Source organism: Myiozetetes cayanensis, unplaced genomic scaffold (genome assembly GCF_022539395.1).
Source record: "Myiozetetes cayanensis isolate MyiCay16 unplaced genomic scaffold, myiCay2020 scf27, whole genome shotgun sequence".
Taxonomy (NCBI): domain Eukaryota; kingdom Metazoa; phylum Chordata; class Aves; order Passeriformes; family Tyrannidae; genus Myiozetetes; species Myiozetetes cayanensis.
Genome location: NW_026087488.1, coordinates 1,985,035 through 2,125,352, shown reverse-complemented (window position 1 = coordinate 2,125,352; position 140,318 = coordinate 1,985,035). Strand labels below are relative to the sequence as shown.

Below are 140,318 nucleotides of genomic sequence, written 5' to 3'. Positions count from 1 at the left end.
ATGACGGCTCCAAGCTGGTCTGATAGAACATCTCAGCTTGGTCAGGATCGAACCACAACTCCCAGACCTACGTGGAAGGCCAGAAGGACACGTGGATTCATATCCCAGCCCCCAGTGAAGTCTTCATCACCCTCTTCCAATGACAGATTGAAGGGGAAGAACTCCTCTCTCCTCCACTTAAGGCATCTTGAGCTTAAAATATGACAGCGCAGCAATCTGGAGCGCTGGTTAATTTTCGATGACAGAGCCGCATTGTTTGGAGCACACCAGTTTGCACCCATAAAAAACACTGAACAAAGGAAGTTTTGTTCACACTAAGGATAACTAATAGTTTCCAACCATAGAAAATGGTTTTCACATGGTGCAAAAAAAAAAAAAAAAAAAAAGAAAAAGTCAAAACATGCACCAAAGTGAAAGAAAATTGAGTTGGGAACTCAATGTTTAAACTACTGTGCAACTACAGAAAAGGAAACTGGGGAATATGGAAAAGGAAAAGGGAATGTATCAGGATGTTATGACAATAAGCAATTGACAGACACCACCACAAAATATTGCTGGATATAACCACACTGGGTTAGAGACAACTTCCAGTCATTGCAGTAAGGAGAGAGTAGGGAAGGACTGGAAGTGAAAGGATCAACTTTAACACTTTAGTTTAGAAATTCAAACAGTCTGCATTTTCATTCAAACCAAATATCTTGAATTACCTAGAGACCATAAGGATTTAGATGCTCAAAGAATATTACAGACATCTACTCTAGTGACTGGACTGAGTATGAAGTGGCACCCAGTACTTTCAATTATGGCAGTGCCATCGAAAACTCTGTAAGACCAGAAAATTTCTTGCACACTGTGCACTCATCCTCAGTGTGAAAAACCCAAAGCCTCAGGAAATGATTTGTAAAGTCCCTCAGACATTTTTCAGGGTTCCTAGGTCAGGTTGTTATTCCATTTTTCCAAGTGGCCAATGCAAGCCTGGACAGTGGTTCCCTCTAGGGATACCTGGACAGAGGAAGGATTGCAGCTGAGGATACCCCAGCCTTGGAGTATTTTTGCTAAATACACATCTGTGCTTGTTAGTCAAAGTCCCCTTTGGTAGTTCCTGCCTTATTCAACTCCAACTCGATCCTTCTTTTTTAATTCCAACACGAGCCATTGAATTAAGACGATTTTTCTACTTTTGAAACATCCAGCGTGCAATGAAACAAAACTTATCTGCCCCAAAGGCAGCCAACATGCATTTCCCTGGACAGGAACATCCAGAGCAGATACTTGGATACCACATTAGGCAGAAACCAGTTCCAACTGGTGTTTGAAACACGAAGCTGGGAGCGAGGCAAAACCAAATTCCAAACAAAACCGCGCCGCCCAATTATCAAATAGGAACTCCTAGCCTTGCCCTGGTGTATTCCCAGATTTCCCCCCCCCAAGCTCAGCGAGGCGCATTTTAAGAACACTTTTAACCTTCCCACCCCCATTTTCCAAACAAAGATCAAAGCAGGGCCCTTTGGATGGACACCTTCCGCTCCTGGTGCAACAAAGAGCTTGCACTGGCAACCCCAGCGCTGCTCCAGACAACCCTCCCCGGCCCTTTGAAGCCGCCCTAATGGTGTCTTCCATTTGCCAGTCACACCCGCGCAGTCAAAGATCTTACTCCGAGGAGATGTTAATGTGAAAGCACTCAGACTGCAGAGAGACACAGGGCCCTCGCAGAAAGGCTGCCGAGGTGTGGGCAAGTCAATGTAACACCATTACCGGCGAGTGTGGGCTTAGGAGCTGTCATAAACACTTCATAATCACTCACACGCCGACTCCACTGCCTGCAACACGTTATTAAGTGCTGAATAGAGCTTCAATTGTAGGAATAAAAAAGCACAATGCCGCAGATAATAGCCTTCCCGAGGAGATTTTCACATAAACGTCAGGTCGTTGCTTTTTCAGATTAAAAGCTTTTTTTAAAAGTGGAGAATGCAGGGTGGGTGTTGGGGACTTAGCTGGAATAATAACATTGCTTAATTACAAGCTAAATACTCAGCAAGGCCAAGTAGAAAGGTTTGTCTAATACCAAAGGACACAAAAAAAAAGTGTTGCCAAATAAGCTCTTAAATATCAAGTCAATCAGGTAACTGCCACATTTTGTTGTGCTGGGATTAAACAAACGAAAAAATGCAAAGGAGAAACAACAGTGTGGACAAAAACCCACCAGGTTATGTTCCCCGTAAATGTGTTGGAAACACAAATCCCGCTCTGGAAAGGTCTTTAAAGTTGGTCTTAAGAACTATCATTCTGTGACAATCCCCAAGACCACCTTACTAAAAAAGGAATCACTCCAACTGTGAATTAACACAACTAACACAAACTGCACAGGTCCAAGTTGAACCTCCCTGCATATGGCCTCAGAATACACAGATGAAGGGCTGACTAAGTGATCCACTATCCCTACAGTCACTAATCTTAAGACTGATGGTAAAATATTTCCACATTTGGCATTTTCTCCATTTCACTGCCCTTCTCACCACAAATACTCCTGCAAAAACTGAACCACGCTCAGAGAAACTGCCCTGCAGTTTCACTTTTGTTATTTTTTCCTCAAATATTAAATACAACCAAAATCTAGGAATTATGAATAAGTGCAATACACTGGGAGGGGGTAGGGGGGGTGGGATGGAGGGTAGAGCCAACCTGGCTGTAGGGTCTTACTGAAAAAGAAAGTAAAATCAGGTGTTTCATGGCCTAAATTGTTGCTCATTCAGACATAAGGAGGAGGAAGGGGAAAAAGAGGGAAAAGAAAGAGGGTGGAGGAAGAGAAAGGAAAAACCCCACCCATAAACCTGAAGGAAACCCTTCTCCCCCATTAGGAAAACTAGAAAACTGTATGGTAATGCACTGCCTGGCTGACAGTGACACTAAGGACAAACAAAATCGTTTAACTTGTCATTTAGTGGCAATCTCCACCAAATGATTCCATGATCACTGCAGTTTAGATGCAGACAGGCACTGCAGAGCTGGCTACACCGAGGTGACCGTCCCCATCCCAAAGAACTGAAACTCTTCCGTTCTTCCTTCCCTCACCCGTATGAGATCCCACCCCACTCTGACAGGGACACTCCTTGGTTTGGACACGCAAAGCCCTTCAGGAGGGGTGCACAGAGCCCTCCTGATGCCAGAGCAGGGGCTTGTTCCACACACACACACTGAGAGGGATGAACCAGCCCCATCACCTCAGGGCTGGGCTCGGCCCAGTGGGACCAGCACAAACCCTACACACAACCCAAACAATTCCAGATCTTTCTCAGAAAACACGGGTTCATTCCGACCAAGAACATTTCAGCTGGCTGAAACAGGGCGTTCTGTAAGAATTCTTCAGCTCAGGATGCTTATCCCGACGGTGCTTTTAATTAATTAATTATCGAAGCGCCCGTCGCCCGGTGTCGCAGCGGCACCGTGTGGGGGGCCTGTGCAAATACAGCGTGGGACAAACTCCCTCAGGGAGCCGGCCCTCCGGGTTTCCACAGAATTACCTGACCCTCCGGGTTTCCACAGGATTACAGGACGGGTCGTCTTGGAAGGGACCTTAAAGATCATTTATTCCATCCCCTGCATGGGCAGGGACAGCTCCCACCATCCCAGGTTGCTCCAACCTGGCCTTGGGCACTTGCAGGGATGGGGCTTCTCTGTGAGGTGCCAGGGCCTCCCCACCCTCCCAGCCCGGAATTCCTTCCCAAAATCCCAACTAACCCTGCCCTCTGGCAGTTTGAAAGACAACCCAGTGGAAAAGCAGATTTTTTTTTCAAATATTAAAAAAAAAAAAAAAAAAAAAGTACCCAAAGCATCTTTAGTGGCTCATTTCAGCTCTAAAAACATAAAATATAAACCCGACCCAAAGTTGGGTTTTGGTCCTTTGAAAATAAACCCCTGAAAGTCAGAAATTGCAAGTGTTTTCTCAGGACAATATTATTTTGGCGTGCAGTGTTCCAAATTTTTGGGTTGAGCTCCTAAATTTTAGTAAACAGTCACAGAATAATGAAATTTAGTGAAGCATATTAGGTGTCACTCCATTTCTGTTAAACCTTCCATCCAATCCAAAAGCTCAGCAGCTTTTTTTTAATTTCCTCATCTCCGGCCAACAAGATGCAATCAAGAGGGGGAAAAACTCTCCCACACTTCCTGAAACTCAATGTAACTGAACTTTGGGTGTAGAAATTAACATTATTTTCTACAAACTACTGCTATGTAAATGTATGTCCTACAAAGGCAACCAAAATTAAAGCTGCAAACCCTGTACATGGCAAATGGGACTGTGGAATACCACCAACACTGTCACACCGGCACTGCTGGGACAAACAAACCCTTGTTTGTGTTTTTCCACCCTTATTCTTTTCTCTTAAATAAAAGATCTTGTTCTTTCTGGGCTACAAACTGTTGCCTAACATCAAACACTGCTCCCAGTTTAGGTCTGAAAGTGTGTTTAAGGTAAATAACGTATCAAAAGCCCTCCAATCTGCAGGTACATGAATTCAGGTGTTTGATCTGTGCTCAGCGTTACCTTCAGACAAGCACATTGCACACAAGCCACGTGACAGCCATGGGAAACGTTGGACTCTTTCAGTAGGAAAAATTAAAAGTAAAATATTAAGGCAGCAGCACAACATGAGCAAAAAAAATCCCCTGGTAGCAAGGAGGGGTGAGCTCTGTACTCACAGGGATGCTCCAGACTTGCATTCCATCGCTGTATCCAATCATCAGCAGTAAGGGGGGCTCGTTCCCAGTGCTGTGGATCTCATGGAACTCCATATTCCTGGATGTATCTGCAGGGGGTTAAACAGCAAAGGCATGAGGAGCAGGTCAGGACCCAGCACAGCTGCCAGGAACACTAGAGGGTGTTTGCTCACTGCACCTTTCTGCTGGCAGAAGCAAAAGCAACCAGAGTGGTTTCAACTTTTCTGCTGGAGCAACACCAGAGTATGTTCTTTAATGCAAACATCAACGACTCACAGAGAAGTTAAAAAGTTTTACAATTTAAAACAATGGAGAAAAATATTCATGGACTACAACATGTTTCTTCCTCCAGGGATGAATAAAACGTGGCAAACTTTTCAAACAGAGACAGATTTGCACAGGACCAACAAAATAAACAGTAACAGATACAGAAATGCACAGGCTAGGCAGAACTATTTCTACATTTGTTCAATTAATTAATTAATTAATCCCTGTCACACCACTGAAAATGTACCTGGGACCCAGACTGGACTCAGTTACATAACGTGGCTTTGAAATCAAACTGCAGGTGAAATAAATTCAGTTCTATGCTTTGTTTGCAACTACCCTCAGGAAAATAAATGGATTTTTTTCTACTTTGCATTTCTTCCCAAGCAGGAGTTTGTTTGCCTTTAGATGAATCACAAGGCCTATTTACTCTGTTAGGCAGGTACTGAGCAAAAGTGCAGCTATCACTTAGAACGTGGGGAAATTAAATACTTAATTATGGATATAATTTATAGATTAATTATGGATATAATTTATGGATAAAACTGACTGGAATTATTGCACATGGGCCCAAAATTCATTAAAATAATGAAGTTGGAAAACGAAGCCATACCATTTAAATCTGCATTTTCAAATCTGACCCAAACAATCTTCTCCTTTTCTTCTGGTGGGGTCCCACTGTAGGCCTGGACAAAAAGCAAAAGGGGTTGAAATAAGTAAATTTAACATTCTTTTTTTTTTCCTCCCTCTCTAAGAGGGAATGTAAGTTAAAAAAAAAGAAAAAAAACCTGATACATGTGTCTCATTGTCACCAGTATTCCTGGGAGCTTTGGTGTCAGGAATTAATGTTTCCATGGGCAATATAACCACATTAAACATCACTTACTAACATAGGAATGACAAATATATATAACAACCAATCTGCTGGGGCAGGTCAGAAATACCACTTGAATTCCAGCAGGTCAGTAAAGTAAAATTTTTACCATTATGGAGGAAAAGCATTGGGAATTCCTAGAAGGAAATCCATGAGGAAACCAAGGCACCAGCTAACCAAGATAATCCTTCAAATCCAAGTCAGGAGTGTTTCCTGAGGCTCCAGTGAGCTGCAGGGCTCCTCCACTACAGACCACAGCTTTCCAGAGGGGAAAACAGAATTCCTGCCCCTCTGCTACTGAGAGGCCCAGGGGCAACATGGGAGGGACCAGTCCAGTTCCACAATTAAATATCAATGTATTTATAGATAATTATATATATTTGAGGTAAAGCCAACACCAATATGTTTACATTGATAAATATCAATGTGGTCTTGTCTAAATTTATCTGTTATATGAAATAATACATCTGACCAAGGGTCAGGCAGAGCTGCACAGTCCCACAGCAGCCAGGACATGCTGGGGCAAGTCAAGGAAACAAGACATAAAAGCAGGATTAAGTTTCTTTTGCCTCCCTTTCTCCTTTTCAGTGCTAAAAGGTGGCAAAGGGTGTCCACCAAGCTGTGCTGCACCAGTCCAGCCACCTCCCAGAAAACACATATTTGTAAGAGGTAGAGCAAGTACCACAGGCAGTCCCTCCCCTCCCCAACCCTCCCACTGCTAAAATTATCACGGGAAAAGCTGCAATCTTCTTCCTGCTATTTATACTGCAGTCCTTCCACTGTGTGCCTGTGATTTTCATTTTATTCTCACTCATCAGAGGAAGTGTGCAGGCCCATCCTCAGCTGCTCTGCAGTCTGAGCTCGCAAACCCCATCTCAAGATTCACATTCAGAGGGCCAAAATATTTGGCTTTTGGGGTTTTTTCTGGGTTTTTTACTTTATTTTGGTCCACCTGACATCCATTTCCAAAGACAGCTTTAAAGCCCTGCACGTACCTGTGGCACAACATCTTGCAGGAAGGTAACAACGCTCTCCATGTAGGACTGTTCCCTGGAAAACAGGAGAATTTCAGCTACCACTGGAGCTCAGAAATGGTCATGGAAATATTAAACAAGGCACACAGAACCAGGGCAAACATGGACAATCCTCAGCACAGAGGAAAATACCAAGTATGCAGTGCAGTTATTTAATACACTGCCAAACACTGGTAATATAAATAGTGGCCTCTAAGAAATGAAAGGAATAAATACAAGCAATAAAAGTCTGTAAAAAAAAAAAAAAAGCTAAGTGACACCTGCTTATGGAATATAAAACCTAACAATGAAGGAATAAGCCACGTTCTCCACATCACAGTGGATGACTGAAGGAGTAGGGGCATTTGGAAATCATCCCTCAGTATTCTTCTCCCTGATTTGGCTGCTACAGCATGAAAATGAGGATTTAACCCCAGTGGGACAAGGAAACTTCCAGTCCTCCTGTGCACGATGTGCAAGGATGGAGTCAGTGGCAGCACAAGGGGGGCAGGAGATGGGAGCGACATCCTCCCTAAGAATAGCAGGGAGAGGTATTTTCAGCCGAGATCTGATAGCTTGGGAAGCTCATTCCTTCTTGGAAGTTCAGCAGCAGCCACGATTCAGGCTGCTGTGGACCGTGAGGTGCATTTGTTGTGGTGGATTTGAAGCGATGCTTTTATTAGCTCGGCCCTGCCCGAGCGGTGAGTCCCTCGTGTAAGTGCTGAGTAACGCGGTGTGGGCTGAGCGGCTCACGCGGATGGGGTCGAAACTGTGCAAGAACTTTGGGGGTTTTTAACGCAGTGAGTAACACTGAGACACTCTAGCAGCAAGAACTACCTTCACACAGTCTGGGACTACTCAAAAAAAAAAAAAAATCCAACAACTCCTCAGGCAACAGCTTTGGCAGCCCCCACACTGACTCGTCTGCTGTCACGGTTTTTCCTGCGCTGACTCAAGGTCTCTGACAGCAACGAAGGAAACCTGTAAACTAAGAACTCCTGGATGGCCAAAGGTGCTCTGTGAAGCTGTGCAAGAGTGTTTTAATAGAAGTGGGAGTGCTTAGCACCTGAAGAGGGAAGTCCTCTGAAGCATTAAGCACTGCACACAGCAATACAGAAGACATTGAAGTCAACGGCTGCACCAGCTGGAAGAGTTTTCCTCTCTGAAAACACAGATAAAAACTAAAACAAAGTCTTAAAGACTTAAGAAAGCTTCCTCCAGCTCATGGTAAAAACAGACTTGGTCCAGCAATCCAAGGATTGCTGCATCCCAGTTTGTCCCAGTGCTTTAGGCTGAGGCCTCACAAACGAGCTGTGGTTTCCAGTGCTGATTCCTCTCAGATTTATGTAGGTCACCCAAACTGCCCTTGCACCCCTGATTATAAAGCTTGGCCACAGGTAGAGTGTTAACCACAGTGTCTGAAGTTTTGGGAATGCCTACCAGCCAGACTCATCCTGTCCTCATGGAATGGACTTCTCCCTCCCCCAGCCACACATCAAAACAAATCTGACACCTGGGCAATGCTTTATGCAGTGTATGTACTCCAGATCTCTCCTGAGGTTGAAAACCTTCCAGGAAGAGGTCTTGAAAGTGCTTAAAAATGACAAAAGCCACCAAAAAAAAAAAAAAGAAGCTTTCAGCAGCAGAACTCTGCTGTGCTGCTCAGCACACACAGACTCAAAACCACTGACATTTGTGAGGTGAACACAGGTACCCCAAGAACAAGACATCATATTTAAAAGAACAAAAAAAAAATAACCATCATAATGAACTTCTTACAGTGTTTTTCTAGTATTATATTCTTAAAGCCTGTTTTCAGGAAAAGGTCATTACAAACAGAAGTGTGTCTGTTGAGGAATCCTGAAACAAACAAAAAAAAAAGCTTCCTCTGTCACAGGGCTGCAAGACAAACCTCAAACACAACTTCCTCTGCTACAACAACCAGTTTCTTGTGCTCTCCAGTAAAAATAGAGTGAATCTTGATGTTTAAACACACAGTCATCTCCAGGGGCAAAAACTGAAGGGAGTATTTTGATGCAGTGCTCTCTCTTGCAGCAGTGTAAGCATCCCAAGAAAGAACTGCTACAAAAATCCTTTAACTGACAAAGACCACAAACCTTCCAGACTGTCTTACAGCCAAAAAGCTCTTCTTGCCATGGAAGCATTTCCATGTGAACACAATGAAAGTCGGGGTGCCCAAGGACAAAAACGGTCTCTTGGGAGCTCTGGCCAAAGAGACAGAGCTGCTTCCTTTCTTCTTGGTTTTGTTCTCTTAAGTTAAAAAGAAAAAAAAAAATAGAATCTACAACTCTACTTACTAATGGATTTTAATGACAAATCTTGATGTGTTTTAATATATCCAGTCCAGGAGGACAAGGTGCTACTGAAGAGAACAGCAAGGAAGGACAATGTGCAGCCTGTCCCTCTGGCCTAAGGAAGTTTGCACCATTGACCTGCAGCCAGTGCAGTGTTTGTACAGCAAAATGGTGCAACCAACACCAAAACTATGCAACATTCCAGTTTCCTAAACCTGCAGCTTTGCTGTGGTGTGTTAGTGCAAAGCACCCCAGGCAGGGAGACAGTTTGACCTGCACCTGAAAGATGGAAATGCAACATGGGCTGACTTTTGGAAAACCGCAGTGGCAACACGAGCCCTCCCAGCTGGCTTGGAAAAGAAACCCCACAAAAACACAGGCAAGGTCCTCCTACAAGAAAATAAAGAGCATTTCAGCCAGAGCTGTTGTTCTAGAAGGTTCTTACGTGGCAGCTTGAGGCCGAACCACCACCCCTCCGGTGCATCGGCTGGGCCGGCGCGGGGACTCCGTCGCCATCGCTTCTGTGCTCACACCTGCAGGAAACACAGCCCTGTTTAACAGCATTACCTGTCACAAACCTCCTGACAGTATTCCTCGAGGTGGTAACAGAGCAGCTCCACTCAGACAAACCTGCAGGTGCCTTTACAGCACTTTTTTTTTTTTAAGCAAAAGAAGAGCACGCGCCCAACCGGCGATTTCTCTTTGCAGTGACTCTGTCACTGCAGCTCCTCGAGAGTTTGTGGGAGCAAAAAAACACCCCACAGGCCTGCATGATAAACTGGAAAAGTATCTCAGCTCTCAACCCTTTCAACCCAAACAATTTCGAGATTAAAGACAGTGGTACAGGCACACAGGTGTCACCACCATTACATAAACCCAGTATTTACTATTGTCTTGGAAAATAATGATATAAAAATAACGTACAGTCACAACTGCAGTGTATTGTACTCTGGAAAAAAAAAGGGTTACACTGAAGCTCACACAAAAAGTGTGGTGGAACACATTCTGCTGTTCCATGTCAGCTCTTTGTGTCACCTGGGAGCGCTGCTTCACACTTCTGATGTGTGAGCACTCTGGGTAATGTTCCTAAAGGCAAAAAGCACTTAAGGAGCATCACAGATCCTTCACAGCTCCTCAGTCCACTCCGCTGTGTCCCCCCACCCCAAACCAAGAACCTGGGCACAAAGGGAGAGAAAAACCCAAACCCCCAACGTGGTACCAATTGCCAGCATCGTTTCAGGTCGGGGCAGACTCTGCCAGGGCCAGCTCAGTAAGTGAGGCAAGATAACGAGCCAGAAGTTAATAACAAAAGTGATAATTAATAACAAAACCTTCAGGAACACAACCGCAGCGTGGCACACGCGTGGAGGAGCCGCAAAACACAAACTGGCACGGGAAGGATGAACCCACCCTCGGGACACCTGAGCCCGCCCAGCCCTGAGTGCCAACACCTGGGGCCACCCCCGTGAGGGGCAGGAGCACCTGAAGGCAGCTGAGCCCCTCATCTTGGGGGATTCCACACAGCTGCGCCCCAACCAGCGGCACCTGCGGCGCTGCCAGGGCAGGGACCCCCCGTCCTCCCCCCGCGGCCGGGCCGGCCGGGCACCCTCAGCTATTGAGCAACTCCCACCCAAACGCCGCGACCTGCCCGGCCTTTTGTCCCCGTTTCGGCCGCCCGGCGAGCGGGGCCGTGTCCGAACCGGGACCGCCCGGTGAGCGGGGCCGCGGCCTCGCCCCTCGCCCTCCCGCCGCCCCGCCGGGGGTCCCTCAGGCCGCACGGCCCGGCCTGCCCTGCCCGCCACCCCCCGGCCCGCCCCGGCCGCGCGTCCCCGGCGCTCGGAGCCACCTCAGCGCTGCCCCGGGCGCGGCCCGCGCGGCGCCCCCTCAGCCGCCCAACCCTCACCTGCGGCCGCCGCCGGCGCCACTGGCACTGTTTGGGACCCCCCGGCAATGACACCCAGCGCTCCGCGCCCGCCGCCAATCAGCGCCCGGCGGGGGCGGGCGCTCCCCCAGCGCGGCCAATGGACGGCCGCGCCGCCGGCCGGGGGGCGGGGCTCGGGGGGACGCGGAGGGAGGGGGGCGGAGCCGCCTCCTCCTGCCCCGCCCGCCGGCTTTGTTTACATCGGGGATCTCGCGAGAGCCGCCGCGCGCACGTGGGGCGGGGAGGGGGGAGGGAGGCGGGGCCGAGCCGGATTGGCGGAGTGAGCCACGCCCGAGTGACGTCATGGGGCGTGGTCAGCGCGTGAGGGGACCGTGAGGGGACCGTGAGGGGACCGTGAGGGGACCGTGAGGGGACCGTGAGGGGACCGTGAGGGGACCGTGAGGGGACCGTGAGGGGACCGTGAGGGGCAGGCTGGCGATGAGGGGATCGTGAGCGTCTCCCGGGGCTCCCTCGGGGTCCGCCAGGGCGGGAGCGGCTCGGTGGGTCCCAGTGGCTCCTGAGGGCCAGGAGCCGGTGCCGCTCAGAATTTGGGTGCTGTGGCAGCGCTGCCCCAGTGCTGGGGAAGAGAAGGCTCCGGGGAGATCTCAGAGTGCCTTGCGGTGCCTAAAGGGGCTCCCAGAGAGCTGGAGAGGAACCTGGGACAGGGATGGAGCCACACGGCACACGGGGTGGGTTCACGCTGGCAGAGGGTGGATTTAAATTGGATATTATGAAGGAATCCTTCCCTGTGAGGGTGGGCAGGCCCTGGCACAGGTTGCCCAGAGAAGCTGTGGCTGCCCCATCCCTGGGAGTGTCCAAGGCCAGGTTGGACGGGGCTCGGAGCACCCTGGGCCATGGAAGGTGTCCCTGCCATGGCAGGGGTGGCCCTGGGTGACCTTTAAGTCCCCTCCCCGCGCCCCCGGGCTGTGGGCTCTGTTCGCAGTGCCCTCGGGGTGACGCCCCTGGCCCTGCTCAGCTCGGGTTTCCAGCAGCACCAGGGGGTGCCCAGCCCCAGGAATGCACCCTGTGACCGCCTCTGCGTTCCTGAAGAATGAAAGCAGCACCCACAGAGCACCCACGGGCTTTGCACATCCTGGAGCTTTATTTCTCAAGAGAGGAGAGGGTGTGTAACTCAGGCTGGATTTACCAAAGGAGCCTCTGCTCACACACCAGGTGTAAATTGCCACGCTTGGCTGTCTCAGCTTTGATTGATGATTTCAGAGAGGCCAAGTGATAAATAGGTGGGCAAAACACACAGGAGCAAAGTGCTGCCAGGTTACAGCAGCAGGTTTGAGACCAGTGCAGAGGAGCTTGGGATGGATGGTTCATGACCACCATCCAGCAGCTTTCCTGGGAAAAACTGTAGGTTTTGCTCCGTTTATCAAAAATGGAAAAAACCCCCAAAGCTGGAGAAGGCCAAGTGTAAAAGTGGTGTGAGGGATCTTCAGAAAACGAGGCACACGTTCCTGAATGCAGCAGAGTTTGGTGAAAACTTTAACTTTGCTCCTGTATAGAGCAAAAAAACTGGGAAATTTGCTCCAGTCTTTATTCTTCAGCACCTGCACTGACAGTCACCTACCCCAGTGGTTACACTGGCTCTTTAAAAGGTTCAGTGTGGTGAGGTCAACAGGAAAATAGGTAATTAGTACCTCTTGGATTATTACCTGAAAGATTGTTGCCAGGGAAGTCCACACAGTTGCTGTGGCCTCAAACTGAGTTCCATCCTCACACAAACAGGTTCCTGCAGATCCAGTCTGCACAGGCTGCCACTTCCATCTCCCAGTCGAGCACTGCCTTCCCAGCACAGCTGAAGGAGAACTGGACATTCCCAGGAATGCAATCCCCTGGGATTTCTGTAACCACGGTAACGTGTGGAGATGGCAGGGCTGGTTCCAACCTGTGATTGTTCCAGCAGTAAAGAACTGGAGTCTGTAAATAACCATAACTTGCAATAAAGTCCTGCCCCTTTATTTCCTCATTGAAACAACATCTTCCAAAGTTCCATATTTCTCCAGTTGAGTATAAATTGCCAAGATCACTTCCATCATAAACCTGTGTGGGATGTCTTGTCTCCTGAGTGGAAAAGGGGAGAGTTTTCCAGATTTTTAACGGATACAAAACAAGCATTACTTTATTTTGGAATAATAAATTCACGTTGCACTGTTTAATAAATAACAGAACTCGTGCCTGAAATAAAAATTAAAAAATGAAAAGCGTCCCCGTCAGATTTTCATGTGTTTTATTGAGGTGAACATACACATGGTCCACAGAGGCAATGAAAAGAGTCATAAAATAATTTAAGAAGTTGTGTTGAAAGGTATTAGCAGCACCATCAGTATTGGAATACCAGAAAACACGTCTCCAAAGGGCAGTTGTGCCTGGATAAAATGCCATCATTTGGAACAGGGAGTGGGAATGGCTTTGCTGGAGATGCTCTGGGGAGTTGGGAGTTTTTAAAACACACTTTTTTTTTTTGCTAAATACTTTTGACAATCATTGTTACAAAAAATACAACTAAGTAAGATACTGCATAGTATTTTAATGAACAGAAAATCGACATGGAGGTGTGTAAAGCAAGACCCAAATCTCTGCTTCCACATACATTTCATTTCTGAGTAGAGAAATCTAAAATTTAAAACCAAAATATAGACCTAGTGTATTCTCTAAAAGACACACCTTAGGTGGAACATATTGGACTACGAAAATACATATCTCCCGTTCTGTTTAATAATTTACTTTAGTTAAAAAGTTGTGAAATTCTCCTCACAAGAAGCGTATACAAATCGATGACTTTTAGTAAGTTAACAAAAAGGATTATTTTAACTTTTTGTGTTTGGTTTTTCCTTTTTTTAAAACAAGGTTTTAAAACAATTATACAAGGAAGGAGAGAGAGAGAGACTACATTTATATGAAGGAATACAAATTTACACACATTTTACAGTGACTTTTACCCTACACATCTACAAAATTCACAGTTATAATACAAGCAAGTACGAGGCCGGGGGGGAGGGAGGGGTGTGGATAAAGCTGTCGGATACCAAAAAAAGTTCCTACTTTTTTAAAAAAACAGCGAGAGCGCCGCGCTTTGCGGATCCCAGGGGTTCCTCTGGATGCTCAGCACACGCACACGGCTTTCCTGGGCGGCTGGAAGAGCCCCGGGCTGAGCTTCTTCTGCCCGCGCAGGCTGCGCCTCATGGCCAGCTTGGCGGGGGTCCTGCGGGCCGGGCCGTCCCCCTGCGGGCCCAGCGCCCGGCCCAGCCCCCGCCGCGGCTTCTTCAGCGCCGGGCCCGAGTTGGACTCCTCCAAGGTCCTTTTAAAGTTCGCCGCGGGCGTTTTCTCCGCCTCCTGCGCTTTGGTGGGGCCAGCGGGGGACACCTTGAAGCCTTTTTGGTCCGTGCCTGAGTTGGCGGAGTGGGAAGGGGCCAGGCTGACGGCCTGGTAGGGTTCCTGGATCCGAAGAGCCAGCGCTTTGCTGCACTTCTCCTCCTGCGGGCCCGCGTCCCTCGGGGCTCCTCCAGGGACGGTGCTGCTCTTGGCAACCTCGGGTGGCAGCTCCGGGTGCTTGTCTGGGAGCCCCGTGCTGCGCAGCAGGGCAGGGACCGGCTCCGCGCTCAGCCGCGGCTCATCTTCCGACAGCTGGGGGGAAGGAAAATACACGGTCAGGCTTGACCAGAATCACAGAGTCACAGAATGGTGATCACCTTAAAGGTCATCTCGTCCCACCCCACACTTCCACCAGACCAGGTTGCTCCAAGCCCCGTCCAACCTGGCCTTGGACACTTCCAGGGACAGGCACTGTCCTCTGGGGCTGCAGACAGCGTGACAGAACTGCTCTAAACCTTAGCAGAGGCAGACAAATCCTGTCCCAAAACTGAGTTATCCTTTCTGCACCTTGAGAGGTGGAAGATGAGACTGGAGCTCTGAAACCCTGAGGGATCCATAGGCAGCTGCTGTGGATTTGGGGAGCCGTGGACAAAGCAGTGCCTGAACCCCTGTCCTCTCCTTTTCAGCAGCGTTTTCCACCACACAGACACGACCTCCCTCCTTCAGGCACCGCCACAGGGCCCTGTCCTGCCCCAGCAGCTCCATCCACCACCAGGGGCCAAACAGCAGCGAGAGGCTTCTGACCTTTGTCACACTGCGAGTCCTCAGCTGCTGCACAACCAGGTTAACAGAGAGGGACAAACTTTCTCCAGTGCCCCCACTGCCCACAGGACGGGGCAGTGACAGAGCTATTCGAAAAATGGCTTTATTGTCTCTGCTTTAGTGCAGCTCCATCCCTGCCAGCACTCCCAGCCACTCCCCAGCAGCACAGTCTGCCTCTTGGGCAGGAGCTGTTGAGGGATGTCCTGAGAACCAGGGACTTCCCACCCTCTGACCCTCCCTTCAACTCCTCTGCAGCCCCAGAGAAGTGGCTGTGCCTCATTCCCGACAGGAAAACGGGGACAAAACCAGCTCTCCCCATCCACAGGGGGATTATGAAAATCAGTGTTTATGCAGTGCCCTGAAGATATGAATTCTGACCTTATTAAAGATTTAATTGTGAAGAAATCCCTGGTTACTCCAGAGTCCTTCAAAAGTGAATTTCAAGGCCACGTTACTCCACAGTGAGTGAGAGGCAAATGACAGTCATTATTTTAAGGAAACAACGTGCTCAGAACTCCAGTGCACATACAGCTCCATCAGTCAGAGCAACACCTCAGGAGAATAAACAGATGCTTCTCAAGTCACAGCCCAGAATAACTCCATTCTCCTGCAAGGTGAGTTCCAGGGCTGCTCAGCACTTGGCAAAAACCTGATCCTGAGGTTCAGTAAAACGCCCTCCAAAAGAGAGGACAACCAGAATTGTTTCCAGCATCCACACTGGGTTTCCACTCCTCTCCACTCCTCTGTTACTTCCCACGTGTAGACAAAACCATCTGGGTAAGATTCTTTTGCTACATTTACCAACACAAGAGGGAAACCTTTAGGGATGGTGTCTCAAAGGTTATTAATCAGCTCAACTCCTCCAGGATCCCTAAGGAAGGTGGGTCACACACACAGCAGCTCTGGCAAAGCTGCTCCAGCTGCTCACTGGAATCTCTGACATTGTGTCTGCAACAACAACAACAACTTGGTTTGATGGTTTTATTGTGCAAGACCTTTAACTTATCTCCAGCATCTCCTGCCTGGTGCAAAGGGCTGAGCCTGGAGAAGGTTTTGGGAAGCCAAGGGAAGGCAGAGCATGGACTGAGGAGAGGGATGTGACCAACAGGAAAAATAAACCATCAATCACCATTTAATGTCTCAACAATCCAATCAGTCTTTATCACTGGCCCCAGGAATACTGGAATTAATTTGGTATTAGTAATTGCTGCCAGAAGGATAAGCAATTAAGAAATACTTCTGTTTAATTGAGAAACTTTGGTCTCCCATCTATTTCCAGATTAATTGTTTTGGCAGGTAGCAGCTGCCAGGAGTCAAGGCCATCCCTGCTTCCCCCACAGAAACTGGGATGGAAATTCAACAGTATTAATTAATTACCAAGCTAAATTAGATCACACATTTACCTGCAGCTTTATGTACCAAAGTGTTTCTGGTTTGTTTTGCAAATGGGTGCTGCTCTCTATGGCCACGTTTGCTGGGACCAACCAAATCACCTCCTGGGATGTTGCCCACACCCCTGGGATCCCAAAGGATCCTGGAATACAGGCACTTCCTCCATCTCCCACCACCTGCTTCCATTTCTGCAGGTTCACAGCTCACTGAACCTTCTCAGATGGAGAGGGGGAATAAAAAAACACAGAACATTCCCTGAGCCCTCATCCAGAACTGCAGGTTCCTGGACATTGTGCAGCCAGCACAGCTCAGTGATTCCTGCTAACAGTTCACACACAAACCAGATGGCACCACTGAAAATTTCAGGAGCCTTTAGAATTCCATCATTTCCCCCCTGAAGATTCTGCTGGGGTTTAACTCTCGTCATGGATCTCGACGGATGGAAGGGGAGGAGACAGAGCTGGGGTTTGCTGCTTTATGAGCAGCTCCTTTCTCCCAGGGGAACGTTGCAAACTCCCTCTCTTAATTTCTGCTTTCTTTCCCTTTGCCCAAAGGACAGTTCTCCACAGATACTGCACCACATCAAAGGACAGGGACTTCAATCAGGAGCAGCTGGGAATTACTGAGGCAAACACCCCCTCACAGCTACACTGCACTTCTTACAAGGGGAAAGAAAAGGCCACAAAACTGAACAAAATAACCTTCTGAAGGGCTCTGCTTTATGTTGATGGTTAAAACTTCCAGCCTCAAGGAAGACCTTATGTTACAAAGAACATTAAATCAACCACAGGAAGGTAATGAGATCTCCCAGCACAGAGAGAAATGTTCTTTTTATCACCATGTGCTGGTATAAATTAACCCACGAGTTACCTCAGAGGAGAAAATAAAACCCCACAGCCAAACAATCCCAAACCAAGCCCCACAGGGTCAGCACACACCCACAAGCAGCACTCTGCAAGTGCCCAGCTGTGCTGCACCCAGACATGGCAAGGCAGGGGGGAAACTGCAGCCCAACCTCGCTCCCCAAGGGGATGTGTTGGGTTTTCTCTTGTTTAAACCTCTGATTCCCAGTCTGATTTCCTTCTAACAGGCTCCCTTGGATTTTGGGGTGAATCCTGGAAAACTTACCTCTGAGAATTCACTTCAAGCTGTGTGAACTGAATGCATAAAGTTACACTAATGATTTCTTCCACACTGAGGGATCACAGATCCACAACTGCTAATAAACCATCAGCAGCCCTTCTGAGAGGTTCCTACTTTAACACCCTGCACTTGGGAGCCTTTGGTGCTCCCAAGTCTTTCAGGAACCACTGGTGAAAGCTGCCCCACTTCTCCAAAGCTCTGCACGTGGGAGTGCTGAGGATGTGGCACGGGATGTGTGAATACACATCACCTGAAATCCATCATCCAGACACACACAGTGCCTGGCCCAGACTCAAAAACACACTGCACCCACCGAAGGGCAGTGTTAAATAGTGCCTGAAATGGGGAGGTGGGGAGTTTCTAAGAGTGTTTGTTAATCCCTGCAATGGTCTGAGCACCCCACGGCCCCCGGGCCGACTGGCACTGGGTGGCACATTTGGCAGCCCTTACCTTGACAGGGGGGGTGCAGCAGCGGGAGGGGCTCGTGCTGCTGAGGTCAGGGCTGCTGTAGGAGGGCCCCTCTGCCAGGTTGAGGTACAGCTCCTCCTCCTGCTGCTCCCAGGGGCTGGGGCCGTCCCGCAGGGGGGAGATGCAGATGACGATGGCGCTCGTGTTGTCCGCCCGCAGCATCCGCTGCCTCCAGCGGCCCAGGGCGCGGCTCACCAGCATCTTGGCACACGACTGCCGGTGCTCTCCCTGCTGGGGACACGGGGGGGACACGTCAGGGCCACTGGGAGGTGGCACAGGGGCGGCACAGCCTGAGGTTTGTGCCCCCGCGAGTCGCGCGCGGCGGCAGCTCCAGGAGGAAACGCTCGTGGAAACATCTCCCTTCCAGGGACACACAGGGCTTTAAACCACGACACTGCACCAACAGCTGCCTGCAACACAATCTACAGCCCTCCCAGAGCACCTCTGGGGTTTACAGACCATTCACTGTCTGATGATCCCCTTTATAAATTCCCAGGATAGGAAGAACCCACAGGGATCATGGAGTCCGACCCTCAGCCCTGCACAGGCCCATCCCAGGGGTCACACCCCTGCCTGAGGGTGCTGTCCAAATGATCCTGGAGCTCTGGCAGCCTTGGGGCTGTGCCCACTGCCCTGTTCTTATCTGCTTATCTTTGTAAAATAAACCAGAGAAGGATTTAATTCAGTCCAAGCAACTGCATTGTGACACCAGCCCTGATGTGACACAAATTTGATTTTCAGATGGCCTTTTTTACAACTTCCTTAGAAAAAGAACACCCAAAATGGCAACCAAATAATAATAATAGTAATAAATTCAACAGTGTTAACAGACCTGGTACTTGACATCAGCCTCCAACAAGAAAGCTGTTCTAACAACTTCATGTTGTGGCAAAACTGTGAAAACGCCAAAATAACAACCCCTTTGTTGGACACTTCACGGCTCAGCCTGAGCAACTTCTAGAGGTAAAAAGTATTGAATTTCCCCTGCTCTCACCATGAAGTACTTCTTCTCCTCGTGATCCTGGCACATGGAGATGGCATCCTGGGGGGGGATCATGTTCCAGAGCCCGTCAGAGCCCAGGATGATGTATCTGTGCTTCTGGGGGTCGAGGGTGTGAACGCTCGTGTCGGGCTCGGGGGACACCACGAACTCCCCGCTGTAGAAGTCGTAGCTCCAGAGATCACCTGGCAGAGCAGAAAATGGGTTTGAGGGGTGGTTACACTGCACGTGAGAGATCTCCACCTGGGAAAATAGAGATCAGCGTTCCCAGGAAAACCATCAGCACCAGGCTGGAGTCGCCAGCAACATGAAGTAATCCCAGCAGAGCTGCTGTCACCTTCCAATCATATTTAATGTAACAAACTTCAATTAAACCACATTCAAACCCTTGTTTATAGGAGATCCTCTACTCTCTTCACCCTCGTTTTTGGGACAAGGGGAAATATCACAGATTATTACCTCAAACTTGGTGAAACCTCCATCACTGCCCAAAGGAAAACCTCCCTGAATTTATCAAGTCCTCCTTAAACAGAAGCAAGGCCTTGCTTTGCTGATCCCACAGCAAACCTGCAAATATTCCTGTGTGCAGGTGCCACAGGGAGGCAACAAAGGTAGAGGGGAAGGAGGACACTGAGCTCTCCCCTGCTCATCCTCCTTCCCGCCCCTCTTCCCTCTGCACGCCCTGCAGGGCTGCTGGAGCCTCCTTCCAGCTCAACCCCCGTGCCAAACTCCAGAGCTGGAGAGCAGCCCCAGGAACACGAGGAGTGCTGAGCTGCAGCAGGCACTGAGAGCTCCAGCCCGTCCCCAGCACGGCCTCACGCAGGGAACCTTTCTATTTTTACCCCTCCCTCTCTCCCTGTGTGAGTGAGTTTGGGGTCACCTCGGCAGCGAGGGAGCTGAGCAACACAACACTCCCTGGTTCCACTGCTCCCTCAGGAAAAACCCCCTCCAGCACCACAGTGCACTTCCACATCAACTGACTGCAGTGGCATTTACCAAGTGTACTCGAAAAAAAGTTAAACCCCTTCATTGAAATCAAGACAGAGGATAATTTGTGCTGGCTCCTTCCACTTCCAAGTTCAGAAACAACTTCCCGGAGCAATCAGCAACAAGAGGTGACTTTATTAATTGCAGGCACTGGGAACGTTCTCCCGTGCAGGACACCCAGCTTTAAAAGCAGAAATCATTTACAATGTCAGAGCTGAGCAGCAAACAGAAGCTCAACAAGTCCAGCTCAAGAGCAAGGTTGTGTCTGGCTCTTGGCTTTCTGCAGCTTCTTCCAAATCCATCACCACCCTCTTAAAGATAATAAATGAGCTTTTTTGGCTTCCTCCTTCCCTCCATTAGCTTTGCCTTAAGCTATCAGCCAGCTGAACAGACCCTGCCAGGACGAGGACAGGGAATACTTTGCTCAATTAGTGCTCTCCACCGCAGCAAGGAGGGCTGGTCCCCCCTCATTAGCGCCCCAATTCTCCTCCCCAACAAGCACACGCTGCTAATGAGCCCTAATTAACAGCCAAGCCTGCTCATCCAGAGGTGCACAGGGCCCCCCCAGACCCCAGCAAAGCCAGCTGGCAGAGAAAGGAAGGAATCCTGGAGCACAAGAGCTGCAACCCAGCAATTACTGGGTGTGAATTGCCACCCAAAGTCCTCCCATCAACCTGTCACGGGCACAGCAGGTAAACAAACAACAGCTTGGGATCACCAACCCACTCCTGGCATCGTGGCAGCACCCATCTCCAACGTGCACAATATTTTTAGGCTGCTCTTTGCTGCTTTGTTCACACCCTTTCAGGAGAAATGACAAATGTCATCCACTGAGTCGCTTTTTTAATTAAAATGCTGGGCTGGATGATAAAAATAACCTGCTGCTCTTGCATTTGGGTTCATGTATGAACATGTCAGCGTGTCCATCTGCTGCTCTTCCTGAGCAAACTGCCAAGTAATCACCAGGCTGATTCCAGGGGACCTTCTCCAAGGGGAAGAAGGCTCCTCCCAGGGATAACTGGGAATATCACAGGGCTTATAAGGAGCAAATACACAATAATTTATTCCCAAAGCCCAATCAGGAATCAACTGACCAACCCCACTGGTCAGGAGCTACTGGAAGCTCAGAAGAGCCCCAGGAGTCACAAACTGAAAAAATAAAGCTTTTATTCCTTAACCCAGCAGCAATTCCATAAGGAATACTTGCAGCCTGAGCAGCTTGTGATGGCTCCTGAAGAGCAGGGAGAAGTCTCTGGTGCTCCCTGAACCTGCAGAATTCCCGGCAGGAGGAGCTGCCTCGGGATGCTTCACTCAGGGAGGGGCTCTCAGGCCCCCCCAAGGGGAGGGACACTCATTTTGTGTTTCTTTTCCCCCACAGGGCAGGGCAGCACAAAAAAACCTCAAAATGTTATTAATGTGGTTCCTTCTGCATCTCCCAGGACAGTCACCTGTGCATTCTCTCTCATGTGCTCAGTGATAACATAAAATACACCAAAAAAAACACTTGCAGCTCAGCTGGTGCCAGGGAGGCAGCTGAAGGCCCAAACAAAGCCACCCCTGCTGTCAGTGGGATGCCCTGGGTTAAACCCAAAGCCTTCTCACAGCAGGGCATGTCCACAAGGCACACAGACCAGGCCTTTCATTCCTGTTGTCAGGAGATGCTGCTTTGCAGACAAAATACAAAAATAGCTTTTGGTTTTAATAGAGGAAGGAAAAGTTTACTTTTTTTTTGTAAGTGGGTCCAAAGCAAAAACTCGGTTTGATTAATCCCAGAGCTTTTCAAAGCCAGGTTTTACCTGACAGGGCTGAACCCACTCAAAGCTGCAGGTCTTGGCTCCACAGAAGATCCCAAGGAAAGGGGAGGAGGACAGGGAAAAGAAAGTCTATAAAATATTTACTGGATTTAGAGCTGAGCTAATTTACCAACAGGAGAGATCCCTCATGAGTTAAAAAGCCCTTTAAAAGCCTCATTTCTGCCACCACAGTGTTACCAGTGGACTCCCCCAGGCTGGGGGATATGAACTTAAAACAGCAGCTCAGGAAAACCACAATGACTTTAAGCTGCACTCGCAGGAACCTCCAAAGCCCAGCCATTCATCACCCTGGCTGTCCCCTCCTTTCTACACTTGCTGCTTGTTTCAAGTTCTAGAAGGCACAGAAAACCTCCTGTATCCAGCAAAAGCAGCCCAAAGGTACTTCCCAGAGCCAGGAGGAAGCCCAAATATTTCTGCCTTGTTCTGGGGCTATAAATAAATTAAACATCATTTAAATACTTTGATACAGCCACTGTGCATTCCACAAATGCTCATTTTAGGGCAGAAGGGCACTTGTGACAATCAGAACAGGACAGGGGATGTCAACAGAGTTCATGTGGCCAGAAGGATTTCTCTTAGGCCAGGTGTTCCCATTTCTTGGACCTGAAACTCTCCTTCAGCCTTCTCCTGAATCCTCTCTTCATCCACTGAACAAATGCACTGAATTCCCACCTGCACCCAAAATGATTGGCCTTCTGTGATGAGATTTAAGGGAAAAATAACCAGCAGACACCGACACTCAAGGGTAAGAGGCATCCAGTGGTTCAGTTGTGAAGCACTTCCCAAAACCCATTCATCAGTAGTTTCCCAGCACTGCAAGATGCCTTTTTGCCCTTGGAATAAGGTGTTTCTCAAAGACAGCTCCCCATTATTAGTGCTCCCACAAAGGCAAGTTACAGACAAAACACAAGACTTGACTTTCATCCCATTCTGTGCTAAGTGTTAAAGAAAAAAAAAGAGTCCCCACAAAAGGCAGACTGAATTCATGTGCCATCCAGCAACACCAGGCAAAAATCCCAGCCCTATTATCTCAGCAAGAACAGGACCAGGGTGCTGCTCATCCATTTCCATCCGCACCAGAGATCCCTGTAAGGCTGACACTGAAACCCCTGAAAGCCGCAGGGCGGGTTCTTCTCTCCCCGACGCCGCCTTTTACAGATTCCAAACAAAAATACACCCAGCTTGTATTAAAGATATATTTAAAAGGCCCAGACTTGCCAGAAGGCAGTGATGAAGCCCCTCAGAGCCCATGCAGGCTGGGAGCTGCCCCCTGCTCCCAGCACAGCACTCACCCAGCGCTCTGGCCACGGCCAGGAAGGGGATCTGGTCGATGACGGTGCTGCGGCGCACGGGGCCGTTGTGGCTCAGCCGGGGCCTCTTCCACACCACGCGGTTCACTCCGGACTTGTTGATCACGCTGGAACCACCAGAGACAGGCACATGTCAGCCAGGACAGGGAATGGGAGCAAAAGGAGACAAAGCCAGTTAAATATGTAAATCCGGGGGCAGTAATGACAACACCCCCTCAGGGCAGTCCAGGCACAGCCCAGTGTTTCAAAACATCCCTCAGAGCTTGATTCCATGGTAAGCCAAAGGGAGAAGCGAGAGGTGAAGGGCAGAGGAAAATAAAAAGCAGGGGAATGAAGAATTGGACGAAATTCTTTGTCAGAGAAAGAAGAGAACTGAATTTGCTGCCCTCATCAACACCAGCTCACTCAGGTGGAAATACCGTGGGGTTCCTCCTCCAGTTTTCTCCATCTCCAGAGTCTGGCACTGAAGAGCAGCACAGCACAGTGGGAACAAGAGAAGAGAAAGGAGCAGCCTGCTGCAGGGATTCCCCTGCAGACACAAAAGAGGAATTGTTCCCAGTTGCTGTCTGCTGGAAGCAGGAGAAGGGAGGAATCAGCTCTGCATTTGCATGTGAGCACCTGCTCTGAGGCACCGAGCTGCTCTGGCTCTCCCAGATGGCACTGAGGGGTCAAAGAAGCTGCAGAGCAGATAACTGGGGCAGCTGTATGGGCAGGGAAGAAAGGACAGTGCATGAACCACCAAGGAATAAGAGCCAATAAGCCAGGAGCTAGCAAAGCTTGGTCCCAACCAAGTTAAGAACCAGATACTTGCAAGTTCCTTTTATCCAAGGAACAGCCATTGGTAATTAGAAACTGAGCAGCTCTGGAACAGCCTCAAGATTCCTCATACTGAAGCCATTCACGATGCACTTCCTGAGACTTCAAAGGCCTTAACAACAAGGGCATGTTGAGCTCCATGCACAGCACGGCAAAGTCACAACCACCACATCCTAAAAACTGATCTCACCCCCTGGTCCAACTAATGACCACACAAAGCTCACTTCAGTCATCAGCTGAAAGAAAACCTCATCCCACACTCAGACTGTTACCAGGAAAATCTCCTTGTAATGGAAGATTCAATTATGCTCTGCCCTTAACTGTTCCCAGTTTGCTCTCATCAAAGAGGAGACATCACCAGGCACAGCTGCAAAGTTCCACCTCACTCCTACAATTTGTCCCACAGCCAGCCTGGGAAAAACAGGAGGAGCCCCAGGAAAAATAAAGGACTAAATAAAAAAAAAAAAAAAACCAAACAAATTGAGCGTTCCTGTAGATACAAAATTTCAGGGAATGCTGCTCTGAAGCTTCAGAGACTTTCAGGCTCTGAAATACAACTCAGAGATCTCCACAGGTACTAACGCAGCAAAACCGCAGGTTCTCCCTTCTGCAAAGCCACCTGCTCGAGTCCCAGCTGCCAGAGACACAAATGTCTGAAGGTCCATGGGCTGACAGGGCTCTCAGATCAGTGATGTCAACAGGAAAGCCTTCAGAGAGCCCAGCTCTGGGAAGGAAGCCGTGCCCACCCATCTGCCGCGGGCACGCCGAGCTCCGCTGAAGCTCCGCCAACCACGAGCCCTGAGCTTTGTGCCCAAACATTTGTGCCACCTGACAGCCCTGCCTGCTTCCCCCTCACCCCCAGGGGACACAAACAGCCCCCCCAGCTCGGGGGTTCCAGCCTCTGCCAGCTCAGGAGCGGCTCCTGCACAGCCCCGGTGTTCCAACGTTGACAGGGGCTGTTCAGGCACAGCAAACGCAGGATTTGGTTTCAGATCTAACCTTTATATTCTTTTTTCATGTTCCCTAAGCAGAAGCTTTGAGGAGCCTACTCAACAGCTGCCATCTCAGGAACAATGCAGAATGCCTGAGAAATGAGAGTGGTTTGTGTCAAACTTGGACAAAACTGGGCATTCCGGACCTCGTATCATTTTACTTTTGTGCCGAGGTAATTTTCCTTATCTGCAAAGATAATTCTCCCAACCCCAGATTTCTCCGAATTTAACGAAAAATAGGTCAAATATCACCATCTCCGCTTTCAAAGTGCTGGGTGAACACATAGAACTGTAAGCACACCTCAGCTGGGTGATCCACCAGGGAATTAAAATTCTGTGTACGCCACAAACCACTACCAAAAAACCCAACCATGTAACAGTGGGTCACTGTAACATCTTCCCCAACAAGCTATAAAAAACCCAGAGGACAACAGAAACACACAGTGAGATTCAGCTCCTTGCATGACCCCCCCCCAAAAACCAAGCTCAAGCTGAGCTCAGTCAGAGCAGACACACTTACCTGCCCCCCAGGCCTTCGATTCTCTCCCTCTCCTTGGGCAGCTCCGGCTTGTGGTCCTGTGTGACCTCCACAGCTCTCACAAAGTCGTCCTTGGGGTCATCCTGGACCCCCAGCACCACCCCCGAGTCGCCCACGTGTGCCACGTACATCTTGGAGCCTCGGATGATCACCACGCTCGCCGTCGTGCCCGACGTGCTGGGCAGCCCCGTCATGGTCTTGGGCCACTCTGCTGCAGTGACAGAAAACAGGCCAAGAAGAGGGCACGTTCTTAATTCTCTGGAGCTGGGAATGCCTTGAAGGTCAGGAGGAAGGGTGTGCCAGAGCCTTGTGTCATGTCACAACACAGCCTGAGCTCAACTGCAGCGCAGCCAGGCCGAGCTGTGCCCCCAGCCCACCCCCACTCCCTTCACAGCACCTGTAGCTACAGCTTAAATTGACACAAATGTAGAGACAGAGCCACCACCAAAGCACCAGGACAGGATGCAAAACATTGGCTCCTCTGGTTTAATGCTCCAAGCACCACCAGGAGAACCTGGGGGAAGCTGTGCTCCTTGAGCAGGACCCAGTGAATGCTTCATCAGGACTGTTCAGAGATGCTCTCCTTAACCCAACATCCAACTTCCACAGGAGATACCCCTTGAAACCAGAGCAACAACATCCCTATGTTGCTATCAGCTACACATGGTTAGGGAATCCTCCTTCTTTCTCAACTGCTTTGCCCTCAAACCACTGACATTAAACTTCCTATTGCACCGCTCTCCCCATTTACATTCAATCCAAATTTCCCTTTCACGCCTTTTCTATTTTTTACATCTACAAAAGCTCCTCTTCTTCCAAACCTCCACAGAGACATCCCCGTTCAGACAAGTTCAGCTAAAGCACCTCCTCCCCACTCCAGTACCCACCGAAATCCCCACTCCACTTCCCAGCCATCACTTGATTTCAACTGTCAACAGCAACCTCCTGTTTCTCCTTCACTGCACCCACTCATGTCTCCAGACAAACTCCACGGGGAGATTCATCTCCTGCACTTCACAAGTCAGGCTCACACAGCACAAGGCAGGAATTCCACCCTGTCTGCAGGAAACACCCCAGCCAGGCTGCCAGAGCACCGGGTTCTTGGCTTTCCTGGGGCACAGCAAGCAGAGCAGGAATAAACACAGGAGAAAAGAAGAATTAAACCCAGTGACACCTTCCCCTCTGGGAAGATCCACATTTTAAACTTCAACAGTTTTCCAGCAGTACCAAAAAATGAGGAATTGGAGCTCCAGTACTACTGAGGAAAAAGTGCTGAGGGAGAGGCAGAATTTATAGGCGGGATGAAGATAAAAGCTGCACTTCCTCGGTGTGAGCCACCGAGACATCCAGCACTATTCAAACACTGGAGCTCTAACAGCGTTCCAGCTTTGTGTCCTAAACACCAAACCACACTTTCTCCCCCAGAGTAGCTTTATTTCAGGAACACAGCCATTCAATCAGCTTATTGGAAGCAATTTTAACTGTGGATATTAAATGCAACACATTCCAAATGGCAGGCGAACAAGGGAGGAAGCCAAGTGGTAACGAGGACTTCAACCATGCACTTAACAGAAAACAAGCTGCAACTAATGAGTTTGTGTCAGTGTAACAACCCCTCACCAGCAATAAAAGCCATCAGAGACTCAAATCAGTCTTTATGGGCACGAGGAGACGGAGAGGGAAATCACCCACTTGTGAGAGGAAGACTGATAGATAGAGCAGCCTCAGATTTTGGGCTCAACACAACCAGATGTGATCTGCTCCTCAGCAAAAGGGCTGCAGTTCCTGCCTGGCTCCTGCTCACAGATAACTCTTAGACCCAGCACAGTTCTCTCTTAGGGCATCCAGAAATCAGCAGAAGCACCAAAACCTCTGAGTTTTCTTCTGAGCTCAAGTATCAGAATTGAAGCCACTCACCCACCTCCAGCAGGTACCAGGAGCGTGTCTTCAGCAATCCTGTAACCTGAGCAACATCATCTTCCTACAACAATTGTCCCCTCGACTTGAAAATCACCACCCTTCGCTCAGCCTTCTAACTCTGAGCTCATAAACTCATAAACTGGATTTGTAGCTTCCAATATGAACCTTTACTCCAGAAGCCCTTTAGTACAAATTTTTACTACTATGGAATTAATGCCAAAAAAAATTATCAGCAGTGCCTAAGGGGTATTTTTTCTGTTTTAATTGTTTCTGGTACTCTCACAATCTGTATGTTTTGTGTCTGTCCCAGGAGATGCAGGGGATGATCCCAGAGCTTCCAACAACCAACAGAGCAGCTGAGTGCTGGCTTCTCTTCCAGCTGGAAGCAGCGAAGCCTCCATCCTCCACACCACAATTCCAAACTCCTCTTTGACTTTCCAGAATACCCAGTCTCCATTTCACGCCCACAGTGTCACCTACACACGGTTAAAGATCTGCTGCACATGTGATAACATGGAAAATTATTTCCTGTAAGTAAAATTCACCCTGGGATCCCTGAACACAGTATGACAAATGATAAACCAGAGATAATAATAATAATAATAATGTCCCACAGAACTCGGGTTGTTCCACACGTGCAGCAGAAACCAGCAAGGCCAATCATAGTCTGGAGTTGACAAAACACCTCGAACTGTCATCAAACACTCACAGCCAGAGCGATGTTGTTCCTCACAACAATTTAAATTGCTTCCACAGCCCCGGTGGTGATTGCTAAACACTCCCTACCCAAACAAGGCCTCCTGCACTCTGGCACTTCACCTCTCTGCCTTGGGTGCTCTCAGAGTCCACAGCTCGAAAACTGAACTCCTTATCTTCCCCCCCACGCCACCTTCCCCTGCTCACACATCTCCCCCCTTATCACCCAGCTCTGCAGCCCAGGAGGGCACCCACCCCACCATCAGGGCTGGGGGCAGGTTCTGCTGCTCACACCCTTTCCTCTCCCCAGAGTGCCCTCGGCCTCGCTATCCTCATATCTGACACTTGCACAACTTCTCCATTTTGCTGTTCAAGAAAAAGGAAAACGAAACTCTTTTGACATCATAATCCCCCCCACCCCCTGAATCACTTCACTGAAATCCCCCAGGGGTGCTCGCAGTGCAGTTCTTGCTTTTCAGGTTTCCCTCCCAGGCCAGCTGTCACGATGTCCCTGTGCTTTGGGTCCGATTTTCCTGGGCTCCAACACCTTCCTGTCCTCACTGCTCTTGTATTTTCAGTTTCTGAGGCTTCTGAACACATAAATCCATACACAGTCCACACAATACTCTACACATCGTATATAAACAATCACCATGCTCTGAGGCATAACCCTCATCTCACCAAGAAAAAAAAAAACCTTTCAGAAACCCAGGGAGAAGGAAGAGCACAGGAATGATGACTGTCACCTGTCTGGGCACTGTCTCTCCTTTACCCTTCCTTATTTAGGATCCCTGCAGTTATTCTATCGTCCTGCAGTTAAGCAAACAATACACAGAATATTCAGGATACTGAGTGTGTTTTCTGCTCTGGCAGTGACCCTGCATAACCCCCGATGCCCACAAAACACCACCAGCCACATTTCAATCCTTCCATCAGGACTCACAAAAACAACTGGAAACACACTTAGGGAAAAAACACCATCCCGGCCCGGTTTGTTAAAATTAATTTTTTTTAAATTATCCAAGGGAAATCTAAGCGGGAGTTCAGCGCAATTCCCCAGGGCAACAAGGCGAAGACCTCCAAATAAATCCGGTTCGGAGATCCGACCCGCAACAACGCCGTAGAACAAACCGCAGCTCTCCCACCACACCATTCCCAGCCACACAACAGCGCGTCCTCACCGCCCTGTGTTTACATCTTCGCTCTCGCAGCCCGCGCTCCAGTTTTCCTTGTTCGCTCGCGTCGAGACCTCCAATCCCACCCCGCGTTCTCCCCATTCCCGGCACAGGGGCAGCGATGGCAGGGAGGGAAGGGAAGGGGGCAGCGATGGTAACTCACAATAGTGCGGGGGGGGAAGGAAAAGGCGGCTGAGGACGCGGAGCAGCGCAGGGGGAAGCGGGGGGCGATGGCGGGGCAGGTTCTCCCGCGGCAGGGAGCGCGGGGTGCGGGACTTACGCAGCTTTTTCCACATGGCGCGGTGGCAGGCGATGAAGCCCTTGCGCAGGGCCGCGCACACCTCGGCCGGCTCGGCCGAGCCGAAGCCCTTCTGCTTCTTGATGAAGCCCCACAGGTTCTCCCGGGCGAACTGGGCCGCCTCCCGCCCGCCGTGCCCGTCGCACACGGCGAAGAAGGCGACGGAGCGGCGGGGCCGCCGCCCGGGGCCGCTGCCGGGGGGCTGCGCGCCGTCCTCGGCCGCCCGCGGGGTCCCCCCCCGGCGCCGCCCGCCCTCGGCCGGGGGCTCGGCGGCGCCGGGGCCTGCGGGCGCCGCTCCGCCTTTGTGCGGCCCTGGCGGCGGCTCGGGCTCCACCACGATGTGGGTCACGTCCTCCATGTATTTCCTGCCGCCCTGGTCCGAGAACACGCTCACCCCCAGCGCGTACGGCCCCTCCATGGGGAGGAGGAGGAGGAGGGGGGAAGGAGGAGGAGGGGGCAGCTCGCCCGCCGCTCCCCGCCCAGCGCCGCCGACAGCGAGGACTACTGCGGGCGTCCCCGGGGCCGCCCGGGCATGTCCGCGGCGCCTCCCGCAGCCTCCCGGGGCCGCTCCCGCCGCGCTCCCTCCGCCCGCCGGAACGGGAACGGCGCCGGCAGCGCCAACGGGCCGGGCCAGCGCCCCCTGCGGGCCCCGCCCGGCACCGCCGCGGCGGAAGGGGCGGCGGGCGCGGCCGCGGCCACGCAGCGCCCCCAGCGGCGGGAGCGGGGACAGCTCGCTCCAGGACTCCAGTGTTACTCCGGCCCCAATCTTTGCCTGCTGTAGGAACCCCTCTGTTACTCAGCCCTCACTCTCCCCTTCCCTGCTCCAGGAATCCCTGGAGTTACTCAGACCCCCCTCCATCTTTCCCTGCTCCGGGATGCCCTGGGTGTTGCTCAGGCTCCGAATCTTTCCCTGCTCCAGCAAGCCCAGCATGAGATCCTTCCCTGCTCTAGGAATCCCTGAATGTCACTCAGCCTCCCTATCTTTCCCTGATCCAGAAGGTAATCCAGCATTATCCCAGCCCCTCCATCTTTCCCTGCTCCTGGCTGAAATCCCAGCTCTCCCGTTTGGGCAGTGATCCCCCTGGAATTTACACACCCACGGGACGTGCACGGTTTACACTCACGACTATTTAAGACGTTCCCTTCACCCAGGAGGGGTTTGTGCATTTGGGTTTTAGAGCTGAAATTCCAGACACTGTTTTACTTCCAACTCCCAGAGCCCCTTCCCACTACAGCGAAAAACCACCATGGAATTTTGCAAAAATACCTCCACAGAGATAATTGTTCAGCTTAAGAACTGCAAGGCCTTTGGATTTCCTTCCCTCGACCACATTAAAGCCAACAGTATTTGGAAAAATAAGAAATACATCAACAAAGCTTTGGATTCCGGGAGCTCCCAGGGATTTGCAAGCCTGCTACAACCATTAATGAATTAATCCCCACTAATCCAATAAGATAACGAGCCCTTCCTACTTTCCAGGTGTTTATACCATCAGATCAATCACCAGATCAGCAGCCCAAGATAGAATTGCTTTAAAAACCGGACCATTAAGTTTCATAACAGTATTTTAGATAAGTCTATTGGGCATTTCAACGGCGTGGAAAGGAGATAAAGATTAATTTGAGCTCTACACAATCCCAAACACCTCAAGGTATCACTATTCCCCTTTTAATTAACAAATAAAACACGGGCATCAATTGCCAGGCCTGCAGCAGATCTATCACCATCCGCATCACAGCCCACACAAAAGGGGGGGAATAAATATTTTACAGTTACTTTTTAGTACAAAATAGCCAGGAAATGAGGAAACCGACTTAAAACCATTGTCCAAAAAATGGCAAAATAGCATTGTCACATCTGTGTCATCACAGGGACAGCTGGAGCCCATTGCTTCCCAAAAGGGCACTGTCCCTATGTCATAGCCGGGTGATTGTGGGCAGGGGTGTTGTCATGGATTAGTCCCATTCAACACAGGTGATGCTTTCCCAAACAATTTAGAGCGGAAAATCACAAGCTCCTCCAGGAATAGAACCACACAGACGGACTCCCAGCCCTGTGCCCGGTGTAAACACACTCTGGGGAGTCTGGCATTTGTAAAATTAAGGAAACAAAGGGGAAAAAAATAGTTATGGTGGAAGAAACTCCTCTTCAAACCCCAAGGTATTTCTGTCTTTTTATATCCAAGTATCGCTTTTGCCTTTCCAAGTGGCAAAGTGCCTCGTTTCTGTCAATGCTTCTACAATCAAGGCCGTGGCAGCGGGTATAAATCATACCTACACTCACACATTTAATCAAATTACAATACATTAAAGATGTTTCTGCCTGCAACAACTGCCTTCCCCAACCCAAGTTGCTGGAAACCCCAAGTGCTTCAAGATTTACAGGGCACACGAACCCAGCAGATCCCCCCGGCAACTCAAACCACATTTCCTGGTTTTCCTCTGAAGTCCTTCAGCTCACAAAATAAAACCAAACCCCGTCAGCTAAACCAGACCCTCACAGAAACAGGGGGCACGGAAAAGTTGGAAGATGCAGGGAGGAAAAAAAAAAAATCTGCTGCCGAAGGTGAAGTTTGATGCAGGGAGAAGAACTTTTAATAAAGTTGGGGAGTTCTTCTCTTGGGTTTGTACCTAAAGGAAGCAAATGCTAAGCAGAAACTGCCCGTGGCCCCTCAGCTCTTAAACACCCAACTCAGATTAAACAGCTCACAGTTAAAAGCGTCTTTTATATGAGTAAAAATCATTTCACATAAAGTGTTTCTAAGCCAAACACAGCCAGGTGATTGGTTATTTCTCATTTTGGCTAACAGTTGCTGAAATAAATGCATCCCAGAGTGGCTGTACAAGCGTTATTCTTTCTTACTCTGGTTCAACTAATCCAAATAATTTCTCAAAAGTAAAGGCCACGACTTCTTTTGTGGATGGAAAATTTCAGTTTTTCTTTTAACTGGAGGGTTTTGCTTTTTTAAAATTTGTCAAATAGGCTTAAACTTCAATTAAATTAGCTACATTTCTCACTGCATCATTCCTTCCCCTCAGTTGCATCAGCCAATAAACGAAATTAAGAAAGGGACATTCAAATTCATCCTGATTAAACATCACAAGTTCTGGGTGGCCACATGAGGAGTTCACACCTCTGGGTCTGATGGATCATCTCCACATTCCCTGAGGGCATTGCCTTTCACATCTCAGCCACAACGGGGCTCCTGAACTGATGCATGTGAAAAACAAGAACGAAAATGTATTTATCTGGGTTGCAGTAAACATGAAAGGAAAGGCAAAGAGGAAAAAAAAAAAAAAGAAAAATCATTAAAAAAAGATCTGACAAGTTCATGTGGATGCTCTGCATTTAGCTCTTGTTTTAGAGCAACAGTCTGTTATGTTGGCTCCTCTACAGTTTAATGATTTCCTGTTAAGAATTTAAAATTAGAAGCCTCCAACAACTTCCCCATAAACTATTTTCAAGGTTCCTTTAATATCCACATCAAGGAGATATAGTAGGTTCATATGTTATCCATGTCACTTCGCTTCCTTCCCACTTCAAAATAAGCACATTGCAGGCAAATTCAGCAGGTTTTTATTGTCTGCTTAGAACCCTTTTTTCCCCACTAACCATGCCCAGCTACAGTAATTAAAAAAATAAAGCTGTTCACATCCACAGGCTCCCATTTAAACCGTGACAAAGCAAGAACTGCTGGTCTAATGTGAAAAGCCCCAATCTGTGCCAAGATTATGATCCCAAATCCTGATTTTCCCATTGATGAGTTCGCTCCAGTTTTCAACTACAGCCACAGTGAAGTTCATCTTTGTCACCACATCCGTTTCACAGACACGTTTTTGCTCTTTGACAGCCATCTTACCTTTGGGGAAAACATGCAAACAACACTCTGGCACTGGCAGCACATGAAACACATTCCATGTTTTTCATCCAGGCTTCCTAAAGTATAGTCCTTAAAGGGAAAAAAAAAAAAAAACAACACAGTATTTATTTATTTAGCAATAATTGCAGTAGTTATACTACTGCACCACATTTATGAAATTATTTGAGATAGACAAATAAAAGGCAGAGCTCTAAGCAAGGTACAGGTCCTAATTTGGCTGAAAGATAAATCTGCAGGCACAACTTAAAAAAAAAAAAAAAAAAAAAAAAAACAAAGGAACAAAAAAACCCCAAAACCTCTTTTCAGTTTGCAGCTCAGCCACAGAGACAATAAACTGTAAGACAAAGACAATGCTGTTCTTTCTGCAGTAATTTTCAGACCAAATTGGCTTGTTAGTCATCAAACTATTGTTTCACAAACAGATTTGGGAAAGAATCACAGAATGGTTTGGGTTGGGAGTGACCTTAAAGCCCATCCAGTTCCCACCCCCTGCCACGGGCAGGGACACCTTCCACTATCCCAGGTTGCTCCAACCTGGCCTTGGACACTCCCAGGGATGGGGCAGCCACAGCTTCTCTGGGCAACCTGTGCCAGGGCCTGCCCACCCTCCCAGGGAAGGATTAATCCCAATATCCCATCTGTCCCTGCCCTCTGGCAGTGGGAAGCCATTCCCCTTGTCCTGTCACCCCAGGCCCTTGAGAAAAGTCTCTCTCCATCTTTCCTGCAGCTCCCTCAGGCACTGCAAGGCCACACTCAGGTCATCCTAAACCTTCTCTTCCCCAGGCTGAACAATCCCAGCTCCCTCAGCCTTTCATGGGAACAACCCCCTCCAGCACAGGTGACCTTCAGCAACTCCCTGCTGTCCAGGAACAGTAGCTCAGCACCCATATCTGGATGGGATTTTAGGGCTTTTTAAGGATTTTGAGGTTTGAGGGGGAGCAGAACAGCGTCAGACTCCAACCACAGTCTGCTGAAACAGCACAACCATCTCTGCAGATGTGAAATCTCTTCCATACGAGCTCTGACAACCAAGGCCTTGTTTGATCTCCGGGGGCAGGTTTGGTTCCTTCTTTTTACAATTTGAAGGCTGTGATGAGATTTTCTTTATACATTTACCCATCCCGAGGCTCGTGGGCCTGCCCTTCCCCTCCGATGACACACAGATGTCCCTCCAGACGCCGGACACGTGAGGGGTTCAGAGACCCATCTGCATCTTCAAAAGCTCAGATTGCAGCAGACAGACAGACAGACACACAGACTGAGGGCTCTGCCCTCACCCCTCACCACGCTCTGCCTGCAGGCACGGTCTGGGAACGTCCTTCAAACATTTCCCTGCGTAAAGGAGACAAAAGAAAAGAGAGAGGATCCCAACAAAGATAAGAGTATCCATCAGAACCTCTGCCAGCAAGCACTGGAGTCAGAGGGATTTTCCAACATCTGCAATTATTAATGAGCTACTGCACTAAAAGAGTTTGCTGATGTGAAAAGGCACGTCATTGCATGGAGCCACTTTGCTAATAAGTTCCCAATGCAGATTAAGGAATTAAAAAAAAAAAATCATTAAACAAACAGGATAACTCCTAAGTTTAAAGATATTCAGAGGACTAATAAATTATTTAATAAAATAGATTTTGTAGGTCAGTTTTGCTGCTAAATGTGTTGCTTTGATGGTTACCTCCTATCTCAACATTAAACACATACACTGAACTAACTTCACCAACTAATAACACCTTTAAAGCAAAATAAATATTTAATAAAGGAGAGCACCACGCTGCTCAACACACAAATATACTAAATCACAGAGTATTAATAAATAACAAAAGCTTCTATATTTAAATTCTATTTCTACCTAGAGATTAAATCACTTTTGCCATGAAGATTATTCTTCAGGCTCTACCACAATGAATTGCAGCCTGAATACATAACGTGCTCCAGAGAAAGTTAATACAACATCCTTCTTTCACAGATACATTTATTTCTTCTCCTGAAACATGCACACTATAGTTTTGTCTACAAAAAAATTACCAGGCAGTAAAAGGTGTAGCCTAGCTTATTTTTCAAAACTTAGTAATTTATCAAGAAGATAAAGCCCATTGCCACAATGCTTGAAAAGTATATTTACCTTAGTTATTATTTTTAGAAAATGTATTAGACCCATAACTTTAAAGAAAAGAAAAAAAAAAAGGAGAGCATTATGAGTTAAAGAATTAATATTTTTAATGTATTACCAATATTTTTTCCTTCATGCACTGAAAAACTTGCACCCTCCTAACAGGTCCCCAGCCTTCCCAAACTGGCCCTCCCAAAATAACTGGGATAAGTAGCCTCTCCTGGGGGGCACTAATTGCCAACAGAAACCAGCTGTACTCCCTCAACTGAAATAAATTCATACAATTTCAGAAAATGAGAGAAAAAAACCCATAAAGCCACCAGTAGGAAAAGCTGAAGGAAAAAGAGGACAAAGCAACGTCCCATGGTCTGTTTATGTGGCATTCCTTTCTTCCCACCCCACAACATTTCTCTCTGCAAGTAAAGGACAGAGAATAATGTCCTCTCACAAAATGGGAGGAACAGCAACAATTTAGGATTATTAAAAATAACGTCCCCAAAGTGCAGAAGCTCTGCCTCCTATAATTTTTAAGATAAACCCCCCAACAACAAGTCCCAGTAGCAGTCCTACATTAGCCAAGAAAACCAAATTAAGACTGGACAGAAGGAGAAGTATTTCCCAGTATAGTCAGTGCACCAAGTGTTTGGGGTTTTTGTATCCACGAGTTTGAAAAATGCCAAACATTTAACTCTGAATAAGAGTTTTGTTCAGGACCACACTAGAGCAGTCACACTTGAGTGATACCAGCTTGGTGAGACAATTAAATCTACACCAAGTAGTAACCTCAGAGTCCTTGCCTGTGCTGCACTGGGGTAGTTAAATCACTGACTGCTCAGGGTGAGTCTCATTTAGACCAAATGACTTAAAAATCCCCCACCTGTGTTTAGGAACCATCCAGTACGTTCCTAGTGGTGTGTGTGAGCCCTGCATGGAACACAAATTGGGAAGAAAAACATGCCTTAAAGAGCTTGCTGAGGATAACGAGATACTGATAAAATACAGAGGCACTCCCACGTGGGGTCACAGGGCTCACTTAGGGAGGAAAAGGGTGTTTTTACCACATGGCAGCCCAGAAGGAACACCAGAGAAGTCAGAAGCGTGTCGGGTTCAACAGCAAACCTCCTCAAATACCGGTGCCCAAATATTGCTCACAGGAGCTGCCAACACACCTGGAAGTCACAAAAGGTCCAGTATCAGCTGTGTCTTAGCACAGGTGAGCTGCAAATAACAATATTTACACTCTAAAAAGGTTTAGGCTGGATGGGCCCCGGAGCTCGGTGGGAGGGGGATGTTCATTAGGGCGGGATCTCAGGGGCACCTGGAGCAGAAGCCTTGACTGCATCCAGGTGGGTTTGGAATGTCTCTGGAGAGGGAGAATACACGCCCTCCCTGGGCACCTGTTCCGGTGCTCGGCCACCCCCTCCACGTAGAGAAGTCCTTCCTCGTGCAGAGCTGAAATTTCTTGTGTTTTCAGTTTGTGGCCGTTGCTCCTCGGTCCTGTCGCTGGGCACCGCTGAAAGGAGCCTGGCACCATCCTCCGACGCCCACCTTGGGGATATTTAACGTGCACTGATGAGATCCGCTCAGCCTTCTCTTCTCCAGACCAACCAGGCCCAGCTCCTGCTCTTTCTGCCCATCGGGGAGAGCTCCAGACCCTCCGTTCTCGGCACTGCTCCCTCACGTTCCCCTCAGCCCCGCGGCGCTTCCCTCGCGCCTCCCTCACCAATGCCCCGTTACCGCCCCGGCCGCTGCCGCCCGCCCGCGCCCCGGCAGGGCTGAGGGAGCCCGGGAGCCCCCCGGGACAGCCCGGGGCGTGAGGGGGAACGGGCAGGGGGACGAGAGCCCCGGGGCGTGAGGGGGAACGGGCAGGGGGACGAGAGCCCCGGGGCGTGAGGGGGAACGGGCAGGGGGACGAGAGCCCCGGGGCGTGAGGGGGAACGGGCAGGGCTGCGGGAGTCCCGGGGCGTGAGGGGGAACGGGCAGGGGGACGAGAGCCCCGGGGCGTGAGGGGGAACGGGCAGGGGGACGAGAGCCCCGGGGCGTGAGGGGGAACGGGCAGGGGGACGAGAGCCCCGGGGCGTGAGGGGAACAGGCAGGGCTGCGGGAGTCCCGGGGCGTGAGGGGGAACGGGCAGGGGGACGAGAGCCCCGGGGCGTGAGGGGGAACGGGCAGGACGTGGCGGGAGCCCGGGACGGGAGGAGGGCAGGGCTGAGGGAGCCCGGGAGTCCCGGGCCGTGAGGAGAACCAGGCGGGAAGAGGGACGAGAGCTCCGGGCCGTGAGGAGAAGCAGGCGGGCAGGGGGACGAGAGCCCCGGGGCGCGAGGCGGAGCGGGCGGGTAGATGGACGAGAGCCGCCCCGGGGCGTGAGGGGGAACGGGCAAGGGGGACGAGAGAGCCGGGGCGTGAGGCGGGCAGGGCTGCGGGGACCGTGCCCCGGGGCGTGAGGAGGAACGGGCAGGACACGGCGGGAGCCCCGGGGCGTGAGGCGGGGCGGGCAGGGCGGCGGGAGCCCCGCGAGGCGGAGCGGGCGGGAGGCGGAGGGAGGGAGGGAGGGGAAGGCGGCTCCGCACAGCCAAGATGGCGGCGGTGGAGCTGGAGTGGGTGCCCGAGACGCTGTACAACACGGCCATCTCGGCCGTGGTCGACAGCTACGGGCGGGCGCGGCGCCGCGACATCCGCTCGCTGCCCGAGAACATCCAGTTCGACGTGTACTACAAGGTACGGGGAAGGGGGGTGGGCCGAGCGGGGTCCCGGCCCGGCCGGGCCTGCGGGAGCGGGAAGGAGAAGCGGCCCCGGGGGTCGGCCCGGGCCCGGCCGCGCTGAGGGGCTGCGGGGCCCCTGAAGGACGGGCCGGGGCGGCCGAGGGCCTGTGGGGCCGCCTGGGCTGCGGGTCCGGGCTCGGGCAGGGCCGGGGCCCTGCGGGTGCCCCCGGGAGCCGCCCCGAGGCCGCGGTGAGGGGCCGGGGGAGCCCCCGGGGGGACGCGGGCACGGGGCCCGTCCTTGGGGCCGGGGGGAAGGGGCCTCCTCGCCGTTGGGGAACGGTTGGGGCAGGATGAGGCCAGGCTGGGATGTGTTGGAATATGTGTTTTTCCTTTCCCTCTTTTTTTATATGTATTTTTTTAAATGTTGTATTGGAGATGGTGATGTCAGTGGTTGAAGGAGCACTTTGCCGTGCTCTGGTATTAATGATCTGGTAGGAACCAGATGAGGAGGACTGAGAGTCGTTTGATGGTGTAGTTTATTAGCATTAAATCATTCCTCGGTGAAAGGGCTGTTTCTCATTCAGCTGCCCCTGAAATATAGAGAGTTGCTGTAAAAGGTGCACTGAGATGGTCCATTAATTTCCATTGTCCACTAAACAGGCATTTCATCCGTGTGCAGGAACTGCTGGAAATGAGCATTATCAGGAGAGAAACAATGTGTGTAAAACCCTCCCCAAAAACCTAAGATGGGGGATAACCCTTCTTTCCTCTGCCAGTGAATTTCTAAAAATTGAGGATTTTTTGAGTGAAGTAATTCTTTAGGCCAATTGGAAACCCCTTTTTACCACACATGGGTGTGCTCATGGGTAAATGATGTGATTGATGCGTGGTGATCATCAGATGAAGGCTAAAGATACGGAAAAATATTTTGGGGGTCACTTTTAACTGTTAGTAGGTATGACCATTGATAAATAAACTTCCTTGGCTTTGCTTGTCCTCACGTTCATTCAGGTGAGAGGATGGTGCTCTGTGGCTTTTGAAAGCATAAAACCAAACCCTCTGTTTAATGATAGAAACGTCCAGGTGTTGTTTAAAACTCACTTGGAGGGGAGCTTGATACACGACTGACCTGTGGTGCTTTTACTGGCAGTGTTTGGTGGTTGCATTGACTCAGGTTCATGTGGAGTTGTTCAGTGATGAAAAAAGGTGCAGCAGCTCATCTGAGAGCTGGAGAGATTTCCTGACCTGTTTGTTCTACCTGTGTGTGTGATTTGTTGTCTTGCTGGGTAATGAACGTGCTCAGTACCTGTCCCCAAAATAACGCTGGTGTTGTGCTGGCAGTGTTGCTGTTGTTAGTGACGGTCATTCCATAGACCCACACAATGGGTTGGGTTGGCAGGGGCCTTAAAACTCATCCAGTTCCAACCCCAACACCTTCCACTAGATCCCAGGTTGCTCCAAGCCCCGTCCAACCTGGCCTTGGACACTTGCAGGGATGGGGCAGGCACAGCTGAGATATTTTTTCCTGATATCCAGTCTAAACCTCATCTGGGTCACTTTGAAGCCATCCCTCCTTGCTTTCTCTGTGTGTTTTACAGCAGGATGGTCTTTGGTGACCTGGAATGTGTGACCTGCACTGATTTTGCTCTCCCCAGCAGGCCCCATGTGCACTGAGTGTTCTGTGGCTGCCCAGGGCAGGCTGGGCTCCAGCTCCCGGCACCTTTTCTGGGCAGGAGAACCAATTCAGGCCAGGAGCAACCTGGGCTAGGGAATGGCATCCCTGCCTGTGGTCTTCAGGGTCCCTTCCCACCCAAACCATCCTGTGATTCCATAGCTGCCCTCTTTAATAGTCACATTCAAATGAGCTTATCCATGGATGTCCCTAAACCCCGGATGGGATGCTGAGAGAAGTCCTCACCCCTCACTCAATAGTGAGTGCCTCAGAGCCCAGCCCAGACTGCAGATCTGAAACAGTGTTTGCATCTTCCTGTGCACCTGCAGAACTCCTGAGAACTGGTCCTTGGTGTGTCTGTTTGGGTGGTGACAGCAGTGCCAGTGGTGTAGCTGTTTGGTTCTGGATGCAGTTCCTGTGACAACCAGGTGGGTTTTAATGCCATTTCAGCATGGTGAGCCATATCCCATTCATCCTGACCATCCAGAAGTAGAATTTCCAAAGTAAGACAGAGTAGGAGACTCTTAAATCTTTGTTTGGCTACCTGGTGGTGTTGCTGCTGTGTTGGGGTGCAGATACAGCTGAGGAGAAGTGGTGTGTGATTGAGGATTTGTGTAAATCCCACCTACATTTAGACCCTAAGACAGGCAGAGAATCCCTTTCATTTTGTGGTTATTAAAATATAAAAATCTCTTTGTTTTCCCCTCAGTCTTTCACATGTGAGTGAGTATAATTTGGAAGTAATGGTTTGTTGTCCAGCTGTTAATCATTGTTTGTGGTACTGGAGAAACTTCCACTGATTTTTCTAAAGAATAAATGGTGGTATTGGTCAGATTGTATTTTAATATACAGATTAATTGGCTGTGGCCATACAGAACTTTGTGTATTGTATTCATTGCTATGAACACTCAAACTTAACATTTGCCAGGCTTGCACAGGTTCCCCAGTGTGTTCAGCTTGATTCAGAAGCCACAGATAAGATCCAGCAGCAGAGACAGTGGGATTTAAAAGGCAGGAAAATGCCAGCAGAGTGTCTTAGTTTTTTCCCCAGGGTACCCTCTGATCCAGTGTTTGGCTCTATTGTCACAATACATTGCCTGTATTTATTGAACAAATTCAATTAGTTTTAACTTTAGATCTTCCAGAATTGTTAAAGTTGGGGACTTGCCCCACAGACCTGAATGAGGAGCTGCCCCGGGGAAGCTGCAGGATGTTCTTGGTGTGGACTGGGTAAGGGATGGGTTGTGCTGCAGTGACAGGAGCAGGCAGGCCCCTCACTCTGAGCTTGTTTGCCTTTCTGGAGCATTCTCAAACAGTGAGGACAGCTCAAAACAAGGAATATCAAACACTCATGACCGTGGTAAAACAACAAACCTGTCCTGCTTCACCCAGGGTGTCACTGGATATCCTTTTTTTCAAGCAGCGTTTGACTTTTCCTTGCAACCATTAGAGGCAGAGCAGGACACTTGGGAGGATATCCTGGAAATTTCCAAGCCTACGTCTGAGCTAAAAAATATTGAAATGTCTTATTAATCACAGCTGTATTTTGAAGAGCTTAAGAACTGGTATTGTTACAAGTAACACCTGCCTCTGGGGGGACAAAATACAAATGTGCTCACATATGATATTTTATTTCCTTTGGGTGTTTGCCAGGTGTGTGTATATCCTGGTTGGGTTGGTTCCTAGTTAAACTAGTCAGGTTCTCTTTCCTCTTGGGGTTTGTTTTTTTTTTGGGCTGGGGAGAAGAGAGAAAGGGGGAGGTGGTTTTTAGAAACCAAAGAAAAAAATATGCTGGATCTCATTTAACTGGGAGCCAGCATGTGAGCAAAATGCCAAAATTCTCCATTAAAAAGTAGCGACAGCTGGAATAAACTTCAAGCCCTCAAAAAAAAAAATAAAATCAAGTGACTGTATTTTGTAGTGTGTCAGGGTGAGGATGGTGTTCTGAGGGAGGGTGTTCACATTTTGTGTAATTATCTCAGTACTTTGGGTCTCAAGGTGCTTCAGTGTTCTCTGTCACAGGTATTTGTTGCAGTTAATCACTGACAGGCTCCTTTTGGACTTGTGTTGGTTAACAAGGAGTTTCATCCCGTGTTTATTTTCCTTTTGGAATGTCTTTTCTGGGTTGTGTGTGTTTCTGCTTTTTCACAATTGATTTTTCTTGAAAATGATTAGTGTCCAATGTTCTTGGAATGCTCTCTGATGAGATCATTAACCACAGGAACAGTTGGGGATGACATTAATTTGCTTTCTCTCACGTCCGGGTGTGTTTTGAACCAAAGAAAGTGAACAAACAGGAATCTGCTGACTGTTCCCTGCATTGCAGCACAGATGGGGTTTGGGGATCGAGTTTGCTGAGGAGGGATCACCGTGAGCATCATTTCTGCAAATCCCTGGGGAACCCTCCTGTCCCAGGGCTGGGGTGTGCAGGGTCCTGATGGAGTGAGGAGGATAAACTCCCCCGAGCTGTGGCTTCAGCTCCCTGCCCAGGGAAGTACAGACAAGGTCACCAGCTCGGGGTGTGAGGGAGGCAGAGCATCCCAGAGCCTCTTCTGGGGGACTCTGCTGGGACCCACAGTGTGACCTCACAGCCTCGTAGTTCCCCTGGTGCTGCTGTGGGGGCAGAGCTGTGTGCTGGTTTGTGTGTGCACACCCCCTGCAGCCTCCCTGCTCACCTGGGCAACAGCTCAGCCTGTCCCTCTGCACATCAAACCCTCCCACTGGAGGGGAATCAGCACCTCAGGAGTTTTCCCCAATTATTAACACATGCCTTGTTCCTCTAGTCTAAATTTAGCTCTGAGCTGAGCCATCTTGCCTTGTTGTGTCTCTCCTGGTTTGACACTTCTTGCCTTCTAACTTGAATTACTCAGATTGCTTTTTTTTGTTTGAACCCCTAACTATGGGATGTATTTTCTCATCCCAGTATCCTGAGCTTCTTCGTTTTTCTCATCTCCTTGTTGAGTGTGAGACAGTAGAACTCATCATAATTGGGATAATGAGGTCACACCACGAGCAGAGGTGTTCAACTCCTGCTGAACAATAATTCCCATTTCCACTTCATTTCCTCTGGGCTGATTTAACTTCAAAGCAAACTGGGTTTTCCCAATTACTGCTGAGGAGAATCTGCCACCTGTGTCACTGTGAGGCTCAGACTTGTGTCCCCTGTGCTGGACTCTGTGAAGCCCAAACTGTGCTGCTGTGACACAGAGCAGGGTGGGCAGTGTTTGGGGTGTGCAGGCAGTTGGCTCTGGAGACAGAGTATTGGTTTTCTTCTTGATTGTTTCATTGATGGAGGTTTGTAAGGACCAGCCTAGTAACTGGCAGGATGTTTTCCAAGAATAGTTGAAAAATTGCATTTTTTTGATGCCCCAGACAATCTCCAGTAGAAGCAGGGCTTGTCTGGAGGTTTGTAGATGGTTTCCCTAAATTTCCAGCTGGTTGTTTTCCAATCTGTGCCCCCTGCTCCTTCTGTACTGACTCATTTGCCAGCAGATCCATTCAGTGCTCTGTCAACTCAGGAAACTTTTTCCTTCCTTGTCAAGTGGGGAAGGAAGATGGGGCTTCAGCCAGGCTTTCTTCCCAAGTCCTGCTGTTGGTGAAGTCCAGAGTCCTTCCCCAGCCTGGCAGGGTACTCCACATTACGTTATTAGGCATTACAAAACATGCTGGGGAGCTCCTTGGATTTCCTCTCTAATTCTTACTGAAACATCCATATTTTTCAGTGCTCTTCCAAGCTGGAGCAACAGGAGCATATTTTTCAAATTGCGTGTTCAGTTCCTGCTCTGGAGGGTCCTCGTACAACTGGTTGGAATTAACCTCCAGCTGCTTTAAAAAATATATTTTAAAATGAATTTTTTTATTATGTTTAGAAGCAGTTGGTTTTTTTTTTTTCTTCAGCTTAATCTATTCAGGGAGAGAAACCCAGCCAGAACTTTAATAGAGCTATGATATAATAGGTAACAAGTTGATGTTATTAATTTGTTTAATTGGGGGCACTGTGATGTGCAGTTCTTGCCTGTTTAGGTGGATGTGTTACAAGTTCAATATTCAGCCTCAGATCCTGAAGGAGGGTCAGCAGCTGGATTGGGCACGTGTGTAAATCATAGACCTATATTAAATTCGTGCCTGTTTTCTGTGCCAGAACTGATGTGGCAGCGTGAGCTGGTGGAGCTGGGGGTCACACTGCAGCCTTTTAGTCACGAAATAACTCCCTGCTGAGCTCCAGAGAGGTGAAGCTTCTGTCTGAAAGGCATTTCTCTCCTCAGAACAGAACAGTGGTTCACAAGTCCAGGCTCTGCTGTTCGTGTCAGGACGTGTTTCTCTTGAATCACTATTTTGTTTTGTCTTTTGGGTTATGTAGCAAGGCTGTGGTCAGGAATCCTGTCTCTCTGGAGCTCTGACAAGAGAACCATTTCTTCAGTCCTCAGTGAACAAATGAGTGTTATTGAATCTCCTGGAATTACTTCACAGTCTGACGTAGAACTCACTATTTCCATGTCAAAGTCTGGTTGAAAGTGTTGCTGTAACAGCTCCAGCAGTTCCAGGAGGCTCTGAACTGGGTTAGTTCCTCGAGGGAAGGGGTGAGTGGGGGTGGAAATGTCCCAGGGATATTTTATCTCTACCTAGAGCAGTGAAAAACAGCCCCTTGCACCCTTGGTGTGCCCCAAATAATGGATGTGTCCAAGCTGAGGGCAGTTTGGGCCCTTCCCTCCCTCCCCACCAGGCTTTGGTTCCTTGGCAGTTCAGGAATCACATGGAACAGTGGGCACAGTCCAAGAAGTGTTTATGTAACCTCATCAATATTAATTTTAATAAGCCTTACTACAGTTAGTTTTTGGTGAGCCAGGAGCCTCTGGGGTTTTTAGGAACCACTGCACAGTGAGAGGGGGGAATGATACTGTGCTTGGGAACTGTGCAACCTGTGCTGGTCCTTTGATTGCCCCAAATCCAGGTGCAATGGGTGCCTTGGCTCCCTCCAGGTGAGCCCATCCCGTGTTGACAGGATGTCCACCTGCAGTTTGGGCACAGAAAACCAGGCAGTTTAAACATCCTTTTATTTTATTTTTACTGCAGAAAATATGGTTTAGGTTTTATAGAGCATTTGCCCTGAGACAGCTGTGAAGTCATTTAACCATGACTGTAGCTTTTAAATACACCACTCTGGCTGCTCCCCCAGTGCCAGGGAGAATCCAGCTCTGATCCCTTTGAAGTGCAGGGACACATCCCTGCTTTATCTGAGCACCAACTCTGCATGCAAACTTGCTCTGGTTTTTAAAAGACTGCCTTTTTATTTATTATCCCCCAGAAAAATAGATCACTAAAAGGAAAACATTCATTTCTGGCGATTGACGTTATTAGGTCAAAGTATTTTTGAAGTGTTTTTTGGAGGTGCTGCTGTTAAAATAACAAACTTGCTGTGCTGTGGAGTCAGTGTCGTGTGCCTTGATAAGAAGAGTTGACTAAAACTAAATTTCTGGCTGGGGATGTTCTCACTTAGCTGTGTTTGGAACACTGAATTCATCAGTGTTTGTGGAGAAAAAGGTGAACCAGGCACAAGGTGCAGTTTTCCCCTTTTCTGAGGGAGCAATGACCTGTGTGAGCTCAGGGGTTCCTGGGGACAGGGCTCATGCCTTGGTGGTGCTGGGGATTGGTGAGTGTGGGTTTGGGTTTATTTATACATTATATATTATATATTTGCATTGCTGTGCTCTGGATTGTGGGTCAAAGCTGTTAATTCTATTTTTTGCTGACTTGAGGGGTTTCTTGGTTTTCTCTTGGGTTTGTAGCTTATGTTGGCCGTGTTTTGGTGATGCAGGAGGACACAGACACTTGAAAATACATTTCTAGATTAAAAAAAACCCTTGAAAGCCCCTCTGGATCTCTCCTGACTGGTGTGCTCAGCCTTTAAACACTGCACTGGTGTCCTGTGGTGATACCCCGTGGTGATCCTGGAACTATTACTTTTTTAGCCTGCTGGATTTCAGTGCTCTAAAATCTCAGTTGCATCACGAGTCCTCTTTCCTGTTAAGGTAAATCTCCCAGAAAAACTCAACCTTAAATTTGGAGATTAACTTCCGTGGTTTCTTTCAGCTTTACCAACAGGGCCGTCTGTGCCAGCTGGGTAGTGAATTTTGTGAACTAGAAGTTTTTGCAAAGGTGCTACGAGCTTTAGATAAAAGGTGAGTGTCTTAACCAATCAATAATTCGCCTTTCAGCCCTTAACCTCTTGATCTGGGAAGAAAAAAGGTGCAAACAAAACAAACCAATGATGCAAAACTCCCCCAGTTTCTCAACAGCAGGTGGATGCCCAGCCAGGCCCTGAGCAGTGGCAGGCACAGCAGCCACTTCCTGCTGGCTTAGCAGGTCCTGAGGGAAGGGTTCTGCTGCTGACAGGATTGCCCCAGTTTGAAGAGCTTTCCTGTCGTTAAATATTGCACTTTGGGGTGCCACACTCAGAACTTGGCTGTTTGAGATCAGATTCCTGGTGACCAGAAGGAGCTCTGAGTCTTCAGGCACTGCTTGTGTGTGATGTTAATGGAGCCATCATTGCTGGGGGAGGGTGGATTTGGGGCTTCCTCCCTCCTGAGCTTCAGCTGAAAAGGTTGTTTCCCAGATTTAACGCTGCCTGGGCAGGCTGTGTTTTCCTTCCACTGGAGGGTGTCCTGGTGCAGAACGTTGTGTACCCTCCCTTGGTGTCAGACCATCCAACAGCTGTGACCCATTATCCTGGAGACTCCCAGTGATGCTTCTCTTCATCTGCTCTGGGTTAGGGGCAGCCTTGGGGTTTGTTTCTCTGGTGTGAGCTCATGGCAGCCCAGAGCCAGCTGAGTGCAGTGCTCTGAAAACTCCACGTGGCACTGAGTTGTGCTTCCCTTTGTTGCAGACATCTGCTCCATCACTGTTTCCAGGCTCTGATGGACCATGGGGTCAAAGTGGCTTCTGTCCTGGCCTATTCCTTCAGCAGACGGTGCTCCTACATTGCAGAGTCAGATGCTGCTGTCAAAGAAAAAGCAATCCAGATTGGCTTTGTTTTAGGTAACTGCTGCTTTCTCTCTGCAAACCTCAGTTAATTTACTTCTAATTATTTTCATGTTAATGCCTGTGATGTTTTGTTAAAGAACTTGTGTGTTTTGGAATGTGATTTTGAGAAAACTACCTGGTGTCTTAAGAAAAATACACTGGATTTTAATATCTAAGAATGTGTAGGCTTTTCTGTTGCAAACGGTTTAGACTTAAAATTTCTTTGCAGATGTGATGCTTAATGTAAGGGATTTAAATGTTTTTATTACTGGTAAGTTCTTCTTGACAGAGAACTGTAGGAAAAATGCGTCCTACCAAAAAGTCATGCTCAGCTGAAGGAGAATCCTTCTTCTCTCAGATTTCATCCTTTTCAGTCCAGGACAGGAGGGTTTGACCTTGCCAGGATTTCTGTCTGTAGGTGCAGATCTGTGAAATCAGGAGGTGTCTCACAAGACTCGAGCAAAGCCCTTTTCTCTTGGAAGGGCTGACGTGATGTCCTTGCTGTGTCCCCAGGGGGGTTCCTGTCGGATGCAGGCTGGTACAGCGATGCTGAGAAGGTGTTCCTGTCCTGCCTTCAGCTGTGCACGCTCCACGATGAGATCCTGCACTGGTTCCGGGCCGTGGAGTGCTGTGTGAGGTGAGCTGCCCTCACTGCTGGGGCACAGGGCAGGGCCAGCCAGCTCCAGGTGTGCTGCCCTGCTGCTCCAAAACACTCCCCTGGCACAGCTGAGGATCGGGAGGTGCTGGTTTTACCCCAATCCCTGGGTATCACAACCCCTGTGCTTCGCTGTCCTTCCCAAGATCTGCTGGGAAGCGTGGCTGGACACTGAGAGTGTTGGAGCACCTGAAGGAATGTTCAGGGTGGGACTTTGCTGAACTTCTGTTTGCTACAAGAAGAATTTGCCAAATCCAAACTCAAATGTTCCAGACTCAGAAATGAAAGCAAAACTTGCCTTTCCTGGTTCCAGATCCAGGGAGTTCTCATGCTGAGCTGCTCTGGGTTAGGTAAAGATCTGGATGTCCAGCTCTGTGGCAGCTTGAGCCACAGCTGGAAACATCTGGGAGAGAATTTTTTTGCTGTTAGGAGGCACTTGGGTTTTGAACCTGCCTTGTTTCTCAGGGCCTGTGGAGGTTGATAGCACTGACAGAGGCCTCAGATCATAATTCAGTTTTTGGTGGCTCTTCCACCTCTGTAGCCAGGTGAGATGAACTGCAGCCAGTGGCCAGCTGGGGTTTGTTGGGAGCACCAGGACTGCCAGGGGTCACAGGAGTTACCTGAGGGCTGCCGAGCAGAGCTAGAACAGGACTGAACTTCTTTCAGCTGCTGTAAAACAGAACAAAGCATGTGCTGTGTGGAGTGCAGGGCAAAACTTGTTTGGGGAAGCTGCTCCAAAAAAAGCCCTGCATCTTGTTTATGGCTGGGCAAACACGAAGGGGAAAGAGGCTTTGCCAGGAGCTGCTGATGTGCTGTGCCAGCCCCAGGGCCATGGCAACGCTGCTCTGCCTGCTCCTGCTGGCTCTGCCAGCTTCTGCTGGCTGCCATTCCAGGAATAAACTGATGCCAGGAGACTGGGCACACAGATCCACCTCCCAGAACTGAGGGGTGATGGATACAGAGCCACAGTTAGTGCTTGGTGCTTTGCCTTCTAATTAGTCTAAAAAAAGTTCCCTGGTTGTAGCAGGCCATTTGGCAAGCTGGGCAAGTTGCTTTAAATAAACTGTTGCCTTCTCTGAATAGAAAAAAAAAAGGTAAAGAAAGGGAAAAATGGAACTCTCTGTTGGACAGCAGTTGTGGAAAGGAGATTTTCAGGGATGACCCTTAAAAAAAGTGGTAGCTCTTGCTCTAAATGTTGATAAGTCTGCTCTCTGGGAGTTGAATTAATGCACTGCATTATTAATAGAATGGAGTTTAAAAATGTGGAGTTCTGTGCTATTTAAGCGTGGCTTGGTGTTTCCTTCTACCAGCAGCAGTAAATTAAATGGAGAAGCTGGGAAGACTGGAGGTTTGGATGAGCTGGAGTTCTGCTTCCCTGCGTGTGTGGTGCTCCTCTTGGTTTGCTTTCTCTGTATTGTGTGTTGAACAATGAGGTACAAGTAAATAACACAAATTTGTGGTTCCCCCACTCCATTGTTTCACATTCTGCTGATTCTTGGGTTGGTTTTTTCCTGGTGGTTTCAGACTTCCTAAGCTGCTGTGCAGCACAGTGTTGGCTCCTAGAGACTGGTTTTATTGGGGGAGGTTCGTCCCCAAAAGCTGTTGTTGCAGACATCAAAGGAGCTTCAGAGCCATTAGCATAAACGTCCTGAGGCCTCTTCTCTTCCTCGTGGCTTTATCTTCTGGAATTCCTTTGGATTAATAAAGGATTTTTTGTTACTCAGAGCTGGATCACATAAACTCTGCTTATCCTAGAGGATTGGCTTAGGTTTAGCTTGGTTTTTGGGGGAGATTTCTTTGTTTTAAGACACTATCACTGAAGCATCCAGGCACTGGATAGGATCTTTCCCAGGAGCTTATCTAAATTGCAGTGCTATCCCCACTGGCTTATACCATTACATGGGATTTGGGCTCCAAGGCTCCCATGCTGCACAGCAGCTCCCAGCTGAATGGTTTTGCCTCTTTAGGGAAGCTGATTTCTTCATTTTCCTCCATTCCAAGGAAAAATGGGGGTGTTGCTTTTGGCTGTGGCTGTTCCTCAGCCTGGTTGCTGTTTCCCCCTGCAAGGCTGGTGTTTGTGGAGCTGCTGGCAGGGTTTCTGAAGGTCTGTCCTTTGATGTTCTCTTTGTGCAGCAAATGCACAGCTGTCCTGTGCTTGCCTCCACTCCCTGTTGGGAAAAGGGGAACTTGATTCCTTTCCTGTTGGAGTTTGAGTTTGTTGATGCACTTGGATGGGAAAGAGGGACAAGCTGAGTTTTTAGGGTGAACTGAGCTGTGTTTCTGTGCTGCAGCACGTGGCTACAGTACCTTAAATCTCTGCTTGGAGTAAGGGCAAACAGGAAACACCTTTAGAAAAGAAACAAATCTGAGCAAAACCTTCACTGTTCATTCCTTCCCCTTTACCAATTTATTGGGAGTTTTATCCTGAAGTGCCATAACAGGAATCAAATGCTTTTCCTGTACATTAACTCTGAGTTTCAGCCTGTTTGCAGTGCAGCACCAGGCTCTGCTTCCCTTCTCCCTGTGCAGTTGTCTCCCTGTGTTCTGCTCCTCATTCCCAAGCCTCGCCTGCTGGTTTCAGTCTCTGTTCCTCACTAATGTCTAATAACACATTTCCAGGGGGCCAGGGGAGGTTAACTCACCCCAATCTCATCTGTGCTCCATTTTCCATGGAGCAGGAACAGCTGCCCTGCCTGGGAATCCACCTCTGCCCTGGGGGCTTGGAATATGAAAAGGCACCCATTCCAAATGTATCTCATTAAAGTAAATAAGCATCAGCCTACACTGATGAAAAAGATTTTTTTATTTTAACTAAGTTGCCAGAAGCTGAGGCTGTTACTTCTCCAGAGAAACAGGAGGAGGTTTCCTTAGTGCTGGGTGTCACTGGCTGCACTGGGCTGCTTCTTGAGGCTCCTGTTAATCCTTGGGATGGAAAGGCATTGGGACAGGAGAGGGCAGGGAGAGAGGATGGAGGAGCTGCTGTGGGCTGAGTCAATAAAATAGTCTCTTATCTCGTGTCAAATGAATGTGAGTAAATCTTTTGTGAGGAAACCCCAAAAGACAAAAATGCCCATTTGGAGCCCTGGGCCGCTCAGGGCTTGAGGGCAAAGTGCAGAGGTGCAGGAGAAGGAGCTCTGTCTGTACTCCCTCAGTGGCTCTTTGAGGTTACCATGCTGAGGGGAGCAGGTGGAAGGGATTTCCTGCTGTGTAGGACAGGGCTTTGGGAATGGCATTTCATCAGGATTGAGAAGAACAGATTTTATGGAAAATGAAACACAAAGCCAGCACAGCAGGCTGGTTCAAGCACTGGATTTGCAGAACTGCATCAGTATGTGAGATCATTGGTGTGAGAGGTTCCCTGAGCTCTCCTCTGTGTCCCCCCAGGTTGCTGCACGTCCGGAATGGGAACTGTAAATACCACCTGGGGGAGGAGACGTTCAAGCTGGCCCAGTCCTACATGGAGAAGCTGGCCAAGCACGGCCAGCAGGCCAACAAGGCCGCGCTCTACGGGGAGCTCTGCGCCCTGCTCTTCGCCAAGAGCCACTACGATGAGGTGAGGGCTGCCAGGGGCTCCAGCAGCCACCCAGCACAGCACATTCCTCCTCCAGTGCCTGCAGGGCACTGCCAGGGAACACTGTGGGTCTGGGGGATATCCTGGCTCAGTCCTGAGCTCCTGGTGCTGCTCAGACCAGCACTGGTACGAGTGATACCCTGGGGGTTCGTGTTGGGCCTCTCTGAGTTGAGTTAAACTGTGTTTTGTCTTTGGCTCCCCAGTCCACTGACCAGGGTGTTGTCCTCCACAATGGGACTTGGGAGCATTACTTAAAGATTATTTTAAAATCTTTATAAAAACATCTTTAAAAATGTGTATAAAAACCACTGTTTTGTCTGTAAAAGTAATTGTAATAACACATACTTAGGCTACTGTAAAATACTTACATAGTTGGTATTAACCTTAAAAGTGGTTTCTAGGTCAAGTTTCATTACGTGTAAACAATTGAACGGCATATTTGAAATTTTGGGATGTGAATGACCAGCTTCTCAGAGCCAGGTAACGTTTCTCTTGATGTGGTGAAGTCCCAGCTTCACTGTGTGGATCCCTCTTTGTCCCCCAGGCCTACAAGTGGTGCATAGAGGCCATGAAGGAGATCACGGTGGGGCTGCCCGTGAAGGTGGTGGTGGACGTGCTGCGACAAGCCTCCAAGGTGAATTGAAGACTTCCACGCTGCTTTTGTACCTCATCTACCACCAGGAGCGGGTGGGGATGGTTTGTTCCTCCAGAACTCCTGGAACCAGCTCCACCTCAGGAGCCTCGAGGCTTGTTGATTGGGTTTAATGGGTCCAGCTCAGCCTCAGACCTGGGCAGGGGGGTATTGCTGGGTTTGTTTTTTTACTGTGATGCTTTTGTTAAATAACTGAGAAGCCCCTCGATAAGCAGAGAGGTGTGACATGAGGAGCAGCAGTGTGGGGAGGAGCTGGGCTGGGAGCACAGCCCCTCACCACTCGTGTCCCCTGCAGGCCTGCGTGGTGAAGAGGGAGTTCAAGAAGGCCGAGCAGCTCATCAAACACGCCGTGTACCTTGCCAGGTGAGCAGCTCTCCAGGAGAGCCCCTCTGGGATGTGCCCACCCTGCCTCAGTGTGTAACGAGGTGTGTTTTGCAGGGAGCACTTTGGAGCCAAGCACCCCAAGTACTCTGACACGCTGCTAGACTATGGCTTTTACTTGCTCAACGTAGACAACATCTGCCAATCTGTTGCCATCTATCAGGTAGGCAGCAGGGCTGTGTCTGGCTTTCTTAGTCTCTCCAATGTTGTAGTTAATTCATGAGGACTGATAATAGTTGATTTAATTACTGCAGTGCTGTTCTTTAAAGAAAACCCAAACACCACCAACTTTTTCTTTCTTTATTCTTTATTCTTTCCCTGACTCATGGGTCTTTTATACATTTAGTGTCTCAAGTATGCAGGAATTTCAGAGGCAGTAGTTTTTGTCCCTGTTTGCCAGGATTTTTTCTGTATGAACTGCTGAGTTGGTTCTGGTCCCTCTTGCAGACAGCGCTCGATATCCGGCAGTCGGTGTTTGGAGGCAAAAACATCCACGTAGCCACGGCCCACGAAGACCTGGCTTATTCTTCATATGTTCACCAGTACAGCTCTGGGAAATTCGACAACGCACTGTGAGTGCTGCTCTTTGGGGGGCTGGCAGCACATTTACTGCTGCCAATGGAGAAAAACGTCCCTAAATGATCCAGATTTGCGGTTGGAATGTAATGCATGTGGATTGCAGTAACGTTTCTGCTGTTGTGTCAGCTGCTGACTTGGAGATGCACCTTGAACTTTTTATTTCAACTTGATTTCAGATTCCATGCTGAACGTGCTATTGGCATTATAACTCACATTCTGCCAGAGGACCATCTTCTCTTGGCCTCTTCGAAGAGAGTGAAAGGTAGTTCCCTCCACTTGAAACCCTTCCTTGGGATTGGTGTGTCCTGTTCTCTTGCAGACAATGGAACTTGAGTTGTTGTTTTCAAGGGAGGTGACTCTGGGTGTTTGTAATCCTTGATGTTCTCTGTCAACACACCTGTAAAATAACACAGAGAAAACTCTTTAAAACTTACCTGGAAGGCTTTGAGTGGTATAAAAACACAGAATACACAAATTTATGTTGTGTGCTTGATCCCTGGGGTGCCAGTGTGTGTGCCAGACCAGGCTGGTGAGGGGTGTGGTGATGGCTCTGTGCTGCCCAGGGGAGCCTGTGTGTGCAGCACAGTGCCAGCTGCTCTCTCTGTCCCCAGCACTCATCCTGGAGGAGATTGCCATAGACTGTCACAACAAGGAGACAGAGCAGAGGCTGCTCCAGGAGGCTCATGACCTGCACCTCTCCTCGCTCCAGTTGGCCAAGAAAGCCTTTGGGGAGTTCAACGTGCAGACAGCCAAACACTACGGCAACCTGGGCAGGCTCTACCAGTCCATGAGGAAGTTCAAGGTGAGACTGGCGGTGTGAAGGGCCTGACTTCGTCTGCAAGGCATCCAAAATCTGTCACAGCAAGGGAGGGTTTGCAGTGTCCACATCTCACAGCCTCAGCTGGTACTTTTGTGCTTTATCATTGATCTCAAAAGCTTTGTGCAGGAACAGCCCAGGGGGGGTACTTGCTGCCCTCAGGGGGTGACAGCGGGTTTGGTGACACCATTTAATGATCCACCTCATTGAGAATTTGGAGAATTTGCTTTGGTTTTGGCTGTGTTACTTTTTGTCTTTTCTAGAACACTACAGACTGCTTAGCAACAGGGTTATGTTTCTTTAAACTTTCCCCCTCTCTGTGGGGTGGTGAGGGGTGTCTGACTGACCCGTGTGGGTTTGGCCCCCCAGGAAGCAGAGGAGATGCACATCAAGGCAATTCAGATCAAGGAGCAGCTCCTGGGCCAGGAGGATTACGAAGTTGCCCTCTCCGTGGGCCATCTCGCCTCCCTCTACAACTATGACATGAACCAGTATGAAAATGCTGAAAAGCTTTATTTGAGATCCATAGCAATTGGTGAGTGACACAGAGGAACTTGATGGGATACAATGCACTTTATTTCATGTGGGTTTTCAATGTAAATGTGGTTTTCTTTAGTGTTCTCCTGGGGACTGAATTCTGAACTTGGGTTACTTTTAGTGCTCCTTCAGAATTCATTGAAAACAGACCCATTAAACACATTTTGGAGTTGTGGCCAGAACCTGAGTGCAGAATGCAGTCAGATTTTGAAAGAAATGGACAATGACTGTGCCCATCAGAAGAACTTCTCTCATTACATATTTGTCTTGCCCTTTACCTTCTGTAGTGAATTTTATTCCCAAATCAGGTGCATCCTTGGGCCATGCTGTAGCCCAGGTTTGAGGCACAATTGTGCTTCATACAGTTATGTACAGTGTGTTACAGAAAAAAAACATGGGTTTTATGTAGAAAACAAAAACTTCCCTGTTTAAACTGAATTTGGAGTGTAACTGGGGCACAAACTGAGTCCCCTGTACAGGGCTGTAGATTCTGCACATGTAAAGCTGTGGGGCAGGTGATGTTGTGATTGTAGAGCCCCTGAGGAGCAGTTGCAGCACCCTCAGAGCAGGGGGTAGATGGAATTCAGACCAGCACCCAGGAAGGTCGTTTGTGTTCTTGGTTTACCCTGACAAAAACCTTCAAGCTGTTGCTAAAAATGACCTGAGAAATCGCAGCGTGTGGATGTTCCGCCTCTGAACTCAGTTTTCTTTTGGATTCCTTATAGGAAAGAAGCTTTTTGGGGAAGGATACAGTGGACTTGAATATGATTACAGAGGTCTCATTAAACTGTACAATTCCATTGGCAATTACGAGAAGGTCTTTGAGTACCACAATATCTTGGCCAACTGGAACCGGTTGCGGGACCGGCAGTTCTCGGTCACGGATGCCCTGGAGGACGTGAGCACCAGCCCCCAGTCCACGGAGGAGGTGGTCCAGTCCTTCCTGATGTCTCAGAGCCTCGATGGACAGAGCAGCTAAGAACTCGGTCACTTAACCAGTTAAGGTTTTCTCCCCCACCCCGGGGTTCCAGGGGGAAAAGTCATACTGTGAAATCTAAACCATGTAGTTCTCTGGGGGCTGGAGTTGGCGTTGAAACACTGGTCCAGTCTGCTGAAGAGTGCCCATCCGGATGAATGTGTGTTCAATTCCTCTCAGCATGTGTATGGCATGTTTAGTTCGGCTCACATTTTTAACTTGGTATTCCCAAAAAAAAAAAAAAAAAAAACCCACAAAAAACAAACCCCTTCTTTCTCTCTTCTTCCAAAAGAAGCTCCTTTGCAGAAAGTCTGCAAGAAAACATTAAATAAAAACTGTTTGAGTTCAAAAGAGTTGCATTGTTGTTATGGATGGAAGGTGTCACCAAGAGCTTTCTGCTGACGTAGAGAGAGAGTAAGAGCTGTCCTGTGAGGAGCTGTAGGAGAAAGGTGTTTCTGCTGTATCTTTGTAGCAAAGTTGATGGTAAATAGCGAGCACGGGGAGGATGCCCTGCCTGGGCTGCTGCCTTACCAAGAGAAGTGGCCAAGAACCACTTGGGAGCAACACTGAACCTCGCTCGGAGTGCAGTCCCCACCGTGTGCTTTGTGCATCCCTGAACTGGACCAGTGCTCACCTGGGAGCGGGACAGAGCCCCAGACCAGCCATCCCAGTGCCCTTGGTGCCACCACCAGTGCTCAGCCTGAGCAGGACCAGCAGAACCCACAGTGGACCAGCTGCTAAAAACCGCTTTGGACCAGTGGCTTTAATTTACCCCTTCTGCCCCTGCTTTCACTTGCCAGTAGGAGTCCTGCATTTAGGTGTCTGATCGGTGCAAATGATTTTCCTGTGATAGATCCAGAGCCAGGGAGTGCCCCTTCCTGAGCCATGGCCTGTCTGTTCCCGGTGAGCTTCTCCAGGCACTGTGCCCGTGCCACAGGCGGGACCAGCCACGCTCGACTCTGCTGCAGCCACCTCTGCTCTGCTCTGCTGGGCCTTCGCCTGCCGATGGAGCCCACTCCTTGTTTATACAGAAGAGTTTTGTACAACAATCCAGTTCCCTTTTCAGTTTCTGAGAACACAACTCACTGTACAGTTCACAGGGGTCGGTGGAAAATGCCAAAAAGCACAACAGGTCTTTTTTTTTGTGAAGCTTCATTTCTCCATTAAACACCAGTACAACCAGAAATGGTTCCCTGCTGTTCCTTCCTGCAGCAGAGCTCACTGCACAGACCTTGGCTGTGCCTCTCACTGGCTTGTCTTAACTGCCCTGCTGGGGCTGCCTGCTCGTGTGGCTTTGGCTTTGGGTGTTGTTCTGGCTTTGTTTTATTTCTCACTGTTGAGGGAATATTTGAGAGTCTGTGACACAAACTGGACCTGGCTCTGCTGACACCTCAGTTCTTCCAGCGGATTCTGGCGGGGGTGGTTCTCTCCTGCTGTTTTGGGGGGTTTGTACCTTAGGCAGTCCCAGCTGGGGCTGGGCTGGCTCTGGGTGTTGTGTTTGGGCTCTGGTTTGCAGTTGGTTTCTGAGGTTTCTGGCAGGGAAAGGTGCTGGATGGTCTTCAGGGAAGAAACAGAGATCTTGGACATGACTTAATGGCTCTTTTAAGAAGTGAAATTTTACAGGCCAATAGTTCATTTACTGGTGCCTTCAAGTGTATTTTGGGGGGAAAGGCTGAGTAATTCTCAACTTTAAAATGCAGTTTTGTAGTTAGTGAAGATTAATGATTGCATATTTGGGATGGCTTCACTGAGGTGAAAAGAAAGATTTGCATGAACCCCCCTGTGGTGTTAGGACTTAACTGCAGGATGGCCTCAGCAGCTGCTCAGTGAAAATCCAGCTCGACGTGTGGACTTAACATCTAATTTATTTATAGCAATTTTGTTTATGATGTGTAGGAACTACAGACTAATTCAGCTGTAAAGGCAGAACCTTTTTCTCCCTGATGTCCGAGGCACCGATGAGTTACAACGTTCTCACGAGTTCTTAAATCCTATTCAACCCTATTTACAGTCAAACAAAGTGTGTAACAGTGGTGCCAGAACTCGGGCAGGGAGGTGGCTCAGAGCTGTCCTGAAGAAGCTGGGTGGTTCTGTGGCTCTGAGCTGCAGGAGTGTCCAAAGCTTCCAGCTGGGTCCTGGACTTGCACTGACATGGCCTGGAGATCCTTTATCCACTTGGGATCTCCAGCCTTGGTCTCCATGTCCAGCTCCTGACTCAGGAGTGTCTGAGCTCCAGTTGGAGCCCCAGGGGATGGTGCCAGAGGCAGGGAAAGGACTCGTCCCTCTGGGCCAGCGGGGCTCCAGCACTGCCTGACTGCCTGGGCAGAGCTGAGCCTGCAATTCCCTACATGCTCCATCCTGTGGGGTTTTCCAGGAGCAGGGGGGGTAATTCCCTATGTTCTCCCTGCTCTGGGGTTTTGCAGTGGCCTGCAGGTGTCCCCTCTGGCAGTTTTCCATGGTGGGGGGGCCTGGCACGATGGAACACTGGACACAGGGAATTAATTATTGGCATTTATAGGCACACAGAGGCAGCTGCACAGGGGCTGTTTGGTGCTGGCAGTGGCAGGGGACACCTGGGAGTGGAACTCCTGTGAAAATGCATCTTTTTCCTGAAGGTGAGTAAATGAATCACCCCAGAGTCACCGGTGCAGTGGGGAGGACGGGTGGCACCTTAAGGGAAACTTTTCACAGTTGATTAAATTGAACCCTTAATATTTCCCTGCCACGTTTGGTGAGTGAGGGGTGAGTCCTGTTTTCTGTGCAGCTGGGAGGGAGGGAGGAAGGTGATGTCAGATTCCCCCCTGCTCCTGGGGCTGCTCTGGACGTTGGGGAAGGGGGGAGCACACCCGGATTTGAAGAGCTGACAAAAGGGGAGTGGGAAATGTCTTTGCAAATCTCTCTCTCAGCTACTTGAAGTAAACGAGCCAGTAACTGTGTGGCCCCAAACAGTGTTTGGTCGCTGTTGTAGCAGGAGGATTCCAACAGGGAGTGTCTGTGCCTGCCTCTGTCCAGCTCTTTGGATGCTGCTTCAGTCCCTGCTCTGGAGCCAGACTTTGGTTTAAGGCTGTGTCCTTTTTGCACACCGGTTTTGGTAAACGGTTCTGAAGGGTTTGTTGAATTCCAAGCTGCCAGCTCAGGGGTGGTGGTTGTGACTCCCCAAAGGAAGCTTTCCTGTCCGTGTGCTGTGGTCTGGAATTCACTCGAGGTGCTGCTTCTCGTGGTACAAGATGCACGTGGGAGTCCATTCCCTTTCTCCAGCCCTCCCTGTGGCAGAGGAGGAAAAGGTGCCTCAAACAGGGTGGGAACCGTTGATGAACATCCCTTGGTGCTGTGGTTGGGCGGTGACTCGGGCTGGGGGCAGGTGATCGCTGTTCCCACCTTTCCCACAGGTCCCCCCTCTGCCTGTGCAGAGCCTGCTTCGATCTGGAGGCCGTTGTGTCCCTGTTTCCCACATTTCCAGAGGGAGCTCCTGGCTCTGCACTGGGCGGTGTCACCTCGTGACCTGTGAGGGCCTCGGGGTTCCCTCCCTGCAGGACCAGCCCCAGTTCCTGCAGCAGCCCCGGCAGTGCTGGGAGTGCTTTTGTCCCTAAATCTCAGGAAGGTGTTGGGCAGTGCCAGGGGGTCCCTGGGTGGTGGCAGCTGGGTGTGCTCTGGGCTCTGACGCTCTCCCTGCAGTCTCGGTGTCTGTAGCATGAGTGGCCTTAGTGAGTTTGTTGAAGTGCACATTTTTTTTTTTGTTTTGTTTTGTTTCTTTTCAGAAGTAAATTTTAAGATGAAGAAGATATATACTATATAAATATATAGAGCTATTTAGAAACTCGGTCTGTGGTGCACAAGTTCAGTGTTGGAGCTCAATAATCGTCGCAGGTACCATATGTGTAACTTCTCTTTTCTGTACATCCCTTTCTGGGAAGCAAATGTTGCCATGGTAACTACAACTTTACAATTTCTTTACTACTTAATGATGTGAATGAACTCTACATTTTATTGAATATTACCAGGTTCAGTACTATTTTTATACTTTATTGAACTACAGGGGATTTTAATTTAATAGCATTTAAAATAAAAAAAAAGATAAAAAGATGTTGCTTGAACTGTATAACTGTATAAATGGAAATACTCACACAAACCCACCTCTCAACCAGAATCTCTGCCTGTAGTGCCACGTTCATTTCTATGAGAGTCTCTTGCTCATGGCCAGAGCTTGCAGATCACCCTCCCTGTGGTGTCAGGGCGGGCTTTGGTGTCCCCCTCCCCCGCCTGCAGAGCCCAGCGTTGTCTGTGCCCATGGAACCACCCCCTGTTTGTAACCAGCATTGTGATATTCTGTAACTGTATTGCTCTACTGAAATATTGACCTAATAAATAGAGTGTTCTGCAGCCTGAGGTATCTGCACTGACTCGTTCAAACTTCACTTCCAGCACCTTCCTGCCTGCTCCGGTCACTCCAGGGGGCAAAGGGAAGGTGTTTGTGGGCAGATCCCTGTGGATGGGGCTGTGGGATGAGCCTGTGTTACCTGCAAGATGTGGATGCTTCCCAAATCCTTCCCTGCACGTTGGTCTTTTATTCCCCCTCTAAAGTAGCCGTGGAAGCACAGAAGGTTTTCGTGCAGGGAAGCGTCTCCTGTGGTGCCTGAGCACAGGGGGGGTTGAAAATTGACTTTTTGGGGGTGGTATTTTCAGACCCTCAGGTCTGAGTCGTTCCAGTGACCCCACAGTTCCCCAGCTGTGCAGGGGGCTCAGGCAGAGGCTCTCTCGTCCCACAGGGCTGAGATGACCATTTGTTCTCCCCAGGGAAACGGTGACACTTTGGAAGTGCTGCAGATGAGCTGCTGAGCTCAAGCCAAGGACAGGAGGCTGAAAAAAGCTCTGTTCCCTTCAGCTGGTCCCAGGGAAGAATCAACAGCAGCAACCCTGCAACTGCTCTGCCCAGGTGAAGGGAGAAGGGAGGGAGGAGGCTGCTGGGCTGGTTTTTGGGGTCACACACCCCGGTGTGCCCAGGGATGACTCTTCCCTGGCTGGTTCCTGCTCACGCTGACAACACAACCCCAGTCCCCCAGGCGTGGGGCTGGCTGGGCTGGGGGTGCTTTGGGGTGCTCCAGGTGTCAGGGGAAATGCTCCCTTGGATTTCCTGAAGCTCCCCTGGCTGGCAGAGCTCTGGTGCATCCCTGGCAGGGCCAGCTCTGCCCCGGGGCTGCCTGGCCAGGGTGGCAGTGCTGCTGTCACTCCTGCAGGGCTCTGGGCAGAGCAAGCTCTGCTCGTTCCTGACACCCTTTGTTTCTGCTTCCCGTGGCACAAAATGTGTGTCACTGCCCTGGACTGTCACCTTTGGTTCCATCCCTTCAGGTTGTGGTTTGTGGAGGGAAATGGGATTTTGTGTATTTTTTCCCTGTGGTTTGTTGCTCACTGACACTTCATAAAATGCATTAAAATCTTGGTTTCCTTAAGAGCCAAAGCCAAGGTTGTGCAACACTTCCATGAATTCCCTGATGCTTCATGGAAAAGAGCCCAGGAAATGTCAGGTCTGCTCTGGTAGCACCACTGCCCACCAGCTTCCAAAATCCAACAGCAGGAAAAGGCAGTCCCTGTGAGGGGCACTGATGCATCCATGGTTTATTCCAGAGGTTTTGTGAACCTTCAAAGGTGAATCTTCCCTCTCTGCCCACGTCACCTGGTCAGGAAGCTGAGGTTATTTCTGGCAGAGCTCAGTTTTCCTGGAGAGCTTTCCTGTCACTTCTAAGTCACCTCAAGTCCTACTGGAAAAATTGTAGGATAATCCAAGTCTGGAGCAGCCTTTAATCTCGCTCAGTTCTGCCTTAAACAAGTGTGACACTTTGAGGGCAGGCAGGATTTTTCTGATGCAGCCACATGTGCTCCCATGTTGGGTTTGCCTTCAGCCACAAGAAATACTCTGTTATCCTGAAGCAGAAGCTGATTCCCCACCCACCCATCCCATTTTCAGCACGTGGGAGTGAAGGATCTTTGGGGCTTTGACTGGGCAGACTAAAGGATTTCTGTACCAAGCTGTTGATGTTTCCTTAAAACCTGGATTCCACCCTCAATCACATCTGGCCAACCCCAAAGCCCAGCCAGGGCTGGAATCACAGAGTCATTCAGGCTGGAAAAGACCTTTAGGATCATCAAGCCCAGCCAACTGTTGGGAATCTCCAGGCTAATGATAAATAAGGTCAGGTGGTTTCAAAGAGCAGAATTTCCATGTTGCTGGGTTGAAGCTGTTGCTATGATGCTGCAAGTATTGCAGGGGGTTGTGGTTTTGGGAAACCATGGAGACAGTCTTTATTCCCTGCTTTCTGTGCAGGTGGTGATGCTGCATTCATCGAGTTCTGTCTTTCTGCTGATCTCTGATGTTGTCTGGGAACCTCAGAAACAAAACCCCACCCCTGGAAGGCAGGACTGACACTGGGGAGCCCACTCTGTCCCCTGGGGCTTGCCTGGGTGGGCTCCACATCTGGATCCACCCCTGGTCCCTGTCCCCAGGAATGCCCGGGACAGCAGCTCTGCTGGCCCACCCAGGCCCTCAGGCAGGAGCAACCCCAGCCCTTGTGGTGTTCCTGTCATTCCCAGTGTTCCCTGTCATTCCCAGTGTTCCCTGTCATTCCCAGTGTTCCCTGTCATTCCCAGGGCTCTGGTTTCCTGGGTTTCCAGGGTTTCCTGTGCTCTGTTTCTCGCAGCAGGAATTCCAGGGGGGGGTTCCCCCCGTTCCTCCAGGGCAGCAGCCAAGCAGAGCAGGATCATCCCTGGAGCAGGGATGCCAGCAGGGCACTGTGGGGCTCCTCCTCAGCCTCTGTCTGGCAGCTCTGGGGGTCTGACTTTGTTTGCCAGTTTGGGTTTGAAGTGCTCCCTCAGAGCTGGGCTGTTTTAGGGAGAGACTGGGGAGAAAGGAGATGGAAAGCAGGATGGCTCTGAGCGCGTGAGAACTCCCCCAGGATGTTTGATTGTACTTCAGCAGCTTGAAAACGGGCTGATGTGGGACAAACCCTCCTTCCCTGGGCAGGCTGTGGCTCCAGTTTGTGGCAGAGCTGCTCCTGTCAGCAGGGGCTGTTCCCATCCCTCTTTCATTGCCCCTTTGAGGTTCCCAGGCCTGGCTGCCAAACTCACCTGCTACAGGTCTGGCTGCATTTTGTGTGGCCTGGCTGGGGTGGGCCCAGAGGCAAACCACAGCTGTGCTTTGACATCCCCACTGCTCTGGAGAGACACCCTAATTAGCACTGATGGGGATGTCTCAGTCCCCACTCCCTCCTGGGCTGGAGCAGCAGCTCAGCCTGCCCAACTCCTGCAGCCCCAGCACTGATCACCCCCTGCTGCTCCCTTGAGGGCTCCAGGGGAGCAGGGACAGGCTGGTGACAATGACACTGGCTGTGCCAGCCCCTCACCTGTCCCTCCTTCGCAGGGGTGCTGGAGGTGACTCTTTCTGTGTTCCTGCAGGTCTGGGAGGAGGCACAGCTGATTTACAGCTGATTTACAGCTGCTTCTGTTCCTTCGAGTTCTGGAGCCGAGCTGGGGCTTTCTGCAGGACAGAAAAATTACTTAAAAAAAAAAAAAAAGGAAAGAACGAACAAAACCCACTTTTAGAGATATTTCTGAGGGCAAAGCAGCACGGGTTGAGTCATGCCTGGGCAACCTCTCTTGTTTCCCCGTGGTCCCGCTGGGAGGTAGGTGGTGAAATCCTTACCCGGAGGTGTCTGTCCCTCCCTGCTGTCCCCAGTCCTTACCCCGGGGTGTCTGTCCCTCACTGTTCTGTCCCCAATCCTTACCCGGAGGTGTCTGTCCCTCCCTGCTGTCCCCAATCCTTACCCGGAGGTGTCTGTCCCTCCCTGCTGTCCCCAGTCCTTACCCCGGGGTGTCTGTCCCTCCCTGCTGTCCCCGTTCCCTGTGCTGACACCCAGCACCTCAACCAGTGTTTTCAAGCCCAAGCCCTTCCCGGCAGGCTGAGGGGGCTGGAATTTTCCAGGCGTTTTCCGGGCACTAGGGTGGCTGCGTTTGAGGCTGGGCGCGGGTTGCCGTGGGCGGGTGTCGCTGCCGCTGGATGTCACTGTCGCCGTGTGGCACTGGGAGCAGGGCGGGGGCGGTGACGGCTCCCTGAGCTCTGCAGTGCTGGGAACACCGCACAGCTGGATGGGGAGCGGATTGCTGGGCAGCCCTTGGGTAATCCCAGGGGAAAATAACGTTCCTTTTGCCAGTTGTCTGGGTTTATTTATTTTTTTTTTTAAACAAACCCTTGCAGAGTCTCCGAGGGCCCAGAGCATGATTTCTTCCCCAGACTGAGCCCTGGAGCTGATTCTGCAGCCTTGAGGAGCCAGCAGATTGCAGAGGGACAGGATGCCCCGTTCCAGCTCTAAGCTGACAAGTGGGTAGTTGGGACCAGTGTTTCAATTCAAATATATGGAGCTCTTTAATTATTCTTTTTATTAATTAAACTATATGAATACTGATTTTAATTTTTAAAAAACCCTAAAAGCCCACGTATGGAGTGAAGGGCAGGTGGATCCCCAATTTTAGATGACTGGGGAGCAAGGCTAGGGATGGCTGCCCTGTAGCCTCTGTCCTTAACAACCCCCCAAATCACCCCCTTACGGTGCTGACAGCCCCAATCACCTACCAATTAAATATGGATCCTGTGCTTTCGTGCTGGCTCGGGCCAACATCGAGGCCTTTCCCGGGATCTGTCCCACAGCCTATTGTTTGTGCCGCCTGCTCTTCCCTTCCCACAAAGGCCAAAGATGCTTCTCTCTCTCCCCCTTGTCTTGCATGACAAAGGCCGTTTGTCACCGTTACACAAGGGTGCATTTGTCACTCCTCCTGTGGCCTCTCTGGGGGCAGCTCTGTCCCCAGCTCATCCCGGTGCCTCCCTGAGCAATTCCTCTCACCCACTGCTTGGGCTTGGCCTTTATTTCCATCCTTGGGAAAGGCAGATGCAGAGTTGTGGTGGTTTGGTCCCGGTGTTCAAGGAGAGCAAAAGGGTGGGAAGGTGTTTGAGGGGGTTGTTGGCTTTGTAGTCCTTGTTTTGAGGGGGCAATGGGGTTTGTCCTTAGCAGAGGTCGTGTCCTGAGCCTCTGGAAAGGGCCGTGCTGGAAATGGAGCCCCATTCCCAGGTTTAAGGGAGCAGGAGCACCTGTCACCTGTCACCACCTGCCTCCCCGAGCTGGCAGCTGCTTTGTTAATGCCTCTCGTGAATCTCGAGTGTCTCCAGCTCCCAGCAGGAATCTGTGTTTTGGGTTTTCTCTTTTCAGCAGGTTTGATTTCCTCCTCAGTGGAGTATCTTTTTGGAACCTTAGAAGTAACTAAATGGGTTTGTTTCCCCTCAAACTCAGAGCAGAAACTGTGGCTGGTCTCTCTGCCTGCAGGAGAGAGCTGTTAACTGCAGCCTCAAACTTATTTGTGCCCTTATCAGTGCCAGCTCTCAAATGACCACAGCTCCTTTTAACGTGTCCCAGTGACCCAACGAGCTTGTCCCTGTTTTCTAATTTACTCAAAACAATTTCTTAGTTGACTTTTTTTTTTCCTGGTAGACCTGATTCTAATTATTTTTTAATAAACTCCTGGAAGTGTGTGTTTCTTGTGGACCTTTGAACTTCCTGGTGTGCCCAGCCTTTGCTCAGGAGATATGGTTATGGTTGTGCTTAAATGTGTTTTAACCCTTTGGAGCTGAATTCCCAGGGAAGTGCTGCAGTTCCCTTCCCTGCTGTAGGAGATGCTCAGGCACAGAGCTGGTTGCTGGTGGGCAGGAGGTTGAAATGAGCCTCATGCTGGGCAGGAGCAGCTCCCACGTGGCCTCTGCTGGAATTATCTGTGTGACCTGTGAGCCTCTGGCAGTTGGATCAGGCTGTACAAATCTGCTGTTGATATCCAGCCTCGTTTCCAGGGCCTGGAAATGCAGGGCCAAAGTCTGTGTCCAAATGCCCTGTGGGGCAGGAGCCTGGGAGTGTCACTGGTGTGGTGTCACTGGTGTGGTGTCACTGGTGTGGTGTCACTGGTGTGGTGTCACCAGTGCTGGGCAGGAGGGGACAGAGCTCTGGGGGGAGGTGACCCCTTAACCTCTGCCAGGGCTCAGTGTCTTGTCCTGCTAAAGCACACACACTCCTGCTTTTTGGCTGCCTCTGCCAAACTCCTGGGTTTCATTTGTTCCCTCTCTCTTTCTCAGCTGAGATGCCACTGACTTTTTCTACTGTAAACTCTGTCCATACCTCACAATTTTCAGGGTGTTCTGTGCAGATGATCAGGGTCTGGCATGCTGGAGCCCTCTCTGCCCAATACAACAGTTCCTCCTCCCCTGAGCTGCCCAGGTCCTTCTCTGTGAGGGGACCTTCTCTGCAAATTGCCAGACCCATGGGTTAGTCTCCCAGCTCTTGCAAATCTGTCATCCTCTCTTTAAAAAACCACCAGTGACAAAGCCTGTCCTGAGGCTCAGAGGCATTTCTGTTCCTGCCAAATCATTCCAGATTGGGTTTTCAGAGCTGCTCAATGAAGGAGGTATTTAATGATCATTAGAAGTCCATAAGAATGAGGTGCCTGCTTTAGGTCCCTTTTGGAAATGCTGCCTCTAATAAATTACCAGGTAAACAATGGCCACCCCTTCCTAATGGCACCAATCAAACATGGGCTGGCAGCCACTTGTGAGGTGGAAATATGTGGTTGTGGGTCATTGTAACACCAGGGTGTTCTGTCTGCAGCTTTTATTGGTGGCAAAGGGGCTGTGGCTGACCTGTGACAAACCCAAATCCTCAGGCACTGAGCCTGCACCTCCCTGGGCCGGGGATGGGGATATTTTCTCTTGCAAACGGCAAGGGCTGCTCTCCCTGTGTCAGTGTTTGTGTAGGTAACTCCTCCACTCCTCTTTTGGAAAGCAACACTTACATAACTGACTTCAGCACAAGCCTCTGTTGCCTTTTAGAAGATGCTGAGGGGTGTAGGAAGAGGAGTCCTTCCCTCCCTGCCATCTTGCCCCCTCAGATCATTGCTTTGGTTGCAGCTTGGTGGATGCTCTGGGGCTGCACCCACAGTGAGTGCACAATCCCTGTGCATCAGTCAGGACTGCTGGAGCCTCTGAAGGTGCAAAGTGCAGCTCTGAGTCACAGCCCTGCCTGGGCTGTGTTGGCTCCCAGGAGTGTGGGTGCAGCTCCTGGGGTGGGCAATCACAGTTTCCCTCTACAGCCTCTGTAGCAGCAAGTGCAAGATGGGTCTTTCTCAACTCCTCCCCTGCCCCTGCTGAGCCAGTGCTGTGGGAAGCACTGCCCTGAGCTGGGGATGGTCTCCAGAACAGGGACAGTCCCATTTGATGGGGAACAGGGACCTTGGGCTGCACCCTGGGTGTTTTCAGGGAGCTGCTTGGAGTTGAGATCTCAATTCCCATCACAGGGCAATGGGAATTCAAGGTCACCTCCTTCACAGATGCTGGTGAAAGCCAACAGCAGTGAGATCTCTCTCTCCTGGGTGACATCTCTTTTAAAGCTCTCCTTTTTGGAATGAATAAACTGCCCTTGCCAGCAGGAAGTCTGGAAAGGCTTGGGGTTAGAGGCATTTGTTTTGGAAAATCCCTTGCAGGCGAAATGCTTTCCCAAAGGGAAACGCGCCGTGGCCCAGCCAGTGAGACAAGTGCCATTGTTGTGTCCCTGGACAATCAGTGTCATTGCTGCAGCTGGGACTCAGCTGGGCTCCTGTGCCAGGTCGCTTCTGGCACCCAGAGCCATCCCAGGGCTGCACAAAGGGCCCTCTCTCTGGGGCATCCCTGGCTCTGGGCTGAGGTCCCCCCTGCAGCCGATGGTGTGAGCTCCGGCCCAGGGCAGGGCTCACCTTGGGAAGGACCTGCTGGTGGGTCTGGAGACAGAGAGAGGTCCTTGTTTTCCGGCTGTCTGAGGGAAGTTTGGCCTTTACCCACGACTGAGTTCCACAGTGACAAACATCCACTGCGACAGGCCCTCCCCTCAAGATGTCTGCGGCCTTTTCCCTCCTGTCTGCTCTTCCCCCCCACCACCTCTCAGGTTCTGCTGCCAGCTCTGGGTGCAGGAGCCTCTCCCAGGCTGGTTCTGGGCACATGCAAAGGCAATTCCCTGCTCCCACTGTGCAGTTGGGTTGGCTTGGACCATCTGAGGTGCATTACAGCTTGTTTAACCCATGCTGGCATTCTCCACGAGGTAAGCTCTGCAGAGTGAAGCAGGGGGATAGCACAGCTGATAGCACAGCTGACTGGAGCTGTGCTGCCTCAGCCTGGCTCTTGGGAGGACTCTTAGAGGTGGTTTGGCTGAAGGGGATGTTGAAAATGCAGCTGGTTTCCCAATGCCAACCGCCCTCCTGCTGTGCCTGCAATGGTGACATCTGTCCCCTCTGTGGCAGCTCCTTTTCACCTCCAAAGATTTAATCCAAGAAGTTGCCAGCTTATGTCCTCACCTCTCAGGTCAGGGTATGGAAGGACAGCAGGTTCCTGGCTAATGGGAGCACAAGAGAAATGAAGCTCCTTCAGCAGGAGCTTTCACCTGCATTAGCAGGCAGATTAAAGGCCATTTGGGAGCTCTGGGGACATAAGCAGGTTGTTAGCACAGGCATAACCCATATTTGCATGGCCATATCTGTGTCCTTGTGAGATTACAACTTCCACCCAGCATGTGACTTGCAGCATGGAATGGCTCTCTTGGCTTATCATGTGTACACTTTGCCTTTCAGAGGATTGAGAAGGCCTCGAGTTCCCCTTGAAAACCCAAGGCTTTGTTCTACCTTTCCATGTCGGCGGCGCTGGGAGCTCGGCCAAAGCAGGAATATGCAGGTGGGAGGCACAGATGGACTCCTGGCCAGGCTTCATCTGAGGCTCTCCCTGCATTCACATGTCCATCAGCCTGGTTCACTCCTGAGAGACCAGACCTGAGATGTGTCTTTGAGCCCCCACGAGCCTGTGACTCTCCCGCTTCCCCCTCCCCTCTGGAACACAGCACTGCTTCCTGCTCTGGAGCCTCTCCTGCTGGAAGGTGCCTAACACACACACCAGCTGTGGAAATGCCTGGGATTGTATTGCCTGCTCAGGGCAGGAGTCCTTTGAGAGGGTGTTCTGGCTGGATGGGAAGAGTACAAACAGGTCAGGCATCTCCTATTTGTCCCTGGGAGGAAAGGAGCCCAGTGCCAGTCAGACACACTGTACTGTAACAGTGCACCTCAGGGGAAACTTCCTTTCCCCTGAATATTAATTTCTGTATTTGAGTGTCTTCATCTTCCAGGAGCTGTGCAAGTGCAAACATTACCCAACTCCTGTAGTGCAGCAGCTCTTGCAGTGCAGAGCAGGCAGGGAGCCAGAGAGGAAGCAGTTGGGAAGATGCTTTGTGTGTGCTGCTGTTTGTAATTTGCTGCTTTGGGCAGATTTAGCGTGATTACCACGTGTGATGTGATGGGGCTGGGTGCATCTGGTAAATGCAGGCAGCTGAAATGGTATTTATTTACTGATAGATCACAGGAAGGAGAGCTGATAAAGGCAGATAAACATACAGGTATTTTACATTACACTTAAACCAACTGCCTGTACATGTGGTTTAGTTAAACATAGACTCCAAACATCGTTGCCAGATGTATTGCAATGTAATGCCAAAGAGGAATTGTAACAAGGAATGGTTTCCAGGAACCTGTTCTTACCAGGAGGGTGGTGAATGCTCCATTTGAAGGAGTGATCAATGATACTCAGCAACTGCTTGGACTGCAGGGGTGGAGGCTTTGCTAATTCCACCTGGAAATCCCTTTCCTGCTGCTTGAGGGCAGTGAAAACTTTCACAGCCAACCAAAGACCCATCTCCTCCCTGCAAATGAATACAGATTTAGTAAGTTGTATGAAGGGAAGAGATGTGAAGGAGAATTTGGGCCAGCTGTTGTTTCTACATGGCATTGTCAGAGGCATCTTAATGCCACAGGAGCTGCTTTTGGTAAGTGTTGGGAGCTGCTCGTTTAACCACTTGTTAGAATTAATGTGGTATAAACACAGACAGGATTGGTGACAAGGGGTGTGTACAACCATAAATACACCTGCTTCCCTTTCATCCACTTCTTGCAAGATCCCATCAGGTGTGTTCCAATTATTCCCATACTGGAAGACACAGGCAGCCAATCCTGCCCAAAGGTACCGGTGACTCACCTCAGTGCTGGACACCCCCTCCTCAACAGATGTATCTTCAGGTGCTCTGACATTATTTTGTGCTTCAACAGTTTTGTAGATGTTTGTCCTTGCCTTCTCAGCCAGCTCTTCATGACATTATTGATGGTGTTTGCTCATATCAAAAAACTTTTTTAAGCTGCCTGAAGTCCTCAGGAACTGAAAGAGCACTATCAGCTTCCTCCACACTTTGCAACTTGCACCCTGGGAGAAACAAGATAGTTAAAGGCTTTTCTCCTTATTGTGCTTCATAAGGTTTTATGCAAATCGAAATAGGCATTATTAATGAGATGTTAATTAGCCCATTCCTTTGGTGCCACTTGTATAACAAGTTGGGTATCTCTTCATAGTGAAAATTCCTTGACTTGTATCACTTTCTGGATGCCATGATATGAGCTCCCTGAGTGATCTGTGTCTTGCTCATTTCCCCTCCCTAACAAGGTTACCCCCATCTCAGCAGTGAGTCACAGAGGCCTGGGGAAGGATGAGATTGGTTCCCATCTGCCCAGCCAGCCCTGCCTGGGGAGCAGGGCAGGGAATGCCCCAGGATCAGGGACATGCACAGAGGCACCAACTGTGCAAGTCAAACTGCAGCCCACACAGGGAGCAACAAAAAGAAATGAGGGAGGGATGATGCAAAAATAATAAAAGCTGTAGAAGAACAACGGGGATTTTCCTCTCTCTGCAATACAGAGAAATCAAATGTCAGGCCACCAGAAGGGGTTGTCCTGTCCTGTTATCTGTTCCCAGTGCTGAGGCTCTGCTCTGCAGGACTCCCTGGGGACACACCTTTTCCAGGTTGTAGCTGTGCATGTGGTCAGAGCAACTGGGGCTCAGAGCCAGGGGACCCAGACTGAGACCACTGCCAGGGCAGTGGGTGCCACCAGCCTGGGATGAGGCTTCTGGGCACCTGGTGAGTCCTGGGGTTGCACAGGGCAGTGAAGCTCAGGCTGCTGGCACTGGCCAGGTCCTGTCCCTCCGCTGTCACCGGAGCCCTTTGTGTGCCTCTCTCCTGCTCTGCCCCTGCGCCTCCCCTCCCACTGCCCTGGACCTGCCCCCTGTGCATGAAGGGTTGGAGAGCTCTGAGTCTTCCACTGAACACCTCAGTCCATGGATATTCCAGAGGAAGTTCAGGTTTTGGGTTTCTTTTTCTTTTGGTTTTGGTTTTATTAAAAGGAAAAAGCAAGGGGATTCCCCTCCAGCCTGCAGAAGGTCACTGCCAGGAGAAGTGGCTTCATTTCTCTTTATTAAAGCCTTGTTATAATTAAAGCAATAAGACCAAAAAAGACCAGTCTTCTTGAGGTGGTGGTTTCAGTCCCTTGCGTGGTGGTGCAGGGGGAGGCTGGAGTGAGACGTGGGCTCTGCTGAGATTGGCAGAGGGGGAAGAAAAGCAGTGTGTGCCATTTAATTTGGGTGATGTTCTGATTCCCTCCCACCAGCCTGGAAATGCTGAATGTGATCCTTTGTCTGGCATGTGGGGATTTGGAGAACTGTTGCTAATTACAGCACTTGTGCCATCTCCCTTAAATGGTTTAAATAATATATTAAGTGCTTTTATGATCTCCCCCAACACGCTGGGATGCAAAGAAGTGCATTTTATGCTGTTTACAGTTTATGGCTGGAGTAACTTATATAACATTAATCTGCAGGGAAGGAAAAGGGGTGTTGATGATTTATTGTCGGTGCCATTCCCAGCTGGGGCTCTGGATGCTCAGATCCCCTGGTGCTGGGGGTGCTCCAGAGCAGGGCTGGGTTCTTCCATCTCAGGAGGTGGGTCCAATCTGAGGGGAAGAGGCTGTGGGAATGGGGGGCTGAACCCCTCAGGATGCCAGGGAAGGGTCATGGGACACCACTGGCCAAAGCCCTGGGCAGTTAAGGTAAGTCTGATGGCAAAGGGAGAGCGTGGGACCTGGGAGAGGACCAGGGGAAGTCCCACTGTAACTTATGTAGGGAGTATTCCCCTTCTTTGGATTCAACTTTAATTGGACATTAGGAGGGGATTACCTGAGCATCATGTCTGGAAGGGGCAGCATTCTATGGTCTAGATTAGTGCTTATCCAGAGAAAGAAAGGGTCTTTTTTCCCCCTTTTCATGTGGTTTTGGGGGTTTTTTTTAGAAAAAATTCTTCCAGTCTCTTCTTTCCACCCAGATTCCTGAGAATCTCCAATTTCTATTTCTGGTTTTGTACCTAATGTTTAAAGAAAATGTGACAAGAGTCTGCTGTGAATGCCTTGTTGCTGTGTGTGGTGTGAGGACTAATTATGGAGCAGCTGAGCAGTGCCAGCCAGGGGCTCCAACAACCTGGGAAGACACATGTTGGGAAGGGACATAAACCACAGAGGGAATTAGTGAGAGTGATGAAAAGATTGGCATGTTCTGACCTATAATTTGGTTTGGTTTGACATAGCTCTCTGTAAAATCACAAGTTTTGTTAGAATATGCTGGTAATTAGCAATATTTCAGCTATTTGAAATTAAAGCACTGTGCAGGCTCTGCAGAGCAGGGAAAAAACAAGTATCTTTGTCTGGTTTTGTTTGCTAGTAGCTTGAAAATAGAGAGGTGAGAAACTCGTGTCAAACCTTGAAGTATAATTTTGCAATTAAAGGAGTGAGGAGAAAAGTGTGATCTGAAGACCCTCAGTTTTCTGGCTGTGACATAAAATTAACAGCTATCTGCATTCTCATTCTGGTTTAATATTTCTGCAGGGAAGGAAGCAAAAGGAGCTCCCTAGGCTGGCTACAGTGGGATGCAGGAGCTGTTCCTTAGGCACTGGCAGGGGAGGGGTTTGGGTTGGCATTAGCCTGGCAAACATCTGCACAATGCTCTGGATGCTCTGAAGTGATGTATTTCTAATGCTAAAACCAGAGAGGTGCTCTCTGGGAGATGGGAAATACTGTTTAGAGGCATCTCCAGAAAATTTCAAGGTCGTCCATGCAGCAGCTTGCAGGGATGCACAGCTGGCACCTCATCACCAGCAGCAGAATCTCAGCTCCAAGGCTGTTAGCAAACTGTGTGGGTAAAAATAGAAGGGTAGATTGAAACTACCTGAGAGGGGAAGAAACAGCTGGGAAGTGATAAGAGACAGCAAAATGAGTGGAGAAACTTTTGCCCATCATTGTGGTGTCCAAGTGTTTTATAAGAACTTCAAATTGCTCCTTCCTCGAATGTACCAATTTTCTTTTTCAAACTGTGACAATTTGGCAACCTCCATCTACTCTGAACTTGTCTTCTGCTGCAAAGAATCTGCTCAAGAGTCTACTCCATATCCCAGCCCTAAATTTTGTTACAGTGGCTGAAAAGAGCTGCTAGGACAAAAGCTCCTCTAGGAGTAGCTGGACTTCTACCCAAAGGCTTTTATGGGTCAGTTAACAGTATGTTTTACAAAATAAATACAAGTGCCAATACTTGATGTAGTAGGCAAAATTTTGATTAACCCCTACTGCTTTACCCTGTGCATGGGCACAGTGGATCCACAGAAGGGGCAAGGCACAGTGTTGTTGGAGCTACTGGCCCAGCAGCGCTGTATGTTTTGTTTTGGGAGCCCACTGGAACACTTCAACAGCCCCTGCACGTTCAGCTGAAATGGCAGGGACACAACCTGCTCATCTGTGTCCTGGTGTGACTTCCTGCTGCAGGCAGGGAGCGAGGTGGGATGTGGTGGCTGCAGCAGATGGCAAGTCACTGGGCTATTTTTGTTGCCTTCTTGGCTCGGTCAAGCAATTCTTCCTTGACTCTGATTACAGGCATGATGGTATCTTAGATAATGCCCCTTGATAAAGGCCTTTTAAATCCTTAATTACTGTCATTAGCCATTTGACACCATAAAATAGAGCTCTGTTGTTTTAATGTCTTTCTGTTGGACCCCTGTCTGGGGGTGTCTGGAGAGTGCACAACAAACCCAGGGTGCTGGAACCCTTGGATCCCAGTCAGAGGTGGGTGTGTGTGCCAGCACAGCAGTGTGTGTGTGATTGCCACTGCCCAGGGCTCTGTCACTCTGTGTTGGGAGAGCACCCAACTGAGCCGTCAGTCGGCTGGCAGGGCCAGGAGGGCTGGCAGGTTCCTCTGGTTGGGGATGCCCTTTGTTGGGTGTTTGGATCGGGTGAAACCTTAATTAGCAAACAAGAAGCTTTGGCCTTCCCTTCCAAGATGTGAGGCAGAATGAAGGGAAGCACAGGGATGGCTTTTGTTTCACTGGCTGCCCTGCTGCTCTGGGATGCACTTCCCACTGCCCTCAGCTGCCGGCACAGCGCTCCTGAGCTCGTTGTGTTTGATGGCTCGGTGTGGCTTTCTGTGTGCCCAGCAGGGGCTGCAGTGCTGGGGACCCGTGTGCAGCAGCTGGGGGGCCCAGAGGGAAGCAGCCCTGCCTTTGAAAGGGAGAGCTGCCCGTGGAGCTGCTGCCGAGGGCCCACTGTGCGCCCGGGCCAGCTCCGCTCTGCACTCCGGGCTGGGCTGCAACACACTCAGCATTACTCACTCCTTGCAAAGCCACTCCTTTCATTTGATCTTCTCTTATTAATTATTTGCACTTCCTCTTGTCACAACACTTTTTTTTTTTTTTTTTTTTTTTTGCCTCAGGATGGAACTTGCAGAGAAATCCTTGACTTCCATCCAACGGCACCGTGGTTTCTGCCTCCCAGAGAGCACAGGATTGCTGGTATCAAACATATTTCCTTTCCCATTGTTTCCTGATGACAGATACTACTCTTAATCTGCACGGAGACAACACTTTGAAATGGGAGATCTCTGTTCCCGTCAATTGTTGTTGCGTTGATAAATCATAGCGTGTCTCACTGGGTGAATGACACACGTCTGGGTTGCAGTCTGCCTCTTTTTTGTCACAGTTTCTCAGTGCTAACAACAGCCTTGCCAAAGCTCATCTGTTCCCTTCCCTCAGCGTGCACCCCAGCAGGATGATTAATTCTGTCACACTTTGCTTGGATGTGGCATAATCAAACAGGTTGATAGAAAATCGGGAAGGACGTGGTGTTTAAAGAAACATCTAACGCGTTCCACTTACCTCATGGCTGTCAATAGCTGTGGCCACTCGTTACTTCTGGGTTGGAGGAGCGTCAGCAAAGTCTGCTAAGGAAAGGAAAAAGGGATTTTTTCACTGTTCTCTGTGGGCCTCGAGTGTGATCGTGCCACCCTTCCACGCACAGGGAGGCTCTGCCTAAGAGAACATCGAGAGTGGAGGGGACCTTATGGTGTTTTCTTCTGTGTCTGTCAAAGGCAACTGCAGGAAAAGTGGGGGATCACTTACCCACAAACCCTGAAATAGCTCTGGGTGCGTGTGATGTGCCTCCCTTCCCTGGGCTGTGTGGATAGCACTATTAATAACAGGAGCTGAAGTTGTGGATTGAGCAGTAACGTGAGCAGCACTTCTGGGTGCCTTCAAACCTGTCACGGGCTCCCTGAGCAGCACCAACCAGGGGGAAGTGGCTCAGCAAACACAGTAATTAATTCTGTTCTAGAGGGGTGCCAGAACTGCACAGAGGGAGCAGAGGCCTGTGGGATGCTCCCACTTGCCTTGCTGTCCTTCCCTGGGCCCCGTCTCTGCCACGGCCTGATCTGCAGGGCTGTGTGGCAGTGTGGGTGTGCAGAGCAGGGCTGTCACCTGCCTGTCACCCCCACGCCGTGCTGTCACCGCAGCTCACCCCTGGGACAGAGGGACAGGCTGTTCCCTCCTGCCTCCCCGCCCTGCCTGCCACTCAGCAGGAAAAACCAGGCAATGAGGTGCCAGGAAGCAGCAGGGGCTGGTGCTGGGAAGGGCTGGCCGTTGGGGCACAGGCTGTGCCGGGGTGGGTGGGGATGGGCACCTGCTCAGCGCCCGGGACTGCTGGGAACTGGGATCTCTGGGGCAGGGCTGAAAGGAGAGGTGTCCTCGTGCTGGAAATGGGGGAAAAACCCCACCCATCTCCCTGTGAGTCCCCTGGCTCCACCACCCTGCAGCCCTGCCTTCACTGGAGCACAGCCCCTCTCCAAGGGGATGATTGCTGCGCTTGCAGAAGTGCAGTTTGAATGCTTGGGGCCAAAAAATAAACACAAATTTTATTAAAACCACGGTGGGGCTTCCTGAGAAACAAGATGATGTTAAGACTTCATTTTCTTATCTGCTGCTAGTTATAATGAGCTTATTAAAACTGGATTCTAGAATTATTACCTTTGTTTCGGTCTTCTCTTTTTAAATTTTTATTAAAATTCAACGTAATTTAATTAAAAAATTTTAAATCAATTTTTTTAATTTTCCCCTGCAGTATTTCACCACCAAGTCCATGTTGGCAATAGTGTGGGAGTACAGCTTATAGGACAACAATAGGAAGGTCCTGGTAAGAATTTGTTCCTTTTTTCCTCACCCCTGGTTTATATAAATCTGCAACAAACATCCCCCTGTGCTACTACTCTAAACCACTTGTTTCCTAGAAAATGTGATAGCAGTCTCAATTTGCAAGTGTAGTTCTGTTGCTCTCTGAGGAAACCTTTTGTGTTTCCCCTCTCCCTCTGAAAATCAGAATCAGACAACGATTTGGGGTATTTTTCTCCTCCATCCGTTCATTGTAATTAGCTCTGAGCACCTCAGGCCTGCAGTACTGGATGCTCCTATTGCACCTTGATGTCTCTGCCACTCTCTGCTCTTCCCACATATTTGGGATGTGCTCTGCTGCACATCTTCAGGGCTGGCTGGGAAGCAGGAAGGGGTAGAAGTAAATACGTGCTTTGCCACAGGTACCTGAGAGAGATGCGAAGACACCTGAAGATATTTTTGCTAAGTGCTCAGGAATGAATTTGCGATCAGTGAATAATTAACTCAATCCCAGCAATCCAAAGGACAGGTGGCCAGGGCGATTTGCATGTGCAGCACTTCTGTATCACAAGAGGAGCTCCATCCATCCAACACAAGTCTAAACTCAGTGTACCTTAATTCGATTTACCTTTGACACGGCACTTGAATAGTGGCAACATCTACACCCCTGTGCTCCCCAGTGAGGCTTCATTAATGAGTCAGTGCCAGCTCCAATCCACGCTCAGCACACGCAGCCTTATCTCAGGTTCCTGCTTCAGTGCCTTTGAGAACATGCTTAATTTAATCGGAACAAAGGCAGCTCCAGCCCGGCTTCCCACTCCACAATATCCTTGTTATTAAATTTGGTGCGTACAATGGGTTCAGTAAATTATTTTAAAGGACTCTTCTGACGGAGTCCTACTGGTTGTTAGACATGGTTTGTGTCTCTGGGACGTGAGGTGTCCCTTTGGTTGGGGTTTTTTAAAGTGTAACACCAAAATGCAGGGTGAGTCTTGGAAACTGGGAAAAGCAGCAAGTTTTAGGGTAATGCGTATTTTTTAACCATTTTGGAAAGAGCTTTTTTACTTTTTAATATGAATTGTTAACCATTATTACGAACCATCAATCCCCTTTCCTTCCTCTAGAGGAAGGAACTCCTCACTAGAGGGTTCTGCTTCCTCATTTGTACCAAGTCAGCTGCTTGTGACAGGACCTGATTTGTCATTATAATTTTAACCATTCATTTTTTTCATGATTTAGCAAGGCAACCAGTTGTCAATGAACCCCCAATACTGCCTGATAATCTCTGCTGCCTGAGAGTAAGGTTTATTCAAGCTACAAATAGAGGTCCTGTCATGACATAACAGATGAAAATGGAATAACTTCGCAAAGTGCTGGTGAGGCCTCAAGGGAGCTTAAATCCTCTTATTCCTATGCTACCTTTACATTTACCTTTTCTCTTACCTTTACTCTTTAAATGATATGTAAACAAGTGGCTGGTGGGTGAAATATGTTTCCACTAGTTTAATTTATATTTTTAAGAATCACTTAAGCTTCCCCTTCCTCATACCTATATATTCCAGAGAGGCAAAAGTAGCAGGTTTTTTTTTCTTGAATAATTATATGCCACAAATCTAAGATAATAAACAGTTCAGATGATGGCAGGAAAAAAGAAAAATATAAGGAGGCTTTTCTGAAGCTTATTTCCTTTGTTGTGTCTTTGCACTTGGGTCACATGAGGAGAAGTTTGGCCTTGGAGCTGCCTGTCTCTGTGAGCAGCATTCCTGGCTTTGCCTATCAGATCTGAAATTTGTCTGGAATGTTTGCTATAAAAATACCTACGCATGAACTTACATCAGCGAGAAAGTAACTCCGGCGTGACCTTTCTGCAGCTCTGATGTGGCAAGATCATTCCCTGTGGAAACAGGAACTTAGGGAATGACTCGCAACTGGTGTTTTCACGGGCTTTGTTTCAGTGCAGGAACAATCCTTGGAACAAGCTGCCCTTGGAAATCGATGGTTTTTTCTTTCAAGCTCCTTATTTTCTGCTCAGGAGTGACCCAGGGTAGGTTACCAGGCTTAATGTTGTAACAAAGCCATTTGGGAAATCCTCCCATTCTGTGTCAGTGCTGGGCTGAATACTGAAAGCAAACATGCTGGAGAACAGCAAAGGGCAGGGGTGGTTTTGATCCTTTTACCATTCAGCCCGAGTTTCTGTTTCAGACAGTGAAAAGGCATTTTAATGGAATGGGAAACTCCTGCTGTCACCCTGTGGCTGCAGCCCTGCTCCTCAGAGGACTTTCTGAGGAGAAACCATCCCCTGTGAGGTCTGAGGGGCTGAAGGGCTGATCCCTGTGGGGTTTGAAGGGGATGAAGGGCTGATCCCCCTGTGAGGTTTGAGGAGGATGAAGGGCTGATCTCCCCGCGAGGTCTGAGGGGGATGAAGGGAAGGGCTGATCTCCCCGTGAGGTTTGAGGGGGGATGAAGGGCTGATCCCCCTGCGACCTTTGAAGGGCTGAGGGTCCAGTTCCCCGTGAGATTCAAGGGGCTGTTTCCCTGTGAGGTTTGAGCTGTCTGAGGGTCCCGTTCCTCATAAGATTTGGAAGGGGCTAAAGGGCCGGACCCTCCCCCTCCCACAGCGCGCTGAGGCCCTTCCTCCCATGCCCCGTAGCCTTCCTCTGCGGCCGCTTGGGCCGGGCGAGAAGCTGAGGCAGGACCCGAACCATCGCACTCCCGGTTCCCGCCTCAGCTCCCCCTGAGGGCTGAGGGGAGTGGGGGGGGGGGCAGTGCCCGCCCAAAGGCGCGCGCGATCCCCGCGCTCACCCCAGCGACCAATGAGAGCCCCGCCCCGCGCGCGCGCGAGCGCCCTCCGCAGCCACGTGACGCGGCGCGCGCGCTCCCAATCCTTTCCCCCGCCCCTCACTGGCCGGGCCCACGTGACCCGGCATGGAGGCGGCTGCGGAGCGGGCGCGCGGCCTCCTCCTCGCCCTGCCCCCTCCCGGGCGGCCCCGCCCTCCTCGCCGCTCCCCCTCTCCCCTCCGCCCCGCCCGCCCCGTCCGTCGGTAGCGGCTCCGCCGGGCGCCGCCGCCGCCGCCATGGACTGAGCGGCACCATGGGCGCCAAGGAGTCCCGCATCGGCTTCCTCGGCTACGACGAGGCGCTGCGGAGGGGTGAGGGCGGCGGGGCCGGGGCGGAGGTGGGTGTGCAGGGTGGGGGTTGTGTGTGTGAGGGGCTCCCGCGCTGCCCCCGGCAGCGGGCGGTGAGGCGGCACCTCCATGACGGACCCCGCGCGGAGGCACTTGCGCCGCTCGGGCTTCTCCCTCGGGCTCCTTCCCCGCCCCCTTTCGCCACCCTCCCCCCCTCGCACCCCGTCATTTATTTATTTATCCGTCTATTTATTTCGGTCTCTCTCCATCTATTTATTTCGGTGTCTCCCCCCCTGTTTCACCGCGGAAGGCCCCCCCCCCTCCGCTCTCTGCCTTCCCGTCCCCACCGCCAGGACCCTCCCGCCGCCCTCGGCCCGGCCTTTCCCTTTCGCTGCCGCTCCGCCGGCTCTCCCCCTGGATAAATCGGGAAATGCTGCCATCCCGGTGTGACAGGGCTGTCTGTCAGCTCCCGGCTCTCCCATCCCTCGTGTTTACTTCCCCCGTGCCCGGGGATCGCGCATCTGCAGCCGCCGCGGTGGGGAGGTGGATGTGGCGTGTGCGGGGATTTTTTTTGGGATCCGTGTCGCTGTTCCAGCCCTTTTCTAGAGCCCTCCCGGAGAATTTAAAGAGGAACCAGCGAGGGGAAAACATAAACAAGCTGAATGGTGAATGCTCGCAGCTGCAGGGCTCCAAGGCGACAGCAGCTACACCCTGGCAGCTCTGGAAGTGATAGCCAAGTCCAAGGACAAAGAGGGACAGGAATTTTCGGCAGGGAATGGTTCGCAGGCAGGGCAGGTGTTTGCGGTTGTTGTCCCGGGCAGTGCAGGTAAAGCAGCTCACCTGTTTGATAGCAAAAGCCTTGATAAAATTCATGAGCTCAGGCCCGTCCATGGCTGCCCGTTCTGTGAGAAGCACGTCAGGAGTGACAGGGAGAGCTGGGTGGAACCGCTGGCTGTTCATTGAAAGAGAAACAACTTGATGTGAAAGGGCATTTTTATGAAATATTTTCTGGATATTTTTTTTTTCTGTTGGGGCCTCTGAGGGGATGCCATGCCAGTAGGAAATGGAGCAACGTACTGTCAAGGAGAAGAAACGAATCTGTGACTCAAACTCACGTATTTTAAACACAACAGCCCTGAAGGATTTCACTGCTAGTGAAAGTATAGGAAGTGTTTAAAAGCTTTGGTATTTTTGGAGGAGCTGGAGTCACAAATGCAGCTTGGCAGAGGTGTGAAGCTGAATGTACCAGGAGGAAGCTCTTAGGTGGAAAAGACGCTCATTTGGTCAAAATGTGTATTTCAAAGTCCATAAATAAGAAGAAATGAGCGGTTTGAATTTTAACATGAGATTTAAACGCTTCAAACTCTTAAGTTGCTCTGCATGTTCCATAATTAATAAGACTGATCTGTTAAAAAGTTACTTGAAATTATTTCTACGCAGTGGATGTAATGTTTGCCTTTGGTGTTGTTTTATTTCGTGTTATTCTTCTCTATATGAGACATTCAATACTGTTTTTCTGTAGGAGAACAGAAAGGTTGTTTTAGGCACTCTGTTATAAATTGATGTTTTTCTAAATAACTATGTTGTTTACTTAACCAGTGAATCGCTGTATGTATAAAACAGGCTAGTTATCAAAACATTATTTGTTAGGCCATTCTTACTTGCACAGAACTGCGCTGGTACTTGGGGCATTTCTGTGGACACAAACAGAGATAATGGATAAACACAAACATTAAAAAAAAAAAGAAAGCCAAACCTATTTATCTCTGGTTAGATCTGCCTTCTCTGACACTGCTGAGTGGTCATTAAATGCTGAGACAGTTTTATATTGGGGGATATTGTACAGGTTCTTCACCTGAATTCTTTCTGGGTGCTCAGTAGTGGTTAACTGATCACTCAGAATGGTGTGATCATATTTTTGAGACACTGCTTTTAATTTCAGTTGTTCAGAATGTCTGGATAAATGCTGCTCCAGAAAATAAGGGTTTTGAGCTCTGACTGACCATCAGTTTTATTTATTGCCATTCCATTTTTGGGAGTAACCAAAGGCTGTGAAGGTGAGGCTGTTGTGGTTAAAGGCTCACAATATAAATAACTGTAGCTAAAATGTAACTTGTGTTGGAGGAGATGGAAGTGTGACAGCAGGCTGGTGTTAGTGGCCTTTTCCACCCTGGAACATCAGGTATTCCTGCTGGTTTCTTTTTCTCTGGCTGTGCTGTGGGAGATGTGGCACCCTGGAGTTGTGTCCAGCAGTGCCGCTCACACGGAGCCCCACGTTGGTCTCCCTGAGATCCCGGGCTGGCTGTGCTCTTTGGGAAGGAAGGGATGCTACTTCAGACCCCTCTTTTCATGAATTTTGCCACTTGTGGTCATTTATTTATAGTAAAGGCACTGCTTGGGGTGTTGCTGTGGGAAAGGTGTGGGATCTGCACTTGTGGGGAGAGCTCTCCTGCAGAGCTCCTTCCCAGGATGGGTTCTTTGGGAGGAAGTGAAATTCTGAAGGTGAAGGTAGAAGTGCTTTGTTCCAAACTGAGCATCAGCCTAAGTTTGTGATGGCCCAAGCTGGTCGTGGGGCTGGTGAGTTTGTTGCTTTCCAGCAGCAATTTTCTTCCCAGGGCGGTGCTGCAAGTCAGGGAGGGTCCTGTTTTGGTTTGGTTTTTTTTTCCAGCGTGTGCCTGTGATTTTCCCACCCCTCTCCTGCCACTCTGTCCATGGGGATGTGTGGGAATTGCTCAGTGTTAGGCCTTGCCTTGTACCAAGGAGGTGGTGCTCTGAAATCTGCCTTATTTTCACTTGTTCTGCTGCTGTTCTTGGGCCTTTAAAACTTGGTAAAAGGAAGAACCTTTTTATGACTTTTGTATTATCTCCAATACTGTTGTATTTTATTCCTGCTGAATTATCCCAGCAGCTCCTGCACTGTGTTGTCTCTAGAATATTTTAATAAGAATTCCCCAGGAAAGAGATGTGGTGTTTATTTCAGATCTGTGTGGTGTTTATTTCAGATCCCTAAGGACTGTATTTTCCAGTGACTCTTAATGTGTTCTGCCTCAGTAGCTTTCAGGGGATAATCACAGACTGAGCAGAAATTCATGAAGGTGCTTGAAAATTATGAAACTACAGAATGTGTGGCCAAAGTTTCTGTGAATGCTACGTAGGGTAGGTCTGACTCAGGGCAGTTCCAGCTTATCTGTGCTAAATACTGAGTCAGGTAACACAAGAAATGTCAGTGAATAATCATGCATCTGTCAGATTTGGGCTGGGGGAAGGCAGAGTTTTCCTTCTGCTTAAAGCAGGGTGAAATTCTTGTGTGCAGGGTGGGAGAAGGGGAACTGGCACAGCATCAGCGTGGTCAGGGGGTGAGGGGCTTGGAGGAATGAGTGGCTGCTGATTAAATCCATTTCCTTGGGGTTGGTTTTGTGCACAGCGAGAAAAAGAGCAAAAAGAAAGCACAAATCCAGTGCTGGTGTTCCAGAAATGTAAAATGCTGGCAGGTGTATCAATTCCCCAGGTTTTGCTTCTGGAGAGCTCATGAAATAGTAGTTTTTGAGGGCAGTTTTCCTTCCTCATTGTACATCTCAAAGGTGGTACCAGCTGGAGGACTCCAGGCCCATCAAAGCACTGCAAACCCACTTTAATCCACAAAAAGGTTGGTTTTAGTGTGTGTGCCAGTAATGACTAATGTTGTGTGATGGGCAGAGGATAAATCTTGTTAATGACCTCTTGTGCCTTGATTGAATTTGAAAAATAGCTACATTTGTTTTATTTAAATCAAGGCAAATATATCTGGTGTCTGATCATTAACATCCTCCAGTACAGATGTAATAAATCTGACAGAGGGATGATGGAAAACTTGTGCAAATATATAATCATCTATTTGAGGTTGTCCATCTCAGCATGGTGACAAATCCATGGACTCAGCCCTTGAGCCCCCGGGAAACCACTTTTTATTACTCCAGATTATAAAATTAACTTCTTCAATCCCAGACGTGTTTTTAGGGAAGAGGATCAGGGAACCATTTCGGTGCTTTATTCTCTTTTCTTTCTGCATTCCAAGAAGGAACTTGCTCTCCTTTATTTTCTCTCATAGCTGAAAAGCAGGACTTGAATATTGCAGGGAGGTGAGGGTTCTTCAGACTGGGTTGTTTTTCAGGGGTATAAACCTGTGCCTTTCTGTTGGTGGAGCCCTGACTTTCAGAGACATGTGATGAAAATGCCCAGCTCTCTCTTAGCCTTTTTTTGCAGCTCTCAGGATGAATAGGAGCCACTGTGGAGACAGTGCAGATTATACAGCCAGGCTTGTTGTGCCAGCCAGGATTTGATGGCTCTGGGGCTCTGTCATATGATGAAAGCAGGTATGAATGCACAGCTTCACACTTCCTGTTTATAAAGCTGCAGAGCTGCGAGGAGCTGCTCAAATTCACAGGGCAGTAATTATTTCACAACTCTGGCATTCAGCTGTGATGCTTGTTTTGGGAGGGGACCTCAGCAGTCTCTGCTGAGCACGGACTACCAGGCAGGAGGGACTTGGGGACTTCGCTTAAACTGCCACAAACTGATGAAAAGAGGCTGCTTTTCATAGAATCCCAGAAGGGTTTGGGTGGAAATGACCTTAAAATCATGTAATTCCAACCCAGGGACACCTCCCACTATCCCAGGTTGCTCCAAGCCCCATCCAGCCTGGCCTTGGACACTTCCAGGGATCCAGAGGCAGCCACAGCTTCTCTGGGCAGCCTGTGCCAGGGCCTGTCCTGGAACAGAGGGGGGGTTTCTCTGTAATTCTTCATCTGCCAGGTTGCAGTGACCACTTTCTCTTCCTTTACATGTTCCAAGTTTAGAGAAGTGTCCTCAGGGGTTTTCAGCCTCTCACTTAGAACCACCCAAGTTCTTTCCTGCTGGAAATGAGGAACATTTGTGTGGTGAACTTGAGTCAACTGACACCAAGGTTCCTTTCCTGAGGTGCCTTCTGTGGCCTTCAGAGGTTCTTTATGAAATGCCAGCTGAAAACTTAGGAATTAGAGGAAAATGTTGCCTTCTGCTCAGGCTTCTGGGAGTGCATTTCATACCTTTTGGTAGGATTTTAGTAATTCTTAGATGGTTTCCAGGCATGGCAGAGACTTGGTGAGTGCTCAGGTGCTGGATGTGCAAGTGTGAGAAAAGAGCATTTGTGAGTGGAGGCATTTCATAAATAAATAAAAAAAAAAGTTTAGCATCTTAAAGATTAAAAAAAAACAAACCTCAAAACTTGAAATATGATTCAGTAAATGTTGGGAATCCTCTGGTTTCTCCCTTCACAGGTGAATCATGTCTCCAAATACTGGCAGTCTCACAATATGAGCTGCAGTTTTGTGCTGTCAGCAGGTTGCAGAGATTCCAATCAAAGTGGTCAGGAAAGCTGCCAGAGGAGTGTAAACAGATCCCATTCCAGCCATGGGGCTGCAGGTTAAAGGATAAGCTGAACAAATCCTCATTTTGAGTGGGAAACATCTTAATGTAAGTGAAAAGACCACTATCAGCCTATTCTGTACTTAATACATCTTCTTATCTTGGTACAGACTAAAACTCAGTCCTGACAACAAATTCACTTGTTTTATAGATTATGTGCCTGTGCATCTCACAGCTCTCATAGACCCACTGAGCTTGTTCTGCTTTATTTCTTGTGCTTTAATCAATGAGATCAGTTATTTTCATGGACACCTCTTCTTTCTAATAATTTTCTGGGTTTTCCTCCTTTTTTATTTTTTTTTCTGATTTTTTTTTTAAATATACAAGCCCAGGGAAAGTTGTTGGACTTTCATCCTTGGAGGTTTCCAAGCTCTACCTGGACAAAACCCTCTGGAAGCTGGTTTGGGTTCAGCCTTGACCCAGTTTCAAGGCCAAGGTTGAACTGAGTGACCTCCTGAGACACTTTCCAGCCTGATGGATTCTATGGAATATTTCTGCCCGTGTTGAATCTGGTCAAGCCTTGTTTTGATGAAGCCCTAAATCTACCTGACAGTGTCCTACAGAGAGGGGGGGGGAAAAAAGAGACAAAAATAGAAAGTAGGAAGTCTTTCAGAATGAGACGAAGCATCCCTAATGAAATGTGAAAGGAAGAAAATAAGAGGGGGCTACTTTGAATCCTGTTTACTTGAGTCAACAGTCTGAGGCTTTCTGGCTCCTGGCACTGTGGGAGGAGTGAGTAAAACAACCCTCACCCTCTGCTCTGCTCTGCACTGTCTGCTTTCATAAAATAAGTAAAGCATTCAGCTCTTCAGTACTCAAAAAAGGGAAAGCAGATTGGGAAAATGGGCCTGTGAAGGGCTGGTGAGCTCTGGGGAAGGGAAGGGGAAAAGGAAGGGAAGGGAAGGAAGGGAAGGTGGCACTACAGGTGATGTGAGGAGGGCAGGCAGGAGGACTCTGCAGGAGGACTTTGCTGGACTCTGCAAATCCAGATTATTGCACCACTCCTGCTTTCAGGTGGGGCTGCCTGGGGTTCCTCTGCATTCAACAAACCAGGTGTTACCAGTGGCTGTCATCTGAAAAATGGCAGTGTCTTCTGGAAGTGGAGTGTATTTCTGGTTAGGTTGGGAATTCACACAATCAAGGGAATAACTTGGTGTATGGGGAGCCCTTGAGCTCTTATGGCTTCTGTATGACTTAGTTATTAATTATTATTAAAATGATCCTGCTCTTTTTTGGTCCAAGAAGAAATTCCAAACACAGTGAGCACACAGCAAACCCAGGGAGGAGGGGCAGAGTAAGTGATGTGTTTTCAAACACTGGAATTGTTTCTGTCCACTGACTCCAATTATTTCAAAGGCTGATGCAAACCAGAACTACCCAGGTGGTTTTTAGGGCTCTTAAAGGCCTCATTTTAAGCCTTTCTTTGCCACATGATTTCTTAGTTTGAGTTTCTGTGTAGGAAAGAAAGTTCTGGAGGTTAATTCTAATTAAGGCTTTCAATTTTTAAGTCTTCTAAAAACAAGTTATTTCTTAATTTGTTCTATTGCTTGAAGCAGGTGCTTTTTCTTTATGTTACACTTAGTCTGAATTATTGTGAGTGTCCATGTGATATTTGCAGTATTGAAGAACTACAAAAAGCATCTTTAACATTTAATTTTCATATGAAAAGGTCGTTTACATAATGAGACAATGAAGCCTTTGGGCAAAGATGAATGTAGAAGAAAAATCCATTAAGGTGGATTCTGCCTGGGAGTTTGAAAGGGTCTAATTCACAAAACTTTGAATGCTGGATTATTGCTGGCACTTACTGGAATAAAAAAAATCCCCTGCTCACCTCAAGAGTGGCAAAATCCTAATGCACATTTTCTTCCGTGATTTCTTCAGGGACACCTTCCCTTTGGCAGTGGTGGCTGTGTCTGTGGGGCTTTAGTGGGTAATAATACCTTTTTTTGATAATTTCTTTTTTACCTAATGAATCCTAACACCTCTGAGAAGTGAGGGGTTTTTATGGGGTTGTCCTCAGCTGAGCAGGGCTGATGTAGATGGGGACATGTTTGGAAAGTGCAGCACTTTTAAATGCTGTTTTATTGAACTGGGGTGAAAGCTCCTGGATTTCTGATTTTTAGCTGGTGTAACCTGGGTTCAGATCTCGGTTTAACACAAGGTGTGTCTCCATATGGGTTCTGTAGTGGCTCCCCAAATCTGCTTAAAAACCGCTGCAAGTCACAATCCCAGCATTTCTCTGTGTAGACCGTTAAGTCATTCATTATAATGGCAATTAAAAAAAAAATTCCCTTAATTATTTTAGTGTATTACTTTATTATAGGTGCCTGAGTTCTAGAAGATAGAGATGGGAGATTCTTGATTAATTACTGTGTTTAGGAAAATCGCTTTCTATTAAAAACATGCTAACATTTGCAACAGGGCCTTTCCTGGGGGTTGGGTAAAAGAGGATGTGGACGAGGGATAATGAGGCAGTTTGGAAGGACCAGTGTTTATTTATTTCATGACTTACTGTAAAAATGGGGCAGGCACTGAAATAGTGACTTCCCTGAGCCCCTGCCTGTCCTGAAGTGATCATGGGTGGGATGTCCTGGCAGATCCAGTGACATTCCCTGATCTCCAGGGTGTTTGAATCCTCCTTTCCCTCCTCCTTACAGCCCAGAACGAGCCTCTCCCACGGTGGCAATGACACCGTGCTGACCATGGGGTGTGTTTGGGGCACAGTGAGGTGACAGTGACGGTGTTAATTAGTGTGGTGTGTCAGAGGTGGACGATGTTCTGCGGGAGTTCCTGCTGGAACCAGCGGGGTCAGCTGGGCAGAAATGGGGTCTGGCTGGGTCAGACGCTGCAGCTCCCACCTGTGCAGTGGTTTTAAAATAGTCCCTGAGACGTCCTGTACCTTCAGCTGAGCTTTGGCTTCCTCTGCTCGGCTTCTCTGCAGGAACAGGGCAGGAACAGGCAGTGGGAGCAGCCCCAGCAGCAAAGGCAAAAGGAATGGGTAACACTTATTTTGATGATTTTTTTTTTCTCTTTAAATGTCCAAAGCCTTTGAAGCTGTTTCACTTAGTTTAGAGTCTGAATTAGACCCCCGAGTTATGAGAAGCAATGTCAGCAGGCCAGAATAAGAGATAATTGCATTCTGTATAAAAATACATACTCCATCCTTTAAAAATAAACCCTCTTACAGGCCCTTCTGAATTCCTCCTCAAGAACAGTGGGTTTATTCACATTATATCTATCTTTTTGTTAGCTGGTCTTTCAGTTGTCATCCACCCGTGGTTTAATTTCGTGTTAATCATTTAATATGGAGTGTGTGCTTGTGTTTGTTTGTGTTTTGCATTGATGTTCCAGTCTCAAATACAGGGAGGATGACAGCACAATCCTCAGCTGGAATATTTGAACAGGTAGATGCTGCTGTCTCAGTGGGATTCTGAGAGCAATCCCAAGGCTGATTTAGTTGGATTTTTTGGCAGTTAAAATGCCAGAATGGTTTGGGTCACCTGGTTTAACCCTTGCCATGGGCAGGGACACCTCCCACTGTCCCAGGCTGCTCCAACCTGGCCTTGGGCACTTGCAGGGCTGGGGCAGGCACAGCTTCTCTGGGCACCCTGTGCCAGGGCCTGCCCACCCTGCCAGGGAAAGTTTCTTCTGTATATTTAAGCTAAATTTCCCCTCTTTCAGTTTGAACCCGTTTCTTTGCATCCTACCACTACAGTTCCCTCTCCTTGTAGGCTCCCTTCAGTCACTGAAATTGTTTTAAATGATCAGTTTTACTCCATTAGTTTGCAAAATTTGTTCTTTGAAAATTCTAAGACCTTGAATGAAAAGAAAAAAAAAAAAAGTGGAAGAAACACAGAGCCCTCAACAGAACAGGAAGAGCCAGATTGAATAAGCCTGTGGTGGATGTGGAGAAAAAGAACTCAAAGTGTTGGGATAGTAATTATGAGAACTTGAGTTGTGCAGATTGAATTTGTTCTAAAAATGAACTTGAATGTGGCATCGTGAGTGTATTTTGGGCTGAAGAAGCACTTCTTTTCAAGCCCTGTTTCTGTCTTTTAGGTGTTACCCAGAACCAAAGTCTTGCTGTGCACTGGAAATTTCCTAGTCTTGTAAAGAAGGTTTTTAGCACGTTTTCCCTGGTGCTGGGATACAGTTAAATCCTGGATTCTAGTGTAAGAATGTAAAGAGTGGATTTGCACTTGGCACAGCTGAATTCAGCAGCAGAGCTTTGGGATCAATCCCCATGAGCAGTTGGAGCAGTCAGGGCAGCCTGGGCTGTGTCCTGGGGGGATCTTGGTGAAGGTTCTTATCAATGGAAAACTGGTGTAAGAACTTCTCAGGCTCTGTTTTCCAACCTTGCAGCAAACAACATTATTTTTTTCTTCTCCTAAAGAAGTGTAATTGATCTTTTTGCCATTAACAAATCTAATCACCTTGTTTAAAGAACAGTGGTGTGAATGCCTTGTGAGAACTGATCTCACTCTTTAGATAATGAGGAGATTGCACTGATGGGTCAGAGGAGAAGGAGGCACAAGGGACGTGGGCTGAATATCTGCAGGAGTGTCACAGGGAGGGAGGTTAAACAGCAGACTGTAAAATGTTTGATAAATATAGACTCCTCCAAACTGTTGATAATTTATGATGCAAATGTGCTGTGTGATGTCCTTGAGGAGATCTCGTGAGTCTCGGCGGGGACTCGGGAGAGGTTCCAGCTGCTGACGCTGGGTCTGGCCGCTGGAGCTCTGGGGTGGGCAGTGGCTCTGACACCTTTTGTGTTCCCGTGGAACAATGGGCAGTGTGTTTGTGTGGAGCTCTGGAGCTGGAGTCACCCCATCCCTCTGAGCAGTGGGATGGCTGGGAGCTGTGTCTAAATGTGCTGTTTCATTCCTCCCAGTGCAGGACCTTGGGAATAATCTGCACCTAATGCTGAATTTCGTCAGACATAAATTTCCTAATGTAAAACTGCCCTGGCATCTTTCAGGATAATTCTAAATGTGAATCCTTGGCTGTCAATGTTCTGTCTCCCCGTTGCTGTCCAGCCACTCGCAGGTTGTGGAGCAAACTTGTTGCTGTGTGTTTTCAACAGTGCAACAGGAAGCCTAAATTTGTGACCTGCCACTGAAACAGCTCGCTCTGCACCTGAGCCTGAGGTTGTGTTTGAGACAGGTGTGTCCCCAGGAGCTGGGAGCAGGAAGGCTCAAGGCACAGAGCCTTTTATTGGCACGTGAATAAACCCATGCAGGGAGTGTGTTTGTGCCACAACACTTGGCTTGCGAGAGAGGAATATTTTTCTTCTGACCTCAGAAAGGAAGATGTAGCAATGTGTAAAATATTATCTGGATCTTTTATTGTTCTTGTCAGAGCATTGAAGTGCTGTGCTTTACTAGACTTGGCTCTTTCAGCTGCCAGAGGCCAGCGCTGGAGTGAGAGTTTGATCCAAACTGCAATCCCACATCAGAACTCCTTCCTTGCCTCCCATCCTCACTAAAGGTGATGGGAAGCTCTGCCTCCCTGTGCACGAGTTGCAGGTTGTGTTTCACTTTCAGGCTCAGATTATATTTGTTTTATTTAAAGAACAATTCCTGTTACAGCTGCATTTTAGTATCTTTGGCACTGTGGGGAGACAGGACGTGAAATATTTGTTATATTACAATTTATTTTGTAGCAAGGTCCTTATGTGGTGTTTGCATTTACACAGCTGGCATTTGCCTTTCCTTTTAACAGGCTGTTTATTTCTTGGAAATGAGTTATATATTGTAATTCTGTGACTCTTAACAAGCATAAATGTCTACATGATTCTTTCATGGTGGGAATAAAGTGGAAGCAGCTCTTTTGAATTGGGACAGAAGATGCTCTGCTCACCTCTAACGATCCAAACTTCCAGAGTGTGTTTGCCAGGGAAACTGGTGATGGGACAGCTCAGAAGAGCAAAGTTTAACTTCTCATCTAAATAGGACTGCATATTAATTAAAAATGCTGATAAGACTGAAAGCTAAAATGCTCTCCTGGGAAATCATGGACAAACCATGACAACCATGAAGAAAACAGTAGTGGAAAGAAAAGCAGGGAGTGAAAAGGTTGGGAACTCAGGTGCTGACCAACATCCCACACAGGGCTGCCTTTAGGGCTTCCCACGCTCCTGATTGGTTTTAGGTGATGTTTCTGCCTTTTGGAGGGGGTTCAGTTCTCAGTGCTGGTGCTGCAAGATCACTTTTGCTCTGTTTAAAACCACTCCAAACCTGCCGCTGTGTCCCCTCTGGCAGAGGACAGGAACCCGTGAGTGACAAAGGTGACAGCCTGGGATGACCCAGGGCTGGGAATTGCTTCATTCCACCCCGAGAATGACTTGACTAATTCTTTAATTGGTAACAGGAATTACTTTTGCCCCTAACATCCCACTCCACTGTGCTTGGACTGCCCTTGTGAAAGTGGTAAAATTGCCTTTGCTGCTCTGCAGAGGTTCGTGGATGTTCAGCTTCTTTCCGTGGCTCCCAGGGTTGGACCAGGATTCCTTTAATTCCTGAGGATATAAAATACAGCCAATAAGATTGATATGCTCAGATGGTGAGAGGATTATTGCCCTGTTGTTATTATTGCCCTGGCTGTTCAGGCCCACACTCCACACTGGGTTTACTGGGAGGGCTGATGAGCTTTAATCCCAGCAGTGCCAGCGTGTCCTGCTGCAGATCCAGAGGGATAAACCGGGCTGGGAATGCTGGCATTCCTTTGGGGATGGGAACTGGGAGGAGGGAGCTCTTTGAAGATGAAAAGCATCCCATAAATGTGAAGTATTGGTGTTAAGAGAGAACTGGTCAATCCTTTTGTGGTGACTAAATCTGCTTCCACTCCCTGCCCACGAGATGTTAAACCTCTGATCTGCTTGAAAGTCTCACAAACCAAGGAGAGCTTTATCCCCAGGATGAGCCCCTGCTAGGTAGGAGGAAAAAAAACTACAGCTGGAGTGAATAATTCAATTTGTTATTTATTTTTTTTTTAATCCCCAAACTCTGGTGTCAGCCTGAAACTCCTGTTACTGGTAAATGGCACGAGAAGACTGGCAGGTCTTGGGTGAGGTGCTCTGTGTGAACTGAGCGGTGTCATTTTTGATACTCCAGCTCTGAAAGGATTCCTTAAGAGTGGATTAATTTTTTCCTTAGGGAAGGCAGGATTTTTTGTGTCTGTGTTTTTGCCCAAAATGTTCCCCAGTGGATTCCCCTTTGGCAGGGCCGTGTGGGTGTGGAGGTCGACTCTTTACTCAGAGCTGCTTCATTTATCCCAATTGCAGTTTGCTGGGCCTGTTTGGGGCTGTTCCCAAACATTCTTTATGTTCACTTGCTCATTTTACCTCTTTTAGAAGCTTTTTAGTAATTGCTCTAGTTCTTGACAACTTCATAACTGCAGCCATTAAGTCACAATAAAGACTAATGAAAAAAGTAATAAAATTTCCATGTATAACTAGGATGAAGATTCCTGGGGGAAATATTGAGCAAGTGATTACAGGGAAGATAATTGTCTGGTTAGAGAATTATATGCCCTGTGAGTTTGATATTGAACCTTTAAATTTGTCACTTAAAAATCAAAATATTAGAACCTCGCAAACCTGAGGAAACAGCTCAAGACAGGTGAATTTTTCCTTGCTTTCTGAAGGCTGAGCAAGTTCTCTGTTTTATTACAACTCAATTTTGGTTATTTTTAGCAAAGAATAAACGCAGTGTTATGCTGATGGTTGCAAATTATTGCTTGCTTTGTGTACTTGAGATCTGCAGGGCTGGGGGGGATTTTGTCTTGTTTGGCAAGTTGGTTTTCATCAAGTGGTGTCACTGGAAATTCAGATTTTCTGTGTGTGTCTGTAGGGTGTTGTGGGCATTTTGATGCTTGTATTTCTGGGGGAAAGTACCAATCCTAGTGGAGAGATATTCCTCAGCCAGATGAGCTCTGGGTTTCTTGGCCCTTCACCTGAGCTGACCTTTTTATCCTCTGGTTTTTTCCTTCCTGCTTATGCAATGCTTTGCTTCCTGTTTTGCTTTTCGGCCTTGTCGAGACATTTTGGTCTTCTTGCCTTGGTTTGGCTGGTTTGGCTTTTGCTGCTAACCTGGGAACTAGAAATTAGTAGAAATCATGCAGTCAAATTAAATATTGGAGGCTTTTTGGTGGTGTTACTGCTGCTCATGCTGATGGCAGTGAGGATTTCCAGGCTGCTTTTGTGATTTTTGGTGTTGTTTCTGGGCCCAGTTAATTCTGGGTGGTGGTAATTGGTCAGTTTTTAAGCAGCCAGGGCAGATTAATTCCACCTTCCCTCAGTTAAACTCTTGGGATTCTGCCCTTTTGAGTGATTAAAGCAGCTTTTTAGCAGCTTGTCGTACTTGTGCAGCATCTTGGATCATTTATCTCACATCTGCCTGATGCAGACTGGAATTTAGATCCATTTTAGTGTGGAGAGAAGGCACAGAGAGGTTAAGTGGCTCTTGCCTGAATGTCTCAGGCAGTATTAAGAGTGCAAATGTTTTTCTCTCTTCCCCTTTGCTGTGCTTTGGAAAGCTGTGGTTTGTGTCTCATCCCAGCAATTTCCAGCAGGGAGTTTGGAGTCTGAAGAACAGGGGGAAAAGCTTTGTCAGGGAAGGTGTTCTTGGGGCTGCTCTGACTTCCCAGGTAAACATGAAATAGGACTTTAAAATGCATCCCTTGTGCTCGTCCTCCCTCCTGTGCCATCCAGTGAGTGTGTTATCTGAGCTGCAGTCAATCCACCAGGCCTGAGTGGTGTCACTGCTCTTCTGGTGTTACATCATTAACAAAATCACATATACATATAATTAAGGAAGATTTTAAGTACTTTCTTTGCAGTATTTGAATAAAACGTTGCTGAGGTGATTTTTGCAGATCTTAGTGTAGATTCATCGGTCTCCAAGGAAGTCTCTCAGAACATGCTCTGTAGGTACTTTGATTAGTGAGAAACTGGCTTTGATGTCACCATTTTCTTCTCTCTCTTTCTCCAAAACAGGAAGTGAACAAGCAAAAATATCAATATTAGGTGCATTTAGTCATCCAGTCACATTTTTATGATGGCTCTTAATAAATTTCCCCAGCAGTCTGGTGACAGCAGAGCAGCTTTTACTGAGTGTTTGTGTCCCAGCTCTGAAGTTGTCCGGGGCCTTCCAGGGTGACCTTTGCTGGTTGTGCTGCACCTGAACCACACGTTACTCACAGGGGCTTTTGGGGCCTCCCAGGATAAAAGCCAAGCAGGTGGGGGTGGCATTGGGGCTGCAGGGAGTCTGAAGTGAGCAGAGATTGTCAGGTGTGGCTGCAGGACCTGCCAGAGCTCCGCTCCAGCCGATGGATTGAAGCAGATCTGAAGGTACCTCTGAAGCTGGGCTTGAACATTCCAGCCTGGGTAAGCAGAAAAGATTGGTTTCTCCTGCTGGAAGAGGAGAATGTGGGGTGAAGGCAGAGCAGAGGGCGGTTCCAGCACGGGACTGTTTTGGAAGGCACTGCACAAGTCATTACCTGGGTAGATGGGCATTAGCACATCCATATAAACAGTCTGGAGTTTAAGTAACACACTGGAACTAAAAATACCCTCAGCAGTTGGTGAGCTGGAGCTTTGGTGCAATTACTTTAAGCTGGGTGACATTTTTAGCTGAGGTTGCGTGGTTTCATTTAAACTTTATTAAACAAACTGGAGCTCCAGTATTCCCTGGAGAGTTGGATGCAGCACTAATCTCCTGTTCAAGTGTCTCCAGCTTTCCTGGAAACCCTCCAGCTGAGGTAGCACCGAGGTCTGTGTTAGCAAAGTTAACCCAGCACAGTGACAGCCTGTGCCTTCTTTTGGGGAGAACACCAGTTCTTTCAATGGTGATTTTTGGAAGGGAGCAGATATATTTTTTTTAAGAATTTACATACAGTATCTAACTACTGAAACTTGCTTTTGTTGCCTTGAATTAGAGCCTTCCCATAAAAAGTTAACTTCTGTAACTTGGAGGTGTGAAGAATGAGATCTGCAGTTCCAATCCCATCGCTTCCCCCACAATCATTTTGAGGGGGTGCCACCTGCAACTGGGAGGTGTGATGTGGAGGTGGCTTTTGCTGTGCTGAGGAGGTGGCTTTTGCTGTGTTGACTGCCATGAACTTATTTTTGGGAAGTTGGAAGTTTCTCTCTGTGGGGCTGTGAATGCAACAAGGGTGTATTTAGTCGTGTCTGCCTCCTGTGTCTGGTGGCAGCAGCTTGTGAATGGCCTTTTGGAGGTGTTTGGAGCCAAATGGCTCCTCAAAGTGTTTGGACTGTGGAAAAAGTGAACATACTTAATGAAAGAACTTTAGGAAGCAGGGTTGTCAGCTCTGTTTACATCTAAAGGACTAAAAATACCTCCGTGGTCTGTGATGCTTCGTGTGCAGGGCTCGTGGAACTGAGGGGGAAAAGGTGGCTTTGGGGGGTGGGAGTGTTCTAATTCCTAGTGTTGTTATAGTAGTAGATGGATTGCTCCTGGAAATGTTCCTTTAATAATTCAATGCTTAGTTTTATTTCCTCTCAACACCCCATCGTGTTCCATCTCTCGGTGCTGAGTAATTGGGACTTCGGTGTTGGGATTTTGTGTTCAAATATTTTGTCTTCCAGGCTCACAGTAAACATTGATAATATCTTTGATTTATACTCTACTCGTTTCAGTTGTATTTGGTGGGCCTGCATCTAAATGTCTGATGAACTTCTCTTTACAAAGCTTTGCAGATGATTGTAAATGGGCAGCATCAGTCATTTTAATGGCTGCTGGGGAAGGAGTGGAAGTAATTACCTTTGCTGTTAGTCCATGACCTGTTTTGTAGTTTCTGCATGCAAACAATAATATTAAGTGGTCTCTGGCACTAATAACTTGCTTTTGAAATATAACACGGGCTGGCAGTATCAACTCATCATTTCCATTAAATATCCTGATAGCGTCGTTCTCTCTGAAGGTCTGGGTAGCACTGGGGACAAGCTCTGTGTGTGTGTAGGGAGAGAAAAACTGCAACAAATGGGAACATTTTCATCCAAGAACTGTTGCTACATTTAGCCTGGGGTGCAGGTTGTGTTTGCTTTACCTTGCCAAGAGAGCAGAGCCAGGAGCATCATCCCATGTGAGGACACAGGAGCAGCAGCTGCCTCTCTGGACAGGTGTTGTTATGAGATAGTGAGATTTAAACACTGTGTGAGGCAGGTAACAGTGTTATCCCAACATTCCTCTGCCATGTCATTACAGCATGCTTGGTTCAGGAAAGCAAGATATGTGATAATGCTAATCAGCACTGTGCTAATTGATGGCTCTGCTGCTGTGTGGGTCACACTGCAGGTTTAGTTCTTAGATACTTGGATTTCTTTTTTTTTTTTTCCTCTCCTGGTCAGAAGTCCCCCAGAATCTGTAATACAATTTGAGCAGAAACATAACCCAATTCCTGGTGTTAAACTCAATTGTTAAGCAGAGCCAATAGTCTGTTTTGGTGTTGACAAGGATTAAAATTAGGGAGGAATGTTTTAATGTGATTTGCTTTTAAGGATTGATTTTTCTTTTGATGAATGAATTAAGTGAAATGTAGAAGTTTTGCTGAGGGCCGGATTAAACCCTCAAGGCTTCTGTTTTATTTTGGCTGACAAAAAGCCCTGACAAGCCTTTGGCCATGTCAGTGTTGATTCTGTCTGGGCTGGTGATATCAGGGTTAGGAAAATGCCTTACTATAAATACAGTGGCCCAGCTCCCACGTGCAGCATCACTCGTGCAGCTCCTGCCTGGTAAATAAATCACCCTGCACCACTGGGGGACTTCCAGGGGGCTCCAGGCCAAGCTGTGCTGTCCCTGAGGCTTGGCTTGTTTTGTTCCACGAGGCACTTCCCTTCCCAAACACTTGGTTAGAAAGTTGCTCTGTGCCCGGGAGGTCTGAGGGCTTCCTGCTTTCCAGGAAACTCCCAGGCAGGGATGGGATGGGTGGGATGGGATGGGATGGCAGCAGGTTCTGCACCTTCCCAGCTGGGAACAGGCCTGGGCAGGTGGGGCTGGCAGGCAGAGTTTGGCTGTGCAAGGCAATCCTGGGTGAAGAATTCCATGTAGTCCCGAGTTTTATCCCTCTTAAATCACCCCTCGCTGCACTGTCTCATGAGCAGGTAGTGGAGGTATTTTATGTTTTTAATGCAGAAAATCAGGCTGGTTCCAGGATGAAGCTGCTTGAAAGATGCTGTTGGAGCTGCTCTAAATAATATTCACCACTGTTGGTTGCAGATAATTCCTCTGGCTTGCATGCAGTGTAAAACTGATCATAAAACTGGCTCATTTTCCTTTGTGTGACAATAATGGTGCTGAATTTAGAGCAAATTATAATACACCATTGAAGTCAGAAAACTTAGGCAGTGAACTGGTGTTCACACTGATGTTAACTGTAGGTCTGCTTCCCTTCTCTCTTTTCAAGCAAGATTAGATTATTAGATCTCATTTTCTAGTAGTCACATCTCCCCACTGTTTAGGTGAAATCATGCATTTAATTTCTTTGTGTCTTTTTATTGGAGAGGTAAACGCAAGGCCTGCAGAATTCTGGGATTCCTTAGGCTGTTACCTTTCTCTAACATCTTTATTGACTGCTTTTTTTTTCATCCTCTGTTCTCACTCAACAGTTACAGACATAGAGCTGAAGAGGCTGAAAGATGCTTTCAAGAGGACCTGTGGCCTCTCCTATTATATGACCCAGCAGTGCTTCATCAGGGAAGTTCTTGGTGATGGAGTCCCTCCAAAAGTTGCTGAGGTGAGCTCTGAACCTGCTGTTCACCTGGGGATGATGTTCCAGGCTTGGCTTAGCAGGGACGTGGGCTGGACTGAGCTAATTCCACCCCACAGATGGGTGGGAGCTGAGCTGGAATTAAATGAGTATCCAGAAAGTAAAAGACTGGGAATTTGTTACAGAGCCATTTTTTTTCTTTCATAGCTTCTGCCTGAGAGAGAAATAAAAATATTATTGGTAGAGGGGAAAAAAAGATGAGGCAGAGCTTTCAAATGAGACTTGCTCCTTGTCATCTCCAGTCACAGCTCCTGTTTTGGGTCCTCAGTGGTGCTGAGCTCACGGGCAGCCTGCAGGTCTGCAGTGTGAGTGGACACTGTGAGTGTGCATTGCAGATGGATTAACACCCTGCCACACTTGCTCTTCCCTAAGCTTCTTCTCCTCCCCATTCTTTTTCCCCCTGGTTGTCCAAAGTGCTAACAAAGAGGATGATTCCACTGTCATCTCTAAACTGTGTGGGTGATTGAGGCTTCCCAGGAAGATGTTCCACATATGTGTTAACACCAGGAAATTAAAAAGAGGGATGTGATTTGCCCATGGGTTAAAGCCTCTCTTCAGTATTAATTTCTGAGGGTGTTTTCTGAATTCTTTGACTAAACAAAAAAATGTATCGACTGCACACAATTGATTTGAAATAATTCTCAGCATTTTATATTAACTTGTACTACTGTATCCCTTTTATGTCAATATTAAGGATGAAATTACTGATATAGTCCCAAATAGAGATTCTGGGTTTTCAACTGTCTACTGGCCACTCTCTGGTTTATTTATTTAAAAATCTGTCCTTAAAGAGAAAATTTTGGTGATGGTCATGTCTTTTAACACCCATTCTGGTTGTACAGCAGTCCTTGCTTTCCAGGTGGTGGAATAAAATTAATGGAAGAGTCATAATTGGTTTTTGATGGCATCTCATCAGAACTCATTTCAAAATTCGAGTGCCAGTGATGGTACTTGTCAGACTCAGGCAATGCAGGGTCGTATCTGGGAGCTTGAATACTGTAAATTTGGACAAAATTTGGGTTTGATTCTGCTCCTCCTGAGCAGGGATGCTCTGTAATTGCTGGCTGCAGGATGGAGAAAGGCAGGCAGAGTCATTAGGCAGCTAAAGAGCTTGTTCTGGGTTTTCAGCCTTTCAGTCATTAAAATAGATCATTTGCAGCCTCAGGTTGCTGGGCTGGCTGCTCTGCATGTTCTGAGTAATAGTTTCTCATGTCTGAGCAGTGATGGGCCTTCAGGAATTTGTTAAATTAAAAACACAGGAGTTGTGCAGAGGGAACACAGAACAGGGAACTGAAGCCAGTGCAACTTTGGTCACACACACAAACCCTTTTCTACGTGTTCAGGACAGCAAAGTTCTCGAGAGATCTCCTGGCAAATGGAGATATTAATAAAATGCAGTGAGGAGCTGTGCTGGGGGGTGTGTTGTTTAACTGCAGGAGAGCTGGGCAGGTGGTGAGAAGCATGAGCAGCTTCTGATTTTACATGCAAGGAACTACTGGAATCACCATGTGCAGTTGTGGGCACCTGGATGGTAGAGGTGTCGTGCAGAGGAGGTGCAAGGACAGGATGATGATGATGATGATGATGCTTCAAGGTGGCTTTTTTCTCATAGTTTTCTATTTTAGGCTGAGAAGGAGAACAGTGGTGAGAAAGGAGCTCCTAACTTTGGCCAGTGCAGTCATTTCAGTGACTCATGAGATTCCATCTCTTATAAATACACTCAGGAGTTCTGTGAGGTGGGTTGTGCACAGCACTCAGTGCTCCTGACCGAGGAGCTGAGTGGCAGTGCAGCTTTTTCTCCCACAGTGACTCACTGGTTACCAAGCTGCAGCCCCAGAGAGGCAAGGAGAGGAGGGATGGTGCCAGCAGGGACAGGAGGGACACACTGAGGGGGCTGCCAGAACGGGAACACAGAATTCCCAAGGACTGGGAGAGCAGAGGGGTCAGAGGGATAAAATCAGGAAGGAATCCAGGACATTTTCTACTCCGGAGAAAGGAGAACGTCTTGAGCATCTCCTGCTCTCCCAGCAGCCTTTACTGCAGCTCATGGGCACAGGGCCAGGGATTGGGACCCAGAGGGAACTGCCTGGATAGGCTGAGGCTGCTTCTGAACAGAAAAGAACCCTCTCTTCATGCTCTTCATGGAACACAACGTGTCAGACTCAAATCTGATAAAAAGGTATTACTTTGTACCATACAACTGTCCTAAAGTTTTCATTGTGAAATGTAAATTGCTGTGACAGTCAGGGTGTGGTTATTTTAAGTAAAGCTGCAACAGTATTAAGTAATTTTGGAAAATTGCATCAGCTTTTGCTGGTGCATATTGCTACAATTTCTCAGATAGCACATCAGTGTGAGAAATTGTGGAGCCCCTTCTCTAGACATGCACACTAATGTGTTATATGTTATTCTGTGACCATCCAGTGTTTATAAACTCTTCCCAAGCAATGGTTAAGCAGCTCCAAGCAGTGCCAGCTGCCCATGATCATAATTACACCCGTTAAATACAGATACATTGGGCATTCCCATGGAATTCCTCTTCTGTGTTTATATCAGGAGCAGACAATGTGTTGAAATAATGCATAAATGTAATATTTGGCTGATACCATTTACAGTGCCGTGCCTGCAGACATATTTTGATGGTGGGCAGGGGTTGGATGGGCTGGGCCAGGGGAGGATTTTTGGCACAGAAGGATGTCCAGGTGTCTCCAGGGAGGCTGCAGAGCAGCGGCAGATCCGGTGTAGCCACTCTGGGTTAGGTGTTCCCTTATCTCCTCCTTGCCACCACAGCACTGTGGGGCTTGGCCAGGTCTAACCAGTGCCCTTGACAGCCCAGGACTGGTTTTGTTTGGTCACTCCCAGTCCTGGCTTGGTTTTGCCTTGAGGTGGAAACCAGCCCTGTGATAGTGCAGTGACTCACGGGGCTCTGGCCTTGAGGACTCACCACTGGGGCTGGGGGGAAGCAAAGAGGGATTTGTCTTCCAGGAGCTTTCTTCTTTGTCCACTTGTGAGGCTCTTGCAGAATCCCAACTCCTCAGGTCCTTGAGGAAGCACAGCTCAGTCTGAGCTTTGTCACCAGACGTTTCTGACGCTCGTTTTTGAGCCTCACACCATCATCCTAAAGAGTCTCAGAGGTGACACATGCCACCCTCAGCAGGTGTGGAAGTTAGTAGCCATATAGTGTATTCATTGGGAATTTTCAGTTGTCTTCTGCCCTTTTATTAGGAAAAGCTGCAGGTTCAGCCCTCCCAGTGATGTTACTGCACCTGCTCACAGAGGTTTCCTCTCAGTGCTGCTGGTTTTGTTCCATCCTCACTCAGAGCTGTCTCTGAGAAGTGTCACTTTATGATTTACATCACTGAAGTGATTAAACCACCAAGGAAGCTGAATTTTCCTTTATTTATACCAAAGAGTGGTCCACTCTGGGGAATTGAAGCCAAGGTGATGGATTGCAACAGGAGAGTTGGTAATCCTTGTTTACTGGAAGGAGTTGCTGTTTGTCCTAAAACGGCAGAGTGACTGCCTGTCTCGTGTGTCAGCGTTGAGTCACTGCTCAGGTGCTGATGGGGCAGTGAGGCTGCAGCATCCAGGCTTTTCCTGGGAAAGGCTGCAGCCTTTTTCTCGGCAAAGGAGAATTCTTCAGCCCTTCCAGAACTGGGGCTTTTCCTTTCCCATGGGAAAGGTCAGTTCTTCAGCCCTTCCTCAACTGGCTGCGGGTGCCGCTCTGCGGATCCAGACGTGAGTTCTGAGTGCAGTTCTTGATCCCAAGTGCTTTCTCTTGGGAGACAGATGTAAATCCTGCTCTTAGAGCAGGGCACCAGACTGGACCAGTCAGCCCAGCAGCAGTTGCAGTGCTGGGGTAGTTGAGGTACAGCTGATGAAGGTTGCTTGGTTGGGTTAGGTGTCTCACACCTTTGTGGAGCAGCACAAGTTGTTCATGGCTCACTGGAAGTGCCTCTCCTGGGACAGGGGCAGTGAAACACCTGATGCTCCAACAATCCCTTTGATGATTTTGAGCCTGTCAAAGCCCAGCCTGGAGGAGATTTCATTTTCATTTCCCTGCTAGAGAAGTCTGGGGAAGTAACCAACCCCCCGAGCAAGCCAGAAGCTGCCTTCACTGGAGGGTTCTAATGTGGGGTTTGATATTGCTCTTCATGACGAGTCCCTGTTGTTTCACTGACTAAAAGACCCTGGCAAGGCTGTTTTACAGGTACCAGAAGAGCTGCAGAAATGTAACAATTAATATTTGAAGCCTGTTTAGGTGAATGGGAGGAGAGAAACCTAAACCCCACCTCAGATGGAGCCTCAGTGTAAGCTGTTGCTGTCCCTTCTGCCCTCTGTTTGCCCTGGTCTTGGTTAACTTCTCTGCTTTACTCTCCTAGGTTATCTACTGTTCATTTGGAGGAATATCCAAAGGGCTGCACTTCAATAACTTGATAGTTGGATTAGTTCTGCTCACAAGAGGCAGAGAGGAAGAGAAAACAAAATGTAAGTGATGGAACTTTGGACAGCAACAAGATTGTGGGGAGGGAGTGTAAATTGTGGTCCCTATTCTTATATGTAACCAGGGCACACATTTCCCAATAAATAGGATCTTTTAAACATTTTTAGCTGTATTTTTTGAAATTCAGTGCGTTTTTGTTTCTACAGTCATCCAAATGAAATATTTTCTGTCATCATGAATGTGAGTGTTGGGATCCTCCAGGAAACCTGGGGATCTCTCTGGAGGCAGAGGAAGGAGGAGGGCATTGCTGTTTTCCAAAACAAATGAAAGCATCTGCCTACTGGCTTGTGTTGTCTTGTTTGTTAATCTGACCTGATAGTATTTATTTTATTTTGGATTACAAAGGTAAAAGAGAATGGACATCTTGACCTAAACCTCTATTTGAGCTTTGCTGGCACTGGATCAACCAGAGTTTTTATTCCTTTAGCCCTGGCCCTGCCTTTGGCATTCTCAGCCCGTTGTAAACTTCAAATCTGACAGATGTCACTGCCATGGTTGTTGACACATCTCTGTTTCCTCAGATATCTTCAGTCTCTTCTCTAACGAGTCTGGGAGTTATGTGGTCCGGGATGAGATGGAGAAGATGCTGCATGTGGTTGATGGGAAGGTCCCAGAGTCACTCAAGAAATGCTTCTCTGAGGTATTTCATCCACCTTTTCTCCTACTGCATTTCCAAGAACATAAAAATGGCCTTAAGTAGTTTCTTTCTCGTGCTCCTGCACGAATGGGAGCAAATTGACCTTGTTTAAATGGGGTAAAAGCTCCCATTTTTTTCTGTTGTAATATTGGATGTATTTTGTGGCTGTGAGCAGCAGTTTGGTTATATAAATGCTCCTGTACTTACTGTGCTGCTCTGAAAGATACCATTTCCCAAGGGTAATCACGTTATCAGGTACATTTAAATACTAATATTGCTGGTGGGAACTTATTCATTAGTGTGGCCATTTTATTGCAATTAGGGGAGAAATCTAGAACGCGGATCTGAGAGGGAAGAAAATCTCCAGCCTGGGTTTAAAAATGCCTGCCAGCAGTGGGTGCTTAAAAATAATAGTTTTATAGTATTACTCTTGTCTCAGTGTTCCTGCCAGGAGCCACAACATTTATTTATGCTTGGGGTTGTTTGAGAGATGTAATCTTTATGAGGCTTTGCTGCAGTCCTGCTCCAAAACAGGGTATTGGTTCTTTTAGATATTCACTGATGATTCTCAGACACCAGAGGTGCTGGTGAATTGTCAGCTTTTGTGCCTTGTTTGTTATCAGAGGACTGAGGTCAGTGGAATCTGGACATGATTGTGCATTCCACTGACAAATGGGTTGACCAGGAGCTTTATTAGTGGCTACCAGGTGATTTAATTACCTTAGATTTTATTGTCCTTGTTGAAGATAACTTTGGTTCTGGGCTCTGCCTGAGCCAGACCCGTTGGATCCTGCCCTGGGCTCGTGCTGGATTCGTAGGCAGGGCTGACAATGCTCAGCCTTGGCTGCAGTCACAGCTCAGATGGACAGATGGACTCTGCAGTCCAGCCTTGCACCTGACCCACGATGCTATTTCCTATTCAGAATTCCCCAGCAGTGCCTGGTGTGGTGAATTGCACCCTCCAAGTTCATTGCATGCTGTCCAAGAAATCCAGAAATCCTTCAGGAAGGCTTGCAGGAAGAGGAGGATCAGCCTGCCTTCAGAGCATTTTCCTGCTCGAGAAGATGCTGCATATTGATTATTCTTTTAAAATGAAAAAAAACCCACTCAGCAGGATTTACTGGGCTGATCATCACCCTCAGCCACTGCTGGAGAGTGGGAAGGTTCAATGCCCCTGCTGTGGGCCTGCCTTCCTTCCTTCCTGCCACAGGGAGGGGGAGCTGATGCTTTCAAGGATGGTGTTTGAAGGTGCTTCAGCCCTTCAGAATGATTGCACGTGCTCAGCTAGAAACAGAAGCTTTGAAACAAATCAGAGTTTTCCTTTTGTTTCTGAAATACAGGGAAGAAGTTCAGGGATACCTGTGTTGCTCCAGTCCCATCAGGGCTCAGCTGTAAACATTACTTGCTTCAAATGTTTGGGTTTTTTTTTCCTCCTGCTGTGGCAGTGCTGGTGCTGAACCTTTGCAGCAGCCTGGCCAAGGATCCTGCATTTTCAGGTCTGTGCAGTTGGCACTTGCAGGCAGTCCGTGGCCAAATGCAAATTGTTGGATTCTGTAGAGATGTAATTCAGGGAAGTTTAATGGGCTGTGATATGAGGGGAGTTTAAATAATCAATGACTTGAAACCTCTTCCACTTTGCAGCCCCCTGTTTATTTCCCCTGGAGATTGGAATCTCCATATAATGAGTTTGTCTACTGGTAATGGGTTTGCTTTCATCAGAGTTAGTTTTGTAGGTTCTGTAGAAATTAGTCTGCTGATCCTGATGGTTTCATGGGCACAGCTTGGAAAAGATTCAACTAAATGGTTTAAACAGCCTCTCCAGCACTGAAATCCTGTCAGTGTGCAGCTTTTCTGTGTCCCTGAACAGGAGCTCCATGGGACACCCAGCAGGAGACACTGAGGGGGGAGATCCCAGGAATGTCATGGTCTTGTGTGTGCCCCACAGTGGGTGTTGATCAAAAAATGGACATGTTGCTGCAGTGATCATTCCCAAATCTCACCTCTCTGGGTTAGGGGTTTGTGTTCCTGCACACACAGATCAGCACGTTGATGGTTTTATAGCACCTGTTATTTGGCCCTTCACAGCTTTTACCTGCGATAATAAACTGAAATTCATAAAAATAACCTGTTTGGGTTGTAAGTAACCCTTTTTCTCTGAGTCCCTTCAAGCTGAGTTTCAGAGCACACAGCTTTCCACAGGCCACACTGAGTAGGTGTTTGAAGTGCAGAGGGAGCTGAGGAGTTCATTTCCCTCCCAGCGCTGCCCTTCAGAAGGAAGGGCAGACACAGGCACAGCTCCAAGCAGCACCATCACTTCAATCCTTATTTTTCCAGGAGATTGTCCCAGTTTTCCTTCCTACAGCTGGGTGGTTCCTGTTTACTGCTCCTGAGACAAACAGCCCCCGTTTTGTGCCGTTTCTTGCAGGGTGAAAAGGTGAACTACGAGAAGTTCAGGGCTTGGCTCTTGCACAACAAAGACGCCTTCACGTTCTCGCGGTGGCTCCTGTCGGGGGGCGTCTACGTGACCCTCACCGATGACAGTGACACCCCCACCTTCTACCAGACCCTGGCTGGAGTCACCCACTGTGAGTAAAGGGTGCTGCTTGTGCACATCTTCACCAACCTTTCACCTTTCAGCTCTTGTTCTGCCCTGGTTGAACCTCCCCGCTCGGGGATAAATCTCTGATGGATCCTCTGCTTTCTGTGCTAACATTGTTCTGCCCAAGGACACTGTGGCTCTTATTTTTAACATTATCAAGGTTTATCAACTCAGTTTAAGAGTTATCAAGGCTGCCACTGCAACACTGCTGTTAGAACTTCTATCAGAAGTTTGCTACTGAGGAGGTTGGAAAAAAAAATTGAGATAAAGGTATCTTCTCTTTGACAGTTTTCTGAAGTGGCTTGCCTGTAATACTGGTCTTATATTTGGTCTTTGTAGTGGATCATTAAACTGTTGAGGCAGTTGAGGAAATAATGCTCGTTTCAGAAATAATTGTTCCCTCCTCGTTTGCCTGTGCAGTAAAACCAGTGGCATTCCTGGCATGTGATGCAGTCGGGGAACTGAATTAAATACAGGGGAGCCTCCTCAGGGTTGGCATTTGGGAATAATCTCCAAAGAACAAGTGCTGCCTTGTGTCTCTCTTACTGTAAAAGGAGGAACAGCTGGTTTGTAAATTGAATCTAAAAGCAAAAGGCTGATAAATCATAATTGATGCCCAACTGTAAGCACCCAGTAAAGCATCTGAGGGACTGGGAGAAGGGGGTTTGTTGTGGAGGTGGCAGGGATTTGAGCTGGTGGGGCTTTCTGTGCTCTCACAGATTGGCTTTCTTGGGCTGAGTGTGGCATTGAATCTCTTCAGTGGGTGGTTTTAGAGCCTTGTGAAAGGTGTTTGCAGGATTTTGGGTCCCTCCTGGGCGTTTCAACACAGCTCAGGGTTAAAAAATGAATGATTTTCTGTGCAGTGTTTTGCAGCAGGTGGCTGGGAAACCACACTGAGAATGGGTGGTGTTCCCCCTTCCTTTACTGCTAACTCATCTACGTGAGTGGAGTGAAGGTAGAACTGAGGGGAAAATCAAGTTTTCCGTGGGTAGGGTTAAAAAACTGACATAAAACACCTGAGAGTGTTGGAAGTGACTCTTGAATCTTGGAGTGCACGTGAGGTCTGGGGTCGAGCTTCTCGGAGCATCCCAGAGAACCCCTGTGGGTTTGTTGTCCCCAGGTTTGGAAAGCTCCTGTGACAGTTGTGTTTGGAGCTCCAGATCAAATTAGATTTTCCCCAGTTCCCTTGGGATTCATGACAGTGTAGGAATCTCATCCAACAGATGTGCAGAAGTAAGGAAAATATGAGTGCTCAAGCACTTAGAAGTAATTTCAGTCTAATCAGGTCAATCTGAAGAGTGAGAAATTGGGAACAGAAGTATTTTTAACCCAGCTGAGCACGTGGAACAGCGAGAGCTGTTGTGACAGCTCCTCTACTCTGAGTGAGGGCTGGGATTTCAGCCTTTTCCTTGGAGAATTGGTGCCTGTTGGAGAAGAACCAGGAAGTGAAATAATGTTTGGTAAACTGAGGCAAACACTGTTAGAGGGAAAGAGGGAGAGGTTCGAACATCTCTTCTGCTGGCAGATGAAAAGGGAGTTGTGACACTTGCTGGCGCAATTAGGAATTTCCTGACCCTCTTCCTGGCCTTACCTCACGCTGTGCTTCCACCCAGCTCCTGGAATAATGTGAGAAATTGCCCTGATCAAAATAGTGAAAGTTATTCCCATTGATTCAGACACAATTTTATTGACAAGCATCAGTGGCTCCATTTAAATTTGCCTAATGAGCCGAGCTAGCAGGCAAACAACGGAATACTAATTTTTCATCTGTAAATAACACTTATTTTGCTGTGCAGATGTATTGAATTATATTTCTCAACACATAATTGCCAAGGAAGCTTTTTTAAGTTACAGGAAGCTGCCCACACTTGCTGCTTTTAATCAAGTTTTGTTCCATCTCACTTAAATCAGAAATGTGAATCATTTTATTTGAAAGCTGACAAAACAATTTAAGTCTTGTCTTGGACCTTTGCTCCTAAAAATCAGTTTCAGAGATAAGAGTTTGTCTTACACTTGAGTGCTGACCAATTAGCAGTGGTTTGGATTTTCTCAGCCTCATGGCATGATCATGTACATTTAGATTTACATGTATAAATCTGCATTTAAACCATCCTATTGAAGAGCACTGTGGTGTAAATCCCACGTTACTGTCACACAGACTCAGGTGAGACCTCACTGATTTCCTTCTTTTAGCTGCAAGTGGTTTTTCTGCTGCAATGTAGGTGCTGGTTGCCCTTTTTATGTGTCATTTTACTGTGTCTCAGTGTCATGTAATGGGCTCAGATACTCAGATTTTCAGTCCTTTTCCATGGGGACAGTTCTGCCATTTATCAGAGGGGTCCCTGGTTTCGAACTGACAGAATGTTTAATTTGTACTTCTTTGTTACCCAGTTGTTGTGTCACTGAGTGGTGATTAAATAACATCCCAATTCTCCTTTGAATTGAAGAGACTCTCCTCTGTTGTCAGAAAAATTCATCAAAGTGCTCCTGCTCTTCCTGCCAGCTCCTGCCTGCTGAGGGGCAGTTAGGACAGTCTGTAATCAGGGTAATAATTCTATTTTAGAGCATACATTTATCACTCATTTCATGCAATGAAGGAGAGCAGCCCTGGGTAACCAGACAGGGTGGTGGGAGTGGAAGAGTCCATTTTTGAAGCAAGACTGGAGCTGAATGTTGTGGAATTAACCTCGTCTGTCAGAGCTGGGTTTGTCAACCTGTGGGGTTTGTGGGAAGCTGGAGATGGGAGAGTAGAAGGAAAGTGAAATGAGGTGATCCCTTCACTTTGCTCCCTTTAAATGCCTGTCTGGATGTTAAATACGTGTTCTGGAGCTTTTCCACTTCAGCTTCTTGGAACACCATCTCTTAATCATCTCTACAAGGCAGTTCTGAAGGTTTTGGATCTATTCAAGGCGCTTTTAAGAGCGTGTTTGATTCTGTGCTGCTTTGTGTGAACTCCTGTGCTGTGAGAGGAGCTGTTGCTGTTCACCCCTCTGCCCTGGTGTTCCCATCCTAAGGCACTGATAATCCCTGTTCTGCTGGACAGACCCCTGGATAGCCGTGTCTGGCACTCACAGGGATCTCTCCTGGCCGAGCCTGTGCCATTCCCTTCTCTCTGTGTTTGTTTTTGCAATCAGGAAAAGCAAAAAAGATGAAAGTGTGACATCAGCCCAGGCCAATAAGTAAAAGCCTCAGCATCACTTAATCTGCATTTTGCCCCTTGTTATCCTCTTAGTTCCCAGGCTATTTTATGTCTTGCAAAGCAGCTCTGGGTGCCCAGGTCCCCAGAGCGTTCTGTGGGTTAATTGGAAAGCCACAAACGAGCGTGTTCAGTCAGAGCCTCGCTTTGTGCCAGTCCCTGTGCTCTGCTCCTGCACCATGAGGAGCTGCCAGCAGGCTCTGGGCTCTGCCTGGAGATCATGGTAACCAGCAAACCAGGCCAGGCCCCAGTTAAAATGTTGGGAATATGGTATGTTTCTGCTGCTGTGAACCAGAGAGGATTGTACCAATAGGTGGGTAAGAATGACTCTGCTGAAATACTGGGTGAGTTCTGCTCGTGGGAAGGGTTGTAACAGAGGGGGCCTGAAATGAAAACGGGCTTTGAAATATCTGTTCTGAGGCAGGGGGGTTATTCATGGCTTGCTACCTATGGAATGTTTAGGAAGGAGTTATGTTTCATGGGAATGGCATTAAAATGAAGGCTGGGTTGGTTTTTTTTTAGTGTTTATCACTGTCATCGCACCTGACTCCATCAGGTGGTTTTAAATTAACCCATTTTTAGTGGATTTACAGTTCTAGATGCCTATTTTGGCTGCAAGTGTTTGCTTGTTCTTCCTTTACAATATGAAGGCTGTGCTTCAGATGCACTGACATTATCATCCCTCTGATTATGTTTGTCTAATTCTGAAAGATTTGAACCAAGAAAACACCGTTTTATAATTTTACAGATCTGAAAGGTTTTGGTTATTTCTAACGGGCAAGTGATGAGGGAGACACAAAACAGCACATGGGAGTAAACTGGTTAAATCACACAGGTGTGTAATATGTCCATGTGACCTCAGGTGATCATACCATGTATTTAATTAACAAAAAGGAATAATTACTTGGCCTAGAAAGTCTCTTCTGATGGTTTGGACTGCATTGTACATACGAGGCATTTTCTGAGGAATCTGAATGAAAGTCTAGTTCACACTTTTTGATGGGATTTGAACAGGCATTAGGGGAAAAAAAAAGGTTATATTTTGAAAAGATAAAATCCTTTATCTATGCAAAACCTCTTTAGAATGTGGAGTTTGGTCGTGCACATTAACATGGCTGGGCATTAAGTGTAGTCTGCCTTTCTCCTGCTTCAGGGAAGTTCAGGAGCAAATATGATTATATTTGTGTTCCCCAAACTGCCAGAGATCTCTTTCAGCTCACATTTGTGGAGGAATAGATGGTGCACTGCGTGTCCTGAGAGTGACTTACAAGATTAGGTGCAAAAATTCACTCTGGAGAAATCAAATTATGCAACAGCTGCTTTCTCAGCTGCACTCAAACTTCACGTGGGCTGCAATCCAGTAAATCCTCTGGATTGTGTTACCTGAAACTATTGCAATGGACTGTGAATGAAAAATACCCTTTTGTCACATTTTTACTTGTGTTCAGCCTAATCTGTGGAGGGCTGATTAGTACTAAGAATGTTATTTACTGCTCTGCCAGTTTTACTTTCTAAAATGTTTGTCTTTTCCTCAAAAGTCAGTGCATTGGGGCTGCTGTAAGAAAAGTGTAACACTTAATACTTATCAGCTGTTCCCTTAAAGGTGATTGTTTGAAAATCCTTTGCCTTTTAAATGTCCATGTCATTTCAACCACTGCTTGACTGAAATGCTTTCTGATAACCTTTCCTCTCGGAGATTAAGGAATGAAACAAGTTACCACTGTAGAAACATCCGTGAAGTGCAATTAAAAAAAAAAATAGAATGCAACTGGGCTCTGCTGCAGATATTTGAGAATGGTTCTCTGGCAAAATGAAACAGCCTTTCAGCTCTTAATGACCAGAGATAAATATTGCCCCTGCCAGGGAAAGCAGGTTTCTGCAGATGAGCTTCCTCGAGGGTTTGGGAGATTCTGGGCGTGACATCATTTCAGGAACCAAGTGCAACTCCCACATTTGTTATTCCTCCTTGTTGCAAGGTGGATTCAAAGGGAGCAAAGTGATTTACATGCTCGTGCACAAGAGCACACAAATAATGCTGTGGTGTTTGCTAATGAGAGCGGCGATGGGGATGTGCACCTGTAAATGGCGGTGCAAACTTCCCCCTCCCTGCAGCTGTCTGGGCACTGTCAGACCTCTGGGATGTCAGGTCCTGTGAGCTCTCTGGTCCCTGCTGTAACCCCCTGACAGCTGGAGGGGTGACAAGACTGAGGAGAGGGGGTTTTATCTGGTGGATTCTCTCCTGTGTTGATGCAGTGACTGTTGTTAAATCACCAAGGCAGGGTGAGGAGATGTCCCCTGGGTGCCTTTCTGGATTTAAATCCTTGTATTTCTTGGAACGTTCCAGTTCTCCATCCCTTGACTGTTCTGCTCAACATCTGTGGCAGCCCTGAGGTAGCAGGACTGTGATATTTCAGAGAAATAACTATTTCTTTCTTGATTTCTAGTAGAATAATATTCCTTATGTACCCAATCCAGGGTAATGGATTCAAAGCTAAGAGGGGAGATATGAGGGGGAATTTTTTTGAGGTGAGGCTGCCCAGAGAGGTGGTGGATGCCTCATCCATGGAAACATCCAAAACCAGCTGGAATGGGGCTCTGAGAAACCTGACCCAGTGCAAGGTGTCCCTGCAGGGTGACCTTTACAGGGCCCTTCCAGCCCAAATGGCTTTGTGATCACAACCCAACCAGGAGCTGGTGGAGCAGGGAATTGATCCGTGTGGGAAGGAGGGGGAGAGGAGAAAGGAAATCAGTTTTTCCCTCTGGATCAGCTCTTAAGTCACTGTGTAAGGACAGCAGGTGGAAGTGATGCCCTGGGGGAGCTGAGCCCTCCCTGGGGGTGGGAGGTGGGCTCAGGGTGGGTTACCCTGTCCTGCACCCCAGGCTCTGCTGTGGCTGCACAGAGGACAAGGGATGTGTTTTCACTGATGTCACTTTTCCTGCTGAAAAGGCCTTGCAGGAAGATGCAAACCCCTTCCACTGCAACTCAGCTTACATTTTGCTCAGATTTCCCAAACTTTTGCTGCTGAGGATGAGCTGTTTTGTAGGCTTTGATGCACCATGTGCCGTGCTGGGTTTTACAACTCCTTATTGTGAATTATCTCAGTTACTCCTCTGAGTAAACTCCTACTCCCAATGACAGAAACGGGATAAGAAATCAATAAAACTTCAATTTGACACATAACTTTTTTTTTTGAGGGGGGGGGGGAGCTCTTCTGTTCTTAAGCCTTACAGGATTATTATTGTTTCTCTAGACTAAACCAGGCCAAATAGCTCAAGTTAAACCTATTAGAAAGCTGGCGTGGATTTAAGGGCTCAGAACCATCTGGGAATGAGATCACACGTAGTGGTGCTTAATATAGACAGCTTTGTCATTACATATCTATTGGAGCACCAATTAATTTGCACTGACCTAAAGCAGTGTTGTGACACACTTGCATATGTAAAAAGGTTAAAAGTATTGTTGAGCAGGAACTTAATCTTGTTTTATATATATATGTGTATTTAATTTCAAGGATCAAGCATAAGACCAGCATTTGTGTGTGATGTTTGCAAAGAAAGCACAAGTCCTTCCTCTGGCTGTTTTTATTTACCCTCCTTTAGCACCTTGTTTTGCTCATTGGTTTGGGGGTTTGGCTCCTTTTTAAATTACTTTATAAGTTCCTCTGCATAAAGTGTCTTGTAGGTTTGTGTAATCACTCCCTAATGTTAGTGGGATTCTAAATGGTTCTGTAGTAGAAATAATAATGTGACATAAACTCTTTTATATTGGGGGAAAAATGCTGAACAGTGTTAAAATGCCCCATTGAAATTTAGCCTTGTTACTGTATCAGAGGGCTAAAAATTTCGGTAGGAATTGAGCCAAGTACTACATTATTTTTTCCATTAAAGATCTGAGATTTTTTTAAAAGTGGTACTTTTACTCTTTTTTTTTTTTTTTGAGAGTTTAAATACTGGACACTTTGGGAAAATAAGATATTGCACTTATAAACTACCTGTCCAGTTCACCAAGGAGAAACAGGTGAAAACGAAGAGGCTGCAGGAACCTTTAGCAGTGGGAAAAGCTCATTTCTGTACCTCTAAACACTTGTGGTGGTGTTACTGATGCTGAACTTGTTGCTGGTAAGAAAGTTCTGTAGATGAAGAAGTTAAAATCTGATTTCTTTCTGTTGGTTGGGCAGTGGAAGAGTCCGACATCATCGACCTGGAGAAGCGCTACTGGCTGCTCAAGGCTCAGTCCAGGACGGGACGCTTTGACCTGGAAACGTTTGCCCCCTTGGTGTCCCCTCCAATTCACCCCTCTCTGAGTGAAGGTATGGATGGGATCAGGAGTGGGAGGAGGGGACACAAACATTGACAGATGTCACGGCTTAAAACCAGGCCTGTTCTGGAATGGCTTCCAGGCTCCAGTGGCACGGTCGTTCCGCTGGGCTCTGAGTGTTTGGAAGTGGGAAACGAGGCCTGAGAAATGATCTGTTGGGAAAGCTGGAATGATGAGGGAAGTGATGCTTCTGTGTGTTTCTTTCTTAGGAGTTGTCAGGATTTTAGGTGTCAAAACTGATGTGTAAGTTGCCCCTTAGCTGCTTAAAATTTTTCAGCGGATTCCTTAAGATTCTGGAACTGCTGCCCCTGAACAGGAGTCCCTTCCCCAACAGGGTAACTTAGGGAAGATTTCATTCAGGACACTCAGTCAGGAGGTTTGTCTGCTGTTATTGTTATTAATAACCAAACTGGTCTGTCCAGTGGAAGCCACTCTGGGAAGAGCTGGAGGTTGCAGTTGTGCAATTGCCGTTTGCTGCACCACACCAGGACGTTCAGGAACGCTCCCCTTGCACCCAGGTTTTTATCTGCAGGCCAGCAGTGGCAATTTTTTTGTCACCAAATGCTTGGCTTTACTGACAAGTAAGCAGAAAATGGGAAATTCATCTGCAGTGGATGCAGACTGTTAAAAAATCAGAACTTATGTCCAGTTCCAAAGGGATTCATCCCCATATCCTTTTGTTCCTAAGTGTGTTTTATCTACCCAGTGATGTAAATTTACACAGCTGCTGTGGGGAAGCTTGAATGGTTTCTGGTCATTCTAGGGCTTCTGTAGAGTCACTGTTGCCTAAAAAAAATATGGGATAAAAAAGGTTGTAAGTACTGAATGAATAGAACCGATAAATCCTTTGAAGGCTGGTAACTAAAACTCCCAAGGGCCAAATTTGCAGTGAAATTCCATGATTTCTGTTGGAATTTCTGTCAGGCACGTGGGAAAAGTGAAGGCATTTGGCATCTGAGGCTGTTTTGTCCCTTAGCCTTTGGGGAAAGGCCTGTCCTGACCATGCTGGTTCAGATGTTCCCTGTAAATCAGAATTCCTGATTCCCTCCCCACCCCTGGCTTGACCAGGCGGACACGAGCGATCCGATTCACCTTGAAACGGTCTTGGTGCTGCTTAATTGTCTTTATTGCACTTAATAAGAATAAATTACGAGTGTTTGTACTTCTCCTTGCCCGTGTTACCCATTAACCCCTCCTGGAAGTGCTGATGGGACTGTCAGGTGCTGTAACAGGAGATGCTTTTGTGGTTTGCAGGTTTGTTTAATGCTTTTGATGAAAACCGAGACAATCACATAGATTTTAAAGAAATTTCCTGTGGGCTCTCAGCATGTTGCAGGGGACCCTTGGCAGAAAGGCAGAAGTGTAAGTATGCAAAATGTTTAACTGTTCATTTTCAGAGGAGTTTTTCAGTTTGAGGTTTAGTTGGTTTTGCATTTTGAGAGTTTGTTTTTTTTTCCCACCGAACAAATGACTATCTGGGAAAGGTGACAGACTCTGGCAGTTAAAAAATTGCAGGAATTTTAAATATCAAGGTCTCTTTTTATAAAGGATGATTAAACCTGATTCTGTGTATTTTATAACTTACCAGTAGTTTGATATAAATTACCAAACTGGGAAAAAACCATATTTCAGAAGTTCTTTTGGAGTGTTCTGCATTAAGATGCAGAAGTGTGTATCTACAGAAAGTGCAAACACTTAACCTGCTCATTACATACAATAGAAACCAAATGTCCTATTTGATTGTCTTGTGCTAAACAGCATGTTGTGGCTTTTCCCTGCCCAGCCCTCAGCTGGCTCCCTGCAAGGTTCTTGTGTTTTGAGGCACTTTTGTCCCCCTCCTTTCCCAAAGCCATATTGCTGCAACTTAAAAGCCATCACTTCCCTGGAAATTTCTGGATGCACATATGTTCCCTGCTCTGTCACATCAGGGAGCACAGCAGAGGATGGCAGGAATCTGGATTGCAGTTTATTAAACACAGCTGCTCCATTTCCTCCCCACCACACGCGGGTCCTGCCTCGTCACGACTGCCGGCGCTGAATCGGCCGCTCGGGGCTCTGCGAGAGGCAGGAGAAGGGAGTTGTGGAGTGGCTCCCACACAAAAGTCATTTCCCTCTCTCTCAGTTTGCTTCAAGGTGTTTGACGTGGACAGGGACGGGGTGTTGTCTCGCACGGAGCTGAGGGACATGGTGGTGGCGCTGCTGGAGGTGTGGAAGGACAATCGGACGGATAAAATACCCGTGAGTTGTGTTCGGGCTCTTGTTCCTGCTGCTCCTTAGAGCCACAGCTGGGCTGTGAGCACTGAACAGGGCTCAGTGGAACACAGGCTGCCCTGCCAGCTGCTGGGAGGGCCATGGGTAACTGGAATGTCCCAGCTTTGCCCTGCCCAGAGCAGCACAGTGTCATTATTTACCTGTTCTGTCCTGTAAAGAAACCTCAGCCAGGGAAACACTCAGTTCTGGATTGCACAGCGATCACCACCAGCCCCTCCAGTTACATTCTTATTGTGAATTCAGCTCCAGAGAGTGCTGAGAGACTTTTGACTCTGTTTTCTGATCCTTCTGTTTAAGGAGCTGGACATGGGTTTGTCTGAAATTGTAGAAGATATTTTGCATACCCACGACAACACAAAGGTAGGAATTTGCTGTTCTTTCCTTGTCACTTTTACACCCCTGTACCTTCAGTTTATTTACAAGGAAGTAAAACCTTCCTTCAGAGCAGAGATGGGTCAATAAAAGATTCTCTTTCAAGAAATGTCACTTTTCCATTCAAATTTACCCCGATGTTCTGTGAAAGGTTTGAATTTCAGAAGCCACTTTTATATATGAAACTCACCCAAAATTACATACCCAGATCAAATTAATTTGAAGCCTGCACCGTTTGCAGGGCTTTGCTGTGCATCACTAACATCAGTTTGAAATCTGCTGCTTGGCTTTTGTTCTGGAGAAACTGCTCTTTTGGTTCACGCTAAAAATGATCACGTGAAAAAGAGAGCATAAGTTTAATTTCTATTTTATGCTGTGTAAAGGCACATTATCCTCCTGTGCCTCTGTGAAACTGGGGGGGATCTGTCATGACGCACAACAACAAGTGGGTTTAGTTTAGATTGTGCTTTATGGTGAGCTGGGTGTAAATCTGTAATTATGTCCTTGCTTTTTGGAGAGAGGAGATTTGGATTTATCACCCTTGAACAACAGAAGGAAAGTTACTTCCATTATTTCATCCTTTGCTCCACTAATTGGGAAAAGTGTCTGGAAAATATAAATAATTTATGAAAAACTATAAAGAATGCCTAGAAATGCTTAATTACTTGTTTGAATAGTTGTTTTGCTTGCTTGGGCTCCAACAAAGTGGTGGGCAGATATTTTATTGCAATTCTTTAATTGCCAAAGCAGTGGAGTATGTGGCTTCTTTCTCCCTCAGCCTTTGAGGGTTTTATTGTTTGCTTTTTTTAAAAAGGTGCTTCATAAGCAAATGTCCAGCAGTCTTGATTCCACAAAGAGTTAAAAAAAATGACTTAAGTCTTCAGACTATCTTTCATAGTTGCAGCATCAATGTAGTGCTGGAAAGAGCTGATGGTGCAGTAATTACATCAATTATTTAACCTCTCCTTGTGTGTTAGCCTTGACCTGGGTGAACTCTGGGGAAAATGGGCTGCAAGAGGAGGCAGAGGAACTGCCACTGCTGGAAAATTGGCTATGGATTATATTGCCATATAAAAAATCAGATGGATCCCAGCCCTGAATGGTTGGAATCAGGAGTGACACCGGTCAGTGTTTCACTGCTCTGACTGGGCAGGTGATTAACAACTAATGGGCCTTGTGTTCCTGGGTGACATCATAAGGACTGGATGATCCAAGCTGGTTTTTCCCAACCCACAGAGGAAGATGGTGGGGTCTGAATGGAGGCAGGGGGTGAATGTGAAATCTGAGGGGTGGAGCAGAGGTTGCACACTGAGCACAGTTCATCCTCTCCTCTCCAAGCTTTTGGGTTCTCTGGGTTGTGTTTGTTATGCTAAACCTGGATTTTTCTTCTTCCATTGGATCAGATTTTACTGTCACAGTGGCAGATGCTGGTTTTTATCACACTTGTGTGATAAAGGTCTTGTTTAATGAGCATTTCACTAGAGCTTAACGGTTTGATGGTTTTTCCTTCCCCTTCCCTCCAGCTCGGACACCTCACTCTGGAGGACTACCAGATCTGGAGTGTGAAGAGTGCACTTGCCAATGAGTTTTTAAATCTGCTCTTTCAGGTATGTTTACAGGAAATTTCAGCCTGAAAGCCGTGGTGATGAAGCCCTGAGCTCTGTGCATGGCCACGAGGTGCAGCCTCAGCACTTGTGTCAGCGCTGATGCTCGGGCAGGAGGGGATGTGGGTTTGTTTGCAGTTGAGTTGCCCTGACAGATGATTCTCTGCTTGATTCTTGTTCCTTTCAGGGGTTGGAGATGCCTAAAGCCCAGTTTGTTAGAGTGAACCTGGTGTACTGTTCAGACACCCAAATTCCAAGTGCATCAGCAGGTGGATTTTCCATTAGGCCAGGGCTGGCTTCTCAAAGGGGTTTTGTGGCAAATCTTTTGCCAAGAAAGCGACACAGGGAAGGAGAAAAATCTCTCACTCCTTCCCTTTGTATTTTGCAACCAGTTTCCCTTTGCATTTTCTGCTCAGGCCCTCTGAGGTGCCTCTCACTGCTTCCTTAATGAAGCAGCCCTTGAAAGCTGTGATATGATATCACTGCTCTGTTGCAGCAGCTGAGGATTAAGTATGTGCTGAATTTGGTTTTAATTGAGCTTGAATTGGATTTCTCTAAATCCTTAAAAGCCATATTTTAGCTCTGGCTCACTTTGTGCAGGAAAAAAAAAGAAAACCAAAACCCAAAGAGTATTTTCATGCACTGCAGTTTGCTCCTTGCCTGTTGTCTGTAGAGGTTGATACTTGGAGTTTAAATTATAATAATCCTAATTTAGTGGTCACCTCCAGCCCTGTTTGACAGTCTCGGTTCTTCCAGGGAAGGCCAAGGAGAACCAGTGGGCTTCATTCCCATCTTCCCAGTGAATCTTAAGCAGTAACAGGGTCAGATGGTAGCAGAAAAATACTTAATCAGAGAAAAACTGTGTGGTTTGGGGTTTTTTTAAATAAAGTAATGGTGAAAAGCTACTTGAATAGCACATGGTGATTCTCCTGCTTGTGACCCAGGACTACATTTTAAATTGCATTTTGAATGACATTTTTCCTAGAACTTCAGGGCAACTGAACTGAGTGAGAGTATTCCGAGGCCACAGCTGGAAAAAATAACACCAGAAAGTTCTTCAGGTTCTTTTTCTCTCTGATTGCATCAGGTTTTGCTTACATTGCAACCTCCTCAAGAAGGGCTGCCTTCATTTTTGACCTGTCTAGCCTGAAATATCCCATCATAACTTACTATTGATGAACTAACAAATATCTCTGCCATATTGACAGAGAATGAAGGAGCCTGCAATAAATCTGTCCTGGTGCTGATTACCCATCCCCAGTGTTACCCACTGCTCAGTGGGAGCCTCATTTACAATATTTCCTTTTGTTCCTGGCACAGTTGCTGTGTTTTGATTTCAGATTTCGATGTTAATTTTTAATTTTTGACAGCTGCATCACGTGGGGCGCAGGGCAGAGCCTGCCATTGATCTGTCTGGGAGTTTGAGCTGCGTCTCATCTGCACACAAAAACCAAATATTCTGAGTGCAGCATCTTGGAAAGCTTGTCAACAAATTGCTTTGTTTGCAGAGGGGTTGGTTTGTGGGAAGAATCTCCTATGAGCTCGGGGTTGGATGAATTTAGAAGCGAACAGCAGAACCAGCTGTGTTGTGGGGGCTGGAAAAGCTGTTGCTTCCCCCCAGCTCCCGACCTTTGCTTCACTCAGAACGTGGAATGGTCTCTCTCACTGCACTAGGAATTGAAATGAGGGATTTCATGGAGAAATCCCCAGATGAGATGCAAATTGATGGCCTCAGAAGAGACATCAGGCTGTAAATCATGGTATGAGGAGCAAAACTGGCACTGTCTTGTCCTGGGAATAAAACCCCACCCAGGAGATGGTGCTTTTGCTCCTGTGTTTGGTTCAAAATTAAAAAGTCCTAGATATAACCACTGCTCCCCATTTTCCCCCTTTCCATTTTGTTTTAACCTTTAGTTTGTCCTCTTCCAGCAGCTTCTGTTCTCCCAATTCCTCATTCCCCCTCTCCAGTACACGCAGACACCTTCACTTGTGTGTCTGACCCGTGTCAGTCCTGGGATCTTTCAGACCTGAAAACAATGAAAACTATATAAATAAACTAAATAATACAATATAGAATAAACTGTACAAGCAATGATAAATATAATAACAATAGAATTTATAAACAAGCTACATAAATAAACTAAATAATGACAATTTCACTTCTTGGGGCATTCGACATTCTTGGCATCTTTGTCTTAGCAGTAGCAACAGGTTGTGAACCTCATAGCTCAGAACAATTCTTTATTTATTTCAGTGTTGATTTTGCTGCCTAATTTTAACAAATGCTGTGAATCCCACTGGAGTTGGCCTTTGCTTTTGTCTCCTGTGTGGTTCTTAGCAGGGGTGGCTTTCCCTTTGCAGGTGTGTCACATCGTGCTGGGGCTGCGACCTGCCACCCCCGAGGAGGAGGGACAGATCATCAGGTATGTGTTTGCTCACTGTCTCCAGCGTTTCAACAATCAGCTTTTACTGTTTCCAAAAGCCCTGTAAGTGCCCTGTGTCAGCTCACAATTCCTGTTCTCTGTGTGCAGGGGCTGGTTAGAAAGAGAGAGCAGGTATGGCCTCCAGCCAGGGCACAACTGGTTTCTCATTGCTATGCCCTGGTGGCACCAGTGGAAAGAATATGTCAAATATGTAAGTATAATTCTAATAATCTATGCTGAATAAGCGATATCTTAACATTGGGGAATGTGTTGATGGAAAACAGACTGTGGAGCAAAGAGCTGCTTAACCAATAACGCTTGGAATTCAGCATCTCCTGTCTCTGGGTGGCAGATGATTGTGCTGCTGAATCATTGGTACCTGCACTGGCATCTCATTAAACTTCCCTCATTCCTGCATCTCAAAACAGTGGTACTGCCCTCAAACCTTCTGATCCATTTGCTGATTATTTTGATTTGATAAAAATTTGCTTTGGTTGGGACAAATACACACTGGGGCATCTTCTGGGCAAGTCAGGAGGGAATTGCTCTGATTTGATTTAGAGGGAACGTGAAAAGTAGCCCAGTGATCAAAGGAATCCTACCTAAAGGTGCTCTTTAATACCCTCCAAAATGTTCAAGTTAAAGCATCACTATGAATTTTACACAAGAAAGAGTATTTACTGGAATTAAATTTAAGAAAATTTAACTGAGGTGGAGATAAATATCCTTTGCAGGTTAAACAAGGGGAGTAAACTTCTCAAAGGAGTTTTATATCATCACAAGTAATCCTATGAGTATTTGATTTGTTTTATAAAAACAAATAAGTGAAAGGACTCAGAAAGCTGCAGTGTGTGTGTTAACTAACCATGGAACGACAATTATCCTTTGTGCACAATGAATTGGACAAATGATGCCTTAAATGCCAGGAATAGCAGGTAATTTGATCCTTGTCCTGGTGCAAGTGCTCAGATGTGCCAAGGATTTCATCCCTAATCCCTTGCCTGGTGGCACGAGGCCATTAACTCACAATTCCTGTGAAAATGCTGCAGGTTTGGGGAAAGAATGTGGGTTTTTTTTGTTCTTGTGCTTGCTATTCTCCTTTAACCATATGAAATCCAGCAGGGACAAATCTCCAAATATTTATAGTCTGTAATTAGAGCTGTCTAAAATGGTCAGATTTTTGTGTACGGAGGTAGAGAAAGTTCTGGCATTTCCCAATTTTTACATTGGGCTGGTTATTTCTGCAGAGCTTTCACTGGTAGGTGTGGCAAATGTTTTGAGTGAAGCTTGTGATGTGCCCAGTGAATTTTGGTGGTTGATCTCACTGACATGTCTTTGCTAATGGCTCACAATTCACTTTTCTCCCCATTTTAGGATGCAAACCCTGTTGTGATAGAGCCTTCATCTGTCCTGAGTGGAGGTAAGAATTCCCTCCTAGCTGCTCCAGCCAATCCCTCAGAACAGGGAGAAGACAAAGTGGGAGGTCTTAATTACTGCAGTGCAACAGAAGAAAAGTTTTCAGATAATATTTCTACTGCCTCAGAAGCCTCAGAGTCCACCAGCAGCAGTAAGCACCTTATTTCCTTGGAGCTTTCATTTACAACAGCTCTTGAAAAAAAAACTCCACCCTGCATGGACCCCTCCAGCCAAAACCATAACAGAGTTTGGATTTTGCAGCACTTGTAGGATCATTAGGATGGTTTAGTTCTGTTTGAACAGCAGTTCATCTGTTAGAATTAGTTTCCAGAATTATTTTTAAGGTATTTTTTTGTCTTATTGTTTCTTTTCTGAGTGGATTTTCCTCACTTGAAGTGCCTGGCTGGTTTATCCTCTGCTGTGCAATGAGATGATCTCACATGCCCAAAAGAGGAAAAAAGCAACAAAAAACACCATTAGTTGTAGTTTTATAGGGCACGTGATTTAAATTGGAATGAGTTTGTGCAGATCCTAAAGCCATCTCTCTGAAAGAGGAGATTTTAGTGATGGGTTTCGATGAGGTCTTGTGGGAATTGGAGATTTATTTTTTGTTTTCTTGTAAGAAAAGCTGGATGTTGCTGGATTTGAAAGTCATAAATTCAATTTGAGTTAGATCAGTTACTCTGATAATTTTGGGGATGGGGGTTTGGGGAAATAAAGGAAAGGGCAGGAAGAGAGAAAAGTTTTAGCTTAAAGGTTCTCTTTTTATTTTTAATTAAAATTTAGATTTAGTGTTCTGCATGACCGGATCAGGTTCTATCAGGATAGAAACATTTGCCTTTTCAAGGAAAAGTAAATAAGGCATTATTGCATGTGTATTCAGTTTTATATGTAAGGTGTTCAGTTTGGTACTCAAAACATCCAGACAACGAGCAGATGCCCAGCACATTTGCTCACACAAACCTCCTTAATTTCAAACCTGGGATATTTGGAGCTCATTTCTCCACTTCTTTACTTCTTGTGAGAGAGATAATCCATTTACCCCTCTGTGGCTGGGAGGAGTTGCATGTTTAACTGCAGAGTGAAGGGCAGCAAACTTGAACAACCTTTTGTTTTTTATAACAACCAAAAAAGAGAGTGTAACTCGTTTCTTTCTGTCCAGTGGAGTCACCAATGCCATTGTCCTTGTCCCTGTGCTCTGTCCCAGACTCCCTTTGCCCCGGCTCGGAGGGCTTTGCCAGGCAGCACAACACTTCAGACAACAACAACCAGTGTGTGCTGGGCCCCACCGGGAGTGCTGTGCTGCAGCTCAACCCTCAGAAACCTGGAGCCATCGACAACCAGCCCCTGGTGACACAGGAGCCAGTGAAGGTAAATGGCAGCGCAGGAACAGCGTGGTTTTACCGCGCTGACATCGCAGCTTTCTGCGTGTTGAGCTTTGTCAGCTCGTGTCTTAATTCCAAATTACACAGCAAAATTTGGCTTTTTTACTCTTTATTTGAAGAGGGGGAAAATTGTGTTCTACTTCTAAGGCTGCTTTGTGTGTTGTGAGGAAAGAAACATTCGAAATGTTCTTCCAGTGGGAAAGGTGTTTATGGAAACACAGCCTGCAGCATTCAGAGTCAAATATTCTGATAATGAAACACTTTGGTATCTTCCATCTGAATATGAGTTTATTGCTGTTCATAACAACAGAAAGGAGTTAACTAAATAGTAAAACTGCAGTGTTGATGCAAATAAAAGGTGAAACACAGACCAGCACCATCAGTGATGAGCAGGGATTGGATTTCTCTGTCCAAGATTGTCAGAGTAGGTGACACGAGAGACAAACACATCGTGCATTTTATACTGGACAGGCTTTTAGAGAAATAGTAAATAATGAAACCTGCATGTTAATAGTTACATTTAAATACCATCTTTCAGCGTGAAAAGCAGTTGCTAATTGCTACTTAGAAGGTTTTTTAATAATTAAAGAGTGTTCTGTGTTCATGAACTAAAATCGTTGTGGCTGTAAACTGATTTTTCCATTTGCGATGTGACAAAGCCCCTTTTTTGTTTTTCCTCTTTGCAAGGCTGCATCACTAACAATGGAGGGTGGGAGGTTAAAGAGATCTCCACAGCTGGTTGAAGGCAAGGACTATGTGATGGTACCAGAGCCAGTCTGGAGAGCACTTTACCACTGGTATGGAGCAAATCTCTCCTTGCCCAGGCCGGTAAGTGGGGGTTTTACACACTTTTAATTGCCACAACCACTGAGATAACACCAACCTCCTCATTTATCCAAACTCCTGCCAGGGGCACAAGATAACCTGTCCCAGTCATCTCCCACCCATCCTAAATGGAGAGTCTGGAAGAGCGACCTGGGAAAAACCAGTCTGCAAAATGGACATGGGTAGAAAATTGTGGATGTTCAGCAGGAGGTTTGCAGCACAATCCCCAGGAGGTGCTGCAGCAGGGCAGGGGTGCTGCTCAACTGGTGGTGATGGCTAAAGCAGACAGAAGTGAACCTGAGATCAGGTTTTTAAAAGGCTTGGCATCAAAACACTCATCTTGAGCAGCCCAGATAAATTTTCAGCTGGTCTGCAAACCCTCTGAAATGAAAACTGGGCCACCTGCAGCTCTGAAAACCCTGCCCTTCTCCCTGACAATTCCATCAAGTGGGGGAAGGTAACAATTGCTCCTTCAGCTTCAGTGTCATAGAAACACAATGAGCAGAACTTGGTGAGGAGCTCCAAAGCAGATGGCAGGAGGTGAGCCCGGGGAAGGGAACAGGCAGAGCCTGTTCTCTGGCACAGGGGCTGCTCAGCAGCACTTCAGAGCTGCAGTTTGTTCTGCTACAAAGGGGAGAGACTTGGATTTCTGTGGATACCTTCGTTCCAGAGGCTGGCTGGTTTGTTGTGTGTCAGGCAGTCTCTTGTAGGAGCTACACTTCAAAAAGCCAGTGAAGGGCTTTTCTTGGTGGTGGCAGCAGAGATGAGGTGGTTGGTGTCACAAACATCCAGTGTCACAGATGGGAGAGAATCAGCTGTGTGATTGTTGACAATTCTCTCTCTTGGCTCCAGTACTGGCAATTATTTTGCAGTGAAAAATCACTGGCTTGTGTTACCTCCTCCCACACGTTCTCCATGGAAACAAACACCTTTCATGATCCAGAAAAGGCCACATCACTTTATACACGAACTAATGTGCTTTCTGCTCTGAAAATGTCATCACTGTCGTTCCTGTTGTGGCTGAAGTTTAGTACTGTGGCACTTCAGTGGGTTACATTGCTTCTCACAAATGAAGTGGGTGTTTTCTGCTTCACGTGGTCAACAAAACCAGTGAACGTTCCTCCTATTTATGGGTGTCTGTGTTTGGGCACATCTAAGTAGCAAAACCCTGGTAGAAATGGTGAGTGAAAAGCTGCAAAACGTGTCTTGGGGCAATTTCAGCTTCTTCTGTCGACATATCAGAATGTAACAAAACCAAGTTTTAGTCTGGTCTTACAACATGAAGGTTTTAATTCAATCCTGTAGTTCAAAAAGTGCAAAAACAAATGTCTTGTGCAGCATATGTCAGTTTGTTCAACAGCTGTGGGACTTTCAGATGGAAGTGGAATTAATGAGCTTCGTTGTAGATTCACAGATATTTCAGGAATTATAAAACTGTCCTTTCCATGATGTGGTGCAGACAGCCATGCTCCACTAACTGAGGGGTTTGCTCCTGACAACCTGCAGCTTAATAAGCCCCAAAAAGTGCTTAGCAATCAGTAAACTGTCACTCCTGGGGATATTCACCCACGTGAGAAGTTCAGAAGATTTCCCACCTGCCAGTAAACCAGTTTGTTTTCCCTAATCCCTGTTTGGGGTTCCCAACCCGGGTGTCTCTGTGTTCTGCCCCTGTCCAGGTGATCAAGAACAGCAAGACCAACGTGGCAGAGCTGGAGCTGTTCCCGCGGTACCTGCTGTTCCTGCGGCAGCAGCCGGCCACCCGCACCCAGCAGTCCAACATCTGGGTCAATATGGGTATGATGAGCCTCAGAATGTTCCCTCAGCACTTACCCAGAGGTAACTTAAGAATGCAGCAAGAATGTGCAGTTTCTGAGCTGCAGGAGCTTCCTGGCACTGTGCTTGTGCTGCAGCTAATCACAGTGATGATCCACCACGGTGACGAGCTAGGGGCTTCCCCTGCCCTCTCCTGCAGGAACAGGCACAGGGAGCCGTGGCAGGGAGGATGATTTGCATGGTTTACTGTAAGCTGAGAGGGAGAAATGAGCACTGCAGGAACTGAGCTGATGAAAGGGCAGAGCTGGCCAGTCCTGTTTGGATTTTGGTAGCCATGGAACAGGTGCCTCTGCCCCGGGCTGGGTGTGTGTGTCAGAGTGCAGTGAATTAAACTGATGTTCACTCAGCTGCTTCTGAGCTGCTTGGGCAGCTGGGCTTGGATGCCCCAAATTATTTAATGCTCTTTAGAAAGCAGTTGCATTAATGGACTATGAATGTTATTATTTGTCGTGGTTCAGAAAGGCAATTCAATAGAAAGTGTAAACATCCAGCTACAATGTGTTTGCCGTGATTGTGGTGGCAATGCTCACCAGAAGACTCTGCAAGAATCATGTTTAGATTGTGATTTAGGTTTCAGCTGGGAGGTGCTGCAGGATTTGTCCCCAGTTCCCAGTTTTCCTGCACAGCTGCAAACCTGCCTGGCACAGTAGGTTTGAAGGAATCCCTGGTGTTCACATTCCCAGATACACATTGGCATCCCTAGTGCCAGCTGTCCAGGAATGGGCTCACCTGGCTACTGAAAAATCAGTCCTTTAGCCTTGCTAGTGTTGAAAACCCTCCTGCAGGTGCTCCATTTCTCCCTGCTCTGATGGAATCTAAACCTCAGGTGTAGCCCAGCAGCTACCTGTTTGATGGAGTTCCACCCCAGAAACTGCCTGCTCCCAAATTCACCTTTCCCACCTGGCCTAATCCGATGGAATCCGCTGCCTTTGGACCTCCTCAAATGCCCAAATTCAAATAAAGAAATTTCTGCCAAATTTCATCTTGATTTGGAATTATTTTGCACTGCACTAATTCAATCATCCAATCAGTTATTAATCTCGTTGAGTTCTCAAATATGCTTTCTTGCTGTAATCTTACAACTAATCCTCTGATCCCTAATATTAGAAAATGCTGGTTTTTCTTTGGACAAAATGAGTACTCTGCTTGGTATACTGAAGCAAGACTGATGCTTTGCTGACCTATGATTACAGTAGAGTTTCCTCTCTTGTCCAATTGCATGGAATAATATAATGTTGCATCTTTTCACGTGGTACTGTTCATTTTATTTTCATCTTTTTGCAGTGAAAGTAGAATAATGTCACTCTTCAGGTCACTTAAGCACTGCAGTTGCCCAGTTTGGGTTTGGCTGGACAATAAAAGCTTTTCATGACTTTGTTACAGACCTCTCTCTGTGGGGAACCTCCAAAGTTTGAACTAAAACAGCTCCAAAAAATTAAATCTCAAGTCGGCCTCATCTCTTGTGCAAATGTTTTATTTAAAGATGAGCTCACATTGTAAAGAGCAACCATCTTGACTGGTGATGGAATTCATTTGTGTTGCAAACATGAGATTGTTGAGAGATTTGGGTGAAAACCCTGGGTGCCACCACAGAATGTGTTTTTTGAGGAATTTAGCCATTAGGAATATTTTTGTTGTGAATTGTAGGCTGATTCCATCTGCTCAGAGCAGCCTTTATCTCCACAGAAGAGCTGGAGCAAAGTCACGCTGCTCCCCAGAATAGCCAGACTGACTTTTTTTGACCTTATTTTTTTATTTACAATGTTCTCTCAGAAACAAAGTCCTCAGGAAAAGTCCTTTATTTTGAATTTTACCTTTGCCTCTGATTCTGTGTCTTTAAGAGACAAAAGGAACAGTAAAACTTCTCTGAAATGATTTGTTTCCTGTGAGACTCTCAGGGGAGCCATTTTCTAATGGGGTTTGATACGAGGGGAGATAATTTATCTGCTTTGTTGATAGCAAGTTTTTTGTCCCCAAGGGGTCAGGAACAACTGATTTTCCAGTTTATTTTATCCATAAATACAAGCAGTGGAACTGTCTGGTGTTTTTGGCTGATGGTAAATGCAGCGTGTGAGTCGTTACCGCTCTCACTGCACTTGGCCTGTGGGCCACGGCAGTGGGATGGATTCTCTTCTCCCTTTCTCTCCTGATTGTGAATCCAGGGAATGTCCCTTCTCCCAATGCTCCTCTCAAGAGGGTCTTGGCTTACACTGGCTGCTTCAGCCGGATGCAAACCATCAAAGAGATCCACGAGTACCTGTCCCAGCGGCTGCGCATCAAGGAGGAGGACATGAGGCTCTGGCTCTACAACAGTGAGGTAATGGGGGCCCTTCTCCTTCCCCTCCTTCTCTCCAGCTGTTCAATATCTTATTCCTTGCTAGAAACCATTAAATACACCTGCCCAGAAGAAATTATAGTGGCTGTAAGCTTAACTTGCTCGGGTTGGAAAACTCTTGCTCCTCGTTTTCCAGAGGGTTTTGTGCATTCCACTGTTCTGATTTCATTGCTTGGAGGGGATTTTACAGCTACAAGTAATAACTACATGAAGGACTTTTTTTTTTCTCCTGCAGAACTATCTCACCTTGCTGGATGATGAAGATCACAGGCTGGAATATCTCAAAATCCAGGATGAGCAGCATTTGGTAATAGAAGGTATAAAAAGGGCCTCCATTTGGTTTATGCACTAGAAATAGAGGTTTACAGAGGGAGGTAAAGCCAGCTTAGGAAAGTTGGCATTGTTTTCTCACACTTTATCCTGAAACAGATGTAGTTTTTCCTTGTTTTGAAATGCACTTGAATCTGTTGTTGGTTCACAACAACAGAAAATATTGGTGATCACTCCTGGAGTGAACAGATTTGTTCAGATCTGGGGGATCCTTATTAATTATTAGAATAAGCACTGAAAAATTCACTATCCAGCAGGAAAGCAATCCCAGGGCTGCTTTCTAAAGATGTTCTGGCGTGGCTGGAGTGATGCCAGTGCTAGAATGAGTTCCAATAAGGATTGGAAACATGGAGATGAAAACTAGCAAACATAATAACTAAAAATACACAGATTTCCAGTCTCAAATTCTAGAGAATTTTAATTAAAGCTCTTCAGTTGTGTAAACTCTGAGGAGTAAGTGAAATTTTTAAAAAAGTCCTCTTTATATCTCTTTCCAGTTCGGAACAAGGACATGAGCTGGCCAGAGGAGATGTCTTTTATAGCAAACAGCAGTAAAATAGACAGACACAAAGGTGAGTGTTTCAGCAGAGGAACTGCATCAGGATGGGAAGAAAAGTCCAAGAATGTATCATGTTGAAACAATTGTGTTTAATCTGAGTGCTCTTAACAGTGGGTGAGGTTTTTAATGCCTGTGCTGCTCTGCTTGGTCTTTATTAACTGAAATGCTGGAAGTGTGGGTGGGTTGAGGGTACAGACAGACAGATCTGTAGATGTTCAGGTACAGAAGTAGCCAATGATACCTGGCAAATTTTGCATGTTGTGTTTCTCATCTTGGATCTTCTTAAGGTGAGGAATTAATTTGAACGGGCGAATCCAGAATTTTCAGCACTGTAATTACTCACCTTAAAATAGTTTGTCCGGGTTGTGCTGATGTCTGTGGTGGGTCAGGCCCAACAAAACACCTCCATTTCTGTTAAGCAGAGTGGAGAGCAGGTATTTTGAACACCTCTTGCATCTGTGCTGCTGTAATTGGGGGCAGGTTAAATTAAATTGGCTGCTGTGAAAAGGTCACATCTTTACTGATACAGCATTCTGAATTTTCACATCTGCACAGCTGATCTAATGATGGGTTTTTTTACTCAGTTCCCACTGAAAAGGGTGCTACAGGACTGAGCAATCTGGGGAACACGTGTTTCATGAACTCCAGCATCCAGTGTGTCAGCAACACACAACCTCTCACTCGCTACTTCATCTCAGGAAGGCATCTCTATGAACTCAACAGGTAATTATCTGTCTGAGACCACTGGCATTTTAGATCCTGGAGCGTTTATTCACCCTGTCCTGAAAGCTGAGACTCAGTTTGAAGAAATCTTTTCAATTCAGTGTTATCAGCTCCACAGCAAATACTGATTAGATACGTGAAAATATAACCTCTTGTTTCTGGCAGCAAGAAGCTTTTCCACTTCCTGGTGTATCTGCAGGCTTGAACTGTGTTCCAGTTTTAACATGGTGTTAATTACTTTGGAATTTCTAGGACAAATCCCATAGGAATGAAAGGACACATGGCCAAGTGCTATGGGGATCTGGTTCAGGAGCTGTGGAGTGGGACCCAGAAGAACATTGCACCCCTAAAGCTGAGGGTGAGTCTGTGCTGGGAGTGCTGAGAGAACACAGGAATCCTTGGAATAAAGATTTCAGTGGGCTTTTTCCTCGTGTTACCTGCATTGTAATGGTCTGGAGACTCAAACAGTGTCTCCCCTAGAGAAAGGGAAGAACACCTGGATGTGTTGGAAGCTGGCTCTGAACCAGTGACATCCTGGGCAGTCAGACATCCCCTTTGCTGCTCCAGACTCATCAGGGAATTTCCTTTCTTGCCTGTAAAGGGTGCAGGAAGGGGCAGTGCCAAGGGCAGATGCCCTGGAAGAGGCCAGTGCTCCTCAGTCCTGGTGCTCAGGAACTCTGTGGAATGTGTGGCTGTGAGGTCACAGGAATGACCTGATATAGCTCAGGCTGTGGGATAAAATAATGGCTTTTGTAGCCCTTTCTAGGGACAAAAGATGCTGCATTTGCCTGTAAATGAGCTTTTGTTCTGAAAGCAAAGGGGTTCCCTTTAGCTCTGGGCAGTTGAATTCGTGCCCATTGACAGCACGTGTCTTGTCTCCAATATTGTGATTTATTGTCACAGCTATCTGCTGTGGGATTCAAATTACTTTGTCATTCTTTTCCAGTGGACAATAGCAAAATATGCTCCAAGATTTAATGGCTTCCAACAGCAGGACTCCCAGGAGCTTCTGGCTTTCCTTCTGGATGGGCTCCACGAGGATTTGAACAGAGTTCATGACAAGCCCTATGTTGAACTGAAGGACAGCGATGGGCGACCAGACTGGGAAGTGGCAGCAGAGGTAGGGCTTGAAATTGTTGGGTTGGGGTTTGTGGGATGGGTTTTCTGTCCTTATGGTACTAAAATATTTCAAGGTACCTGATGATCCTCTCAGAAGGACTTTAAATTGTGTCCTGCCTTGGTTTTTCTGTTAGTTGAGAACTTTACTTATGTTGAAACTAAATACTTTCTATTTATTAGAAGTTACCACACAACTTCTGTGGAAATAATTTGACTCCCATAGGCCTGTGTAACTTTGGAGATCAAAGAAACAGCCTTCAGTTTCTAACTTTTTATTATTTTTTTTGTGCTTCACTGCAGGCCTGGGAAAACCATCTGAGAAGAAACAGATCCATTGTTGTAGATTTATTTCACGGGCAGCTCAAGTCACAAGTGAAATGTAAAACTTGTGGCCATATAAGTGTTAGGTTTGACCCCTTTAATTTTTTATCCTTGCCTTTGCCAATGGACAGCTACATGCACCTAGAAATTACAGGTGAGTGGGGGTGTTTAACTCCTTCTGAGCTCTCACTGCTAAAATAAAAATTGCACATCTAGAACAGCTACAAAACATCACATTTTCTTGTGTTAGTACTTACTGTAGTATTTTAATGTGAGGATTTTCATTGCAATGCAGTTAAACTGAGACAAAACCTTTAAAAACAGAACACACATGGCCCATTTTCAGCCTTGATTGGGGGACATGGAACAGAAATGTGTAAAATGGAGATTTCGAGAGGTTTACTTCTGTTCACTGTCTTGGGGAGGTTGTCCTAAATCTGCCTGAAGCAAAAACAAGGGCTGGGGGAAATACAGTGTGGGTCATGACCCCCTGTATTGCTGTAAGAGAGGCAAAAGAAAAGATCATAAAAAAGTGAACCACATTTTGAAACCATTTTCTACTACCTGTGCAAAAAGACATTGGTGTTTGCCTGCAGACCTTGGAAGTTGACTGGGAAAATAAAATAAATCATACCTTCAAGTGGGGAAAAAATATTTTCCAATCAGTAATGGATTATTCTCATTCAAATTTCCCTGCTTTGCTGACCAGTGCGTTTCTTTTCCCCTTTACAGTAATTAAATTAGATGGTACCACTCCTGTTCGATATGGCCTGAGATTGAACATGGATGAAAAGTACACAGGATTGAAAAAGCAGTTGAGTGAACTCTGTGGGCTCAAACCAGAGCAGATTCTACTTGCAGAGGTGCACAGCTCCAATATAAAGGTGAGAAGAAAAGAGATGAATCATTTTTTTTGTTACTTCTTTCTTTTTGACATTAAGTTTTGTGTACAAGGACTGTCACATAATGGAACTAAAAATATGATTAAACAGTCAACTTGGCTGTATCTCTCCATGAACTCCTGTTTTGTTCTTAAACAGTGATTTGGCTTGCTGTAAACAAATTAAAATGGATTGCTCATGGTATTTATAGGAGAAAAGCATAGAATCATCTGGAGGTAATAAATCTCAAGTTAGAAGTGATGAGTTCACCACTGTCGAGGTGTTGGGGGCACAAGTAATGACTGGCTTAGTTCTCTATAGTGTGTATGTGTATCTATCTGTAGATATATTGTATTTTGCTGTCACTGCTTGAAATGAAACTGTTCCCAGTGTGTTTAGAGGACCATCAGTAACTCTCAGGTTTTGCTGCAGGGGGTTGGGTTCCTTTATTCCTCTAGAAAGGGGTAAGAAATCAGATGGGAGGGAGAGAGGAGCTGCCAGATACCCTGTTTTCAAAAGAACAAAGCATGTTTGCCTCAAAGATTGAAATGCCTGACTGACTTTCCCTTCTTCATTGAAGAACTTCCCTCAGGACAACCAGAAGGTGAGGTTGTCAGTGAGCGGGTTCTTGTGCGCGTTTGAGATCCCCATCCCAGGATCCCCCACGTCAGCGTCCAGCCCTGTGCAGACAGGTGAGAGAAAACACTGATTCCCTCTTTATTTAAACTGCACAGTGCCCTGGGGTTGGGAAACTGAGGAGAAAGCTTTGCCTCTGCTAGTGAGTGAGGATTAAGGGACAGGGCAAGAGCTGCTCCAGGAAGCAGCTGTGTGGGGTGTCCCACTGTGATCCCACCCGGAACGGGAGGATGGGGATCCCGGGCTGGGGGCTGCTTGCTGTGTCTAACTGAGAATTGAACTGTCTCCCTGCAGACATCTCCACTGGGCCCTCAGCTAACGGAGCCCCCACCATCCTGATGAACGGGGACCTTCCCAAGCCCCTCATTCCCAACGGGATGCCAAACACGGTGGTGCCGTGTGGGAGCGAGCGCAGCCCGCCCGGCTGGGCCCTCAACGGCCACGTGGCCTCGCTGGCTGACAGCCCCTGCACGGGCTACATCATTGCAGTGCACAGGAAAATGGTCAGTGCCTCGGGCAGGGCGGGGGGCACACTGGGGAACAAACTGTCAGAAATGTCCATATGATAATGGGTCTTTATTTCCTGAGAGGAGGGAGCGTGAATGCACGTCCCTCACGTACATCTTATGGAATATAAAATACTGTACTACTGAAAGACAGGTTTGTGTTTGATGGGGTCCAGTGCCTGAATAACATTGCCGTGATATCATAAAATACAAACATTTTTCAAGCCAGTGGTCAAAATTTCCAGTATTTAGTACTGGAAATAGAGTGCTTTTAGTAGAATTAATGGTTAATTGTAATTGCCAGAGCCTGAAATAAGTCACAGGGTCAGCATCCAGGTAATTACGGGGCCGTGGGTTAATGCACCTTTCCCTGTGAGTCCCTTTCTTTCCCACACACAGATGAGGACAGAGCTGTACTTCCTTTCATCCCAGAAGAATCGCCCCAGCCTCTTTGGGATGCCCCTCATTGTCCCCTGCACGGTGCACACCCGGAAAAGAGACCTGTACGATGCTGTGTGGATCCAAGTGTCCAGGCTGGCCAGTCCCCTCCCTCCCCAGGAGGCCAGCAACCATGCCCAGGACTGGTGAGTGGGGCAGCTCAGCCTCTGCCCCCACTGACCCAGCACAGTGCCTTAAACTTGGCTACACGATCTAAAACTGCATTAATCTCCATCAGGTTGGATTTCTCATAATGATGGCAATAATAAAAATACCTTCTGATCCTTTTTATAGCAGTTAAATGCTGCTGCACTTGAAGGTTGGCTTTGCACAAATGGGTTTATTTGTTCTAACCCAGGGATTGGTAATTATTCGCATCTGACAAATTTAGGCCGTGTAAAGGCAGGTTTTAATAGCTTAATTTAATCAAAATTATAGTTTGAAGGGTTTTTTGTTTAAGTAGACATAAACCTAGTGAAGGGAGGTATGGCAGTGAGCAAGTGCTGCTGTTTGATGTTGTGTTCTCTTCTGTTTCAGTGATGACAGCATGGGGTATCAGTATCCCTTCACCCTCAGGGTAGTTCAGAAGGATGGAAATTCTTGTGCTTGGTGTCCATGGTACAGGTAAATTGTCCTTTTTTCTATTTACAGCAGGGAATCACCACAGCAGAAAGGTAATTTATGGTAATGGCCCCGTGCTGCATTTCAGACTTCAGGGGTAATATCAAACAATAAGAATCTAGAATCCAATTTCACCAGATCTCTCCCAAGGCAGACTTGCACTGTAGTGCAGCTTCTGTGGCTTGGAGAGCTGAAAGCTGGCACAGAAACTTTAAATTAGGAGACAGACACGAGATTATCAAAAACCTCTCCGAATATTCCATGTATGTGTACGTGCAACCGTGTGTGTCCACATCCTTGGATGGTTTTGGGAGGTTCATACAAACCCAAAACTTTAGATGGAAATCAGCTACCCTTGTGAGTTCCTGTGCCATCTGAAGGGGAAGAACTAAGGTGGGCAATAAAGAATTCACCCTGGAAGGATGCTTGGAAATTTTCCTGAACAGAAATTCCAGGCCCCTCCTGGAAAGGTATTGAGACATAGAATCATTAAATAAAAAAGTGTCTTGCAGCTAAATAATCACGTGAATTGGTTATCATGGAGTAAATGATTTGAGGAGACAAAGCAGTGCAGTTTTTGAGGGTCATAAGACTGGAATGGAAGGGACCTTAAAGCTCATCTTGTTCCAACCCCTTGCAAGGCAGGGATACTTTCCACTAAGGAACCATCCCTGGCTCAGCTGCAGCAGGTGGTGGTTGGGTTCCCCCAACTGCTTCAGTTTCTCATCTGTGTTACCGTTTACAGTTTTGTGATAAAACAACCAATGACACTGAATATTGCTCTATAAAAACGCCTCTGACCCCAGAGGCGAGGCCTGGAGCTGGGAGGGTGCATGTTTTAAAAGCCAGGGAGCAGAACTGAGCAGGTGACAGTGGTTGGGCAGACCCTCACCCATCTGTCGTGGTGCAGGTTCTGCCGGGGCTGTAAGATCGAGTGCTCGGAGGACAGAGCCTGTGTGGGCAACGCTTACATAGCCGTGGACTGGGACCCCACCGCCCTCCACCTGCGCTACCAGACCTCCCAGGAGCGGGTGAGAGCCCAGCACAAACCCTGCTTTTTGATTTATTTGGTGCTCCTGTAGTCAGCTCTCTCAGTGTAGAGTCAGTGATCATGGAGCAGTACGTTCTGGGTAAATTGATGCCTGTGTTAGACCTCTTAAGGGGCTGAATAATGTGGAAGGGAAGGTTTTAAGCAACCACAGCTGCCTGTTGTGAGTTGCTTTTGATCTAGTCTCCATAATCTATTACAAAATATGTTAATTTGATGAATTTTCTGTAACCATTAACCAGTTATGCATGAGAGTAAACCCATTTCCCCATTGAGTCAACAAAACCTATGTAAAGGTAAAAACTGCACTTGAGTTAATGGAGAACAACTGGGCAAACTTGTGAGTTGAATCTGTGCAGTTGTGCTTTATGGATAATTTGTAAGCAGAGCCCAAGAACAAGGACAGTGAATTATTTTTATATCTGCCTCTTCAGAACTGAAATCAAATTTTCCGCTCAAACTTGGCACGTCAGGTTTTTATCTTCAATTCTAAACAACTCCCTGGAGTCCCTTGCGTGGTGCTGGGGGCAGAGCCTCCCTCTGAGCAGTGTGTGTACCTGTCCAAGTCAGATGCAGTTTTGTGTCCCCTCAGATCGTGGAGGAACACGAGAGTGTCGAGCAGAGCCGGCGGGCGCAGGCGGAGCCCATCAACCTGGACAGTTGTCTGCGAGCCTTCACCAGTGAGGAGGAGCTGGGGGAGGATGAGATGTACTACTGCTCCAAGTGCAAGACCCATTGTTTGGCCACCAAAAAGCTGGATCTCTGGAGACTTCCCCCTATTTTGGTACGACCTTGTGCAGTTTTCCTCCACAGCAGCAAACCCTGAACCTGAATGGCCTGTGGTGAGGAGGGTGGTTTGCTTTGCTCACAGTCTCACTCATTTGCTGTGTGCAGCAAATAAAGCAAACCCCAGTTCCTTCTGAATGTTTGTAGCTGCTCCATGGCAGGAAATGGTGGTGGTTTGTGTGCGGTGTGAGCTGTTGTGGCACTGAATTCACGCTCAGATGGGCTTCTGGTAACATAACCTTTACTTGGGGAACACCTGCATTTCTTACTTTTCAAATTTGGTTGGTTATTCAAAACAGACAGTGCTGATCACTGAGTTGAAGCAACCCTTTCCATCAATTCCCCATGAAAGCATAAGTTTCCTATTTTACCACCTTGATCCCAGAATCCAAGTTGTCACACGCAGCTTTGTCACTGTGTTTGTTTATTAGCAAGCGATAAAATGTGCATGTTTTGTGAAAAACTCTCTTTAGACAGTGAAATTTCTCCCTGGGATGTAGTCTGTCCTCCTTTCGTTTTCTCCAACTTCTCTCCTCAGATCATTCACCTGAAAAGGTTTCAGTTCGTAAACGGCCGCTGGATAAAATCCCAGAAAATCGTCAAATTTCCCCGAGAAAATTTTGACCCAAGTGCCTTTTTGGTACAAAGGGATCCAAGTCATTTCCAAAGGAAGGCGCTGACGCTCCAGGTGGAGCCGGAGCCACGGAGCCTCCCAGGGGAGCCCAGGAAAACAGAGCTGCAGGGCTCTGGCACACCAGGGGAGGGGGAGACACTCAACAGGAGCCCCTCCTCCCTCAACACTTCAGTCCTGAACAGTGTCAAAGGTAGGTGGGGAGATGGGCCCGTTCCAGCCAGTGCTGCTCTGTGGAGGGGGAAAATAACCGTGTTATGAACAAAATTTGAACCTTGTGTTGGCCAAAGCTCTGCACTCTGAACACTTTGAAACATTTCTTAGTGTTTCTTAGTGAAGCTTTTACCATAAAAAATGAAAGAAAAGTAAAAACGTTGCTCAGTGACAACGCATATTGGCACCTGTGTAAGTGGGCTGGAACAAGAGTGAGGAATGTGCTCCTGCATAAAAGAGGTAAATTTCAGTTCCTAGGTGTGCAGCAAGATTTTTCATTCCATGTATTACTCCTTAGCTCTGATGAAAGAGTGGAGCTTTCTCAATGCTTGGTTATTCAAAAAATCACTTTTTAAGGAGAAACTCAGACTGTGTGTGTTTACTTGTCCTGGTAACCCCCGTGCTTTCTTCTTTCAGCATCTCCATCTCTGGGGAGGAAAGGTGGAACCAGCTGTCCCTCGAGTAAAAACAGCAGCCCAAACAGCAGCCCGAGGACTTTGGGGAGGGGCAAAGGGCGGCTGCGGCTGCCCCAGCTGGGGAAGAACAAACTGTCCAGCAGCAAAGAGAACTTGGATGTGAACAAGGAGAACGGTACCGAGCCCGAGCAGGGCGATGCCCTCAGCAAGGGGCACGCCCTGGGGGGCAGCCAGAGTGAACTGTGCAGTGCCCAGGACAGCGAGGGCCCTCTGGCCAACGGGTACCTGTGCGAGCAGAGCTCCTTCAGCAACGGGCTGGGCGGGCAGGGGGACGCCCACAGCGAGGACGACGGCGCCGACGACCAAAGAGAGGACGTGTGTGCGAACCCCATCTACAACCTATATGCAATCTCGGTACGTGTGGGACGTGCCTGGCTCTGAGTGCAACTGGAGTGTCTCTGTGCCCTGTGTTCTGTCTGGGTGTGCAAAGTCACATTGTCACGAGCCATTGTCGCTCAAGAGATGATGAATTTGTGAGTCGTTTCCTTGATTCAGAACTGATTCTCTTCTTCGTTCCCTTCAGTGCCATTCAGGAATTATGGGAGGGGGTCATTACGTCACTTATGCCAAAAACCCGAACAACAAGTGGTACTGCTACAATGACAGCAGCTGTAAGGTAAATCTCTGCTTCTTCTAGCATGTAAGGCATGATTTGTCTAACAAATAATAATCTGGTTAACTATTGCCAAAGAAACTACATTATAGAGTCATGGACTTGTGGAATGGTTTGGGTGGGAAGGGGGAGGGACACCTTCCACTAGACCACACAGTGAGAGCTGTTTGAAATCATGGGCGTCTCAAAAGCTGCAGTAGAGAAATATTAAAGTTATTAATTGAAATTGTACATGAGATTTTTTTCCCAAGGTGACATCTGTTCATCAGCTGCTCCCACACTTAAAGATGCTTATTTTGTACAGAGATGGGGAAAACTACTAAAAATAGGAATCCAAGAATATATTTTCATGGTGGGAGCAGTTTGTATTCAATTAGTGAATAATTCAGTTCCGACGTTTTTAGGTATTTACATTTATCACTGTAATATTTGTCAGACTCCTCCAGTAATTAGTGGAGCCTGATAACAGATAAGAGAGCAGAAATGGGATGGTTTTTTTTGGTTACAAGCAGACAGTTAAAAGGAGCTGCCAGGGCAGTCTTGTGTATTTAAGTTGGGTGACAGTAACACGATCATCCCCTTGCGTCTTCCCGCCTGTGTTTTCCGTGTCCCAGGAGCTGCACCCGGACGAGATCGACACGGACTCTGCCTACATTCTGTTCTACGAGCAGCAGGGGGTGGACTATGCCCAGTTCCTGCCCAAGATCGACGGCAAGAAGATGGCAGACACGAGCAGCATGGACGAGGACTTCGAGTCCGACTACAAGAAGTACTGCGTGCTGCAGTGAGCAGGGGCTGCCCCGCCCCATGGGGTGTCCTGGGCACCCACCCGGGGTCGTCGTGGCCCGTGGGCTGAAAGCACAAGAAGAACCCCCCTGGTTACCCAGTTAATATCAAATAGTATCGTTTTGTTCTGTTTTTCTCACTACACGCTCTGAACGTTTCTGATGTTGGACATCAGGCTGAGACTGCCACTGGGCCTTTAAATCAAATGGTTTGAGAAAAGCCACCTAGGACCAAATAAGAGCTAAATTAAATAGTCCAAATAAGAGCTAAACAAAGTAGTGTAGAGTTTACCAACTGTTCTAACAACCCCCCCGAGGCTCTCGTTAGGTTTAAGGTGATGGGGAAAACCAATCTGTAGTGTTGTCTTTGGACAACATGATATTGCTACCTCCTTTTTCCTGCAGTTTTATTGCATTTTATTGGCAAAACAGGGAAAGCAAGAGAAGGAAAAGTGCACAAACTGAAAGGATTATCGTCGAGAGTAGGAGAAGTTTGCGGTTTTGCCACCACTGATGTGTGTCAGTTGCTTTCTTTCTGTATGTTGGGAGCACAACCAAATCATCCTTGGAGAAGAGATTAATTTCTGCACTCGGATGGTTTGTTATCTTGTGTTTTCTCCACGTGTTGGCCGTGCAGATCAACACGTTTCAGGAATGGCTTTTCTGCCTGAAGAGGGCTGGCTCAGACCTCGGAGCTGCCTCCAGAAGAGGCTTCAGGCTGGAGAGAGTGGTTGTGGTGACACTCCCGGTGTCTCAAAGTGTGCACATTGCACGGAGCGCTCCCAGCTGCGGAACGAGAGATGCCTGAGCTTGTGTTTCATGACTGGTGTTGCTTTTAAATTTGCACTTTGGAGAAATGCATATAATTGAATTGAAAACCAGAGTTTGGTTTATTTTTTGTTGCTGTTGTTGTTGTAAGGGCTCTGGAGTGAATGGCTGTGAATTATCCACTGTGTATTTCCGAGGGAGGCGAAGCTGTGGCTGTCAGGGAGCTCTCGTAGCATTCATGGATGGAGATATATTTTTTATTTTTGGTTTCATAATTTAATGGAGTTTCTTGGTTTCAAAATTTGGTTGCCTTTTCAAATTTTCTTCTTTTTTTTTTTTTTTTTACAACAGTTTATGCAAATACTTGCAATTAAACCAGAATTGCTTTCCCTGCCCTTGCAGCGTGCCCTGTTGTGACTCAAGGGGCCTGTTGCAGGAGGGAAGGTGTGACTGAGTCTTAGCAGAGACTGGATAAAAAGATGGTTGTTTTTTGAGCAGGCGTTTCCTTAAACGTTTTCAGTGTTAACTCGTTTGCATATCTGAATGAGGAGAAAAATCTCACTCTTTTGGCCTTTTTTTCTTCGGCTGAGTTCAAGCAGCTCGTTCATTTTGTCCTGTGTCGTCTCCCCAGCGCTCTGGCTCCTGTGTCTGCACTGACAGAGCTGTTCTTTACGTGGTTCCCTGGCGTTCGTGTTTGGATCCACCCTGAGGTGCTGGACAGGGGTGCCAACCCCTCAGTGTTTGTCACTGCAGGGAGGTCTGAGCTGTCCCCACGGAAGGAGTGGTGGCAGCTGCTCTGGCTGTTCCAGCACAGCCCTCCCTGCTCTGGTGCCTCTGCAGGGGCAGCAGATCTGTTCCAAAAATGACTCTTGTCTTACCTGTCAGGTGTTGTTCCTTACCCTCTCTGGTCATTTATCTTTAAAGTGGTCTAAACATTGAGCCTGAAGAAAAGCAAACATGACCTGGGAATTTCTAGGGTAGAAGCCTTTTCAGTACCCCCTTGTCTGCTCCTCCCTCAGCAAACTCCATGAAAAGTGAAAGATTTTCAACTGATTTACTTTGAAATGTTTTATTTAAGCAGGTAGCACAATCTACTAATGTTATTTGATCTTCTGTGTTTGTTACATTGGTTGTAATTAATTTTTTAAATTAAATTAATTCATGAATTAGTAGTAAATTTATTAAGTTAACTATTAACTACATTCACTTTGTAAATTATTGTATAAAAACTTATTGACAATGCACTGACTTTAGAAAGATGTTAATGTACATAAATACCTTGTAAATAAAATAGTGTTGATGTACTGGAATATGAGCTGTATTAAAACAAAGGTATTGGTAATTGTATATGGAGTGAACCTGTTTATCTGTAACTATATTATTCAAACAAATTAAATACTGTGGATGCAGATGAAGTGTCACTTCTTGTCAGATAATTTTTAATAACTGTTTTCCTGCTTTGAAGTGTCTCTGTTGTTTTCATTAAGCTTTAAATGTGTTTGTCAATCCAAAACACTGAGACGTGGGAACGAGCATCCAGCAGTTCCCTGCACTTATTATTGCTTCCCAGAGGTGAGCTGGGTGTTTGCTCGGTGTTGCTGTTGACAGTAGGTGTGGTTCTGATTTGGGAACTCCATTTCCAAGGTGAAAGGAGCCCTCAGGTCCCTGAGGTTTGGCTCTGCTGTGTCTGGAGCTGCAGGAGCTCCCCGGGCAGTCCCAGGGCCGGGCGTGTTCTGCTGCTGCTCCTCGTGCTTTCTGGGCTGTGGACGGTGCTGACGTTTCCTCTGAGCAGGCACTGCCTGGGAGAGCTTTAACTGACACTGCAGTCGTGTTTCTTCCCAAAAAGGAGCTGAATCTGGGGGTTGTGGAAGCTGGAGGACCCAGAGGAGCTCTGGTGTCCCCAGAGTGAGGCTCTTGCTGTGTTTGGAGCGTTGGGGCAGCACCAAGGGATGACCCTTGAGCTGGGCTCAGCTGTCTTTGTTGCCC

The 140,318-nt window shown here is 47.6% G+C and overlaps 4 protein-coding genes across 16 annotated transcripts in view; 2 read left to right on the top strand and 2 right to left on the bottom strand.

Annotated features, from left to right (window-relative positions):
* Positions 1-11,172, bottom strand: part of BCAS3 (BCAS3 microtubule associated cell migration factor) — a 302,017-nt gene extending 290,845 nt beyond the window's left edge. For all 9 annotated transcript variants that reach the window (XR_007629761.1, XM_050321864.1, XM_050321866.1 and 6 more), the window contains exons 1-5: positions 11,092-11,172; positions 9,634-9,721; positions 6,856-6,910; positions 5,600-5,672; positions 4,702-4,808 (exon numbers count right to left, since the gene is read on the bottom strand). Coding sequence is in view for 8 of the 9 variants with exons in the window: in XM_050321864.1 (XP_050177821.1) it covers positions 4,702-4,808; positions 5,600-5,672; positions 6,856-6,910; positions 9,634-9,704 (306 nt within the window). In the remaining variant the exon portion in view is untranslated. The remainder of the gene's footprint in view (positions 1-4,701; positions 4,809-5,599; positions 5,673-6,855; positions 6,911-9,633; positions 9,722-11,091) is intronic.
* A 2,159-nt stretch (positions 11,173-13,331) lies between these two features.
* On the bottom strand, positions 13,332-30,377 carry PPM1D (protein phosphatase, Mg2+/Mn2+ dependent 1D). Of its 2 annotated transcripts, none has more exons than XM_050321872.1 (6): positions 29,787-30,377; positions 25,698-25,926; positions 23,352-23,476; positions 19,253-19,443; positions 18,241-18,486; positions 13,332-14,745 (listed from the first exon to the last, which is right to left on the bottom strand). In XM_050321872.1, the coding sequence occupies exons 1-6, from the start codon at positions 30,220-30,222 to the stop codon at positions 14,224-14,226; spliced, it is 1,749 nt and encodes a 582-aa protein (XP_050177829.1). In that variant the 5' UTR covers positions 30,223-30,377; the 3' UTR covers positions 13,332-14,223. The 2 variants fall into 2 exon arrangements, with proteins under 2 accessions (XP_050177829.1, XP_050177828.1); XM_050321871.1 differs by having other exon boundaries at positions 18,241-18,489; positions 29,787-30,376.
* Positions 30,378-38,352: 7,975 nt separating this feature from the next.
* Positions 38,353-59,737, top strand: APPBP2 (amyloid beta precursor protein binding protein 2). The gene is made up of 13 exons (XM_050321870.1): positions 38,353-38,513; positions 46,260-46,348; positions 47,053-47,204; positions 47,703-47,826; positions 51,229-51,397; positions 51,960-52,049; positions 52,363-52,430; positions 52,506-52,611; positions 52,896-53,020; positions 53,204-53,289; positions 53,639-53,829; positions 54,214-54,379; positions 55,107-59,737. The coding sequence occupies exons 1-13, from the start codon at positions 38,373-38,375 to the stop codon at positions 55,358-55,360; spliced, it is 1,761 nt and encodes a 586-aa protein (XP_050177827.1). The 5' UTR covers positions 38,353-38,372; the 3' UTR covers positions 55,361-59,737.
* Positions 59,738-75,780: 16,043 nt separating this feature from the next.
* USP32 (ubiquitin specific peptidase 32) lies at positions 75,781-139,753 on the top strand. 4 transcript variants are annotated; one of them, XM_050321858.1, is made up of 34 exons: positions 75,781-75,826; positions 97,000-97,127; positions 101,543-101,648; positions 102,186-102,304; positions 104,727-104,886; positions 112,275-112,406; positions 113,669-113,776; positions 114,537-114,652; positions 114,983-115,045; positions 116,581-116,664; positions 119,023-119,084; positions 119,193-119,295; positions 120,459-120,651; positions 121,708-121,871; positions 122,573-122,713; positions 124,387-124,546; positions 126,706-126,860; positions 127,114-127,195; positions 127,706-127,780; positions 128,352-128,490; positions 128,743-128,848; positions 129,437-129,610; positions 129,910-130,084; positions 130,663-130,814; positions 131,392-131,503; positions 131,742-131,950; positions 132,353-132,537; positions 132,929-133,015; positions 133,923-134,043; positions 134,653-134,844; positions 135,385-135,670; positions 136,108-136,520; positions 136,690-136,782; positions 137,394-139,753. In XM_050321858.1, the coding sequence occupies exons 2-34, from the start codon at positions 97,065-97,067 to the stop codon at positions 137,565-137,567; spliced, it is 4,704 nt and encodes a 1,567-aa protein (XP_050177815.1). In that variant the 5' UTR covers positions 75,781-75,826; positions 97,000-97,064; the 3' UTR covers positions 137,568-139,753. The 4 variants fall into 4 exon arrangements, with proteins under 4 accessions (XP_050177815.1, XP_050177816.1, XP_050177813.1 ...); XM_050321859.1 differs by lacking the exon at positions 75,781-75,826 and adding an exon at positions 78,834-78,950 and having other exon boundaries at positions 120,459-120,504; XM_050321856.1 differs by lacking the exon at positions 75,781-75,826 and adding an exon at positions 78,834-78,950 and having other exon boundaries at positions 124,387-124,504.
* The last annotated feature ends 565 nt before the right edge of the window (positions 139,754-140,318 follow it).

What these genes read in the sequence shown, in the direction of transcription:
- PPM1D (XM_050321871.1), bottom strand. Translation starts at nt 30,222, where the DNA reads ATGGAGGGGCCGTACGCGCTGGGGGTGAGCGTGTTCTCGGACCAGGGC. An exon ending in CGCCATGTGGAAAAAGCTGC is followed by an intron (nt 25,927 to 29,786) that starts GTAAGTCCCGCA and finishes CTGTCACTGCAG; the next exon opens with CAGAGTGGCCCAAGACCATG. An exon ending in GCTGCACCCCCCCTGTCAAG is followed by an intron (nt 14,746 to 18,240) that starts GTAAGGGCTGCC and finishes CCTTCCCCCCAG; the next exon opens with CTGTCGGAAGATGAGCCGCG.
- APPBP2 (XM_050321870.1), top strand. Translation starts at nt 38,373, where the DNA reads ATGGCGGCGGTGGAGCTGGAGTGGGTGCCCGAGACGCTGTACAACACG. An exon ending in AGTTCGACGTGTACTACAAG is followed by an intron (nt 38,514 to 46,259) that starts GTACGGGGAAGG and finishes GGTTTCTTTCAG; the next exon opens with CTTTACCAACAGGGCCGTCT. An exon ending in CCAAGAGCCACTACGATGAG is followed by an intron (nt 51,398 to 51,959) that starts GTGAGGGCTGCC and finishes TTTGTCCCCCAG; the next exon opens with GCCTACAAGTGGTGCATAGA.
- USP32 (XM_050321855.1), top strand. Translation starts at nt 78,893, where the DNA reads ATGGGCGCCAAGGAGTCCCGCATCGGCTTCCTCGGCTACGACGAGGCG. An exon ending in TTGCAGTGCACAGGAAAATG is followed by an intron (nt 131,951 to 132,352) that starts GTCAGTGCCTCG and finishes TCCCACACACAG; the next exon opens with ATGAGGACAGAGCTGTACTT. An exon ending in GGAGACTTCCCCCTATTTTG is followed by an intron (nt 134,845 to 135,384) that starts GTACGACCTTGT and finishes TTCTCTCCTCAG; the next exon opens with ATCATTCACCTGAAAAGGTT.